General features: G+C 41.3%; 4 protein-coding genes, 1 long non-coding RNA gene and 1 other non-coding gene across 10 annotated transcripts; 3 read left to right on the top strand and 3 right to left on the bottom strand.

The window, feature by feature from the left end:
• The first annotated feature begins 38844 nt into the window (after positions 1-38844).
• Positions 38845-38950, top strand: LOC131302216 (small nucleolar RNA R71). Its single transcript, XR_009191678.1, has one exon. It is a non-coding gene; the product is annotated as a small nucleolar RNA R71 (small nucleolar RNA).
• A 13543-nt stretch (positions 38951-52493) lies between these two features.
• LOC131299670 (uncharacterized) lies at positions 52494-53486 on the top strand. Its single transcript, XM_058325249.1, has 2 exons — positions 52494-53190; positions 53245-53486. The coding sequence occupies exons 1-2, from the start codon at positions 52494-52496 to the stop codon at positions 53484-53486; spliced, it is 939 nt and encodes a 312-aa protein (XP_058181232.1).
• A 4022-nt stretch (positions 53487-57508) lies between these two features.
• On the bottom strand, positions 57509-59053 carry LOC131299669 (uncharacterized). The gene is made up of 3 exons (XM_058325248.1): positions 58982-59053; positions 58098-58247; positions 57509-57817 (listed from the first exon to the last, which is right to left on the bottom strand). The coding sequence occupies exons 1-3, from the start codon at positions 59051-59053 to the stop codon at positions 57509-57511; spliced, it is 531 nt and encodes a 176-aa protein (XP_058181231.1).
• A 9190-nt stretch (positions 59054-68243) lies between these two features.
• LOC131301666 (ADP-ribosylation factor GTPase-activating protein AGD2-like) lies at positions 68244-124934 on the bottom strand. Of its 5 annotated transcripts, XM_058328044.1 has the most exons (21): positions 124788-124934; positions 122658-122734; positions 108968-109068; positions 106262-106332; positions 105616-105678; positions 100700-100744; positions 89128-89193; positions 88316-88363; positions 88109-88225; positions 87994-88035; positions 86429-86644; positions 86148-86279; positions 83836-83929; positions 83711-83763; positions 83083-83166; positions 82712-82984; positions 81276-81397; positions 80289-80376; positions 77630-78093; positions 69439-69585; positions 68244-68839 (listed from the first exon to the last, which is right to left on the bottom strand). In XM_058328044.1, the coding sequence occupies exons 1-20, from the start codon at positions 124833-124835 to the stop codon at positions 69474-69476; spliced, it is 2316 nt and encodes a 771-aa protein (XP_058184027.1). In that variant the 5' UTR covers positions 124836-124934; the 3' UTR covers positions 68244-68839; positions 69439-69473. The 5 variants fall into 5 exon arrangements, with proteins under 5 accessions (XP_058184027.1, XP_058184025.1, XP_058184026.1 ...); XM_058328042.1 differs by having other exon boundaries at positions 83711-83929; XM_058328043.1 differs by having other exon boundaries at positions 83711-83929; positions 88130-88225; positions 124788-124933.
• LOC131301667 (uncharacterized) lies at positions 120676-121469 on the bottom strand. Its single transcript, XR_009191376.1, has 3 exons — positions 121246-121469; positions 121066-121214; positions 120676-120963 (listed from the first exon to the last, which is right to left on the bottom strand). It is a non-coding gene; the product is annotated as an uncharacterized LOC131301667 (long non-coding RNA).
• A 16188-nt stretch (positions 124935-141122) lies between the features above and the next one.
• On the top strand, positions 141123-141755 carry LOC131299667 (uncharacterized). The gene has a single exon (XM_058325247.1). It carries the CDS (start codon positions 141123-141125, stop codon positions 141753-141755), a length of 633 nt encoding a protein of 210 aa, XP_058181230.1.
• The last annotated feature ends 2424 nt before the right edge of the window (positions 141756-144179 follow it).

The raw sequence follows: 144179 nt of genomic DNA, 5'->3' as shown, positions 1-144179 counted from the left end.
TTATTCTATTGAGCGTTGTAGCTCACGGTGTTACCTTTTGGTGACCCTGACATATTATATTGGTGGTGATGCCGGTATAATGTGTCAGACCTCATAGATGAAAAGGGGGAATTGTACACTTTGGAGGCATTTGGAGCCGAGGAGCTCGCTAGGATGGAGGAGCAAGACGGAGTATAGTTAGGAACCCTAGCTTCTTCCCTTGTTGAATAAATGTACCCTTTTGTTTATGATGTAATAATGAGCCAGACTCTCTTATTTATATAATAAAATGCCCTACTAACGTACCCAAAATTGGGGGCGTTACATCAATTCTATAAGAAAAACACCATTTGCAAAAAGAAAAATTGTTTAGGTAGACTAAAACCCCCCTTTTCGATTTCAACTCGTAGATGGTGAATCAACGCAGCGGATTAGGACACGAAAACGGAGAATCCTCCAACGCAAACCCCGTCCTAACCCAAATCATGCAAGCATTTGTCGCTGCCTTGAACACCAACCGCCAAAACCATAACCATAACGACGGACCCATGACCCGAACCCAAGCAATGAATGAGTTCTACAAACGCCGACCCCCGACCTTCCACGGAGACACCAACCCCGTCATGGCCGAGACTTGGCTAAACGAAGTCAAGATGATCCTTAGAACCCTAGGGATTACCCAGGACGGAGACCGTGTGGCCTTGGCCACATACCAATTGAAGGGAGAAGCCCGCTATTGGTGGGACCTGATGGAAGCAACCCATACCATAGCCACCATGACCTTTGCCAAGTTTGAAACCCTGTTTCTCGACAAATACTTCCCCACGCCCCTTCGCCTGGCCAAGGAACAAGAGTTCCTGAACCTTAAGCAAGGAACAATGACTGTCACTTAGTACGCGGCCAAGTACAAGGAACTGTCCCGTTATGCCTTAACCTCCATTCCAACCGAGGACAAGAAGGCAAGAAGGTTCGAATGGGGCTGACAACTGCTAGAAGGGCTATGGTAGCTCAGGCTTTTCCCACCTATACCGGTGTTGTGAAGTGTGCTTTTCGGCTAGAGAGTGAGGAGATTGACCTCAAGACCTGATGGAGGAAGGCGAATAACAGCAACCGTGGACCCTACCCCACCAAACCCTCTAACCTGTTTCAAGGCGACCAACTCTAGAAGACTACTACACCAGAGCATGGCGAACCACAGAGAAGTGGTCAGGACTTAACGACAGTTCGGTGCTACAACTGTCAGGCTATGGGCCACTACAGCCGCCAATGCCCGCAACCTCAGAAGGAGGGTAATGGGAGCTTTGGACAGACAGGTTTTGTGAAGCAAAACCTTGGAGGATCATCACAGCAACAGAATGGGCAAAACAAGGAAAAACAGCCCATGGGAACCCAGCAAGGCACTGGAGGGCGTATCTTCGCGCTACAGACTGAAGAACAAGAGCAGGATCCCTTTGTGATCCAAGGTACGCTATTATCGTACAGTACCGGCGTACAAGCTTTGTTTGATTCTGGGGCATCGCATTCGTTTAACTCCACTATCTGCATAACTGCACTAAGCACTAGAAACAGAACCCCTAAGCACGTGTATGAAAGTAACATCACCGTTTGGGGGGAGTATAACTGTTAGTCTAGTGTGTAGAGGGTGCAAACTAGAGGTTACCAACTTGCGCCTAACTTGCGATCTTAAAGTAATTAACATGGCGGATTGCAACGTAATCCCAGGGATGGACTGGCTATCAGCACATCGAGCGGTCATAGACTGCCATCAGAAGATGGTGACCGCGTATACCCCCAAAGGGACTCGTTTCCAATTTAAGGGGGATAGACAAACGTCAAGCCCGACGACGAGAAGATCCAGGTGGCAGAATCAACTGTTTGGGGGGCTAGCTAGCCTCCAGTTGGGAGAAGCCGATAGGATGGAAGTGGGATTACCACACATTGTGTGCGAGTACGCCAATGTTTTCCCTGAAGAACTTCCTAGCTTACCACCCAAATGAGAGATAGACTTCTCTATAGAATTCCAACCGGGAAATGGCACCAATCTCTATGGCACCGTACCGAATGGCCCCTAGCGAACTAATAGAGCTCAAGACCCAATTGAAGGAACTTTTGGAAATGGGTTTAATATCGTTAGGTGGGGAAGCATACTGATTCGATAGGGACGTGATATGGAACGTTTGTAGGATACGGGTCAGCATGATGATTTGGTAGAGGTTTTGCATTTGATGTTGGTGTTTACGATGGAAACCTTACCAAAGGCGTACGACGAGGAAAATTGTTCGACGGCTGAAGCAACTTCAACCCCGCTTTGTTAAGCAGGTGATAAGGCTAAATTTGATTAACAAAACATGCAAAGGATAGTGATGGATGCCTGCAACGCTTCTAAAACCTACCAGAGCCTTAGACAATGGCCATGTAATGCCAAAGCATTTGAGAGCGTAGCGAATATGTCTAAACCGTAGTCACGCACCAATTTCGAGGATGAAATTATTTTAAGATGGATAGGTTGTAACAACCCTGATTTTTGGTAAATAAAAATTTCGTTAAAAATTTGAATTTTTATTTTTAATTACTTGGATTGCGTTTGAAATTCCTTTTTAATTTTAATAATCCGTCATAATTAGATTTGAGACTTATAAAATTATATCTTTTTGCACGGACAATATGGTCATCTTCTAAAGACAAGTATGTTTGAAAAAGCATCTGTGTATTTTCCTAAGTGAGTAAATAACATTTTTAAAATTATATTTCTTAGCTAGAAATCCTACATGGCAAGTAGAATTAGTTTCTAACCAATTAGTTGAAGAACCTAACCCTAGATGAACCTTTATCCATTGGTCGATAAAAGTTAGGGAAACTTTTATCTATTGGACAATAGATTAAATCTAGATTTCTATTAAGAGTACTTTACTGGATTTGTTAAAGGTACATATATATAGTTATATATTGTTATATATACACATGCTTGAAGGACTATGGTATTATTTTAATGAATAAAGTACCTCACCATTTTATCCATTGGTCAATAACAACTAGAGAAATTATTACCCATTGGATAATAGCATTGGTCTTTCCAATAAGTACAAGGGTTAATTAATAAATTATTTTTTAGATTTACCATGAGATAATAAATATATGTGTATGTACTTTATAATAAAATACCCTAGGATTCTCTTGGTACAAAATCCATTATTATAATAGGAAAACATGTGCCAAATTGGATTATTTTAATAAAGGGCTTTGATCTTATAATTTTTTTTTATTGGATCCTTGGTACCTACTTATATATTTGAATATGTGCACATGGGTACATATATATATATATATATATATATATATATATATATATATATATATATATTATATTATATTAAAGCCTAGATTTCTTAAAGTACTTAATTTAATATTTTAATAAGAAACATGTGCTAATTTAGATTATTTTAATAAAAGATTTTGACCTTATAATTTTTTATTTTTTTTATTTTTTATTTTTGATCCGCTTATAATTTTTTATTGGATACTTGAAAATCTTGATAGATTATATGGTACCTAATAGTACCTACATATATATTTGATTAAAAAGACATGTAGTCATTCAAGTCTTATTCAAGTATTATCTTTTTTTTAACCATTGGTCAATACATGCTAGGGTAAATATTACCCCTTGGATAATAAGGTTAGTCTACCAACAAGTACTAGGATTTTATTAAATAGTAATTTCCTAGATTTTCCATGTGAGTATATCTTTAAAAATATGTATATGTACCTTATAAATCTATTGCCCTAGATTTTCTAAAGATATTGTTATATATAAATATGTGTAATAAAGTACTCTAATATAATAATATAATATAGGAACATGTGCTTAGTAGATTAGTTTATTAGGAAAATATTGGCCTAAGAAATCTTAAAAGATTATATAGTACCTTGTAAGTATTTTACTAGATTTTCTAAGTACACAAATATATTTATATATGGGTACATGTACCTTTTGGCCTATTATTTTTCTAGGAAAATCTTTACCCATTGGACAATAATTGCTAGGAAAAATTTTATCCCTTGGGTAATAGCCAAGACTTTTGCTATAAATAGCACCCCATTCTTGCCATTTAACTCACACCTTCCAACCTTTCAACTTCTCTTTCTAGAAATTCTTGAGTTCTTACTTTGTTCTTTCTTGTTCTTGAGTTTTTCTTGAAGTTCTTCTTGAAACTCATCCTAAGCCGCCACTAAACCGCCACCCGACCACCCTTTCGATCAAAAAGTTAGTAGTTTTTAGTCAAGAACTAGTTTCGAGAGAAACCTTTCTCTTTCAAAGCTACCGGAAGCTTACCGTAGGAAGTCACTCCGTCCGATAGCCGACTTACTTTTCCGTAGCCACCCTACTGCCAAGAAGAACGGAAGATTATTCTTATCCCCTATCTCTAAGTATATGTAGAATACCTCTACTTACCTACTCTACGTATATTGTATGTTGTTTGTATATCGAAATGCATGGAAGTATTCGTATTTTGATCTTTAAGATGGATATGAACATGTATTATGAATTTTTTGTATTACTTGCCTTGTTGTAAAGCATAAGTGATCTTCACTCCAAAGGCGTTCGTACATGTGGCATTATGTTTTAAGTTGAGGTTTGAGCATGATGATTAATATAGAGTTGGATGATCTTGCTAGTTTAGTTTCAAGATTACAATGAATGATTTATGATTACGTATGTGAAGGCGTTCGTACATGTGGCGTTATGTTTTAAGTTGAGGTTTGAGCATGATGATTAATATAGAGTTGGATGATCTTGCTAGTTTAGTTTCAAGATTACAATGAATGATTTATGCTTACGTATGTGAAAAGTCCAACCGCGGAGTCAATGCATGAAAACGAGACACGAAAATCGAGAAAGTAGAAACATGACACCTAGGGTGTGGTTAATGAAAAGATGTGTTTCGATACCGCAATGTGGCTGGACGTGGTAGCCCATTGTGTGTAAGGATTTTGAAAACCACAATGTGGTCGGACTTGGTAGCCCATTGTGTGGTGTGTGTTGCCATGGGACCGGACGTGGTAGTCTCATTGGAGGTAATTTAATGTTTGTGAAAACCGCAATGTGGCCGGACATGGTAGCCCATTGTGAAGATTGCCAATGGGGCCGGACGTGGTAGCTTCATTGGTAATATGGCTTGGTTATCCGCGGAGAGGAGCCAGTGTAAAGTTTTGTGTGCCAATGGAAACCCGGGATGGCGGAACCAGTGTGAGGATACTCGGGAGACCGGAATGACGTAACCGAGGTTTGGTGTGTTAAAACGAATTTGAAAATGTTGATTTGGTAAATGAAAGGTGAAACCAGTGACACAGTCTATGACGAGTCGCGTAGGAGAAACACAGAGAATCTTGGACACCAATGTTAGTTGAATATTGACTGTGAATGTGTCATTGTTAACCGTTTCGTTATGTATGTGTAGGGGGATGAAAACAATTGACGCTTCGGATCAACTGGATTGCAACGGCTTATTCGTGCCTCTTCACCGGAACCCTAGCTCGACGTCTGAACCCTAATCTGCAAAATAGACAGGGGGTGAGTGCACCTTTGCCTCTCGTGGCAAAGGCCCTCCGATGCCTTTGTTAGTCTCACGTACTAGAAAACTCAGCCCTAATTATCAGTAGGAAAGCAATAATAATGCCACGTATTGCGTACCTTTTACCTCTAGGCTTGCTCTGTTTATATAGACTTTCGGATGCTTGGTGCCCAAGCATCCCTATTGCCATAGGATTCCCAACCCGTATAGGAAACCCAGGATATCAAGGAGTCTCGTTTCCTTTATCAGTTTATGGAAAAGAGTCCTTTTAGGATTCTTTTCCATTAAGAGCCGAACATCCCATACTTGTTGGGTATCTTTCTCAGATCCTATATTCTTGGGATCTTTATCCCTATATGGGACATGACTATTCTGGAATCTTCCAGAGTATTCCCTCTGCTCCTACTCTCGATTGGAGCTCCATCTTTGTTCGGCCGTCTCATGGCCGAACAGACGGCTTGGACCAATTACCTCACATGTAACCGGTCCTTGAGCCCGTACTGTCCTGTCTATATTCAAACTATGGTCCCACGTACCATTTATTCGGATATCGATTGCATTGCTTTCAACCCGTGATTACTCGTATCACATGCTAGGTTCTTTACATCATCTGTTCGGCTGTATCATAACCGAACAGTCTATTTATAGCCATGACTTCTCATAACACTGGTCCATATCGCTGTTCACCGAACTGCTCGGCGATAAGTCCAGTCGTATTTACCTCGTGTTCCTAAACATCACGTGTTCGGTAACTAAATGTATCTGCTCGGGAATACCTCCCTACAATTGCTCCCCAGCTTCATGTATTTACCACTGTTCGGGGGTAATATATGTCGCTTAGAAACAGAATTCTATCTAGACCAAACTCTTTGATCCCGTGCAGTCATAATTTCAATACTTCATTGATGCCTTTTGGCGCCTATGTCATTATACCATTTCGGGGTAAACGACTCCACGTGGCACGTTTTCGTATGCCTAGCATTAACTTCGAACTGACGTTCTATGAAACGGCATCAGATCGGTTTCTGCTTTCCGTTACTTTTTCCTGTAACGGTGTGAGAGGAGACGTTTCGTCTCCGTCTCTCACCCTTAAACCCCTGAAAGGGCTCTTTTTGGTTTTTCATCCAAAACATTCAAACGTTCAGTTTCTCTCTTAAAAGCCTTCTGCCATTGCCGCCGTCTGCAAACTCGATTGCACTTCAGGGAATCGCCACAATATTCTCGTAAGATTCTCGCTCTCAATCCCTTTCTTCTTCTTAGGTTTCCATCTGAGATCTCTTTCTCAGATTTTGTGGATCGTTTCTAGGGTTTCAATTCGTACCCATTTCCATCTTTTCCTCTTTTCTAAATATACTCATGGCGGATGGCAACCCTCCTAGACCCAGTAAATTTAGGAAGCTTTGTGATACCCCTGCTGCCATGGCGGTATTTAGAGAAAGATACAGTATTCCTGAAAACGTAGGGCTTGAACTCGCCCCATTAGGAGCGGATAGGGACGCTGGATCGTGGGATAGAATGTGTATCCCAATTGTGTCCATTGTCGAAGGTGGGGTCCGTTTCCCCCTTCATCCATTACTTCGCCAGATTTTAAGCTGGTACCGCCTTACACCCATGCAAGTTTCGACGAACGTCTTCAGATTGATAATGGGGACTATAGCCTTAAATGGGATTCTAGGGACCAATTTAGGAATCTGGGACATCCAATGGTGGTATAGTATAGTACTAAACCCTGAGTACAATACTTACTACTTCAAAGTTAGGAGAGCAGAGAAGCGCTTCGTGCTCAATCTGCCAGATTCTGCTCGTGACCATGAAATCGACTTCCTCTATGTGACTGGAGCATTCGAGCCTTTAGGGGAAGATGGCCAAGTGCTGGGGCTCCATTGCCCCCACATATGGGGCTATCCACGTATGCTCTTGATTTTACCCTTTTACAATTCTTCATTTACTGCTTTCTCGTAGCCTTTCCATGTACTAAATTTATTTTGTTGATTTGAATTTTGCAGCTGAAAACGTTAATCATCGTCCCAGACGCACCCCAAGCAACATCCGAACAGAGGACATTAACAAAGTCCTAAAATATAAAGGCGTGCCTGGTACCCGAACAGCTGGTCGGGGTCGTGATGCTGACGTGCTGCTGGGATACGATCCTGCGTACAGAGGTGTCATCGACAGGCGGCTTGCTCATCCTAGCACCAGTGCTGCCTCTACATCAACTGCTCCTCCGACCAGGAGCACAAGAGCTAGCGCAGGAGTAACTGTAGCTGGTCAACTGGGTGAAATCCCAATTTCTGAAGGAGTTCCGTTACCACGAATAAGAGTTCGAAGATCCTCACGGAGTCAGGCCTCCTCTCAACCATTACCCGTACAGCCAGCTCCCATCTGTGTAACCAGCCAATCCTCATCCTCAGGTTATTCTCTATCTCCTCCAATCTCGAGCACTATGACACGTCAGCCTTTAGACCTCAGCTCTCTCCTCACCGTTTCTTCTCGGGGACGGGGGTCTGGTCGGGTAGCTTCCACAGGGAACGCCCCTCCTGCACCCCGTCGTAACAGAGGAGGTTCGAACCGCTCCACTTCATCTCGTGAAGTGGAGACTACCATAGAGGCCAGTGATGCTCACAGAGACAAACGGCCTAGATCAGAAGACCCTACTGGTACTGCTTCTCAAGCAGACACCGAAACACATCACCCCGTTTCACCAACTACCCAAGTACTTCCTCAAACATGGACTCCTCCATTCACTAGAGGAGACCGTCCCGTTCACGTCGGGGATAGTGCTAGTTCGTCGGAGACAGCACTTGCTCTGGCCCAAGGGTTGCTACTCCCTGTTGACTTACAGAAAGAGTCATTGTCTCCCCCTGATCGGCTTGTGTCCACTGGTCTCGTCAGTGGAATCAAGGTAATAAAAACTTCTCTTCTTTAAAGCTTCATCTTTATAAGTTTTAAGAAAAAAGTTACTCACGTTCTGGTATTTGCTATAGTTTATCCAAAAAATGGTCGTACTGGGCCAAAAATTCCAGGAAGCTGAAGCCGAGAGGATCAGGCTTTTAAATGACAACACCAGGTTGATCCGAACAGTCACGAGATTAGAGAGAGAGAGAGATAAAGCTAAAGCTGAATTGTTTGAGACAAAGGGCAAGCTTGTGACCACGGAGGAGAGTCTGCATCAAGTTTTGGCCGAGATGGACAGCACCAAAAAGGCATCCTTTGAAGATGGTTATCAGAAGGGGTTTGACGCCACAACATCAAGTTATGTCGAGCAGATGCCTGATATTCAAGACCAAATCTGGGTTGCTTGCTGGGAGGCGTGCCTTACAAAGGCAGGAGTTGCTGAGGATTCTCCTCTATGGGTTGAGAATGATCTACCAAGTCGCCAAGTTGCAGCTCCAGCAGACGACGTTGATCAACAGATTGATGATTTTGCAGATGTTGATGAAGAAATACAAGTTGAAGCACAAAATGACGTTGTGCAATCATCTGTTCTGGAAGTGACCACTGAGATCGTTATCCCAGAGGTACAAACTGCTACTGTTGTTGATGAGGCTGATGTCCCTTATGAGGTTCAGAACCTGGATTAAGATAGTAAACAGGTAGTTGTTAAAAATCATCTGGCTGGTCTTGCATGACCATAGCCTTTTTTACCCTGCGTGGTACCAGTACTATCAATACTTTACTTTTAAAACAGGTATTCGGCCCTTCGTGGCATAACTTTTATGTTTTGCTCGGCGTCCATGTTTGCTACATCTGTTCGTATGCAATTTTCAATCTAAGTAGTTCGTACTGTTTAAGCATCATTTGATTGCATAAGTATTTCGTACTTTTAGCTAATCTTTCACACAAGATTTGCTGTTCTGAATTCTAAGTTTCACGTACTAAAAAGCGTTCCACCTTGAATGGTTTTTAAGGCATATAAGTGTGCTCTCACTTAATTACACAAGTGTTTCATACTTGTGTTTAAGTGTCACGTACTCAACCGTTTGGAAATCACACAAGTGTTTCATACTTGTGTTTAAGTATCACGTACTTAATGTTTTTAAGTTTCTCGTACTTAAACTAAATGTGGCTTACATATAAGTCAAGCCAATATAGTTTCTCAAGTATCACGTACTTAAAATACCATATAAGTATCTCGTACTTTGAACGTCCATACAAGTATTTCGTACTTGTACTTTTTTTAAAAGAAAACATACAAGTGTTTTCATACTTGTGTTCAAATGTATACCCAAGTTTCACATACTTGAAATTCTATACAAGTGTTTCGTACTTGTACTTGAAATGCTATACAAGTGTTTCGTACTTGTATTCGTTAAGTGTCACGTACTTAAAAATGTATAATGCTTTTAAGTTTCACATACTCAAAAGGTATACCCTGCTCCCCAATACGAATAAGGAGAACCAAACTCGTAGTTCGTATTTAAATACCACAACAGTTATTCGAAAGAAGTGATTTTATAGAGCGTTACTCGTACCCTTTGCAAAAATAATCAAAACTAGAACAAAGGAATTATATTCGTAATTCCTACATAATCACGTAGTGTAAATCCAAAACAGATTTTAATACTTCTAAACAAAGAACTTTCGTAAATTATGAACATTCCAAGGCCTGGGAATTGGACCACCATCCAGATCTGCCAATCTATAGGCTCCTATGCCCACAATCTCAGTTACTCTATACGGGCCTTCCCAGTTGGCCCCCAGCTTGCCTTCATTTGCCACTTTGGTGTTGCCGAGCACTTTTCGTAGCACAAGGTCCCCAACACCAAATTCTCTAGGATGAACATGTTTGTTGTAGCTTTTCATCAGCTGTTCTTGGTAAGAAGCAAGATGTACCAAGGCTTTTTCTCTCTTCTCCTCGGCAAGATCAAGCTCGATTTCAAGGGCCCTGTCATTGCCTCCACTTTCAACCAAAGCTGTCCTGTTGGTCGGCAGACCCACTTCCAGAGGTATGACAGCCTCTGTTCCAAATGCCAACGAATAGGGGGTCTCTCCCGTAGACCTCCTAGGCGTTGTTCGGTGAGCCCACAAAACTAATGGTAACTCATCAGGCCATTTTCCCTTTGCTTTGTCCAGCCTCTTCTTTATCCCATCTAAGATAGTTTTATTGGATGCCTCTGCTTGCCCATTACCCTGAGGGTAGGCCGGAGTGGAGTAATAATTTCGTATTCCATACTGGGCACAAAAAGCCTTGAATTTATTCTGAAATTGGGATCCATTGTCTGTAATCAATGAATAAGGGACCCCAAAGCGGGTGATGATGTTTTTCCACACGAACCTTTCTATCATAGGCTCGGTGATTTTGGCCAGTGGTTCTGCCTCAATCCACTTTGTAAAATAGTCAGTTGCAACAAGCAGGAACTTTCGATTCCCAGTTGCTTTGTGCAATGGACCCACGATATCCATCCCCCATTGAGCAAAAGGCCAGGGACTTGTTAATGGCATCAAATCTTCGGCGGGTGTTCGAATCATTGGTGAGAACTTTTGACATTTCTCACAAATCTTTACATACACCTTTGCATCTTCTTGCATGTGTGGCCACCAGTAGCCTTGAGTAATTGCTCGGTGGGCAATAGATCTGCCTCCGGCATGGCTCCCACATGTTCCCTCGTGGATTTCATGAAGGAACTTCTGTACCATCTCAGGATGTACGCATAGCAAATAGGGACCCGTAAAGGATTTCCTATACAACTTACCCTCTGGGGACAGCCAAAACCTAGCAGATTTGACTCTTATCTTGTGGGCCTCCTTTTTATCAGAAGGGAGTATCTCGTCTCGTAAGAACTCCATTATTGGGTCCATCCAACTTGGTCCTTGGTTCACGTCCAAGACCAAGTCTACACTCCTCCCAATGCTCGGCTCATTGAGGTATTCTACTGCCACCCTTCTTTTAAACTCTGTTGGTACTGCTGCAGCCAACCAAGCTAAAGAGTCTGCATGAGCATTCTGTCCAGAACTTATTTGCTCAAAATATACCCTCTCGAAGGTATCAAGCAAGTCTTTTGCTGCCTGCACGTAGGCTACCATCTTTTCATTCCGAGTCTCGTACTCTCCGGACAGTTGATTCACAACAAGCTGGGAATCACAATACACCCTGACCCGTTCTGCTTTAAGGGTCTTCGCACTTCTTAACCCAGCCAAGAGTGCTTCATATTCAGCCACATTATTCGATGCACTGAATCCAAGCCGAACAGAGAGTTCAATGAGAACTCCTTGAGGAGGAAAGAGGACAACTCCAATTCCAGAACCAGTATTGCACGCTGATCCATCAACGAATAACTTCCATTCTTTGGGATCCTGTTCGGCTACGGGTTGATCCTTCAAGGATGATGTCTTAGCTGCTTGTTCCTTTCTCGTAGGAGGCAAAGGAGCAACAGTGGGGGAAAACTCTGCCACAAAATCAGCCAATACCTGGCCTTTAATTGCTGTACGTGGCTGATACTCGAGATCATACTGACTTAACTCTACGGACCATGTCGAGATCCGTCCCGAGAAATCTGCCTTTCGAAGCAGTGATTTTAATGGATACTCAGTATAAACCACAACCTTATGGCTTTGGAAGTAGTGTGGCAATTTCCTGGTTGCTGTCCTAAGTGCCAGGACAAGTTTTTCTAAAGGCAGATATCTCGTCTCTGCATTCAACAACGTCTTGCTAACATAATAGATGGGGATTTGTTCGATCCCCAAGTCCTTCAACAAGACTGCACTTACTGCATGCTCGGAAACAGCTAAGTACAGAATTAAAGACTCACCAGGCTGTGGAGTTGACAACAGTGGGGGCTCGGCCAGGTACTTCTTCAGGTCCTGGAAAGCTTGTTCACATTCTGCTCCCCATTCAAATCCCTCCCTTTTTTTCAATAACTGAAAAAAGGGTCTGCATTTGTCGCTTGACCTGCTGATGAATCTGTTAAGTGCTGCTGCCATCCCAGTCAGCCTTTGGACTTCCTTGGTAGTTTTGGGACTCTGTAATCTTTGTAAGGCATCAATCTGATCGGGATTTGCCTCTATCCCTCTCAAAGTTACCAAATGACCCAGGAATTTTCCTGAGCCAACTCCAAACGCACACTTCGAGGCGTTGAGCTTTAATTTATACTTCCTCAGGATTTCGAACACTTCCTTTAGATCAGAAATATGCCCTCCCTTTTCTCGACTCTTTACCACCATATCATCTATGTAAACTTCCAAAGTCTTCCCAATGAGCTTCTTGAACATAATGGTTGCAAGTCTTTGGTATGTAGCCCCAGCATTCCTCAGCCCAAACGGCATGACACTGTAACAGTATAACCCTCGTGGTGTGATGAACGAAGTCTTCTCTTGATCAGGTTCGAACATAGCAATCTGATGATATCCTCGATATGCATCGAGAAAACTCATTCGCTCGTAGCCAGATGTTGCATCAACCAATTGGTCAATCCTAGGCAAAGGAAAATTGTCCTTAGGACATGCTTTGTTCAAGTCTGTGAAGTCCACGCAGAGACGCCACTTTCCGTTCTTCTTCTTTACCACAACAGTGTTGGATAACCACTCTGGGTAATAGACTTCACGTATTGCCTTGGCCTCTAATAAACGATCGACCTCTTCAATCACTGCATCTACATGCTGCGCGGCAGCCCTTCGTTTTTTCTGAATGATCGGCTTGTGTTGAGGGTCAATGTTTAAATGATGACAGATCACGTCTGCATCCACCCCGGGCATTTCCTCTGGCACCCATGCAAAAACATCAATATATTCCTTTAGAAATCTTATTGACTCAGCCTTTTCGTTTGCTGATAATGATTTCCCAATCAAAAAATATCTTTCAGGATCAATCTCGTTGATCTGAATCTTCTCCAGGCCCTCAACCACTTTTTCAGCCGGGCTTCTCCCAACATCCTCGATGATTGGTTGATCTGGTACTTCTAGTGTGTGAACATGGTGGACCTTCGGGGCTGTTTTGATGATGGAAATCAAGCATTGCTGTGCCACCTTCTGGTTTCCTTTAAGGACTTCAATCCCATTTGATCCTGGAAATTTCACCATCTGGTGATAAGTCGAGGATTCTGCTCTCATTTTGTGCAACCACGTCCTCCCTATAATCGCGTTATAGGAAGATGGGACATCGACTACCAAAAAGTCTGTTCTTAACACTACTGATCCAGCCCGAACAGGTAGAGTCACCCTTCCCAGGGGCCAAACTGCTCCTGCACCGAACCCAATTAGAGGTGTTGTTGATTGTTCCAAGTCCGATTGGGCCAGGCCCAGCTTCTTGAATGCATCATAGTACAACACCTCTGTACAGCTCCCCGAGTCCACTAGAATTCTTTCGATGTCGTATTCCCCAACTCGTAGGGTTATGACCAATGCATCATTGTGGGGTATTTGGACCTCCGCCAAGTCATCGTCACTGAATGCCATGCTCTCGTTGCATGCATTAGTCTCTCGCCCTCTCTTGTTTCCCAACCGCATCACGTGCTGATCATGCTTGACCTGTCTTTGCAACAGCCTCACCTCACTCCTCGTATAAGGTGCAGCCAACCCATGTATCATATGGATCACGCCTTTAGGGTGTTGCTCGTAACCCAGTTCCATGACCTTCCCTTTCTCTTTAGGGTCCTCCTGGATAAACTCCTTGAGATAGCCTCGAGAGACCAAATCATCAAGGTGCCTCTTGTATACCTCACAATCCTCGGTCATATGGCCCTAATCCTTGTGATAACTGCAGTGCTGATTCGTAGCACGTTTTGCATCTTTATCTCCACCTAGACTTGGGGGCCATTTAAAATATGGCTGATTCTTTATTCGATAAAGAATCCTGTATATTGGCTCCTTCCAAACCGTAGTGATAGAGAAGAAGGACTTGGGGTCAGGAGCTTGCTTGTCTTTGTATGGCTCTTTCTTAGCCTGTCCGTACTCCCTTCTGTCTTTGTAAGACTTGGGTTCAGGCTTATCCACCTTTTTGGCAGGTGTCTTCTGCTGTTCGGCAACCGTCCTGCCATCCTCACGGAGTATGTCATCCTCCATTCTGGCGTGTTGCTCTATCCGTTCCATCAATTTAGCCAAGGTGGCTACTGGATATTTATTCAATGAACGGCGCAGCTCTCCCCGAACAGGCAAACCAGTTTTGAACGTAGCAATTGCATACTCTTCACTGCAACTTTCAATCTCGTTGAAAGTTTCCCAGTACTTCTTTGCATAATCCCTGATCTGCTCGTTCTCCTCCTGCTTCATGGTAGAAAGACTCTCAAAAGTCTTTGGGGCCTTTCTGCTTGTTAAAAACCGAGCAGTGAATTCCTCCGCCAACTGCCTCCATCCTCGTATGGATCGTGGGGCCAACTTATGAAACCAGGATAAAGCCACCTTGCCAAGACTGGAGGGAAACATCTTGCACAAGATGGAATCATCCCCCTCATGCATAAACATGGCCTGTTGGTAATGTTGTATGTGAGCTACGGGATCCGTATTTGTCTCGTAAAGTACGAATGCACCGTGCTTCACTCTGCTCGGCAACCTTGCTTCTTGTAGCCTCCTTGTAAAGGGGGAGGCTGCAATATTACTCAGGGCCTTGCGTGCTGCTTCTCGTGCAGTTACTGTCCCATCCTCTTGCTCCTTTGACTTATGGGCCGAGGTCTTGACCCAATCAGCATCAGGTCTCTCGTACCTGTCTCGATGATGCTTTCTCGTGTCCTCTTCCTCGGGGGTAGAACTCCGGTCTCTGCTCTTCCTTTTTCGTGAAGAAGTCCTTCTCTCCGGTGTTCGGCTTCTACTTTTTCTTCCCCTTTTTCGTGGAGAAACTTCATGACGCCCTCTAACAGGACTTCTGCTCCTGCTTCTGCTCTTTCTTCCTCGTGAAGGAGCTTTTCTGTATGGTACCACAGCATACCTATTGCCTCTAGAATTTCTTCGAGACAGGCCAGAATCCTCCGGATGATCCCTAATTCTTTCCAATTCTCTGATCTCATGCTCTCGTTTTTTAATCAGACGAGCATACTCCTCGACTTCTTGCCTCTTTCTGTCAAGAACGTCGTCGCTATGGTGCACACTCCTGGAGTGTGCAATCGACTCATCCCTTTGATGGGATTTACTCCTTCTCGTGGATCTCGAAGCCGTCTCTCCATCTCCTCTATTTCTGGAGTTATGATGCACGGTAAGGGGGCGGTCCTTACTCGTGTTCCTCCCGTGCCCACCCTGGGGCTTTCTCGGAGCCCCAGGTGGTGATTTGTCCCTTCCTTCATCTAACACATCTTTTGGTTCATGTGGTGTTACTGGAGTTACTTCCACCATGGTCGTATTTCAAAAGGGAATTCTTTCGTTTCCCACAGACGGCGCCAATTGTAGGGGGATGAAAACAATTGACGCTTCGGATCAACTGGATTGCAACGGCTTATTCGTGCCTCTTCACCGGAACCCTAGCTCGACGTCTGAACCCTAATCTGCAAAATAGACAGGGGGTGAGTGCACCTTTGCCTCTCGTGGCAAAGGCCCTCCGATGCCTTTGTTAGTCTCACGTACTAGAAAACTCAGCCCTAATTATCAGTAGGAAAGCAATAATAATGCCACGTATTGCGTACCTTTTACCTCTAGGCTTGCTCTGTTTATATAGACATTCGGATGCTTGGTGCCCAAGCATCCCTATTGCCATAGGATTCCCAACCCGTATAGGAAACCCAGGATATCAAGGAGTCTCGTTTCCTTTATCAGTTTATGGAAAAGAGTCCTTTTAGGATTCTTTTCCATTAAGAGCCGAACATCCCATACTTGTTGGGTATCTTTCTCAGATCCTATATTCTTGGGATCTTTATCCCTATATGGGACATGACTATTCTGGAATCTTCCAGAGTATTCCCTCTGCTCCTACTCTCGATTGGAGCTCCATCTTTGTTCGGCCGTCTCATGGCCGAACAGACGGCTTGGACCAATTACCTCACATGTAACCGGTCCTTGAGCCCGTACTGTCCTGTCTATATTCAAACTATGGTCCCACGTACCATTTATTCGGATATCGATTGCATTGCTTTCAACCCGTGATTACTCGTATCACATGCTAGGTTCTTTACATCATCTGTTCGGCTGTATCATAACCGAACAGTCTATTTATAGCCATGACTTCTCATAACACTGGTCCATATCGCTGTTCACCGAACTGCTCGGCGATAAGTCCAGTCGTATTTACCTCGTGTTCCTAAACATCACGTGTTCGGTAACTAAATGTATCTGCTCGGGAATACCTCCCTACAGTATGCATGATCTATGTGAAAATCGTTAGTTTTATGATCTATTGTTTGTAAGCTAAGGGTTAGTGGGTATGGGTTATTCTATTGAGCTTTTGTAGCTCATGGTGTTACCTTTGGTGACCCTGACATATTATATCGGTGGCGACGCTGGTGTAATGTGTCAGACTTTGTAGATGACCAGGGTGAGCTGTACACCTTGGAGGCTTTTGGAGCCGAAGAGCTGGCTAAGATGGAAGAACAGGCGGAGTTGTAGTTAGGAACCTTAGTTTCCCTTCCCTTGTGTAATGAAAGTACTCTTACGGAGGTTGTGATGTAATAAAGAGTCAAACTATATTTAGATATTCAATAAAATTGTCTATTTAACGTACCCGAAAATTGGGGGCATTACATCCCCCCTTGGGGGCCATCCCGATGATGAATGGATACAATGATTGTTGATTGACTTCTCGTAAGCCCATGGACTTTTGGTGAGTACTTTTAGCCACATAGAAGACCCAATTCAGAGCCATATGGCCTTTTGGACAGAAATACAAAATCCTAGGAGAATCCATCTGTCGGCCGTTAGATCTATCTCACGGCCTCAACTTTATTCTTTCACCTGTGAAACATGTTGCTTGAAAATCTCCCTGAGAGATTGATTCCTCGGTAGCCAGATCAATTCTTTAGCCGCCACATCTATCACTCGGCCGCCAGATCCTTTGCTCGGCCGCCAGACTATCTATTTTCCAGATCCTGGAATGTTCTTTCAAACATTTGATACTGTAGCAGCCTTTTTTCGTTGCATTCGGGGTACAAAGCAGATTTTGTCCAGAGATCCTATTACCCTATACTACCTTATTAGTTCACATCATTTGATTGGCTAGAGTGAGTCACCAATTGCCTATATAAAGAGGCACTTAGGGTTCCGAAATACACAACAATCAACCCTCTCTAGCCACTAAATTCTGCAGAAATACTCTTTCATATCTCCCCTACAAAAGTCCTAACCGTTCGAAGGCAGCCGCAATCCGACGATCAAACCCCCAAAGTACAAAACTAACCCTAGGATTTTCGAAGAGCAAATCAGTCAACCACCCTCAATCCGAAGCAATCAAGCAATTGAGGGATCAAGGTGGTGAGGCCCAAGGGCCTATGGTTTGGTTTTTTTTCATGCTTTTGTACATTAATTGCAGTGTTTTTATTTTCTATTAATCATTTAGTCTGGTATGAGGAAGAACATCGGCTGGGGAATTAATCCTTCGGCCGATACATCAATCCAGAAGGATTCCTCAGCCGTGACATCTATTCACCGGCCGAGGGATCCATTCTCTAGGATAACCTGTTTGTTTTCTACTTATTTTGATGCATGCTTCAATTATCGTTCTGGCTCACTTTATCAATTGCTAAAGGCAAAAATCAATTTATGTGTTTAGAATTAAATAAGCAAGTATTAATCATATGTTGAACGATTATGGGCCAGTTTTATGACTGGGCAAAGAGGGGTGCCTAACACCTTCCCCTTATTGTACTCTTGGCTCCCGTACCCGGAATCTCTATCTTTTTCCTAGTTTTTATTGTCACGACCCAAAACCTACCTTCGAAGTCGTGACCGGCCAAGCGTGTGTTAAGCCACTAAAGGCCTACTCATATTCTAGTTTAGGGATTTCTCACATTGTTGTCATTTAAAACCATATAAGTAAAGTAAGCGGAAGCGTAGAATAAATAATATAATCCTAGAGCTTCTATGTGTACAACTATGATAACTACGAACCATTAGACACCGCTTGATTCTCCACGGTTATTCAAATACTTCAATCGGCCCACAACTTGCTATCTACCTTGACCTGGGAAGATTGGAAAGAAAATTTCATAAGCTAAAGCTCGGGTGAAAAACTTATACCAAAGTTACAAGTTTGACCATGGAAATACCTCACATAGTAAAACAATTCAAGAGCAAAGCAACATTTCCAATATTCCCATCAAATTCTCCAGTACATGCATTTTGATCCATAAGCTCATTTATTTGGTCCAAAAGATGGACCCTTTTCATTTCATTTCTCTTTCAACTTTTACACTTTTGAGCGATAATAGCATTCAACGGTATTTTTGCCAATCGGTTGGGGAGCGACCCCATTGAAGAGTGGTAAGATATCATTACCCGGTGATGCCTGGCTACATCTCCTACCTTTTTACTTCACGCCACTAGTATCTTTACCCGTCCCCTAGCGCTCGGGACACCATTCGAATGAATCATATTATCACAAGCATGTACTCGCAACTAGAAAAATTCAAGTTTCCAAAACATATTGGCATGGTCTAATTTTACTGAAACTCAAAAGATTTATAAACTATCCATCGCATGCATTAACATCAATTAAACCAAGTAGGAAGTTCAAATTCCATATTTTCCAGCAAAATTAAGCAACAGCATCTCATTCCAAAATTTCGGAAAGTACATGTAACTAAGGTATGCGCAACTCACCTTAATGTTGCATCTAGCTAACTTATCGTGAGATTAAACTTTTCTGGAAAGCTTACACCTAACATAAAAATATGGACAGTTACTCACAAATTTACTCTTATTCTTAATCTAATTAAAGTTAGATTAGTATCATCATTAGTACTCAGATCAAAGCATAATTCTTGTAACTCAACTTAGAGTAAAACTCATAAATTGCGGGTTGTTTTTTTTTTTAAGTGTTAATATGGAAGTAATAGTATGTAATTAACCTAAGTCAGTCAACAACAATCGAAAATTTCCAATTAGGCTTCTAAGATCCTATTTTTATGGTTGCTTGTGTTCCTACACCAAATTACGGCGGCGAGTTCGAAACCGAGATCTTTGCCTAAGGAAGTTTCACTTGTGTGAAAATTTCAGGGGTTAGGGTGCGGCAAACACAAGAAGAGAAAGAGATAGGGGAGGGGTGAGAGGGAGTGGCCGGAGTGGTGTCGAGTTGGCCGGTGACCATGGCTTCCGTTTCGCAACGAGGTGTGTCCTGTATGTGAGTGTCCTGCATGTGTATGTGTGGGTTGTATGTGATTTGCCCCAATTCTACTTCCTTTGATTAAGGTAATACACATATTATAATATCTATTGCAAATAAATTAGTGAGTGAGAGAGATTACCAAGAAAGACAGTAGGTTTTCTCTCGTGAAATTCACCGGACAAGCGGTGATCTCAGAGGGAAGGTATATGTACAGGAGGTCAGGTTGTCTCTCTCTTCTGAAGCTTTGTTTTGTCTCTTAAGTTGTTAATTAATCCCAATGGGAATATATATACATCCGTGGGGATATAGGTGAAACAGGACATCCTTTTTCCTCTTGATTGACACCTATTATTCCTCTAGCACATCGTCACGACACATGGCAATCACGCGTCTGATCATCGCAAATTTTGTCCGAACGCGTTCAGATTTCGGTCTACGAAAAATGTTAGAAATTCCACATAGACTAATAAAAATATTTGTATTATCATGGCAGTGTCTGATTATAAAGGAAAGATTCCAATATCGCGTAATTCGTAAAGTGTATCAAATGTAACCCAGTTGTCCCATAGTATTTATAAAATTAAATAAGAATTCTCACATTTATTCGAACCACGATATACTTCGCATAGCCTAATTTACTATTAAATTAGAGTGTCGAGTTCCTATTCGGATCACGTGACTAGAATTTTAAAAGTCAGGATTTTACATTTATAAACTAGGTGGCGACTCTATTTTGATGATAACCGTTATCGTGTGGCGATGTTTCTAGCCATGGGAATATCCACGATCTTGGTTTATGAAGTGGAACCAAACAAACTTGATCAATCTGTATGGTGATGCCCCGTTTGGGAAGTGTCTACACCGAGCTCATCCGAAAGTTGCCAAATCGGGTAATTTGTAATTAAACAACGTTTGGGCTTCCGAGGCTTCGACCGGTCCAATTGATCATAAAATTGGGCCTCCATGTGTTCTACATCAGTCCCTTTTACTTTGAAAGAACTCGACCACGAGTTCAAATCTGGATAAAGTGGCTCCTCAGCATGGCACTCAAATAGATTAACAACATTGAAAACCTTGGAAATCTAAATAGTCTAAGGCAGATCAATCACATAAGCATTGTCACTAATTTTTTTTACAACCTTGTACAGACCATACTTCCTCGGTTTCAACTTATTATAGGTTCCCACGGGAAACCTCTCCTTTTGCAAAAAGACCATAACATAATCACCTTCCTGAAACAATTTCTCATGCTTGCACTTATCAGCAGCCCGATTGTACTCTGCGTTCATCTCAGCCAATTTTTGCCCCTCCTGCTCCTGCACCTCTTGAGCCTGCTTAGCCATTGCTTCAGTTGCAACAATAACCCCAGGTCCTCGTGAAAATTGAACCAAATCCACCACATGCTTTGGAGGGGTCACATATACCAAAGAAAAAGGTGATTTTCTCGTGGCACTGTGAATTGCAGTATTGAAAGTGAACTCAGCCTATGGTAAAGCAAAATCCCAATGTTTTGGCTTGTCCCCACAAATACTGCGAATCAAATTTTCCAAACTCCGGTTAGTCACCTCAGTTTGGCCATTTGTTTGTGGATGTGCAGTGGAGCTCCTTTTCAGCGACGTACCGAACATCTTCCATAAAGTTACCCAAAAAATGGCTAAGAAACTTCACGTCATGGTCAGAAGTAATGGACTATGGCACCCCATGCAAACGCACCACCTCACGAAAAAACAAACGAGCCACATGAAGAGCATCAGATGTTTTTTGGCAAGTAATAAAGTGCACCTTCTTCGAAAACCTGTCCACTACCACAAACACATAATCTACTCCTTGTTGAGTACGAGGCAGACCCAGCACGAAATCCATCGATAAGTCCTCCCAGATGCTATTTGGAACAGGTAGAGGCGTGTAAAGACCAGTATTTTGGGACTAACCTTTAGACACCTAACAAGTGTAGCACTTCCTCACAAAATTCCAACCATCTCGCTTTAACTGAGGCCAACAATACCATTCCTCCAAACTAACAATAGTTTTATCCCTCCCTAAGTGGCCATTTAATCCTCTGCCATGTAAGGTCTCAGATTAAGCTTTCCCTTAAGGAAGATTTTGGAATGCACAAGCGATTACCTCGAAACAAATACCCATCAGTGATATGAAAATCACTAACAGGATGATGTTGCACACATACCTCCCAAATCTCCTTAAAGTCATCATCCTCTGGGTATAGCTCTTGAAGAAACTCAAAACCCACAATTTCTTGGGTTAAAGTCACCAACAGATCAACTCTTCGACTCAAAGCATCAGCCACACGATTCGTAACCCCAGACTTATGCCGAATGGTAAACGAAAGCTTCTGCAATAATGTAGCCCAATGCACGTGCATACTATCCTGCTTCTTCTAACTATTGATAAATTTCAGCGCCTGATGATTAGTATACAAAACAAACTCCCTTTGAATCAGATAATGCTCCCAATGTTTGAGAGTGCACACCACAGCATAGAATTCATGATCATATGTACTCCACTTCTGCCTTGCTTCACTTAACTTCTCACTAAAGAAAGCCATCGGTCTTTTTTCTTGGGATAGAATAGCCCCAATACCAATCCCACTAGCATCGCACTCAACTTCGAAAATCTTTTCAAAGCTAGGTAGTGCCAAAATCGGTGTGGTGCATAGCTTCTCCTTAATCACCATGAAGCTCTTCTCTACTTCATCTCCCCACAAGAACTTCACTTTCTTCAAACACTCAGTGATCAGTGCCACAATAGAACTGAAATTCCGAATAAAATGCTGATAGAAAGTGTCCAACCCATCGAAGCTTCGAACCTCGGTAACAGATTTCGGCATCGGCCAGTCACGAATTGCTCGAACCTTATCTTCATCTACATGAATCCCATTAGAACTAACCACATAACCCAAGAACAATAAGTTGTTAGTCAAGAAATAGCACTTCTTGAATTGAATGTACAACTTATTTTCTTGCAGCACCATCAACACTTGGCACACGTGCGCCACGTGCTCCTCCTCGAACTTACTATAGATCAGTGTTGTCAAAATAATCAACGATAAACTTTCCAGTAAAAGGCCGCAAAATCTGATTCATAATCCACATAAAAGTACTTGGCGCATTAGAAAGGCCGAATGGCATAAGCAGCCACTCGTAAAGGCCATCTTTGGTTTTGAGCAGTGTCTTCCACTCATCGCCCGGTCGGATACGAATCTGATTGTACCCACTTCGCAGATCGATTTTTGAAAACCACTCGACCCATACAACATATCCAGTATATCATCCAAACACAGAATAGGAAACCTGTACTTGATGGTATCCAACTATCAATACACATACGCCAACTACCATCCTTCTTTGGCATTAACAAAGCTGAAACACCACAAGGACTCAAACTCTCTCAGATATGCCCTTTCTGCAATAGCTCTTCTACCTTTTCTCTCAAGATCTCATTCTCTTTAGGACTCATACGATAATGTGGTAAATTAGGCAGACTTGCCCTAGGCACCAAGTCAATTTGATGCTAAATATCTGTCATGGGAGGGAGCTCATCAAGCACATCATCAGCAACCAGCTCCTCAAACTCTTCTAGTAATGGTTGTATCTATTTAGGCACTGAAATCATTACCCCATTCTTTCCGTGCACAACCAATGATTTTACCATGATTGCATAAACCTGTTCAGACTCTTTCAAATCTGTAACAAACTCAGCTTCGGAATTAGCAATGGTTAAAAATGAGGACCCCTCTCCTTTAGAAGGCTTGACAGACACCTTATGATTGGTAGGTACCATAACAACCTTATGGGACTCCCAATTAAAATAGTACGTGTTGTCACGACCCTTATAAACAACGTCTACATCAAACTGCCAGGGCCTACCTAACAGTACATGACTAGCATCTATCTCAGTAACATCACAAGTAACATCAGCTCTATAAAATTTTCCAATTGAAAGTGGAAGTTTACAGATTTGAGTTACCTTCACCATGGGGCCCTTTTTGATTCATCCAATGCTGTAAGGTGCGGGATGGGTTCTGTTGGCAACCTTAGATGCTCCATTAATCCTTCAGCCGATACATCAATCCAGAAGGATTCCTCAGCCGTGACATCTATTCACCGGCCAAGGGATCCATTCTCTGGGACACCCTATTTATTTTCTACTTATTTTGATGCATGCTTCAATTATCATTCTTGTAGGGAGGTATTCCCGAACAGATAAAGTAATAACCAAGCACGTGATATGAGAGATCACGGGTTAAACACGATAAAATAAACCACCATGAGCGGTGATCGGCATTATGGACGAATGGCATGAGAAGTCATTGGTGTAAACTGACTGTTCGGCAGATAGAGACATACTGTTACATTGGTCCAAATAGTTTAAAAAGGACCAAGTTCCATGTGAAGTAGCTAGTCCAGGCAGTCTGTTCGGCTACGAGATAGCTGAACAAGGAAAGAGCTCCAATCAAGAGTAGGAGTAGAGGGAATACTCTGGAAGATTTCAGAGTAGTCATGTCCCGTGAGGGATAAGATCCCAAGAATATAGGATCTGGGAAAGATACACAATGAGAATGGGATGTTCGGCCAGTAATGGAAAAGAATCCTAAAAGGACTCTTTTCTAATAAACTGATAAGGGAAACGAGAATCCTTGATATCTTGGGTTTCCTATACGAGATGGGAATCCTATGGAAACAGGGATGCTTGGGCAACAAGCATACGTAAATCTATAAATATGAGGTAAACCTAGAGGCAAAAGGTACGATATACATTGCATTCTCATATTCTCCGACTGATAATTAGGGTTTATTGACTAGTACGTGATACTAACTTTGCCATCGGAGGGCCTTTGCCATGAGAGGCAGAGGTGCTCTCACCCCTTGTCTATTTTGCAGATTAGGATTCCGACGATGAATTAGGGTTCCGATGAAAAGGCACGAATAAGCCGTTGCAATCCAAGGTGATCCGAGGCATCAATTGTTTTCATCCCCCTATAATTGGTGCCGTCTGTGGGAAAAGAACAAATTTTTCTTAAAATTAATCATGATGGAAAAAGATCCAGTTACGCCGCTTAATCCAAAGGACTAGTTGAGTGGGGGAAGAGATAAATCCCCACCAGGTGCTCCAAGAAAGCCCACTGGTAGACATGACAGAGATAACTCCAAAGAAAAAGGAGACAAAACTGCCACTGGCTCCATGAGAAGAAGTAAGTCTCATCGAAGAGAGGATTCAGTCACCCTTTCAAGAAGTATGCACAATGACGACGATGTCCTCAATAGAAAGAGAAGGGAAATCGAGCTCGTTTGATTAGAAAACGAGAGTACAAGATACAAGAATTACAATGGGTACGAGAGCACCTAGAAGATTCTGAACTTTCTCGAAGGAATTCCCAGAAAGACAGACGGACTCTGGTAGTCCATAAGCAGGCTCATTCACGAGGGAGAAGGAGCAGAAGTCCTATCATTGGGCGACACGAAGCTTCTCCACGAAAGAGGAGAAGCAGAAGTAAAAGCCAAACACCGGAAAGACGAAGGGCTTCTTCACAAAAAAGGAGGAGCAAAGACCGAAGTTCCACCCCAGAAGAGGAGGAAACAAGGAAGCATCACCGGGACAGGTACGAGAGGCCTGATGCTAATTGGGTCAAGGCTACGACTCACAAGTCAAAGGAACTCGAGGATGGGACAGTAACTGCACGAGAAGCAGCACGGAAGGCCTTGAGTAATATTGCAGCCTCCCCCTTTGCAAGGAGGCTACAAGAGGCTAGGTTGCCGAGCAAAGTGAAGCATGGTACGTTCGTACTTTACAAGACAAATGCGGACCCCGTGGCTCACATATAGCACTACCAACAGGCTATGTTCATGCACGACGGGGATGATGCCATCTTCTGCAAGATGTTCCCTTCAAATCTCGGCAAAGTGGCTTTGTCTTGGTTTCATAAATTGGCCCCGCGATTCATACAAGGATGAAGGCAATTGGCTGAAGAATTCACTACTCGGTTCTTGACAAGCAGAAAAGCCCCAAAAATGTTTGAAAGTCTTTCCACCATGAAGCAGGCAGAAAACGAGCCGATCAGGGATTATGCAAAGAAGTATTGGGAAACTTTCAACGAGATTGAAAGTTGCAGTGAGGAGTATGCTATTGCAACCTTCAAAATAGGTTTGCCTATTCGGGGAGAACTGCGTCGTTCATTGAATAAACATCCAGTAGCAACGTTGGCTAAACTGATGGAACGGATAGAACAACACGCTAGAGTGGAGAATGACATACTCCGGGAGGATGGCAGGGTTGTTGCTGAACAGACAAAGACACCTGTTAAGAAAGTGGATAAGCCAGAGCCCAAGACTTACAGAGAGAGAAAGGAGTACGGGCAGGCTAAGAAAGAGCCGTATAAGGATAAGCAAGCTCCTGACCCTAAATCTTTCTTTTCTATCACTACAGTTTGGAAAGAACCAATTTATAGGATTCTTTATCGAATAAAGAATCAGCCATACTTCAAATGGCCCCCAAGTCTAGGTGGGGATAAAGACGCAAAACGTGCTACGAATCAGCACTGCAGCTACCATAAAGATTGGGGCCATATGACTGAAGATTGTGAGATGTACAAAAGACACCTTGATGATTTGGTCTCTCGGGGCTATCTCAAGGAATTTATCCAAGAAGATCCCAAGGACAAAGGGAAAGCCATGGAGCTGGATTATGAGCAGAATCCTAAAGGGGTAATCCACATGATACATGGGTTGGCCACACCTTATACGAGAAATGAGGTCAGGCTATTACAAAGGCAAGTCAGGCACAATCAGCACGTGATGCGATTGGGTAACAAGAGGGGGCGAGAGAGTGATGTGTGCAATGAAAGCATAGCATTCACAGATGATGATCTGGGAGAGGTCCAAATACCCCACAATGATGAATATACATCTGGCATTTTGATGAATATTTTTTCATAAGATTAAATATTCCATCTGTCTCGCTTTATATAATTCTTACAGAAATTCCTGTATTTTCAAACCTTAGAAAAATATATTTCTATAAATTATTTTTCTTATCTTTTTCACCAAATTAAAATATTCAATGATTACTTTAATTTGGTTTAAAAAATAAAAAATAATCTATAGAAATATATTTTTAGAGGTTTGAAAACGCACGGATTACCGTATGAGACATTTAAAGAGAGACGGAGGAGTAATAGTTACGATTTGAAAATCGAAACAATTGATTAAACACTTATAGGAAAAATGCGATAGTGTGTGTGTGTGTGTGTGTGTGTGTAACGACCCTGATTTTGGTAAATAAAAATTTCGTTAAATATTTGAATTTTATTTTAATTACTTGGATTTCATTTAAAATTCCTTTTTAATTGCTAATAATCCGTCATAATTAGATTTGAGACTGATAAAATTATATCTTTTCGCACCAAACAATCTAGTCATTTTCTACAGGCAAGTATGCTTGTAGATATATTTTCCTAGTCAGTGTAATAAAATCTTAAAGTTATGTTTCTTGGCTAGAAATCCTACTTGGCAAGTCTAGTTAATTCCTAACTAACTAGTTTGGCCAATTCAGTTACCTATCAAGGCTAGTTTCATTTAGTTGAACCTTATAACCCTTATGAATCCTCCTAATTCCTAGGTGCACATTTTGAACCTTATGAACCTTTCTACACCCTAATTGAACCCTTCCAACCCTAGACTAGGAAATCATTGCACTTTCTTGACTAGTCAATTCTTGACTTTATTCCTCATCATTACATCTTCCAAGTGTATCTTTTCTCTTTACTTATTGAACAATAGTTGTTAGGGAAATTCTTATCCTTTGGGTAATAGGTTTTGTTTCCAACCATTTAGTTAGGCAAACCTAAGTACCAATTGACTTAGTTACTTTTCCCTAGCATTTAAGAACCAATGGACAAAGATAGTCATCATGATACTTCCAAAAGTAGCACTCATGACTTAGTGTAATCATGACTAGGATCACTTTCTAGGAAATGGTTAACCATTGGTCCATAGGATTACCATTGGAAAGCTTAACCCTAATCATTACCTTCCTTAAAGACCTATTAGGGCTACTTAGACCTAAGTACACCTAGAAATATGTGTGTGTGTGTGTATATATATATATATATATATATATATATATATATATATATATATATATATATATGGGAAATGTTACCCATTGGGTATTAACTAGTCATTAAGATTCTCACCTTTAATCATTACCTCTCCCTAGCCTTAAAAAGCCAACTTGGACCTAACCATGTCTAATCTTACACTTATATATACATATACTTACATGTCTAGTCACATCAAGACCTTACTTCTCATCATTATTCTTCTACCCATTGGATAATAATTGTTAGGAAAATTTTTATCCATTGGATAATAGAAACTAGACTTGCCAATGTGTATATAGATTTGACAAGACAAATAATTGACCATAGGAAGTCATCATTTTTCTTCCAAAAGAAGCAAATTTAGCCTTGCCATGCATTCCAACCTAAGACTAATAGCCTTGAACCTAATAGTTACCCTCCAAGGCTTACTTTCCTAGATTTTCTCTAGATATATAGCTACATTACCTACTTTGACCGTCCTCACACTCAAGCTTAGCATCACTTTACAACCATCTTTTAGGCTACTTTAATCATAAGCCTAGCCCATGATTTTGATCTTCCTTGCAAGCAAACCATCCTAGGACAAGATAAGGCCATACCTATCATAAATGCCCCTTTACCCACTGGACAATAATTGCTAGGGAAAATTTTATTCCTTGGGTAATAGAAGTTAGTCTTGCCAATGAAAGCCAAGATTTTTGCTATAAATAGCACCCCCCCTCCTACCATTCAACACACACACACACTCTTTCTCTCTCTCTCTCTCTCACGCCCCACACCAATCCCTAATGCCATGGCCGTGTCTCTCTCCTCCTGTCCTCTGCCATAGTAGCCCCTCCACACCAACTCCTCCACAACATCTCGTCTTCTCCTCCATAGCAGTTCATCACACGAGGTACCTCCCCTCTCCCTCTCTCTCGCCAAAACACACATACACACACACACAGTGTGGGTTGCGACCCCTCACCCCCACCCCCCCCCCCCCCCCGCCCCGCCCTTCCGTCCCCTCTATGGGCCGAACACCACATAGTGTGGGTTGCTAGAGAAAATCGGGGAAGATTTAGGGTTTTGTGAAAATTGGGGCAGATTTAGGGTTTTGTTTAAACTTTCCTGGACTGTTTTTGCAGTGAATATTTTTGGGTATAACTCTTGTAAGTATTTCGGTATAACTCTTGCAAAATAATTACTAGGTATAACTCTAGATTTTTTTTCCTAGACTGTTTTTAGCTCTCTGTTAGAACTAAAGGAAGAGATTGGTTGTTTGTTTGAGGGTAGATAATCGTGGGTATCTAGCTTGGTTGATTTTTTTTCCCTGGACTGCTCTAGCTTGGTTGATTTTTTTTCCTAGACAGCTCTAGCTTGGTTGTTTTTTAGCTCTCTGTCTATCCCATGGCTGCTAAATGCTTCCTTAACTTAAAACAAGTCTATTATTTGAACAGTTGAAAGAAACGGATGAAGAATGCCGTAATGAAATTTTGAAGCACCCTCGTAATGCATGAATATTTTTCTAGTATGTCGTTGTGCAGCTTTGAGCATCTATTAATGCAGTGGCATAGATTTGTAATATTCTAGCTTGATTTGTAATTTGTTGGTTGCAGCCAAAAACAATGAAAGTTGAAGGATGATGGTTAGTTAAAGCCAATGGTAATTTAGTATGCTACCATTTGAAAGACTGAAATAGCTTCCAATTCAACAAAGTGGTGATTGTGGCGTGCACACCGCCAAGTACTTTAATTTGGAGCAATTTATTGAAGACGAATAGATTATGGTAACAAACTAGTTTTACATATAATGTCGTTTCTACCAGTTTATATACCAACATTTGTTCCTAATTTTTGGTTTAATTTCTTAATTGTAGCTGAATTAAGTTCAATTTTATAGAGGATAGGATTGGCTTAGTTTTGGACTTGATCATGTTTGAAGGGAACAATGTCAAGGAAAAGATTACGGAGAAGGCTAAAAAGAAATATCCCAGCACTAAAAGGAAAAAGTGATGATATTATGGAGGAAAAACTGCTCATATTGCTGCTGATTGTGTAGTGTTGTGGATGTAAATGCAGCTGCCTTTTTGTTAACATGGCTGCTGCCTTTTGGATGTATATTGTGGCTCATGTAGATTGCTGCCTTTTGTTATCCGGAATTGCTAAAAACTTATGATATGTATTCAATGTCTTCGAGGCTCTTCTTTGTTTTGATGAATTTTGAGAAATTTTATGCCTGCTTATTGTGAATGGAGGGATACCCTACCATTTTAGTGGCCATGTCATAAAACTGGAGGTGCTTACCATGTCAAAGAACATATTTACCAAGAATATATGGTATACATAACTAAAACTGGACATTCTTAACAAGATTTTGGAAGGACAAAATAGTGACTGAAGGTACTTACCATGTCAAAGAACATTCTTTGCATGAATACAGGGTGTTCATAACTAAAATTGGACATTCTTACCACAGAATTAGGAGGAAACAACTAGCAACTGAGGGTACTTACCATGTCAAGGAACATACTTACCACGAATACTAGATGTTCTTACAATTACAAATGAAAGACGTTACATGAAACAAAGGTTACGATTACATTTTCAAACTGCATACTACATTGTGGAATGATTTACCCTTCAAAACCGTTGCCAAGAATTGTTGACCATCCTCCAAAGTTGCTACCTAGGAATTAGGCCTGAACACTATTTGGGTTTGTTGACCATCTAGCAGCTTGTATAGTTTAAAAGTTATAATAATTAGTGAATGGACAAATGGACAATAGTCTATTAAATGACTACATAAAAAGAGACTTGCCAAATTAGGTTCGACACTAGATTCACAACCATTGGCAGTGAATGATTGTGGGTAATATGCAGATGAGTCTCACCCAATAAATGATTGTAGGTAATACGTAGATGAGTCTCGCCCAGTGAATGATTGTAGGTAAACTATGTTCGAATATGATTCATTCTTGTTGATGTTCCCCATATTGTTTGGTACTAATTTTGGGCATTTCGTTCTCATGTGACCAAGTAGTCTATAGTGGTCATATTTTTTTACCTTTGGGATAAAGCCCTTTGCCAAATTTTGGCTCCTTTACACTTGATAATGACGGGGCTGCCAATACCAAAATGCATAGATGTCCCCTTAACATTGTTCTCTTCTCTCGTTGCTTTTTGTTGGCTTTCAACATATAACATATGCAGCTCTCTCATTTTGAATGTTAAACTTGCGATTTCTTCTCTTGCCTCATCATATGCATTGGTTGAGTGTGAAGCTGGTAACATACGACCACAATCGGTGGTAAGTGTTTTCATATATAGTGGTAAAAAACGCAACACATTATGGAGATAATTCTAAATCTGGTCAAATATGACCATAGTTTGTGGTAAGTATTTCCATATATCGTGGTAATAAATTGATATACATGATGGTCATTTTTATCTTGACAAACCAACAACCCAAAAACTTAATCATTGATCTTTTGCTAAAAAAATAAATTATGTTCAATGTCTAAGAATCACAACTAAAATAAAACCTCGTAATGTGGATAAACTTACTTGGTCAAATTCTTCAATCATGAGAGGGTCCCTAATAAAACTTCAAGATAGGACCGGAGTCGACGCAATCTCCCTCCGCACACGCCGGCCATACCCATACATCGCCCATTGATCGAGCCCAATGGAGGTGAAAAATGGAGGAGCCCTCGGTGGCAGAAAAGAACGAAGAAAGGAGAGAAAATGGGAGAAATGAAATGAAATGCCTGAGTCTCGGCCATTTTATAGGGCTCTGGAAATCAAACAATTACACGGTCGATTTATCGATAACTAAGCCGACACATCAATTACTCGGTCATGAGATCCATCTCTTGGCCCTCCAATCTATTTCCTACAACCCCAGTGGATTTTTCCCAGTGCACCAATTCAAGCAATTGTGAAATTATGGGTCCGTGACCAATAGAAACAAAAATGAAATTACCTTGGGGGCCCAGGCACGAAGAATGATATACAGAAGCTTTCTCCATAGCAATAAGCTCACTAGTTGCTGGTCACTTAAGCTCTCACTCAGGCTCTACACTTAAGTTACTGCACTCCAGAGCAAATAGCTCCATGCTCATGCCTACTGCTATCAAAGCTACTCAAACAGACTCCACCGTCCCAACAGCAATTCCATGCTCACCAAGCTTAGTAGCACCACATGCTTCATGACTCTATGCTCACTATCTCGCTATCCCAGCAGCCTTATGCTCAAGCAACCTCGTACTTACTCACCATCATCAATGCTACTCCATCTTCACCTAGCAATCCAGCAACACTCATCAGGATATTTAGCGGATCCACGTCCATAAGCTTACTGCTTCAAATCCCTCCACTCCATCATTGTCATCTGTAGCTTTAAGCTCACCCAACAGCACCACATGCTCATTACTTAAGCCCTTCAGCAAGTTCTATACTCACCATCTCAACAACTCCTAAACAGTACCCACTACTATCAAGTCACTCGACAACTCCATATTCATCCGTCCAATAGTTCTATACTCCCAACAGCTCAGCAGCCCAGTGCCCAAGTTACTCTATAGCACCATACTCCTTGCACCATCAGCAGTTTTACGCTTGCTCAATAGCTCTACGATCAATAACTTCAGCGGCTCTACGCTTGCTACTAGTTCACCATCTTGACAGCTCCACCTCAGCAACTCCGTCCTCGCTACCATCAAGCTCTTTAGCAGCTCTATGCCCACTACTCAGCGGCTCATTGCCCACTATCTCAGTGGCTACACGCCCATTACTTAGCGGCTACACGCCCACTACTTAGCGGCTCCACGCCTATTATCTCAGCGTCTCCATGCCCATTATCTCAAACTGGCTCTATGCCATAACAACCAACAAGATATCATCTGTTCTCAAGCTCTATGTTTGAATGCTCAAAGTCTAACACTTTGAATGCTCGAAGCTCTTCGAATGCCCAACCACTGTGTAGTGGATCCTCAAGTTCTATACTTGAATGCTTAAGCTCTACGCTTGAATGCCCACTCACTGCGTATTAGATGCTCAAATCCTGTACTTTGAATGCTCGGATTCTACTTTCCGAATGCTCGAGCTCTACACTCTGAATGCTAAAGTTCTATACTTGAATGCTTAAGCTCTACGGTTGAATGCCCAACCACTGCGTACTGGATGCTCAAAGCCTGTACTTTGAATGCTCGGATTCTACTCTCCGAATGCTCGAGCTCTACACTCTAAATGCTCAAGTCTTGAACTTGAAAGAAGCTTTATGATTAAATCAAGCACACACGCACGGACCCGTGCACATACTGGATCGTTCACATCAAGTCCGTATCAATTACATCACCATATCCAGTATCATATTTAACCACCATCATATACACATACATACTATATTCGCATCTATCTCTCTCATGAAATAGGTCAATCCTACAATCAACTAGCTCTACGCCTCGGTTTTATTGATCGGTCCAATGCCTCGATCCTCTGGCTCTACGCCAAAATTTATGATAGAAAAGCTCCGTGCACAGCCTTCAAACTGCAACTGGCTCTATGCCTCGATTCTATCACTTCAAGCTTTATGCCTCAACTATCAATCGGCTCTACATCTCAGTTCTATCACCTCAAGCTCAAAGCTCCGACTCTTTAGGCTCTCACCTGATGAGTGCAACCGGCTCTGTGCCTTAGTTCTCTCATCTCAAGCTCTGTGCTCCAATTACGGGCCTCATGCCCCCCATATCTCAAAATTGGCGTCCGATTGTCTCAAGAAGATGGTTTGGACTCCACCCAATTACTTCTATTCCATCAAGCTCAATCGCAAGGATAGGCTACTCTACCGAGCTCCCCTCAGTCAAAGTAAGGATGATTAAGAAAAGCAAATGACTCACTCGCTGTGTATTGACCTACCCAAAAATTCTAAGGATGCTCTTTGCAAAAATTCTCCTGGCAGCTCCGCGCTCTTTCAACTACTCTCCGCCAAAATCTTGGCACAGACCAGGTACGTTGCACTATGGCTTTTAAAGACCAAAGGTACATCTTCTGTCTCTAACCCTCAAAAAAATTTATTTTCTTTATTGCCTCGAACTACGGTTGGTATGAATTTCCCTCGCAGAATACGAAGGCAGCCTCCCGGCCATACCATAACTAAAACCTTTTTCAAAAACCCTTGGAATAGTGGTTCGACCAAATTGAGTTTCTTTTACGGCTTTGACTCTTACTTAAACATGTCTCGCGATCTGTCTAAGTTCAGTCAAAGAGGGACATCTGTAGACACCCCAATTTGGCCTAACGATTATTTCAAGTCCCACCTTGGGGACCATCCTGATGATGAATGGATACAATGATTGCTGGTTGACTTCTCGTAAATCTGTGGACTTTTGGTGAGTATTTTTAGCCACTTAGAGGACCCAATTCAGAGCTACATAGCCTTTCAGACAAAAATACAGAATCCTAGGAGAATCTATCTTTCGGCCATAACATTGATCTCACAGCCTCAACATCATTCTTTCACCCATGAAACATGTTCCTTGAAAATCTCCCTAAGAGATTGATTCCTCGGCAGCCAGATCTATTCTTCGGCCGCCCAATCTATTCCTTGGCTACTAGATCCTTTACCCGGCCGCCAGATCATTTATTTTCCAGATTCTGGAATGTTCTATCATACATTTGATCTGATCAACAAAACCCTAGCAGCCTTTTTCCGATGCGTTTGGGCTACGAAGTAGATTTCATCTAGAGATCTTATTTACCTTATATTCCTTATTGATTCAAGCCATTTGATTGGCCGGAGTGAGTCACCAATTGCCTATATAAAGAGGCCCTTCGATAATCACCATCTCTAGCCATGAAATTATGCACAAAAACTCCCTCTACAAAAGTCCTAACCTTCTGAAGGTAGCCGCGATCCGATGATCAAACCCCGAAGTGCAAACCCTAACCCTAGGGTTTTCAAGAAGCAAAATTAGTTAATCACCCCAAATCCGAAGCAATAAAGCAACTGAGGGATCAAGGTGGTGAGGCCCAGGGGCCTATGGTTTGGTTTATTTCATGCTTTTGTACATTAATCGTAGCGTTTTGATTTTTTATTGCCTGGTGTGAGGAAGAACATCGACTTGGGAATCAATCCTTCAGCCAGTACATTAATCCAGGAGGATCCATCTCCCTGGGACAGCCTGTTTTGTCTTGCTTATTTTTGATGCATGTTTCAATTATTGTTCTGGCTCACCATTAGCTGTTTAGAGGCTAATAAATAGACTATGTTTAGAATTAGACAAAGCATGTATATATCTTATGTCGAACAATTATGGGCCAGTTTCATGACTAGGCAAAGAGGGGTGCCTAAAACCTTCCCCTTGTTGTACTTTTGGCTCCCGTACCCGGAATCTCTAATTGTTTTTCCTAGTTTTATAAACTAGGTGGTGACTCTGTTTTGATGATAACTACTATCGTGTGGCAATGTTCCTAGCCATGGGAATATCCATGATCTTGCTTTATGAAGCAAACAACCAAACAAACAAACAGTGATCAATCTGTATGGCGATACCCCGTTTGGGAGGTGTCTACAGCTCTGAGGTTGGTGAATTAATAGGAGGAACCGAAGCTTGCAAGACAATTGATGTAACTAGAGGCTTGATAGGTTTAGAAGGAATAGCCTTGTCAATCTCCTTGCAGTCTGCAAAGTTGTAATAGATTTGGCTTGCTCAGGACTAAGCACCGAAGAGCTCGCCACATAATGTTGTCCTTGCGGAATTGCTTGGGGTTGAGTTGAAATTTTTCTCTCTTTTTTGGGTAAAACAACTTGAAAATAAAAAAGGCTAGCCGAATATACAGCCTACAAGGGGCATACCCTAGGAGGAAAACAAAATAAAACAACAAAAAGAGAGAAAGCCTATGCCAAATGGCTACATAGGACTAGAAGTAAATATAACAACTATTTCCTATCCTTTTAACAGAGGAATATGAAAGTTTTCCCTTTTCTTGTTGGAACATTCCCACCGAGTTGGCCAATTTTGACACTTGATTTTTGAGCTCCCCGAGCATTTGATCGTTGAGGGTCATTTGGCTTTGCTTGAAAAATTACATAGTTTCCTTCAATGATCGCTTTTGAGGTTGGAATTGATTTGGCCAATGAGGAGGTCCGGGAGGTGCAAACCCCAGAGGTTGTTGATTTTGGGAGAACCTCGGCACTCCTTAAGATTGAGAAGGCCAAAAAGCTTGGTGTTGTTGAGGCAGTGGAACTTGTGGAGGTCCAGGAGGTTGAGGATCGCTCCACCGAAATTTTGGGTGCAACTTCCACGCCGCATTATAAGTTTGAGAATAAGGGTCAAGCCAGTGATTAACGGCATTGACCTCTGCTTGCCCCGTTCCTTGTAGAATATCTTTTACAGCGGGGAGCATTTAGCAATCTCCCATAGCATGACCTGCAGTTCACACAAAACACAAATTTCCTCCGTCTTGGCCACAGAGGCCACACCGGTAACTCTATTGAGTTGCAAAGTTTCGAATTGGCGTGCGAACTGAGTGACCCTATGAGATGTGTAACGCCCTCAATTTTGGGTACGTTAAATAAACATTTTATTGATAAAACCATAAGGAGTCTGGCTCGTTATTACAACAAAACTCCCACAAGAGTTCAATAATTACACAAATGAGGAGGGTTCTAGGGTTCTTAACTACAGCTCCACCTGCTCCTCCATCCTAAAGATCAAAATACGAATACTTCTATCAACAATAAGTCTTTATCTTGCGAAAACCGTTCTTTCTTCCTTTATGGGGAAATTCAAAACAACATATGTTTATTGAAGCAAAAGTCAATTATTCAACATGTTCATACCACCATTAGCAAAATGAGTTTGTTAACCATCATGCATTCTAAACATAATAAACAATAGATAACCTTATCTTCTTTAAAAAAATACTTCAAGTTATACTTGGAACTAGAAAGTAGGGACATCCTCTTTCTCAACATATGGTTCTACACTATACTTGGGTTTAATGGACGAGGGACTCTACCTTACTTCTTGGCGATAGGGCAGCTAAGGAAAGTACGTCGGTGATCGAGCGGAGTAACTTCCTACGGAATGCTTATGGTAGCTTCGAAAGAGAATGGTTTCTCTTGAAACTAGATCTTGACTACTACTACTACTACTTTTGGATCAAGAGGGTGATCGGGTGGTGGTTTAGAATGAGTTTCTTGAAGAACACAAGAAGAACTTCAAGAACAAGAAGAACTAAGCAAGAACAAGGGAAGAATACAAGTTTTTTTTCTAGAGAGAAGTTGGAGCAAGAAGTGAAGGTGTGAGTTTAAACTTGGAATGGCTTGCTATTTATAGGCCAAGGCTCCTCCTCTCCCTCTCTCAATCGAATATCTCTCTCTCTCTACATCTTTGATTTCTTTCACTTGTCAAGCTTGATTGAAAGCTTGATGGGTTAGGCCATGGGGCTATCTAGGCTTGCATGGCTAGATTTTTGTACCTTGGGTTGGATTATGGAAGATTTGGTGGAGAGAAGAAGGGTTTGTACAAGATTTGGTGTTTAAACAAACATAAAAGGACAATTGAGAGGTAGATTTTTGGCTAGGAAGAATATACACCCATGGATTTGAAAAGATGCAAGAAGATCATGGTGATCAAAGCATGGTACAACCCAATCTTTCTTTCTTCTCTCTTTCTTCCTCCCTCTCTCTCTCTCTCTCTCTCTCTCTCTCTCTCTCTCTCTCGGCTACTCTCTCTCCCTCTCTCTCGGCAATCTCTCTCTCTCTCTCTCTCTCTCTCTCTCTCTCTCTCTCTTGCTCTTTCTCTCTCCTAGTACACTATATATATATATATATATATATATATATATATATGCATATATAATATTGTAGAAGTACAAAGGTACTAGATTTTCAAAATCAAATATCCCATTAAAGAATTCTAATTAGGCACATGTTTCTATTAAACTAATAGATATTGTACTTTTGGAAATCTATATCTATATATAATATTGTATATATGTACACATGCCTATATATACATAGGTACCAAGAATATATGGCTTAAGATTTTCCCATTAAAATACAATATAGGTACTAGTACTAATTCATTAAAAAAAATACTAAAAAATCTAGGGTTTAGATTTACCCACATATTCTAATGCATAAAAGCACATGAGAAATCTAAAACTTGATTATTTAATAAAAACCTTGTACCTTGTTGGAAGATTAGTGATATTATCCAATGGATAACAATTCCCCTAGTAGTTATTATCCAATGGGCAATAGTTTCCCTAGCAGTTAATAACCAATGGATAATGGGGGAAAAGATATCTAATAAACAATGCACATTTGTCCTTTGCACATGTGAATATACACCAATATATTACTATATCTTTGTACTAATCAAATTATTCTAATGAAAGGCCTATTGTCCAATGGACAAAGATTACCCTAACATTTATTGACCAATGAGTAAAGGTTAAAGGCCCAAAAGGTTCCACTAGGGTTTGAAAGGTTGAAAAGGTTCAAGGAAGTTCAAAAGGCTCATCTAGGATTAGGAGGACATAACTAAGTGAATTGGTAGTTAGGTCCCTCTAACTAATTGGTTAAAATCTAACTATACTTGCCAAGTAGAATCTCTAGCCAAGAAATATAATTTTAAAAGGCTAAAATTCTAATTGTGACAGATTTTTAGAAATACAAAATGAATTTTTGGAAGCGAATCCAAGTATTAAAATAAAATTTAAATTTTTAACGAAATTTTTACTTACTAAAAATCAGGGTTGTTACAAAATGGGTCATTTTGTTCACTCAATTGGAACTTCCTGGAACTGCTCGGTACCAGATTAGCTGCACTCTTTTCAGAAGGGTCCGAGCAATCCCAAGTTTGCGTGCTTTCCGCCAACTCTTCTAGATAGTCCCATGCCACAACAAGGGTTTTAGCCATTAATCCTCCACCACCACTCATAGTGTCCATAAGTTGTCGACTACTTAGGGAACATCCCTTAACAAAGAAGCCGATTTTCTGAAAAATTTCAAAGCCGTGATGGGGGATTGAGTTTAATAAATCCTTGTATCTCTCCCAATACTGATAAAATGACTCCCCATCTTTTGTTTAAAGGTTTGAATCTGATCAATGAGGTCCCTCATGAGATGTGGGGGGAAAATTTTCAAGTGGAAAGCTTTGGATAAATCCGCCCAATTCGCCAAAGATTGGGGTCTCATGTTATCTAACCAAATCTTGGCTTTGTCTTTAACAGAAAATGGGAAAAGTTTTAACCGGGCGGATTCCAGTTGTTCTGGCGCGGAGACTATCATGGATATCAATTCCTCAAAAGCCTGCATATGGGTATACAGGCACTCTTTTTCTTTGCCATAAAAAGATGGCATCATATTAATGTGATGCATTTTCAAGGTGAAAGTATTCGCATCGCTTGTGGCTGGAAAGGCTATGGTGGGATGCGAAGTAGTATGCGTCGGATTGAAATAGTCACTCATAGTCCTTTTGGGAACAACCAGCGGGTTGCCGCCACCACCGTTGCCTGCCATTCTTTCTCGCGGAGGGGTTCTTACAGAAAAAGGAGTTTTTTCGGGTGGTAGTGTTGTCCTAGCTCGAACCTGATGTGGAGTTTTGGATCGAGGAGGAGAAAATGATCTATGAAGCCTCTTAGAAATTGGGCTTCTAAAGACACCACGATGACCACGCATACACTTCAAACCCCTTCTCGAGAAACAATGGATAACAAGATCAAAGTAAATAGATAAGAGGGGCTATGCGGCCGCCTCCTCACAATAGCTTCGAGGGGCTATGCCGCCGCCTCAATAAGTAAAGACAATAAGAGAAAAAGTAATCTGTACTCACTCTATCTTTGTTAAACCTCACGTTTGAGATAAACTCAGGTTAGAGGTGTCCACTAGACTAAGTACAAATTACACAAAGTAAAATTAAACAAGATACTTATAATGATTTGGCGAACCTCCAAAATAAGCTATAAAAGAAAGGGCTCCTTGGCAACAGCGCCAAAAATGCTTGCGACCTAATTGTGTGCCGTAATAATAATGCCCCAATTGTAGGGCTAGGTCGGTTGAAAGCATAATACCCAAAAGTCCGGGATCGAATCCACAGGGAGCGCACCTATAACTTGATTGAAAATTCACTTTGCATAGAGTTTTAGCATTAGGACCACTAACCAAAGTTCGGCGTTGAGACAGCCAACTTGAGAGATTTAGTTAAATGGCTACTTAACCGAACTACAGCTTTTTAACTGGAGATTAAAACTAAAGGCTAGGTTTAGGGATAATCAACACCCATAACACAAGGGTAAACTTGATTCTTCTCTTTTTGACAAGGCTGCTAAGCATGGTTGAAGTTTTGAGACATTTTGACAAACACTTGGAAGGACATAGCTCCAAGTATCATATGTAGCAAGTAGTCTAACCCTTGCCTATATATGATCAAAGAGGTTAACACCTCGAAGTTTTGATACATAAAAATACCCCAACCACAAAAAGAAGATTAAAGAGAGAAGAATAAGAAATGCCCTTGGTTACGGGGTGTTAACCATCCCACAACTTAACTTTACTACACTACTCACACATATCAAAAAAAGACATGAAATGAGCAAGGGTAAAGACAAGATTAAAACTAAACATTGATAATATTCAAAATAAACACAAGATCCTCGAAGAGGAGAGAATTCCTTACAACTTTAATGAAGACAGAAAGCTTTGAAAGTAATTAGATCGTACCTAAAATCCCTCCTCAAGACATGAATGAGGAGAGAGGTGAGAGCTTCTTTAATGGAGGTAGAGAGAGAAAGTGCAAGAGTAAAAGATAACCTAACAAAATGAGGCTTAAAGGTATTTATAGCCCCTTAAAGTTGTGTTACAAAAGTCCTAAATGCCCCTGGAAAGTTGTAAAGTCGGGCAGAATTTCGCAAGTTTTTTTCCAAGATGTACCAGTACCGTAAAATCCCAGTACCGGTATTGGTCTTGTTTCATGGCAGTTTTGGACAAGATCTATCCGAGGTGTATAGATACAACAAATCCTCAGTATTAGTATAGCTCTGGCAGACAACTTCCGAATTGTTTTCTTCCTTCCAATGGCCGCTTTGACATCCCGAGCACTCCTCGACAATTTTTTACACACTCCTTGGGACTCGATGGTGGGATGCCATGTGGCCTTGGCCAGTTGGATACTTCCGGGAGTCATCCTTGGCGTTCAAAAATGCCTTATATCCATGTTTTACCTGAAACTGACAAAAACATAACCTCCGTGTAAATCATTCAAAATAAACGATTTACGCACGTGAGTGTGACAAAATAGAGAGAGATAAGTCCCATTATTTACACTATTTAGGGCTTATCAGAGATTGCCACATATGAGAGAAAACTAAGGGGGGGATCTTGATTTTGTTTTTGTTTTTGAAAACTACATTTTTTTTTTAGTATAAAAAATGATACACCCACTGCACCCTTAGCCACTGCACGTCGTGTGAGGCCACTCCAGGCCCCACACAAAATAATCTGAGCCGTTCAATATTTTTTTTAAATAAAAACCGAGTGGGGCAATGATAAATCAGCTCAATCCGATAAATGTAGGTGCTCGATCCAATCTTCCCATTTTTGAAAAATTGAATAATCTAATCTTTTCCATTTTTTTTGATTTTTCAAAAACAGAAAGATTGGATCAAGTACCTACACATATCGGATTGAACTAATTTTTCACAGGCCACTTCGGATTTTTTTTAAAAATTATTGAACAGCTCAGATCATCCATGCAGGGCTTAGATTGGACCCCACAAGGCGTGCGGTGGCTAAGGGTGTGGAGGGCGTATCAATGTTGTTTTAGTATATACAAATGTCAAAATTGTGCCATAAATTGAAGGAGCACGGAGCTGCCGAGGAAGTTTTGCGGAGAGCATCCTTAGTATTTTGGGGTAGATCAATACACGGTGGGTGAGTCAATTTCTTTTCATTATCATCCTTACTTTGACTAAGGGGAGCTCGGTAGAGTTGCCTATCCTTGCGAATGAGCTTGATGGAATTTGATGTAATTGGAGTGGAATCCATATCATCTTCTGGAGACAATCGGACGCCGGTTTTAAGATTTGGGGGCACGAGGCCAATAACCGGAGTGCGGAGCTTGAGATGAGAGAATCGAGGTGCGGAGTCGATTGTAGTCATAAGGCAAGAGCCTAAGGGTTAGAGCTTTGAGCTTGAGATGATAGAACTGAGGTGCGGAGCAGGCTGAAAGTCAAAGCTTGGAGTTTAAAGTGATAGAACCGAGGTGTAGAGCCGGTTGTGGGTCAGAGCATAGAGCTCGAAGTGATGAAATCGAGGCACGAAGCCGGTTGATAGTCAAAGCATAAAGCTTGAGGTGATAGAAACCAAGGCTTAGAGCCTATATTGATCATACGGCAAGAGCCTGAGAGGTCGAAGCTTGGAGCTTAAAGTGATGAAACAGAGGCACGAAGCCGGTTGATAGTCAGAGCATAAAGCTTGAGGTGATAAAAACTAAGGCGTAGAGCCGATTGTATGCAGGATTGATCTGTTTCATGGGTGAGAAAGATGCAAAACATAGTATATGATGATGGTTAGATATGATGATGATGGTGATGAACAAATATGATAATGGTGAGGAAATTGATGCAGACTCGATGTGAATACTTATGTGCACGGCCCATGCGTGTGTATTACCTTTTCAAGCGTAGAGCTTCTTTCAAGTTCTAGACTTTAGCATTCAGAGCGTAGAGCTTGAGCATTTAAAGTATAAGCTTTAAGCATTTGAACATAGAGTTCGAGCATCCAGTACGCAGTGGTTGGGCGTTCAAGCGTAGAGCTTGAGCATTCAAGTGTAGAACTTGAACATCCAGTTCACAGTGGTTAGGCATTCGAAGAGCTTCAAGCATTCAAAGTTTTGGACTTTAGGCATTCAAGGATAAAACTTGAGAACAGATGATATCTTGTTGATTGTTACGGCATAGAGCCAATTGAGATATTGGGTAAAGCCGTTGAGATAATGAGCATGTGGGTTGCTGATAGTAGAGCCGCTGAGATTATGATAATGAGTGGGCGTAGAGCCGCTGAATTAGCATAGAGCTGCTGATTTGTGGGCATAGAGCTGTTGAGTTTATGAGTGTAGAGTCATAGAGCTGCTGAGATTATGGGCGTAGAGCCGCTGAGATAGTGAGCATGGGCGTAAAGCCATTAAACTCTTGAGCATAGAGCCACTGAGATGGTTATCTTAGAGCTATTGAGCGATTTGATGGAGATTGGTGAGCATAGAGCTACTAAGGTGCTTGCGGGCGTAGAACTGTTGGGTGAATGAGATAGTTGGTATGGAGCTATGCAGAGTTGCTGAGCTTTGAGCATAGAGCTATTGTTGAGTTACTTGAGCACAGGACTGCTGAGATGGTGTATGAGCGCAAAATTGCTCGGATGGTGAGCATAGAGCTACGTGGCTATTGGAGTGAGTCTACGGGCATGGAGTCGCTGAGATGATGGAGCTTTTGCATAGAATGTGATGGCTGTCGTATTTCTAGAGTACAACAATTGAGGCATGGAGCCTGAGTATGAGGTATCGAGGATCCTTTGGTTTTGTGATCAAGAGCTTGGGGTTGAGTGTTGGGCAGTAATAAAATTGCTGGAGAGAGTTCAGACAATCCTGGAGTGGGTTGGGCACTAATTCTTAGGATTCCATATGCTCGGGGATATGCCGCTAAGGCTAGTTCTGATCATATTGCGTTTGCTCAGGAGTGCCCCCAAGGCTAATTCAATCATTGCTCATCGATGGCTCTATTGGTCATGGACCTAGAATTTCATAATTGCTTGAGTTGATTCAGTGGGCAAGATCTGATGTGGCTGTAGGAAATAGATTGGAAGACCAAGGGATTGATTAAGCGGCAAAGATATCGAAGAACCGGCCGTGAGATCGCCTAGTTTTCAGAGTCCTGTTTAAAGGCCCCGACCAACGTTTCATTTCATATTCTCCTTTCCTCCGTTTTCTTTTGCCTCATAAGACTCCTCTCGTCCTCTCTGCCTCCAAGGACCCCTCTGCTTCCTTCGTCATTCCGTCGGGCCCGAGCGATGGGCAGTGTGCAAGCGTGGTCGGTGTGCGCGGAGGGAGATCGCATTGCCATTGGTCCTGTCTTGAAGTTTGATTAGAGACTTCCCCAAGAGGGGCTTGCTTCTGTGACTTGGAGCTCCTGGGGTGGCGTTTGCACGCAGTATGATTATTTTTCTGGACAATGTGGTGATCCTTTTGAGCCATGGTGCCTCCTTGGTATACATCACCCCAGGGGTGTCTTCTTCTTTTTTGCAGCTGGCCTCTGGTGTTCAGACCACCAGAGGATTCGGCATCCTCTTCTTCTATTTTTCTATTTTTTTGTTTTCTCATCTTGCATGGGTTAGTCCGGCAAAAAACTGATGTATAGTTTATTTTAGGAAATGTGGGATGATTCACCTTATTATGTAAAAAGCTTTTGATTATATGAAAAAGATCTTTTGCTCTGATACTTGATCGTGTATACTGCATTTGTACCGTTTGTTTAGCATAAATTCGTAATTCGGTGAACTGAGCAGAACTGTGGAATTTCTTTGTAAATAAGCCGTTCCACGGTTGATCCATCGTTTAAACGGTCGAAGAATCGATTCTTCTTCTAGAGGACTGACTTGAGTCAGCCTTGATTTTGACGGGCCAAGGAATAGATCCCGTGGCCGACATATCGAAGTGCCGGCCGATAGACCGACTTTACTGACGTGGATTTTGAATTTGATTTCGATTCGGACCAGGACTCAACCTAGCCAATAAGTATGCATTCTACAAATTTTGATAGTCTGTCAGCAGTAGTTTTTAATACATGGCACAACCGGTTTTTGATTAATGGATGAATTCCTTCAATGGCCTAGACCGTTTACACTTTAAGTCCTTCGGTATGGACTTCCTCTTCTCGCTTTACCAAATTCCTGTGAATTTTACTTTTCTCTGTGCACCCACAAACTTATGGGATCCTGTTCTTCATGTTTTTCGATTCAGAAGGGAAGAGTTGTGTCCCACCCTTCAAGAATTTGCAGCTATTATGGGTCCTTTGGATAAAGGAGGTCTCATTGTCCCTAGCCCTTTGTTCAATCATGGCGACCTTTTGAAGGCCTTGCTCCAAATTCAGAAACACGAAATCAGGTTCTTTTTAGGGAGTAGAAAGTTGGAAATCCTTCAGCTTATTTAGCGTTTTGGTACAGCTAAAGCACATTGCCAAATTCCTCAACAGAAACCGTGCTTCCATACTTTGTGAATTTGCCTTCTCCACTACTATCTGTTGGGCCCTTCCTCTGGCCATGCTGATTCTATATTGCTTGATTTTGCCCAATAGATGGGTAAACGTGTAGGTTTTGCTGGTTTGGTGTTAGCAGAGACCTTGATAGGTCTCGATGTAGTGAAGGTTAACCCAACAACCCAGTCCTCAGGAAGGCCTTTGTTGCTGCAAGTTCACTCTTTAATTGTTTATTTGCTCGTCAAATTATCTTTCCACTCATCACTCTTTTGTTTTGACTCATATGTTCTCACAACTTGCAATTTTCCCTTGTTTTCTACAGGTGTTGCTTTATGAGAAGCAAAGGGTATGGGATGTGCCAGAGTAGCTTCCTTATAGCCCAGACCATTGCATGGAGTGCCGTGTGATTAGATAATTTTCAACTGAGGCTGCTTGGAAGACGTGGATGGAGACTCACAAGGGCGATCAGATTCAATGGGTTTGTCCTTGGTATGGCATTGAAAGCATGACTATAAGCACAATGAGCCATTTTGGTGTTGTAGTGATTAGTATTACCCAAGCCACCTTCTATTTTCCTGCTTATTTTCAAAGACAGTTTGGGGATGAACAAGCCAAAGTTCTTGGTGATCCTAAGTATGCTACTTCCAAGGTCCATGATGCCAACCTTCGCTGCAATGTGCTTCGTCTATAGCCGAATTGGGTGATGCAAGATGTTGCTGAGAACCTTGCTGACAAGCTATTTGGTTTGTACAAGCATTGGTTGGAGAAAAACCTTTTGGAAAACAAAAGTGCAAAGAGAAGGAAGACCTAAAGATTGACACATTGCTTATGTTTAAAAAGATGTTCTTTTCCATATTTGATTCTAGCTTTCATAGATCAAGAATTGTTTAACCTTACTTTTCCTTTTTTCTTAGAAATAATAAAACACTGGTTGCTTTATTAAAAATGCCTTTGCAATGGTTTGATAGTGAGTACACTTAGGATAGACTAGAAATTTGGAAGTAGTGGTGATAGTAATAGCCGAATCTCAATCTAGAGATTGCCTATGTATCCCATGGAGGGAATCAGGTCATAAACGTAGTTCCAAAAAGAGATTTGTTTGTTTTTTACTTTTTCTCTTTTTAGCTAGGGTTCACTCGGGTATTTTTCTCTCCTTTTATGCTCTTGATTTTGCCTAAAACTTCCCTTGCGGGTTTTCAGTCTAGCGAGCTCTTTATTTATGCCTTAGTTTTTGCCTAAGCCGCCCTTGCGGGTTTTCGACCTAGCAGGCTACTCTAATTTTTGCTTGGGTCTACCCACCCTTGTGGTTTCCGGCCCAACGAGCGTCTCTTAGGGGTAATACTTCCTCAGCTTGTTGATGTTGACAGGTGTTGTGAATTCCATCCCATCTAAATCTGCAATAGATGATGCTCCTCCAGACAATATGCGTTTGACGAAGTAAGGTCCTCCCCAGTTTGGTTTAAACTTGCCTCTCGGGTCTGAAATACGGCGACGGATTGCTTTGAGTACCATACCTCCCATCTTGATGTCTCTTGGCTTCACCTTTTTGTTGAATGTTCGCGCAATGCGGCGTTGATACCCTTGTATATGGTATAACATTCTCAGCCTTCTTTCATCCAGTAATGCTAACTCGTCATAGCGGTTCTGAACCCAATCCTCTTCGATCATTTCATTCTCAGCCAAAACCCTTAGTGAGGGTAGTTCCAGTTCGACAGGAAAAATAACTTCTTTCCCATAGACCAGGGAATAGGGAGTAGCCCAAGTTGAAGTCCTTTCAGTCGTTCGATAACCCCATAGTGCTAAAGGTAGCATTTATGGCCAATCCGTGTAGATGTCAGTAGTTTTTCGCAGAATCCTTATGATGTTTTTGTTTGCAGCCTCAACTGCCCCATTAGTTTAAGGCCAATAAGTAGATGATCGATGATTCTATCTCCCAAACTCAGCAAAAAGTTTCTTTGTTGCCCCTTTGAAGTGCGATCCATTGTCACAGATGAATTCGTGAGGTACACCATACCAATAGATGATAATGGTGTGGATAAACATGGCCACATGAATGGCTTTGAGGGTAGCATAAAAAGCTACTTCTACCCACTTGGTGAAGTATTCAATGGAAACGAGGATAAACTGATGCTCTTATTTCCCTTTTTGATCTATACTCCCAATAACATCTATTCCCCAGGTGGAGAATGGCCAAGGGGATGTCATGCTATATAATTCCATAGGGGGAATACGCAAGCAATCAGCATGAGTTTGGCATTTGTAGCATCGGCGAACATAGTCAACACATTCGGCCTCCATCGTAGTTCAATAGTATCCTTGATGTAGGATCTTCTTAGCCATTGTTGCCCCACTCATGTGTGGCCCACAAATTAATTCCCTCGTGTATTCCTCCATCACCTTCTGGCTTTCTTCTGTTGTGACACAAAGTTGATTGGGGCTCAGATGTGCTTTTCGATACAGTGCTCCACCACAAAATACAAATCAGAAGGCGAACGTTCGCAGAGCCATCTTATCCTTTGAGGTGGCTTCGGAGGGATACTCTCCCTCTTCCAGGAACTTCTTCATGTCCTCATACCATGGTTTTCCATCGTCTCCACCTTCCTCAGTGAAAGTGCACTCACATGCTGGCTTGACCTTTTACTTGATCATTAGCGGCCGCATTGTGAACCCCAGGGGCATTTCGACCATGAAGGCCAATGTTGCCAATGCATCTACGAACCTATTACTCACTCGTGGAGTGTGCATGAAGATAACAGAGTTGATTTGTGGAATCAGAGTTTCCAACACAGAGTGGTATAGTTTCAACGTGTCTTCTTTAACCTTCTAGTCTCCTCTTGCTTGGGATACCACTAGGTTCGAATCTCCAATGACCTCTACCCTTTTGCCCCTAGTTCTAGGGTTGCTTCCATCCCAACAATGCAAACTTTTGTACCTAGCTTGGTTGTTGGTGACCTCAAACCTCAGTTTATATGACAAAGGGATATAAAAATCATTGGGGGAAACTAGCAATACCCCTATGCCATATCCACATTGGTTTGATGCTCCATCGAAGTAAAGCTACTAGGTGTTGTCTAAGAGAAATATGATGTCTTCGTCTTGGAACATGAAGTCTTCTACTTCAGCCTCTGTCATAGGATGATTTGCCAAGAATTCTGCCACGGTCCTTCCTTTTACTGATTTCCTTGTCATGTCTTTGAGGTCGAACTCTGCTAGCGGCAATAACCCCCTAGCTAGCTTTCCAATAAGTGCTGGTTTCTCGAAAAGATATTTGATTGGGTCTAAATGAGAAACCAGAACTACCGGATGTGTTAATAGGTAGTGCCTTAGTTTCTTCGTGGCCCATACTAGCCCCCAGAGGGTTTTTCTAAAGGAGTGTATCTCATTTCATAGTCTATCATCTTTTTACTGAGGTAGTATATGGCGCACTCTACTTTGGCATTGTTTTCTTATTCTAACAAACATCCCATGGATGTGTCCGTTATCGAGAGATACAGAATCAATGGTTTTCTAGGGGTAGGTGGTGATAACACAGGCGGGTTCTGAAGGTACTCCTTGATTGCCTCGAATGCTTGTTGACAGTCTTGGCTCCACTCAAAATCTGTGTCTTTCTTCAAAATCTTGAAGAGAGATTTGTAAGTGGTTCTGAGTTTGGAAATGAACCCGCTAATCAACTGCACCTTTCCCAGAAAGCTCCTTACTTCCTTCTTTGTCTTTGGTGGTGATATTTCCATGATAGCTTGTATCTTGGTAGGGTCCACTTTGATTCCTCTTTTAGTGATAAGGAATCCTAGCATCTTTCCAGCGGTTACTCCAAAAGTGCATTTTTTAGGATTACGATGTAACTCGTGTTGCCTAATCCTCTCAAAGAACTTTCAGAGTGTTTCGTAGTGTCCTTCCCTTTCCTTTGATTTAACTTTCATATCGTCGACATATACCTCCACTTCTTTGTGCATCATGTCATGCAGCAGTGTTGTCGCCATCCTTTGGTAAGTGGCTCTAGTGTTCTTCAACCCAATTGACATTACTCGGTAGCAGTAGGTTCCTCATGGTTTGGTGAAGGTGGTCTTCTCTCTATCCTCTGGAGACATCGGAATTTGATTATACCCGAAGAAACCATCCATGAAAGATAGTAATGCACGTCCTACGGTGTTGTCCACTAGCTCATCTATGTGTGGCAATGGAAAGTCATCCTTCGGACTGGCCTTGTTGAGATCTCGAAAATCTACACAGACCCTGATTTCCCCAGCTTCTTTGGTACTGTAACGATATTGGCTACCCACTGAGGGTATTCAGTGACTATAAGAAAACCGGCATTGATTTGCTTAGTGACTTCTTTTATCTTTAAGACTCAATCAGGGTGCATACGTCTTAGTTTTTGTTTAACATGTTTTACATCAGGATGGAGAGGAATCTTGTGCTGAACAATTTCGGGGTCTATTCCAGGCATGTCCTCGTAAGACCAGGCAAAAACATCTTCATATTCTTTTAGCAAAAGGATTAGTTTTTCACTTTACCGAGAAGATAGTGTTGCACCAATTTTAACCAACTTGGGCTCATTTTCAGCTCCTATGTTTGCTATGATTATTTCTTCAGAAAAAGGTTTGGCATGCCTATCTTCTTCCCTCTCAATGAATTCTAGAATTTCTTCCTCAAAAATCAGATTATCAGAATCCACATAGTTAATCATAGGCAAAGTGAAAAAGGTTTTACAACATACATATGTACAATGGGTGTGAGGAAGAACTTTTTACAAACAAATGCAAGCGGGTTCCTAGCCTACAGATTCCTGTCTTATTTTGAAATGTTATATGGCTTTTCTAATCACATGTAAGGTTTGGGTAGTCTCAAGGGCGTTCCGTTGTCAAAAGGGCACAAGTCCTTTCACCAGCCTATCATAGGCGGTAATCGGGTGATTCCTTTTTTGATATACCGCTAGGTATAAGTGATTGTGGAGTTGGCTGAAAGCCCTAACATAGCTCGTGACATGTCGGGATATTAGGTGAATTCAACGAGGTTGCCCGCTCGATGCATATGATACAAGAATTAGATAAAGCAAGTATTAGTCTTATGTCCAATTTTCTGGTTATGGCTCTCAATTTTCCAACAGAGTCGCCAAAAACTGTAGACACCTCCCAAACGGGGTATGGCTATTCAAATAGATCATTCTTGTTTGGTTTCCACTTCATAAACCAAGATCGTGGATATTCCCATGGCTAGGAATATCACCACACGATAACAGTTATCATCAAAATAGAGTCGCTACCTAGTTTGTTAAAACTAGAAAAAATAGATAGAGATTTCAGGTATGGGAGCCAAGAGTACAATAAGGGAAAGGTGTTAGGCACCCCTCTTTGTCCAGTTTGAAACTGGCCCATAATCGTTCGACATATGATTAGTATTTGCTTTATTTAATTCTAAACACATAATCTAGTTATTTAGCCTTTAACAATGATAAGGTGAGCCAGAACGGTAATGAAAGCATGCATAAAAATAGATAAGAAGGATAGACTATCCCAGGAAATAGATCCCTCAGCCGGTGAATGGATGTCATGGCTGAGGGATCCCACTGGATCGATGTATCAGCCGAAGGATCGATGTATCGGTCGAAGGATTGATTCCCCAATCGATGTTCTTCCTCACACCAGACTAAATAATTAACAAAAAATTAAAATGCTACGGTTAATGTGCAAAGGCATGAAATAAACCAAACCATAGGCCCCTGGGCCTCACCACCTTGATCCCTTAGTTGCTTTGATTGCTTCGGATTGAGGGTGATTAACTGAAATTTGCATTTTCAAACCACGCCTTACTTGAATTGATGACACATCTGAGTCTGAGTCTGACATAGAGTCTCTTGAGTCGTCTGAGTCTAGTTCTAGCTTTGAGTCAGAGATTGTGCCTCTTGGCCCTCCACGTCATAGCTTTTACTTCGAGTTTGATTCTGCTATACTTGGCAACCCTAAGGGTTTTGTGAAATGAAAGAGTCTACTTCTGACTACTTCACTGATTTATACATAAACTGTGTTGACCCTAACGATGAAGGGATAGATTTCGATGGGGATATTCCTAAGGAAATCCGTGCCCTCATCGAGAGGGAAGATGAAAGGCATGCTCAGCCATTAAAAGAAGTAGTTTCTATCAACTTGAAAGATAAGGGGATATCCCCAAATGGTTCAAGTGGGCTCCACTTTATCCCCGGAGGAGCATTGTGGTTTCAAAGAGCTACTCATGGAGTTCAGTGATATCTTCACATGGTCTCATCACGACATGCCCGGATCAACCCCGAGATAGTGGAGGATTGAATCCCCCTGTTGTCGGATGCTAAACCTGTGAAACAGAAGCTGAGGCGGATGAGGCCGGATTGGGTGCAGAAGATCAAGGACGAGGTCACCAAGTAGATTGACGCTGGTTTTCTCATGGTTTCTCAATACCCCACTTGGGTAGCCAACATCGTGCATGTTCCTAAAAAGAATGGACAAATTTGAGTATGCATTGATTTCAGGGATTTCAACAAAGCAAGCCCCAAAGATGATTTTCCATTGCCTCATATCGATGTGCTTGTGGATAATATGGCAGGACATGCTATGCTCTCATTCATGGATGGATTCTCAGGTTACAATCAGATTCTCATGGCACCGAAGGATCGTGAGAAAATGACCTTCATCACTGAGTGGGGAACGTACTGCTATTTGGTCATGCCGTTTGGTTTGAAGAATGCCAGACCTACCTATCAGCAGGCTACGACCATCTTGCATGACATGATCCACAAAGAAGTTGAAGTCTACGTGGATGATATGATTGCCAAGTCAAAAACTCGAGAAGGCCATATTCCTGTACTTAGGAAGTTCTTTGAACGACTAGGCAAGTTTCGGATCCGCCTCAATCCATAGAAATATGCACATTCGGAGTCACAACAGGCAAAATGCTTGGCTTCATGATCACCTCTAGAGAAATTGAGGTTGATCTGTCAAAAATCAAGGTTGTTTTCGAGATGAAGCTGCTAGAGTCTGAAAAGGGAGTGCAAAGGTTTTTAGGGAAGGTGCAGTTCATCAGCAGATTCATCGCAGTCAACTTGCGAGCTGATGTTTCATCTACTCAAGAAGGACGTCTCATTCACATGGACAGATAAGTGTCAGGCTGCTTTCCTTTCTATTTAGGAGTATTTGCAGAACCCACCAGTTTTGATGCCATCAATACCAAGGAAGCCTTTGATTCTCTATCTATCTGTAACCCCGTCAGCCATGGGATGCTTGCTAGCTCAAGAAGTGGAGAAAGCCATTTATTACCTGAGCAAGAAAATGGTTGGATGTGAAGAGCGCTACACTCCTTTGAAAAAGAAGTGTTAGGCTCTCGTATGGGCCTCCAAAAAGCTGAGGCACTACATGTTGGCTTATCCAGTGAAGATGATTTCTTGAATGGATCCTCTTAAGTATCTGTTTGAGAAGCCTGCACTCACCGGTAAGTTAGCTCGCTGGTTGCTTTTGCTGGCGGAGTTCGATCTTGAGTATGTCACAAGGAAATCGGTCAAAGGACGTACGATTGCAGAATTTTTGGCCGATCACCCTGTTGATGGACCAGAGGACTCTGATTTTGTGTTTCCAGATGAAGAAGTGATGACAATTGTTGAAGATGTTTGGACTCTCTACTTTGACGGAGCAGCCAACCAGAAAGGATTTAGGATCGGGGTATTGCTAATTACACCTGATGGCTCTCATATTTTGCTTGCAATCAAACTCAATTTTGATGTTACAAACAACCAAGCTGAGTATGAGGCTTGCATTGTTGGCATGGAGGCTGCTCTTACACTTGGTGTCGAAAAGCTCGAGGTTATTGGAGATTCCAATCTTGTAGTCTCTCAAGCCAACGGGAACTGGAAAGTCCGTGAGGAGAAGCTGAAACCTTATCATCAGGATTTGGAAGATCTAATTCCTCATTTCAACAAGGTGACCTTCACTCATATCCCTCGGTTGAAGAACCAATTCGCCGATGCTTTAGCAACTTTGGCTTCCATGGTCGAACTTCCTTTGGGTGTTAAGCTCTGCCCTATCCTAATTGAACAGAGGAACTTTCCCGCTTATCAGTATGTAAATGCCATTGATGATGTTGATGATGGCCTACCCTGGTACCATGACATATGGAACTTTGTTGAGAGTGGGGTGTATTCAGCTAAGGCCACTAAAAAGGCTCAAACTGCGTTACGAAGGTTGGCGGCCCAATACATCATTTGTGGAGGAAAGCTGTACAGGAGGTCTCACTGTGGAATGCACAAGTTGTCTGTCAACGGCGCTAAGATGACAAGGATAATGGAGGAGATTCATGAAGGAGTCTGTGGCCCTCACATGAGTAGTGTCATGCTCGCTAGGAAGATCCTACGACAAGGATACTTTTGGTCTATCATGGAAGCATAGTGTGTGGATTACGTGCGTCACTGTCACAAGTGCCAGATCCACGCCAATCTTATGCATATTCCTCCATCCAATTTGTTTGGCATGACTTCACCTTGGCCTTTCTCCGTGTGGGGCATCGATGTTATCGTCATGATTAGACCTTCTGCTTCAAACGGCCACAGGTTCATTCTAGTGGCGATAGATTACTTCACCAAGTGGATGGAAGTTGAATCTTACAAAACCCTAACTGCGGTTCAAATTGCTCATTTTATCAGAAAGAATATTATCTATCGATACGGTGTCCCACAAGCATTTGTATCAGATAATGAAAGTCATTTCAAAGGCAGGGTTTTGGAACTCTTTGATGAGTTCAAGATTCAAATCCATCATTCAACGGTCTATCATCCATAAACAAATGGAGCAGTTGAGGCCACGAACAAGAATGTCGAAATGATCATCAAGAAGTCTGCTGAGTCTGCCAGTGACTAGCATGAGCAACTACCTCTAGTGCTTTAGGGGTATCGAACATCAATTCGAACATCAACAGGGGCAACACCCTTCTCCCTAGTTTACGGGATGGAAATAGTAATCCCCATTGAGTTTGAGGTACCATCTTTAAGGGTCATGGCAGAATGTGGACTCACGGAATCTGAGTGGCTCAGTTGGAGGTTCGTCAAACTGATGCTTTTGGTGAGAGAAGGTTATGCGCCTTGTATCATGTTCAAGGGTATCAACAAAGGATCGCCCATGCGTTCTACAAGAAGGTGAAGCCTCGCAACTTGGTTGAGGGGGATATGGTTACGAAGGAAATCCGGGCACCTGTATTCGATCCTCGTGGCAAATTTCGACCAAAGCGTTCCAAGTCTTACATCATCAAGACCATCCTCTCTGGGGGAGTGGCTCAGCTCATAAGACCTCGACGGCAATGAATTCGCCACCCTGGTTAACCTGGATCAACTTAAATGTTACTATCATTGAGAGAAGCTAATTGAGCCAAAAACCACAAGGGTGGGTGGTTCCAAGCAAAATTTAGAGCAAGCCTGCTAGACCGAAAACCTAAGGAGGCGGTCTAGGAAAAAATAAGTACACAATAATCAAAAGCTTGCTAGACCGAAAACCATAAGAGGCAGTTCTAGGAAAAATTTAGAGCACAAAAGGAGAGGTAAAATACTCGAGTGAACCTTAGCCTGAACTACGTGCAACTTGATTCCTTGAAAAGGGATACGTAGGCAACCTCTCTGTGAGGTTCGGTTACAATCAATTAAATTGATCCATGGTTTGCTGTTTTGGGGTGTATCTCTATGGTCGAAGCAAGGTGGTGTTCAACATTTGAATCAAAAAGGGAGAAAACCCTTCATTTTTCAATTTTATTGCAAAACTACTACTTCTATTACACTGCTGAGCAAATTCTTAAAATAGTTAAGCATAAAAATAGAATAAAATGCTAGAGGCCCCAGCGGGCTCACAGTTTATTCTAGGTCATCACAGTCTATCAGGAGTCAATCTATGTTTTGCCTTTCTTCAATTTCTTTTCTTAGACAGGCTTTGTAATGACGTTGAAACTCCGTGCTGAAATCTGGATCAGCTCCTCCGAGTTGCCTTGAACCCTAGTTGTGTTCGTACCCGAGGAGGTTTTGAGCGTTGAGCACAGGAATGTGAAAGTTTTCGACCCCAACTTTATGCAGCCCTTAACTTATGCCTAGCTGGCAAAGGATACGCCCTGGAATGGTGAACGTGAAACTGGTCAGCCCAGCAATCACCATTCTCTCGAGGCCGGTAGAATTGGTAGCCATATCCAGATGGTTTAGCTAGTCACACCTCCAGACTATCTCGTTTGGTGACATCTCGGTCATGAATGCGTACCATCCATTCATGGATGCTTCTGGGTATATCATTCCCCTTTGGTGGATTCGGCCTGGCAGCATGTTCCGGCTTTGCTCAGGAGCCACAAGCAGTCCAAGTTTGTCTGATAGCCATAGCTACATGACCTAACAAGTAAGGAGCCATAAAAAACTTGAGTGGAAAAACAAGTGAGAAGCTCCATATAAAGCCTTCGTTGAGTGTTGAGGTAAAAAGAGAATGTGTGAAAACCAAAAAAAGGTGAGCTGAGTGAGGGTTTACCTGAAGTAGTAACGAGCTACGGCTGAACGTGTCGATTTGGGCGGTATAAACCAAGTCCAAACCCATTAGCGTCTCCGCAAGAACCATTGGCACCACATTCCTTCGAGTTTCCAATTGAGCAGCGACATTCACTAGCAATGGACTAATTTGTCTATCAGGGGACACCAGCAAATAAGCGGCGAGCACACAGATCGCCAAGGCAAACCAACGTCGGGCCTGCACGGCAGTATCCTTTGTGTTACCTTCCGTACCGTACCATTCCATTAGTCGCATGATATTGAGCTGACCACTGCATAGCAAACTCTCTACTGCCCCTCGGGAAATATTGAGACAGGACTTCAGCAACTTGGACATGCTCTGTCGATACGGCGGAACTACGAGTACATGTAAGGCAAAACTCTGGAGGTACGCTTGAAATTCCTCCACCGTGGGACATAGCTCATTATCTCCAAATCTGAACACGTGAACATCAGGATCCCAGAACCGTAAGGCTGCTCTCAAGATTTCATGGCAAAGCCTCACGTTTCGAAGGAAACGAAAAGCGGCCAGGCTGTGGGACCGAAAAGATAGCTAGTCTCCTGAACGAAAGTTTCTAACCATGGACTGATCAAGGTTGGTAGATTGTTCGCCATTATGGACGTTAAGAAGGCTTTGGCTTTTAGAGGTGTAGTTTATTTTTACAGTGAACCATTCCCTTTTATAGCCAAAACACATGGAAATATCAACCTTATTTTGTGTTCCAAGGTAAAAATTCAAAAGCAAAGGTGGCATAATCGCTTCAATACAAGGGTACACCTATAGTCTGTCCAAAAGGGTGTTCAGGACGACTGAGGATAAGGACAAGGCTTATTACATCTCAAAAAGAAGGTGTGGTCAAACAAAGGCACCTAAGTAGGGTCTTACCTGCACGCACCGATCATGGATTCACGAGCGTGTGACGTCACCTGCGCATTCGATCTCAGATACGAGCGTGCATCTGTAATATACCAGTTGACAGTAACAGGATGCTACTGCCTCCATCATGTCATTTTTGGTTCCAGAGGTTCTTTTCCACTTTTGATGGTTCAAGTAAGTCACCATGGGCATATGTGACCGTGTCCAAGCATCGGATTCAAAATGTTGTGCTGAATGAGGATTTTGGACCTCCGGTGGCCCATTTCAAGTTCAAATTGAGGTTTCGAAGGCTCAAAATCTATTTTAGAGGGTTTTGCCAAGTTCTGCTATACCATACACGTCATATGGACCTAATGTGACTGTGTGGGGGTGTCGGTTTCAATCCAGGACATATTCGAGTCGTCTTTTGCGTCTTATGTCCATTTTGCGATATTTTTAGCATTTTTCACTTTTTTCCTTATATCAGGATGTTTCTTGGTTTTGTCAGTTCGTACAGGTCATTACGCACCTATTTGGCCTTGCGCAAGTGTCAGTTTCACCCTTAATGATATGTTTTGAGTTTTGGCCTATTAATGCCCAAAATTTCATTACTTTTCCCGTGTCCAAGGGTACATGTTGTATCCGGGGATTCGTCTTCCTTTCTTTTTCGAGCTAATAGTGTCTCTACATATGCGTGTGTCTGTGTGTCGACTCAGTTCACATCAATCAATGCAAGTAAGGTATTAGAGGTTGGGTTTATGATTTCTTTTATCAATTTTCTTTGACGAGTAAACTAGAAAATGCAACTTTTATAGCTAATAATCTATATCCATGTCATACGGTGGAATATCATGTACGTGGGGCACTTCGGCCAATTAAAAAAAGATCATGTTTACCAGGGCACATTCGCCCACAAGTCAAAAAGGGCACGCATGCCCTATGCTACTGTCAACTAGGGCACGACGACCCACTACTACCTATCTACGTGGGCACGCAGGCCCAAATCAAAAGCAAATTGCATTAAAGTAAATGAGGCTCAACGGTAGCCCTCAGTCATCAAACCACTCGGCATCGTCGTTGTCCTCCTCATCGTCATCTTCCTCCTCTCTTTGATCCCTCTTATATCCAGGATCATCGGTGGAGTCGTCGTAGCCGCTGCTAGTGGATGAGCGTTCCTCGTCCTCTTCTTCTTCTTCCTCTTCCTCAGAGATCTCAGGCACCTTGTGTTGCCTCTTCTTGTGAACCGGCTCCACCTGAGATGGCTTCTCGCGCAGTTTCATCTGGTATTTCGCCTCTGCTTGGGCCAGACCCTCTTGGGCTTTCCGATAGTCTGTGACTATTGGTTGCCTGACACTCAACTATCTCTGAGAGCTGGCCAGAGTTGTAGATGAGCTCGTCGTTGTTGTCTTCTTCCGAGGAGGCCGCACGCTCTTTCTCCTAGTAGCCGCCTTGCTCTTTGCTTGCGTTGTAAATTCATTTAAACATTAGTATACACTGTGCATATAGTATATATCAAAATGTTGAAAGCAAGTACAGTTTATCAACTATCAAAAGCAAGGGCTATCAAGTGTATTATGTATCGGAAGCAAGTGCATATTACAAGTAAAGCAGAAGTGTATTATTTTCTGGAATGTATACCTGAGACCTCTGAACAACTGGTGGCTGAACTGGGGGTGGAGCTGGAGCTAGATAGTGTAACTCCGCAAGTAGGCCGCTCACCAACCTTCTGATCACTCTCTCCATTGCGAGCATTAGGTGAACGGCCTCATTAGCCCACTCAATTGGCACCTGCAAATATAATGTGACATTATCAAGCAGTTCAACAACAATCCAAGTTTATTGAAAGGCGTGAATTGAAGCTAAGTCAAACCGGAACAGTCACAGGTGCAGGCTCTGTCCTAGCCGGTGTGAAATGGACCTCTGCTGCCTTTCTCTAGGCGTCAATCACCCCCAACTTCCACGACAACTCGGATGCTCCACCCACCATCAGACCCCTGAGTCCCCGTCTGACCCAGGTCTCAACTCCCCTCTGTCTCTCTGTGGCTACCTTCCTCTACTCAGCAGCTCCCCGGGCCTAGCTCTGAATATCTCTGTAGGCCCTAACTCCGAGTGGCACCGCCAAGTACTCTCTCTGATAAGCGGCGTAGTCCCGCTCAGGTCGCAAGAAGCATGTCAGATCCGTGGCCGATCTTGTGAACTCCTCCAACTCGGCCCGCGTGTACTCGCCTGGATGTGAAGCACGGGGTGGAAGCGGCCTTGGCACCTAGAACTCAAGCAAACCAAGCGACTGTTGTGTCACTCGGTCACCCAAGTACCACTGCCAACCAAAAGCCGACTCCAGCAACACTCGACTAGCTGTAATGGCTCTACTCCTGACCAAGTTCTCCGGCTCTGGCTCTATTCTACTCCAGGGATTCCATGTGACCAACAATCAAGACAAGCAAACCGTGCAAGTATCAATCAGCAACAGCATTAAAGCAATACAAGGATGTATGATCTACTAGTGGGGTTTTGTGTTATACCTGCAAGGCTCGGAGTTCGTCCAAGTATATCCGGAAGCCGTTGAGATCCCATCTCCCTTTCTTTTCTCTCATATTGTCCTTGCTCCAAACATGCGCGCAGGGAAAAATCCTCAAGTCTGGACACCTGGTTCATGGACGGCACAGGTTTAGAATCTCGTAGGCCCAAAGTTGCACGATTTTCAAACATTCAAGGCACCAATCACAGATTATATGTAACGCCCCTGAATTTTGGTCAATAAAAATTTCGTTAAATATTTGAATTTTATTTTTTTTACTTTTTATATTCCTTCTATATTTCTGATATTTCGTGATAATTAGATTTTCGTCCCTAAATTTTAACAGTTGGCTAAGTAGTTTCCCGAGCACATAGAACTAGATTCTAAACCGATTAGTTAGAAACCAACTACCTAGTTCCTTGGTTCCTTTACCCATTGGGTAATAACCGTTAGGGAAGTTAGTGACCCTTGGGTAATAGAGTCTTTGACCAATAAAGTACCGATGTGACTAGGGAATCTTCCAATAAAGTTGATTTGACTTGTCATAATAAGGGAATCTTGTACCTTGTTTCCTAGAAGCCAACCTTGTCACTTCAAACTTTCTCATCAAACTTACTTTATTCTTTATCTATTGGTCCATAATGGTTAGGGTAATTTTTGTCCATTGGACAATAAGCTTTTCATTATAATATTTGACTAAAAGTACATGTAATCTTTTCAAAATCTTATTTTAAAGATAAAAAGTACTTGTACTTCTTTTATCCTTTGGTTAATGTCATTAGTCATTCCTTTGATTGACTTGTACTTGAAAGACTAGAAGATTTAACTTGTACCTTGAGATTCTTTTGTACTTTAATATTATAGTTTAATAAAAACATGTGCCTATTGATTAATCTTTGTCCTTAGGATTTATTAACTTATATATAGTACCATAAGTACATATGTATACATATATATATGTGCATAAGTGTACTAGCAAGAGAAAGAGAGAGAGAGAGGCCGTGGGAGAGAGAGAGAGAGTGATGTGTGATGTGTTGTGTAGTTGTACAAGCTACCTAAATAGGCCTAAGTCTATTTTGCCTAATGCCAACCCATTTTAGTCTCTTCCTAGCTTCCAAAGTACACCCTAGCCTTGCCTAGCTAGGTTATAATTACCTAGATTCACCTAGAAAGGCTAAAGATCTTATTTGATTTCATAGCCTTACACCTAAGATTTGGCCTAAGATTAGAGAGAAGGCTATGACTTGATTGAAAGGTTTGATTTGACAACTTAATGGAGCAAATCCATGGAGGATTTGGAGAGGGAGAGGGCCGGCCATGAGAGGGGAGGGAGAGCCCAAGATTTTGGCTATAAATAGCACCCCATGTTTCTCATTCAACTCACACCTTCACCTAGCAACTTCTCTCTCTAGAAAAATCTTGTTCTTTCTTTGTTCTTGCTTAGTTCTTTCTTGTTCTTGAGTTTTTCTTGTGTTCTTCAAGAAATTCATCCAAAGCCGCCACTCGACCACCCTTCGATCCATAAAGTAGAGTAGTGTTAGTCAAGAAGAAGTTTCGAGAGAAACCATTCTCTTTCAAATCTCCCGAAGGCATACCGTAGGAAGTTACTCCGTCCGACCACTGACTAACCTTCCGTAGCCGACTACCGCCAAAAAGTAAGGTAGGATCTCCTTATCGTCCACCCCAAGTATAAAGTAGGTTATTCCTATTTACTTTCCGTCTCAAGTATAATGTATGTTGTTTTGATCTCTAAGAAAGAACTGTTTTCGAAAGTTAAAACTTTACTATTTGAATCGAAGTATTCGAGTTGAGGTTGTATACATGAATTGTTTGTTTTGCTTGTGGAATAATATAGAATTGGATGATCTTGTTAGAATGATTCCTGCTTACTTTTGTTCTACCGCGAAGTCTTTGCATGTAAACGAGACACGAGAACCGAGAAAGTAGAAACATGACAAATAGGGTGTGATTAATGAAAGGGAATGTATTCCAAGGAAGGAAATATTTTGAAACTACATAATGACCGGTTTTGGTGGCATTATGTGAGTTGTGTGTGTGTGTGTGCCAATGGGAACCTGGCGCGGCGGAACTATTGTGAGGATACTCGGGAGACCGGCGCGGCGGAACCGGGGTTGGGTGTGTGGCTTGGTTATCCGCAGTACGGAGCCAATGCAATTGTGTGCCAATGGGAACCTGGCGCAGCGGAACCATTGTGAGGATACTCGGGAACCCGGCGCGGCGGAACCGAGGTTGGATGTGTTAAACAAAGGATTTTAGGAAATGTTGATTTGTATATGAAAATGGAGACACGGTCTACGATGAGTTGCGTCGGAGAAACTCGGAGAATCTTGGACACCAACGATAGTTATATAGCGATTGCGGATGTGTTATTGATATTGTCTTTTGTAGCTGTGTATACACGTATCATGTGGAAATTGATGTTTTATTTTAACCTTGTTTGTAAGTTAAGGGTTAGTGGGTAAGGTTTATCCTATTAAGCCTTTGTAGCTCATGGTGTTACCTTTGGTGACCCTGACATATTGTATCGGTGGCGACGCTGGTATAATGTGTCAGACTTTGTAGATGATCAAGGTGAGCAGTACACTTTAGAGGCCTTTGGAGTTGAAAAGCTGGCTCAGATGGAGGAGCAGGCGGAGCTGTAGTTAGGAACCTTAGTTCCCTTCCCTTGTGTAATAAAAGTACTCTCATGTGAGTTATGATGTAATAATGAGCCAGACTCACTTTGTTTTTGTAATAAAATGTCTTCTTTAATGTACCCAAAATTCGGGGCGTTACATTATATGGTTATACAATCAATAAGGCTATGCCATCAAAAGTGTACAAGTATGTTTTGAGTTTGAACTTTACAAGTTTGAAATCATACCTCCCATACTCTCTAGTAGCCGGCTGCTGCTTGCCCGATCCTTGACGCGTCTCCCAGAAAGTTGTAGATCGTGCCAAGTGTTGCTCCACCCCCATCAAAGTATGAGGTTGTCCTCAGGTCCTTCAGCACCGACAAGTACGACAAGTGCACCTTACTGAGCCTGCTAGGGTACAAGGAAGCACCAAATAGGTACAGCAAGTATGCCCTTGCCATTTGCTCCACCTCCTGCTCAGTAATCAGGTCCTTCTTCAGGTACTCCTTGAACTACTCATACTTGATCATCTCATCATCAAGGTTTGGTACCTCGCCCAGGAACCACTATATGGCCTCCTCGTCTCTGTGTATGCCTGTATCGAACGGGATAGGCTCTCCTCTAACGCGCAACCTAGTGATCGCCGCAAAGTCTGTAGTCGTTACCATCCTCTCTCCCGGCGGCAAGTGGAAAGTGTTGGTAGTATCCCTCCACCTCTCTGCGAGTGCAACAAAGACAACATGGTCATTCTTGACCGGCATCAAGATCCATACAAACTAGCCGAAGCCTGCCTCGTCTACTAACTACCTCACCCTCTCCGGCAACCCCTCGTACAATGCAAGGGAGTCACTCACCCCACCATGGCCACGGATGTCCCGCTGCTTTGCTTTTTTCTGTTTCAAGAACAAAGACAAGCAACAGAGAACTGTATTAACATACAAGAATTCATTTTCAAGTTCTAGGTAATCAATTCAGTCTAACAACAGATGGTTGGTTCAAGTTATGCATGAATACGATATATTTCAAAAGACTATCGTAGCCTATTCAGTTCCACTCAAGCACTTTCAAGCATGAAATGAAAGAAAGAACAGGGTTCGGGCATATATACCTCAGTCTAGGTCATTGAAATGTGTGCTGTGGGATCTCTCAAAACAAGCTTAGCTTCATAGTCTGTCCACCGCGGTTTGTAAGCTTTCAGCCCAGACGGAATGAACAACTGAGGCGTGGTGGCGTGTACGCTGTCATTGAAAATGGTACGCGTGCTGTTGCCTTTGCTACTATCACTACTTTCGTCTTGGCATCTCCGCCTCGGCCCGTGCTCTCTCAGCAGCCTCCATCTCTCTTAAGATATCCTCCTTTTCTACCCTGGCCCTCTCGGCCTCATCTCTCAACCGCTCTTCCTCTTGGGCCAATGCAATGGCCCTCTCTCTCTCTCTTCTCGAGTAGTAAAGACCGTGGCAACCACAGCCGGATTATCCCGGAGCAAACAATCAAGCACGGCTTCATCTACGAACTCCACAAAATCATTCTGAGAGATGGGCATGTGCCCCGAAGACCCCACTGCCGGTTGGAGCTCAGCCTATTCTATTGAAAACCTTTATGGTATCCTCTGTCTCAACCACAACGCCTTTGCCCTTCGCCGTGTCCTTCGGCGGGGACCCACTCAGCCCGACATTGTCGCCAATACCACTGCCACCGTCGCCACCACGACCGGCGCCGCTAAAACTTCTACCAGTGATCACGATGCCCTCTACGGCCATGCTTGGGTCCAATGGTTGAACCACGAGCCCTTCTGCCCCGGCTATTAGCGACGAGAGTGGTTCCTCCATCGGCGAGCATCGAAATGGTTCGTCTTCGACCTCTGGTTCTTGATCTCCAGCACTATCGCCACTGCCTATCGCTGCTGCACAGCACCCACGGCCTCCTCTGTCGATGTTTGCTCTGCTATATCGACCTCCATAGGTCCTCTCTTGTCCCCCAGATGATCAACCACATCACCTTTGCCGCCGTCGCTTCTTTTGTTCGCCATGATCAAGTATGAGTGTGGGCTTTTTGATTTCGGAAGGGGATTGAAAGAGTGAGTTGGTTTTGGGAGAGAGAGAGGTTGAGAGAAGTTTTTGAAATTTCAAAACCGACTGTATTTTGGTTTCTGTGGCTTCTCGTTGAATAAAATAGAAGAAAACAAGTGCGGATCGAGTTTGGGCCTGATCTGGACTTACGCCCTAGAACAATACCCGAGCGAGCACATCTGCAGTCTAAGCGCGCCTGTCTGTTTGGGCCCGTTTGGGCCTAAGGCCCAATCAGTGCAGTGGCCTGGCCCAATCAACTTCGTTTCCCTTCCAACAGTTTTCTACTCTTATTTGGGTTATTTTGAAGACTTTGGGTCGTTCCGAGTTAATGAAGTCAATCCGAGGCCCTATTTCCCAGCAGTGGTCCGTCCATACTCACTTTAATCCTCGTGGGATTCCGATTTCAATCAATGATTACAATCAACGACGATCCATCCGTCCAATTACAATCAACGACGATCCATCCGTCCGATTACAATCAACGACGATCCATCCGTCCAATTTCAATCAACAATTACAATCAACGACGATCCATCCGTCCAACTCAATCAATGATGGTCCGCCCGTCCAAGACCTTTTATTCCCCAGGAGAGTCCACTTCAGCATTTTACGATGATCCACTCATCCAGGATTATCTATTTCCCCAACATAGTTCAAACTCTCTTCCAATGATCTTGTGGTGGTCCACCCGTCTTTGGTCTCTCGATGCATGGTATTTTTATATACATGTTTGCATTTTCTATTTAATTTCTCATGGACGGACTCTCGATGGGTGTTTAGAAATCTTTGACGTTACATGTGCCAACTCAATGGTGCTCCACATGCCGTCAAAGAAGGACTACTGTAGACACCCCAATCTGGGTCTCTCAATTGACTTACTTTGTTTTTCGGTTTCTTGTTTTCTCGATGATGAATCAGATAAAAAACAGTCTTGAGTATGAAAAGGATTTGGACTTTGAGTGTTTGGAACCTCTTTTGAACCTTAAACCCTAAACCATAAACCCTAGCCGAAGGTTTCACCTGCATGTGTTAATCTAGAACCTACGCGCATCAGTCAACTTGCCAGGTGTTGGTCAAAGGTCAAACTTTGACCGTTGACTAGCATGGTGGTTCGTTTGACATGCGCGCGTCAATCGGAGACTCACGCGCGCCGGTCAACAGCATGTCCCATCACCTTTTGGCCAGCCGTATTTTGCCATCATCAAGGGTCTATTACACCATAGAGCCCTGATTTAGTCGCCTGAACAATATTTCAGCAGACTTGAGGTGCCTCCCATCACCTTTTGGGAGAGGCTTAGCCACCAAGCAACCCAAATCAGTCTTGTTGGCTAGTTTTTCCGCCCCACTGCCACCTTCCCTTCCTCCTATAAAAACCCCTTTACTCTTCCAAGTAAAGGGTTACAAATTCTCAAACCCTAAGCTTAACAATTGTCAAGCAAAAATCATCACAATCAAACCCTAGTTCTTTTACATCCAAGTTCACATTCCTCATTACTACTCAAACACCCTTTACATCTATATTCAACCATCAAATACCAAAGTTCAAATACATTTTCAAATCTCAAACTAAGGTATAAACAATTATTGTTGTCTTGTTTTGATTCCTGAGGGGGGCTGGCAGAGCCAAGGCTGGTAATCTATGCTAGTCCTGGTCAAAAAGCTGGCAAGGTTATAAGAACTGTGTGGCCATTCACACCTACGCGCACAGGACTCCTGAGCGTGCGCACCAATCCTTGGCTGCGTGCACAAACCTGCATGGGCATAGGGGTGTTGGTATTTTACGTTTTAAATAGCATATAGAACACTTTGATGCATGTTAAAACATGTTTACTGTTTTACATGTTAAAAATGCTAGTAGTTATTCAATATGCATGTTTGCTGCTTTGGAATACTCCTAGGTTGCTTCTGAATGTGTCTCAGAGCCCAAGAATGCAATACCAACTACTGGAAGTCCAGTTAGAATAGGCGCGTGCCTATCCTTGATCTGCACGCGCAGGTTGATAACTGACCCTAGCGGTTGGCTTTGCATGGGTAATTTGGCCTTTGGCTATTGTTTTGTTCCCCCACACTATTTATGGGGTGTATTTTAATTATTTTTCATTATGTTTGTAATTATATAGTTCCCCATGCACATATAAACTGCTTGGTTTGGTTCTGGGTGAGCACTGGTCATTCCAGAGCCTATAAAAGGATAAAAATCAGAACAGTTAAAAGGACAACACACGTGCGTTTGTTTGGGTTTGACGCATGCAGGTTTGCTTGCATGCATGTAGATCATTGCATGCAAGTTGGTCCTTGTTCCCTGTTTTCACAGAATGCCTAAGTAAAGACCGATCTCCGGATTAGGCGAGAAGGGTGCCTTAAAATCCTTCCCCTCTCGTAATTTGGCTCCCGAACCCAGATATGGTTATGACGGGCTGGTGCTTTCACTTTTTCAAATCAAATAGCGTATAAGACGTTTCAAGTTCGGTTCCTTAGGTGTCGGACCTTCAAACCAAAGTGGCGACTCTGAATTGAGCATTCGTCCCGCTAGCACTCCCTCGATCCGGCCCTCTCTTTGAAAATCGGAATTTTTAAAGGACACGTTGCCCACACTTGAAACAGTCCCCTTGCGCTTGGTATTCACGGAGTAATGCTACACGCATAGCAAATGTGCACAGATTTTTTGTGGGGCCCATTACGGGTCCCACACAAATAATCCGAGCCGTTCATTAAATGTAAAACATTTTTTCAAGAACCCCCACAAAAAATCAGCTTAATCCGATATCTATAACTGTTTGATTCAATCATTTAACTTTTCATTACCCTGAGATTCGAATGAAAAGTTAAATGACTGAATCAAGCATCTATGAGTATCGGATTGAGTTGATTTTTTGTGGGGGCCCTTGAAAAAATATTTTACATTTAATGAACGGCTCGGATTATTTGTGTGGGACCCGTAGTGGGCCCCACAAAAAATCTGTGCACAAAATCTGTGCACATTTGCTGTGCGCGTAGCATTACTAGTATTCACGCTTCCAAGATGTTGTTCTTCAGATTGGCTTCACGCCAAGCATGCATGACTCTGCTCTATTTCTCTGTCGCACCTCTCATGGCCTGGTACTTCTCTTACTTTATGTTGATGACATGATCATCACTAGTTCTGATTCTGTTGCTATTGTTGAAATCAAAAGTCATCTCTTCCGTGAGTTTGAAATGAAAGGCTTGGACCCGCTATGTTATTTCCTTAGTATTAAAGTTGGTTCCTCTCCTCAGAGGTATCTTTTGGGATAGTCCAAGTATGTTACTGATATTCTTCACCGTGCTCGTCTCACGGATACGAAAACTGTTGATACTCCCCTTGAACTTCATGCCAATTTCTCTGCCTCTGATGGTGTCCCCTTTGAGAATCATACGGAATATCGCGAATTGGTAGGCTTCTTGGTTTATCTTACTGTTACTCAGCCAAATATTTCTTATGCAATTCACATTATTAGTCAATTTGTCTCTGCTCCTCGCACTATTCATTGGGCTGCCCTCTTACGTATTCTCTGTTATTTTCGTGGTACCTTTCATCAGTGCCTTCTGATTTCTTCTACATCAAGCTTAATCCTCCATGTTTATGCTGATGCTGACTAGATAGGAGATCTCAATGACTGCAAATCTACCTCTGGCCTCTATATTTTTCGAGGTGATTCTCTTATTTCCTGAAAAAGTAAAAAGCAATCTGTTGTTGCTCTCTCCACCGCGGAAGCTGAATATTGTGCCATGGCCCATGCTACCTCAAAAATCGTCTGGCTTCGCAGACTTATTTCCGATATGGGGGTCTTTGTTACTATCCCTACGCCTCTTTACTGCGACAATAAGAGTGCAATTCATCTTGCCCACAACTCGATCTTCCATGAGCGCACGAAGCACATTGAGATTGATTCTCATTTCATACGCCAGCATCTCCAATCTGGCACCATTGTTTTACCCTTCATCTCCTCCACATTGCAACTGGGTGATTTCTTCACGAAGACTCATACCACTGCTCGTTTCCACTTTCTCCTTGACAAACTTTCGGTGCTCTCTGCCCTGGCACCTTGAGTTTGGGGGGGGGGGGCAAGGTCTGGGTGTGAATATAAATTCTGTATTTTGAATGTATATTCTGTATCTTCTTGTAATATGCTATTTTAGAACATGTATCGTAATCAAATCATGGCATAATCATAGGGTAATCATATCATAATCAAATATTGTAATCTTCCTTTCTTAGGTGTAGCTTTACTCTATTTAAAAGTGTACTCACCTCATTGTAATTTATTCAAAAATAACATCAGTATTTTCCGTCTCTGTTTCTCTGTTTTCTATCAGGAAGTAGTTTCAATTTTCTCAAAATTTCATTAAACCAAACGGATGCACATGCAAAACCTTTTTTTTTTTTAAATAGAGAGTACAATATTACTTAGAAAAAAGGTTCAACAAGTTTAAGCATTAAAGTTACAAGCAAAAGCAACAAACAAGAAAAGCATAACAAAACATGAAAATCAAGACATCTGACCAAGCTGATAACAAATTACTTCAAAGACATCCTCCGAAATTGCTTCATCCAGAGTCCATGGAAATGCTTATTACGTAGACGAGGACAAAAAGCTTTCCCACACTAATGCATATATATCCCGATGTAGCACATAATACAATACAACACAACACAATCACAAGATAAGCAGAGTCTAATTCACCACTCAGCGAGCAGATTCCCCGCGTGGTAACATCTGACCAAGCTGATAACAAATGACTTCAAAGAAACATCCTTCTAAATAGCTTCATCTGGAGTCCGTTGAAATGCTTATTACGTGTTGACATTGCAAGGACAAAAAGCTCTCCCACACTAATGCAAATATATCCCAATGTAGTACATATACTACAACATAACACAATCACAAGATAAGCAGCACGGTAGATCAAACAATTCACCACTCAGCGAGCAGATTCCCGGTGTGCTTTTGTATAGTTGGACTTTTCCATTCCCAGATTTCAACAACACAGACAGAAATTAGAACCAATATTGTCCGTGTACACTATATAAAGTTTGCAACCTTTCTCGCATAGAGAGTCGATATGCATTGGATTTTGATCCAATGTGCAGCACACAATCAAAAGACTGGAGCAGTAATACTAAATGTAATGAGAAATCTGCAATGAAGAACGGATTAGAAGATTTAGAAAACAAGAACGGGACGTTATGGAAAAGAAAGAATTCGATTTAGAAAACAAGAACAGGACGTTATGGAAAAGAAAGAATTCTATCCGTGCATGGAAAATCAAGAAATGTTCTACCACACCAAAACATTAAATGAAGCAACTATTCTTGTTTCAGGTGCGACTTTTGAGAGTCCAAAACCAACAGATATGACCAATCATGCTATGGGTTCTGGATTTGTCAACGGAAGGAAGACAAGGATATGAGATTACGAATGCATTTTGTGTAACTAACCATTTCGGACCAACTTTTCCAAAAAAGTGATTTTCTTCTTCAAATACTTTTGCTTGGATTGCATTAAGCATTCCCACATTACCCTTCTCCTAACATAAGTATTAACGATCATAAAAAGCAGCAAGCACAAAGTCATCTATTCTGTTCAATATAGTAAGACAGAAATAACAAAGAAATGAGAAAATAGAGGCTTTGCTTCAGCTGAAGATCAAGTTGAAACATCAAGATTCAGCATGACAGCAATCAATTAAAAGAGTGGCTACAAATTAGCAGAACTAAGTGATCAAAATAGACTTACATACTCAAAGCAGTTATGGCTCCCATCAGTTATTGCTAGGACTCGGAAAGCAAAACAAAAAGCTCCTCATCAGTTATGGCTCCCATCTCCATAGCCCTTTCCAGCACAACTAGGCCCCCACCATCTTTGATCGATGCACGCGCGCCTCTGAATATTATCGATGTTAGGGCATAATAAAATTGTGAAACATGGAGAGGACTAATGTAGCCGTAGGTTTACCAGATAAGCACCATAGCGTTCATAAAGGAGAACTCTATCGAGATAGGGAATTTCAATGGACCGCCCAAAATCCAACAAATATGTTAAGTTACGGGTGTAGTACGCAATTAATATATAATTAATCTCTTATGTAAATAGATTAGTAGATAAGGGTGTAGTGTGTAATTATTCCTTTACTCTTAACTAAACGTAATGAGAAAACAACCCTACTCTTTTGGGATCTCAATTCCATCGCCTAATTTTACATGGTATCAGAGCGTCGACATACCTAGGGCTTCCGTTGATCACCGTCCTTCCATCTAGTGTTCTAAATGGCGCTCGGCGGTAGTCAGATGGCGACCTGCCACCAAGGAGTTTGGCCTCTTCTTTTTTTTTTTTGGTACTTTTTTGATATTTTTTCATACTTTTAGTGTATATGATGGTATTAATATATACTAAAAGGACTTGCTGTGTAATTTATCATAACACATATATATATACTACTATATACATATCAATTTCCAAATCCAGAGAGGATCGAGAAAACCCACCATTGTCGCCCGCCTGCTTCACGCCGATCGCCGGTCGCCGATTGTCGTCAAGTATGTCTCTCTAATCTCTCTCTCTTGCCTAGTCTCTCTCTCTCTCTCTCTCTCTCTCTCTCCACACCGTTGACTTCGTTTTGCCGCCAAAGTCTGCCTAGCCTCCCTGGCCGCCGAACAAAACGCCAAGGGGGGTAGTCGTGATGCTAACCCTCCACCTAGCGCCTAGGCGCCGCCTAGGCCGCCATTTAGAACACTGCTTCCATCAGTCGTTTCCTACCGACGTCAGGCTTCATCTAGCCAATCTCCCTATTTCTGATATTTCTTGTCAATCAACTAGATTACCAGCGACGAACCCTAGAACAACCTTTTTCTGACGCCGTTGACTACTGAATTGGAGATTACCTCTGCCGTTTGCCTCTGAAATCGACTGGGTCAGATCATCTGAACCATTTCGGCATTCGAAAGTACTCGGTTTGCTGTCTCTGTTCTATTCAAGCAAGACCCAGCCTGTTTTGGCCCATCTCAGACCTTCAGATCTCGTTTTTTGTTGTTTTCAACACTATTTCGGCAGACAATACAGTGGTAAGGGATTCAATTCAGATCTCGTTTTTAGGATTGAATTCAGCTGGGTTCCACTTGTTGCTGTGATTAGTGTTGTTTTTTTGAGGCTATTTAGTGCTGAGTTGATTGGATATTGTATATTTGGACTTGCTGCTCGGCTGTTGAAATGTCAGAGTAAAGAAAAGGCTTCCGCTAGTACAAAGGATAAGTTGAGTTGTGTAGGGACTCTGGATAATTGTCCTCTAGATATTTGTCATATTAAGTTGGATGGTACTAAGTTGCCAACTATTTGAGTTGGTCTCGTACTTTTACTTTAGCTATTGAGGCCAAAGGAATGTCAGAGTTCATTGAGGGCCCAGTTACTCCACCCGTTGAGGCTGTCGAACTCTAGAAATCTCAGAAATCGTTAGTCATGACCTAGCTGTTTAACTCTATGAGAGCTGATATTCGCCATACTTTCCTGCTTCTTGATACTCCACATACGATTTGGACTACAGTATTTTGAGTTGAGAAAGAGACTCCATACATTAGAACAAAATCATCAATCCGTCATTGTGTACTTTGTTGACTTGAGTGGAGCATGGAATTTTATTATTATCAGGGATTTTAGGTCATTTGTGCTGTTGATGCTGCGAATTGGCTGAAGATGATAGAAAAAGAGCGTGTTTATGACTTTCTTGCTGGTCTTCTTTTGATAAGTAAGTATATTAGAAACGTGGCATTAAGGGAATGCTGCCCGTATACATAAAGGCCACCACCACAAAAAGACCCTATACATCGCTCCTACTTGACAAAAAAAGCTCGAACCAATCTAAAAACTGATCAATAGCGGGATTACAATCTCCCTTGCCCCAACTATACAAGCTACTAACCACAAAGCTTTTGATTCTAAACAAAGGTTTTTCAATCCCTTCAAAGCATCTTGAATTCCTTTCACGCCAAATAGTCAACATCAAAGAAAGAGAGATCATGGCCCATACAAGCTTCCTTCTCTTGCTCACTTTAGCCCCGTTCCAAGCAATTAAGAGTTCCATAACATTCTTTGACATGGCCCATTTTAAACCAAACCAAGAAAACACAACAGACCAAAGTTCCCAAGCTACCGGGCAAAGCTACCGAGCAATGGATGAGAAGATGATCCACTATCTCTACATCCCTTTTACACATGCAACACCTGTTAACAATGATTCTCCGCCTCCGAATCAAATTATCGATAGTACGAATCTTGCCTTGAGCCGCGCACCAAACAAAAAAACTCACCGTCAACGTCGCCACTGTCTACCAAATCGTTTTCCAAGGGAAAGAAACATTCCCACCAACACTTGACGCTTGATAAAAAGATGTCACTTGAAAGCATCTAGATTTAGACAATTTCCAACGCATCTCATCCTCCCCTTCTCCTATTCCCTGCATACCATACACTCTAGCAAAAAGAGCCAACAGAGCCTCTTCCTCTTCCTCCCCATCTCAAATTCTTGCTGGTCTTGATGTGGAATATGATCCGATTAGAGTGCAGGTGTTGGGTCGTGTTCCATTTCCGTCTTCGGGAGAGGCCTATGCCATTGTTTAGCAGGAGGAGAGTAGGAGGGGTGCTATGGTGCATACTCCTACTTCTGATCGTTCTACCTTAGTTGCCATTTCTCAGGGTGTTCTAGTGGTGGGCTTGTTCCACAGAGTGGTAAGTCACAATTTGGTGCTAGTAGTAGGCCTATTAATCGTGAGTCACTCCAGTGTGATTATTGCCACACCAAGGATTTCAATTGAAAGTTATATGGTCGTCCTTCTCATGGGCGAGGGGGTGGACGTGGTGGTCGCGGTCGTGGTCACATGAGTTCTCAGGCCCAGGCTCATGTTTCAGAGTCTACAGTTGCTATCTTGTCTGATTCTGGGTTCAGTACTGGGGTTCAGACATCTTTTGATCTTGTTGGTGGTTTTTCTCAGGCTCTCAGGCGCCTAATGGCTCGGGCTGATTTTCCATCTATTATAGCTCCCACCTCCACAGCGGGTCCTACTTCATCCTATTTTGCTCACACAGGTATTCGGGCAACTGCATTTACTGCATCTTCTGTTATTCCTTGGATTATAGATTCAGGTGCTTCAGATGACAGGTTGTTCTTCTGTGTTTGATTCTTACTCTACTTGTTCTGGCAAGGATAAGGTCAGAATAGCAGATGGATCATTCTCTGAAATAGCAGAGAATGGTTATGTTCACTATTCTCCCTCTATTTCCCTCTCTTCAATTCTACATATTCCAAACTTTGCCACTAATCTTCTGTCCGTTAGTAGTCTTAACTCGTTCTGCAAACTGTTCAGTGACTTTTTTTCTTACTCATTGTGTTTTTCAAAAACTGGACACGGGCAAAGTGATTGGCAGTGGTAAAGCACAAGGTGGTCTCTATTTTTTAGAGTCCGCACCTCTTTCACCCATGTCATGTGGTCTTGCTCTCTGCAAGCAGATACGAGTTCAGCAAGATGATCTGACCCAAAAGGTTTGGCAAAATCGCTTTTCCACTTCAAAACTCCTATTGAGTGTCTCCCTAACAGTTCTTGTGTCCTAACTCTTCCCTTGAGAGTTTTTGGTTGTGTATGTTTTGTTCATGTTCCTCACCCTTCTGGTGGCAAGTTGGGTCATAAAGCCCATAAGTGTATTTTTGTTGGGTATTCTCCTACCCAAAAGGGCTATAAATGTTATGATCCTCACTCTAGGAAGTTTTTTGTCTCAATGGATGTCACCTTTGGGAAACCGAGTCTTTTTACTCTCCCTCTACTCCATCTCTTCAGGGGGAGCAGCATGTTAGTCAGGAAGAGATAAGGGAGGAAAAGGTGTTTACATCTCAGAATCAAGGGTCATTGTCACTTCCTTTTCAAAGTGAGGGGGAGAAGGAGAAGGAGAAGTCTGGAGTGGAACCAATGTCTGTTAAAACAGAACATTTGTGGACGAGTGGATGGGGACAGGCGTATCAGACCAAGTGAATGGCCTACTAATTTTGCAACGAATCAAAAGAAAGGCAAATCTTCACGTATACTGCCACCTTGCCAATCACCATCCCCTGCTTCAGTTCTGGACTCCTTAGCTGACTCATCCAGTAATGAATCTTCTCTCATTGAACCTCCTATTATTGATTCTGATAATCTTTCGGTTGCTCTTTGGAAAGGTGTTAGGTCATGTACTCAACATTCCATTCCCAGTATGTTTCTTATGATCGTTTATCTCCTTCGTACAATGCCTTTTGTTTCATCTCTTTCTTCTATCTATTCCACAAAATTGGCAGGATGCGTTCGTGATATCTGAGTGGAAAGGAGCTAAAGTAGAGGAGATGACGGCTTTGAAAAAGAATGGCACTTGGGAGCCGGTGTCACTCCCAGGGGGAAAGAAATCAGTGGGATGCAAGTGGGTTTTCACTGTCAAGCAGAATGCTGATGGTACAGTTGAGAGATACAAGGCGAGACTTGTTGCCAAGGGTTTTACTCAAACATATGGTATTGGCTACGAGGAGACGTTTGCTCCAGTAGCAAAGATGAATAGTGTGTTGAGGTTTGGTAACAAACAGAGCCATGCATATCATACTATGTTCATCAAGGGAGATGTTGGTAAGATTGCGATCCTTATTGTTTATGTTGATGATATAATAATGACAGGCAATAATGTGGCTGAGATTCTCACAATCTTAAGTCTAGTTTGGCTCAAGAATTTGAGATTTAGCATTTGGGACCATTGAGATACTTTCTTAGAATGGAAGTGGTAAGGTCAGATAGAGGTATTTTTGTCTCCCAACAGAAGTATATACTTGATCTTTTGGAAGAAACATATATGTTTGGTTGTAGACCTGCGATTTCTCCTACTGAGGCGAATCATCTTAATGGAGATGTGGGGAAGTGCACTGATAAGGAGAGGTATCAGCGACTTGTAGGTCGACTGATATACTTAGCTCACACTCAACCGGATGTTACTTATGCAGTGGGTGTTGTTAGTCAGTTTATGCATGACCCTCGTACTTCACATCTGGATGCACTTCATCGTATCTTTGAGGTATCTCAAATCAACTCCAGAGAAAGGAATTTTGTTCTCCAATCATGGTCCCCTGCGATTGGAGGCATTTACTGATGGCGACAAAGCTAGTTCTATGGATGATAGATGCTCTACATCTGGCTAGTGTACTTTCCTAGGGGGGAATTTGATTACTTGGAGGAGTAAGAAGCAATATGTGGTCGCCAAGTCTAGTGTAGAAACTGTGTATAAAGCTATGGCACATGGTGTTTGTGAGCTCTTGGGGCTCCAAAGCTTATTACGTGATTTGGGACTTTCTGATAATGATCCTATGAAACTCTACTGTGATAATAAAGCTGCCATAAACATTCCTCATAATCTTCTCCAGCATTACAGAAAGAAGCATATAGAGATTGACAGGCACTTCATCAAGGAGAAGATGAGCGAGGGTTTGATATGTATGTCTTTTCTGATATCTGAAGATCAATTAGCTGACATATTCACAGAAGGACTTGGTAGCAAGAGTTTCCACCCCATTGTGTTCAAGTTGGGCTTGATTGATATCTTTGAACCAACTTGAAGGGGAGTGTTAAGTTACGGGTGTAGTACACAATTAGTGTATAATTAATCTCATATGTAAATAGATTAGTAGATAAGGGTGTAGTGTGTAATTATTCCTTTACTCTTGTATAACTGAACATGATGAGAAAACAACCCTACTCTTTTGGGATCTCAATTCCATCGCCTAATTTTACAAAATAAGACTTCCAAACAATGGTTGCAAACTTGCAGCCAAGACAACAAACAACCACATGGAGGATATTTAAACAGGAAGATATATAGTCAAATTTAAGTGCAAAACAGGCTTGATAAAGGGTCAAACAAACCACCAAATTGATTAGATATCAAAATTGTAATTGGGTAGAGAATGTGAACAAAAGGCAGAAAGGTTAGGACTGAAATAGTCTGTTGTTGGGTAGAGAATGTGAACAAAAGGCAGAAAGGTTAGGACTGAAATAGCCTGTTGTATTGGTCCCCAGGTATGTAGTATGCCCAAAATAAAGACTAGGTAGATTCAAATCCAACACTTCAGACTTCAAGAGAACTAACACAGAGAAAGGAAAAGGCGAATGCATGAAAGGAAGAGAACAATATCCAAAGGACTTAACCAGCTTTCCCAAAGAATCCTTGGACAAGACGTGGAACAAGCATTCACCAGCAGTCTGTGACCATAAATTGCTAGGGTCAGGGAAATTAGGAAGAAGAAGACAGACAGTCCAATAGATGAGTAGAGGAAAAGGACAGAGAAGAAGCAGAGAAAATGTACGGGGCTATTAGGAGAGAGAGTAACCACCTTGTTTATGTTATACAGCCAAAGGCCCTAGCTATTTATATTTGATACCTTACTTTCAAGCTTAAGCTTCCCCATGCTCATGAGCCATATGGCCCATAACACAGTATGCCGCTTAAGAAATCATATGACTAGCCACCAATGCGTGGATATAGACAATCTGCACCTCATAATCTAGAAAATCTAACAACCAATATCCCAAAAGCAAGGGCGGACCTAGTATATGGCAAGGGTGGTCACTTGACCCCACTAAGATCTAAAATACCCCTAGAGCAAGTGTAGTTTGGGGGAGTATTTTGTAATTTTGCCCCAAAGATCCCACCAATTTATAAGTCTTGCCCTCGTTGATTGTGACCTTTTATGCATCTCCGCTCAGAGAGAACTGTGGACTTTGTACAACTCTATAAACACTCTCTCTCTCTCTCTCTCAAGTAGAAGAAAAAAGCAAGCCAGCAAAGGCCTATTTTAGATATAGAGGAAGCTAGGGTCAGACCACCAGTGTAAAAAATGCTTTGAGTACGAATGAGGCTCCAATTTAAATTGACAATCCTAAGCCTAAATTAGTGCGGCAAAATTTATTTATTTCTCAATTTTGCGTAGTTGCATGATTAAAATTTTTCTTCCCTAATAGTTATGGAGAGATATTTAACAAAAAAAAGTCTCATGACAATCATCAATTTCTACAAGTAACAATTTTCCTTTAGTAAAGTTAAATGCTAGATGAATGTACTGGAGTAATATGATGCGAATAGTATCTACTCTTTGATTTTTATTTCTTGTGTATTTCAATTTTTTCCTCTATTATTAAGTACGAAAAAAAATTATAAATGTTGTAGATATTTGACCCCACTGTAACTAAATCCTGGGTCCGCCCCAGCCCGAAAGGAATTTAAAAAGAATAGAGGAAAGTAACTAAACCCAAAATCATATCACAGTTATCACCCAGCCTAGATGTCCAATGTTTTATTATCGTTGTAACCTCTTTGGCTACATTTTTTTTCTCTGTTTTCTTGTTTGTGTGTTTTTTTTTCTGTTATTTGTTTCTATTTCGTGTTTTCAAGTGATTCATTAACTTATCCAACGCAAACAATTTATGAGATTGCAAACATTTGTTTGAAATTTTGGCATATACAATGTGAAATGATCTCCCAAAACAAAAGGCATGAAATTGATATTTTCTTTTTTATGACAATTATGCGAGTGGGGGAATTTCTATATGTTTGGACTTCTTCAACAATAGGTGTATAATATAGGACAAAATAAAGATAGAATATCAAAGTCTAGCAGGAACACTTTTACAAAAATCGAGGTATCAAATTGCACATTAGTTTATTTCATGGTTTGGCATTGGTATCATGGACGTTTACCCAAGGCCAAGGATAATTTATAAAATCAAAGACAGGAGCTATCCTAAATGTATGAAAGGGACTTATTCTATTTTTTTACTTCTCTAATATCCTGGTTTACTAAGAAGCGAGAGGAATAAACTTATGATTATCCCACCCACTTGCATATGCCGGAAATTTCTTCCTTGATAAGATATATTACCTCTTAAGTAGAAACTTGGCCAATTGGTTGTTTCTTTTGGCAATGCAATGATGCAGTGGAGTTCTTCCATGGTAGTCACACCTGTTTATGTCTGCACCAAATTGCAGCAACAGCTCAAGCATCACTGGATTGCCACAGTGACATGCCAGATGAAACAACGAACATCCGTGAAGACAGTCTTCAGGCTTGCTGAAATCCTTAATTTTCTGGCAGGCCACTGGATCGTATTGTTTCTTTTGCGCAGCATGAAAGCCTTCGTTGGGTTCGTCTTCACCATCATGGTGAGACAACTTGACACTGACAACGTCATCATAGGTGGTGTTGATGATGTTCTCCTCTGATCTCACAATACGGCGATACACTTCCTGCAAGTTATTAGTCTTAACTGCTTCCCAAATGCTAGCAGCAAGAGAAGGAATGCTAGATGCCCTTTCTGCTTTATTGACTAGCAGTTTTTCTGCATACTGCATTTAGGCAATCAAAGTTAGGTCTCATTTACAACATTGCACCCTATTTTGGATTCAGAGCAGAAAAGTCAAAACGTTGACGAAAGAAAAGATTTAGACTCCGTTCTTAAACTTTTGTTCTGGTATTTTTGTTCATTTTTTGAATCTTCGTTGGATTCAAGTTGTATTATATGGATAAATAATTCGTCGCGACAAGAAGAGCCTAGAAAGTACTGAACAAAATTATGACCAAAAGCAAAAAAAAGAATCACTAAAGATAAAAAAAATACCAACCTGCTGGTATTTTTGTCTTTGGTGTCATCTATATGAACTGTTTTCAAATTCAGTCCACATTTTTGTACTTTTCTGATTCATCTCGTCAAGACGAATGACTAATCCCAAATATTAAAACAAAAAGCCAAACAAATCACAAAAGGTAAAAAAATATCCCGAAAAAAATACCAGACCAAAAATTTAGGGAGAACAGGGCCTAATTACTATGAAGTAATAAATTAGGCTGAAATACTTTAATCATCTTCATAGAAAAGAAATGAGCCAAAGAGGATATACTACAAAAACAAGAGTTCAAAGAATATATGTAGAACTAAGAGCTGAAGATAAAAGTAATTTTGTCATATTACAACTATGTAAACTACAAAATTGAAACAAAAAAGGACAAATGTTATGTTTCAGCAAGACGTTTGACAAAACTTTATCAACCTACTTGTATCCTAGATTCTCATACATCCTAAATTTCCATTAACCAGACAAAATACGCAGAGATTTAATGTGGGTTATGTAATTACTAAGTAGAACAAAAGCTACTTCAAGTACATTAGTGGACAAGAGCAGCAGGTTATCCTACTGCTGCAATCTCCATACAGTACGAATTCATAAATATGTGTGTGTGTGTATATATATACAGTCATTTTCAAATGAGGAGGTCCTTATTTTAACACCTTATTTTAGTTAAATAAGGACCTCTCCATTTCTCCCATTTTCCGTTCGAATTTCGATGATCCAAGCCGCTCAATGTGTTCAGAACGTGATTTTAAGAGTACTTGCGAGGAATCAGCAAAAAAAAAATGACCGGGAAGGGTTTCATTCGAGCAGTTTTTATTTGAACCGTTCGATAAAAAACAAACAAAAACTGCTCAGATGAAGCCTTTCTGGTCTTTTTTTTTTTTTTGGCTGATTTCTCGCGGGTACCTTAAAATCACATTCTGAACACATTGAGCGGCTTGGATCATCGAAATTCTATCGGAAAAGGGAGGTCCTCATTTTATTGAGTTAAGTTAAGGACCTTCCTTTTTCAATTGAATTTTGATGATCTGAACCGTTCAATGTGTTCAGATGTGATTTTAAGGGTACCCACGAGATAACAGCTCAAAATATGACCAAGAAGTACTTGATCTAAACAGTTTTTCATAAAGCTTGACAGGAACTATTCTATGTAAAAAATATTTGGATCAGCACTTTCCAGTTATATTTTTAGCCGATTTCTCGCGGGTGCCCTTAAAAACATGTTTTAAACAAGTTGAACGGTTTGGATCATCAAAATATGATCCAAAAGACTCCAAACTATGAGGTCCTTAACTTAGGTGCTCATTTTAAGGTCCTCATTAGAAGCTCAATGTGTGTGTGTGTGTGTGTGTGTGGGTGTGTATATATATATATATATATATATATATATATATATATATATATATATATATATATATATATATATATATATATATATATAGAGAGAGAGAGAGAGAGAGAGAGAGAGTCCACTTCACCAAAGGGATCCCATACATAAGCTAGCGGACTTTTGTTTGAGGCCGTTGGACCGTGTATTCAATGGTCCAGATCCACTGATGGTAATAAACCATTTATCCATAAATGGTTCTAGATCCGCTGATGGTAATAAACCATTTATGGTTTATTACCTGGATAAATGGTTTATTACCATCAGCGGATCTGGAACCATTTATGGATAAATGGTTTATTACCATCAGCGGATCTGGACCATTGAACACACGATCCAATGGCCTCAAACAAAAGTCCGCACATAGCTTATGTAAGAGATCCCTTAGGTGAACGCTCGTGTGTGTGTGTATATATAAATGGTTGCTTAAAATGGTCTTGCAAGGAAGTAACTGAAGCTTTCCGAAGTATCATAAAAACGAAGAGTAAATAAAATTCCAGACGTAACACCTACAAAGTCATACCTTAGCGTGAATGTACTTCTCCTTTTGGTGACTAGCATCTGTGGGCCCTGGTTTTGTAATTGACAAGAAAGCATTTGATTCACCTGTTCTGCATAAGATGATCTCCTAAGTTCAGAAAGAACATGTTTCTTCTTTTTTTGGATAAATAGAACATGTTTCTTCTTAAATAACTAGAGGACATCTTTGTAGGTTATAGAGCAGAGTCAACATCAAGCAAAGCTAGAAGAAAACATGAAAACATAAAAAAAAAAATGGATAACTCACCATGATCTTGTTAAACTTGAGTGCTTAACAATTGTTGACCAAATATCAGTGGCATAGACATACAATTTTTTGTAACTTAAAACTTCACAAATGCAATGAAGTTGCTATATCCTAATAGAGTAATAGTTCATAGATCAAATGCATAACACTAGAACATATAAAGGGAGAAGATGTATAACAAATTCATGAACAATGAAACTTCTGTATTTCTTGATGACTGATTTACAAACAAGTTGGGGTGTCGGTGGTGTTCAGGCAGGCAGCTGGGTTGCTGGAAGCTGACTAGGGTTTGTTTTGGGTTCTTGGGCTGGGCCTAGCCCACTTTGGTGCATGGGTTCTCTTTTTTGTGCTTAATTGTAAAATCTGAGCACCTTAGGCCATCGGGTGTATTTGGGCTCCATTGTATTATTTGGGCTTTTAGGCCTTCAGGTGTTGCGGGCTTTGCCTCTTAGATGTACTTTTCGACCTTTGGTTGGAATTTCCCTTCCCCCTTTCCCTTAATAAATTATTACTTTTGCCAATTTAAAAAAAAACTAATTTATTGGACCACAAAATCTGCTAGTTTTTCATTTCGAAGTTTCAAAGACAATTGATGCCGATTTCATGAAACTTATGGGAGACATCATCAAACTTCAAAGAACTGCCTAGTACACATATACAAAGAAAATTGCTCAATGGATACATAACCTAACAACAAACTTCACTTTAGCATGAGAAACCTACCTGTCATTCTCAGGTAGCAACAACTCCTCCCATATAGAATTACAATAAGCATTGCCCAAAATCCGGAATAAATCCAAGATAGTAGGTTCCCAAACCTTGACATCCAATGTTATAGACCTGACCTGTAGTAACGATAAGACAAAAGTATCCAATTAGCTCTATGCTATGGACTCTATGCTATGGAAGAAATAAGAATGATCATTATGTAACATGGACTCTTCAAAATAAATCAAGTACCCGTGTTGGACGCTTGACACCTAGATAAGAGTCTAGGACATGATTGATACTTATAATGTCATCATATTTAGCACTTCCCTAATATGTATAGTTATGTTAGACAATTTATACGGAATGAGGAAGGGTATTCCGTGTAACACGAAACACCATTTTGTCCCAAAAGTTCGGTCAATAAATAAATAATAGTCCAATTTAGTGACTACACGCACCCCTCCATTAGGTTTGACAGTTCCGACTCTTACACACGCAGTTGCAGCAATAGTTTATTAAATTATAGTCCTCGATCGCTAATGTCTTTCGCTACAATAAACCTATAAAGTTAATATACAACCAAAAATGCATTTGACCACATTTGTGAAAGCAATCTCTCAAACGCAATAGTTAGAAACTACAACAAAGGACTCACATCAGGCAAATTTTTGAAACTAGATTACTTTTAGAAAGTAGGGAACAACTGAGCCACAGTACACAGAGAGAGGGTGGGGGAGGGGGGAGGGTGTGTGTGTGTGTGGGGGGGGGGGGGGGGAGGAGAGAGAGGGAGGGAGATGGAGAGGGAGAGGGGTGGGGGTGAATCTATTAAATATTCAATTTTATTTGTAGTAAGCTAATGTCTTAAATGATCTATCCATCGAGTAAAGAATTATTAACTGATCAGTATGTTGTTGTTTTGAGTCTTTGACGCATCCCCACATCATGCATTTCACAGGGTATACTTTAAGAAACTTGGCCAAAGGTTGTATACAACAGAATTTTGTGGTGAGTTTGGGTAGGAAAATATTCTATTTCAGGAATTTAAGAGATAGAGAAGGCTGGATGAATAGATGAGTTTTGGCTTTATTTCAACGCCACTTTCCTTATATCAAAGAGAAAGTGGTGTTGACATAATGTTATTTGTGCTTTTTATCCATGAAGTGATCTGATTGATGTTTTGCTTTCTCCCAACATGAGTCCTAGCTTTTGCAAATATAATGTGTCGGTACCCGTGCTCTGTGTCCGTATCATGCTTCTTCAACTGTAACTGTTTGTACTGAGGGATTCAAGTGTTCAGAAAACGATAAATGCAAAACAAACAAAAAAAATTACAACGAGGAAGACCAAATGCGTTTCAACACTTCAATAAAGAAATGCAACCAACTGGTTTCAACTCTTCAATTAAGAAAGAGTCTAAACTGGTTTCAATCTTCAATACAGAAATGCACCTTTGAGATGTGAACACCAAGGTTCCGGTGAACGCCTGAGCATTCGATGCACATCAAAATGCCAAGATTTAAAGATGCCCAATCAGGATCAGGAGAACCACATTCCGCGCAAAGATTATTTCCAGGAATTTCTCTCAGAACCTTAGATACGCTGGCCAGTTCATTAACTTTCATGGCATCAGGAAAGTTTCCGTGGTCATCAAGTAATCGAACATCATAACAAACGCCACCACGAGCATTGTTATTTTCCATATCAGTTCTCCCTGTATGAAGCTGCAGAAGATGCATCAACTCTTGTCAACCAAAGCCAAAAATATTCTCTGTCCACCAGCAGATTTATCATTAATGTATAAAGCTTCAGAGAGTTCAACCTGCTGCAAGTGAGAATTCAATAGTGACGCAATAACTCCTGTGATTTTGTTCATCCAGTCAATTCTCTCAGCTTCATTTTCAGCCTGCATAAATACGGCAAACAAATGAATAACAATTTCAGCAATATAAACACATTCATTACATCAGAGTGATCAGATGCGAGAAGACCTACAGTATGAGATATAGCAGCCAGCTTGCTTTGGTAATCAATTCATATTTCCCAGAATTCAGTTCACTTTCTATCTTGACAAGGATTTCCAGCCAATTCGAAAACCAAAAAGTAGAGAACATGTATGACCATGAACAATTTGTAACCTGATCAATTACCATTACTAGCAAGTTCAAACTAACTACTTCTTGGAGCTGACTGATTTACCATTAACTTTCAAGTTCAACGAGGAAATAATCAAATTAGAAAGTGATAAAGGAGCAACATTTTGTGGGGAATAACGGCCTAGATTAGAAGCAAGTCGACTTATTCCACCTAATGAGTAGAAAATATTGCTATTATCCACTCTCTATATTCCCCATGCTCCTTCTAATGAATGTTCATCTAGTTATTGCATGTATAGGAGGCCCACCAAAATATCTCAAGTCTCTAGATTCCAAACTCAACAGATCTTTTACCTGCAATGTGTAAGTTTTTGAGGGGGAAATTATTCTGAAGCAAAGCCGTAGATCTGTATCGTCCGCATCAATTTTTATGGTCGAAGTTTGAAGATCAACAGTACGATAAGCCAAGTTTTCCTCACCAAGAGATGATGTCCTACGGTGCCTTGGCCGAAATCTTCCAAATACCCGACTATTTTGCTCCATTGAACTAAATGATTGAAATGAGGGGGAGGCCTGAGAGAATAAGGTTAGAATTCATATATAAAAAAGATCAGAAGCACTCATGCATGATTCTCACAGTAAACTCCAAAAATTTACCCTTAGAATTGCATGTTCCAAGAACTTATATGGTAAAATCTTGGGCTGTCATCTCTGAGCAGCCGCATTAAACAGACAATGGTAAAAAGTTGGGTCTATATCACAGGACATTAGAAGTGTGCTTTTATGATCCAACTTTTTATCATAACGGTAAAAAGTTGGATCTATGTCAATTGGTGTTGGATCTCATCAAAGTGTGCTTCTGCTAATTCAAAAATTTGTGGATGGAAAGGAATAGCAGAGTGTTTGGTGGTAGACCTAGAAGCTCTGATGATGTATTCTCTGGTATAAATGATAACATTAGAATACGAGTATGTATATGGAAGCACTTCCCTAACTCCCTTGAGAACCAAAGGCTTTGCAGCCAATAAAATATCTCAACTAGAGTTCTTGAAACTGATATCCTTTAGATTTCTTCATTTCTTTCAGCTAGATGTTGTAAAGCTTTATTCCTTTGTATAGGTTTTGAGTTGTGGGTCTGTAACCTTGGTTTTTACATGGTTTGGATGGATATCAAATGGCACAGTTACCAAAAAAATATCTAAATGACAACCATTAAACTTGCAACGGGGAGAAGATACTCGCTTTCATGATGCAACATAAAGAGATACCAGGCGGAAAGTTTTCCAAGCTACACTCCACTTACAGACCATCGAGTAATTTACTTAATTGGGATACCATGCAAATCTATGATACACCATTGCTGATAGATGGCCAGTTGGCCACAATGTGGTGGATTGTGTCTGTTAAAGCATCCAACTCAAAACCAATTGGCAAAGAGTAGAGAGGCCGCCCAGGCTCATATACTAGGTTTGGACGTTATATTTAACCAATGTGGGACGAACTCTAACACTCTCCTGCACGTGCGACCCCTGACTCACACTTGGTGAGGTAAACAAGCGAGAGGCTGCCCAAGCTCATATACGAGGTTTGGTGGTTATATTTAATCAATGTGGGACAAGCTCTAACAGTGTCCTCCACTGATACAGAAGCAATTATGTGGGGGCTAACGTGGGTGGACTTTTATTGAAATACCAGTGTTAAATAGTTGTGCAAGTGTGGTGGTAGTAGAACTAATCTTCAACTCAAAAGGTGATTGGAAAGCCCCACAGCATTACGATAACCAAACCAAACAGAGCCTTAAGTCTAAATCAAAAATGGATATAACACAATTCTCCTGACAAAAATACTCAAATAAACCAGGACTTCTCAAAGTGGTACAAAATACATAAATGAAAGTTTTGTTAGGCGTCCATTGGAAGGATAGAAATTGTTCACGTTTTTTGAATTATCTTGTTGTAATGCATGTGCCGCACTTCAAAAAATAAGGTGGTAATGATTTTGTTGTTGAACATATTTTCTACAGAAAGCTCCATGACCATGTTATTGGTTGATATAGTTTTGGAAAAACATTATTCCCATAGCCAATAGATTGGCAAAAATTCATTATTTCATCAGTTGCTTCATGCAAGAAAGAAATAAAGAGTGGAAACGGTCAATCCAGCATCCATGAGGTTCTTGGAAGGCAAAAACAAAAGGAGAGTTTCCTCAGATCCCAAAAGTTGGATGCAGGAGCAACCACCTATGTTACTGTAGCATCAGTAATCATTAGGATGGTAGCATCACTAGTCACAGTGCTGCAGTATAACATTGTTCGTGTTACTTACTGTTACATTATTCATCGTAAAGGAAATATTTTTAATAGGGCTTTTTCATAATATAATATCCCTTCTGACACGAGGCTAAAGTTAGTTAGTGGCGAAGATGACGAGAATTCATTGTTAAGACCGCACACTGTCTTAACTGCCAATTATGGAACTTTTAACACTACAAACAAGGTCCCCTTGGTTAGCACCATCAAAGGAGGAGTTTCCTTTTTCACCTCCAAGGAAAGTAGGCTTCAAAGGAGATCGAAGTATGAAGCTGGTGTCTGAATTATGTGACTTGCATCAATGATCCTTCCCTTAAAATTCGTAGAAGCTAGAATGTCAACCAGATAAGAACAATTGACATTCATGCAAGTCTAAACTCTAAACTGTCATTAAGTATGCATTGCAATAGAAACCAAAATCATATGTACGTAGTTTACTGCCATAAATTCATCACCCAAGGACAGAAAAGAGCGATGACATACCCCAGGTTTGGCACCCTTATTTCTATAATAGTACAAAGTCCCATGACCGTCGAGGACAAAGAATCGCCTCTTCCAATCGGCCCTCAAGCTGGAGGAATGTTTTAAGAGATATCCTTGCTTGATTGTTCGGACCTATAAGATTTAATCAGTCGTTCAGAATCCACACCTTTGATAAATAAGCCTTAACACAATAAAGTGAATCGTCTCCATCCCACACCGCCTCATGAAAATAAAAGCATTTCCAAACTTGGAGAAAAGATTTAAGTAAACTGAATCATTACCTCCCCTTTTGCAGTGGACTGCATAATTGCTTCTATGATTTTGTTAGAACTCATTCCAACACCGTTTATGCCAACAGCACTTGTTGAGGCGTTAACATTACTGGAAGCTCGTAACTGATCCACCTCTGCTTGTGTTCTGAACTCTTGGATTCTTTTTGCAAGATTATCTTGCTCGGCGTTGGCCAGTTCTTTAGATTGTTGCGCATATGTCAACACCTGAGTTCAGGAGAAGTACATTAAGTATTTCCTTAAGTCACCGGAGTCTGAAATGCATAATCACATCGATAATGACAGGAGTGAGACATGAGATCAGAATAAAAATTATAAAATACCACGACCCATGGCATATGTTATTATAGTCCCTGTTTGAGTTTTATGTACCACGAATATACATGGCTACCAACAGATAAACATGACGATAAAAAGATTTGAACTGCTTGTATTCAAATTTTTTATTGACGTATAGATAGCATGAATTTTAAGTTAAAGATAAGGACACAAAGTCGCTTTAATTAAATAAACCAAGTTTTATGATGATAGCAAACAAAAAAGGTTACAAATCTGCAAATAATATCATAAAATATACAAAAAGCCAGAAAGCACATACCAAAAATAGTAGCACATAACCTATAAAGACAGGGGATATAAGTGCTCTCTCTCTCTCTCTCTCTTGTATTCTACGATTTGCGTACAGGAAGAATGAAGCACATATAGGCAGGAAGGGGAGAAGCAATAGCAAAAAGGTTGTCTTCGTGGAGGTGAGTAGAATAAATACTAGGGAATATATGCAAGATATAATGTCAGTAGCTTATCCCACCACTAAAAAAACAAAGGTCTTAGTACTGTATACATTAGAATGCACAGTTCTAAACATTGAACGCTAAATTTCTATGCCAAAGAATTGATTGTCTTGTGTCACCAATGCCACCGTGTTACAGATATGTAGTGCATAGAGAAGCTACAAGACTCAATCCCACAACACGGGCTCCTCAAAAATTTCAGAAGGATGTTAACAATCATACCAAATGTATAAGTAAACACAACAATGAGACATAATATTCAGGTCATATGATCAAAATTTTACATCTAATATGGTCAAGGTAGGAAGTGTCCATATTCTCCTGTCAATCATTGTGCTGAATTTCTTAAGCATCCACACCAAACTCAACAAATTTTGAGCTAGATTATAACCATAAAGTCACTTTATGTTTTATGGATAGTCACTTTTTGAACATCCACTACATCAAACTCTCTACTTTACACTTATCCCTATTAAAATATTAGTTTTTTGCTCCTTCCATAGTTTCTTTGTTCTTTGTTTTCTTTTATACACACCAACAAAACAATAAAAATAAAATAGTAGCTTGTGAACAGTGCCTCTCCAAGAATAGAGAGTTACTGTGTAGCATTGTATAATGTGCTGAGTTTGAAGAGAGGCTGGTGTAGAAGGTTTTTAGGGTACTACACTAGCTATTATAGGTAAAAGTGATGTTTACCTAGGCTGTTACTGATGCTCTTACCTCTTCTAAACATTCTGTATACTGAAACAGGCATCATAAGCATACCTGGTGAATGAATGGCTCCAACTGGCTTAGCAACTCATATCCCTGAAAGAATAAACCATCCAGCTATGTTTAGTTGACATGATGGTGACCACAGCCACCGGTACAGAAACAGTACCTTACAATTTGAGAAACGCACCAACTTAAAGTATCTCAGATGAGCATCCATAATTGCACTGAAAGACTCCAAGAACTCATATTTCTTTTTAGCTTCAACATTCATTAGAGCAGTTACCTAAATAACTTAAAAGAAGCGAAGAGAACTGCTTAGAACCAGAACAATGGAAAAGTAAGAAAGCAGCGATCATAAATTTATTTTACATACTAGATTAAAGCGGCTCCTCTCAAATGCTGACTTTGAGTTATGTAGATCCTGTCACACCAAGAGCAGATAAGCAAACGAATGTTAGGCCATATGCATCGAGTTTGTATGGATAAGATTTTTTTTAATAAAGAAGTGCAATCATGCATTCACAAGAAGGATTGCTGCACTTGTTAATTACAGAATTCTTGTACAACATTTAAGCACAGAAAAAAGAGAGGAAAGATAACAGCTTTAAAAAAAAAATCCATTAAATTGCCATTATTTTAAAAAACTGAGGGTTGCTTGCAAATTAGGTCTATTGACACCTTCTCCATGGGTGTAACCATCTCTCTCTCTCTCTCTGGGGGCAAATAGTATGCTTGTCAACATCTTCTTCCGCTTGGCGATCAAAAAAAAAAACTTGCTGCACCTGTATTGGTATCCAGTGATCAAGTTTCTACATGCAGCACGAGGGAGAGCTACTCAGGTCAATTGTGGGTCATGCCTACAATGTAAATTTTGGTAATCTATTTCCCTTTACCTCTCACCAGAATCACTTTCAGAGATAATGGTGCTACGACCCCAAAAGAACATCTTTATTAGTTTTCATTTAAATGACCCTAGACAAGGGGAATTTCCACAAATAGAATAAAAAAATTACAAAAACAAATACTATATTACGTCCAATGCGTGGAAATTGGAGATCCAAACAGCACGAATAATTTGATGGCAACAAAGCATGAAAGCAATGATGGCTGTAATATAAGGATGACGACAAATAACCATCATAATGATCGTCACAAAAAACAATAAATCGTCTAGTTTGAATATACCTCTTCTTGTTCCGACACAATGTCGTCCCTTGTGCTCTTCTTCAAATATGAAAACTTTTCTCGGGCCTGACTTAGATTAACAATCAACATGTTGATGCTTAAAATAATAATACTAAAATAGCATATTGTGATAATTGAAATTCCTAACCAGCACTAAAGCAATTGTGGCTAAGAATATAATCTCAAAACATAAGCAAATTATGAATAGATACTTAAGCCCACCTAGTTAGCAGGCCCTAATCCCCATACTCTAAGAAAATTTAAATGATTATCACGTTTCCTCACGTTCTGTCATTTGTTTTGTATTCCTCCATCCATATGGGCACGTATGGGCCTGAGTTAAAACAATATAAGTGATGTAGTATGTAGTAAGGGTATTTATGTCTTTTTGTATTGGGTCTATATATAAGTGTTGAAGTCCTTTCATTTGATAGCTTTGATCATTTTGAACAAATATTATCAAGAGCTAGTCTCTTTTGTATCCCATTTGGGAGTTTCTCTCTCTACATTATCTATGGGTATCTTGGATTGCATCATTTGGTATCAGAACTTCTAAGCTCGATCCCCACCCTTCATCTCACCTGAAACCTCGCCAGAACCTAAACATCGCCGGAGACACCATTTCACTCCAGATCTCCAAATCTGCTCAACCCAAGCCTTTAAGCCCTGATTTTGACACTCGAAACTCACAAATCGACACCTTCGAAGCTGATTCTCAATGTTTGGACGATCCAACATTTTCGCACCAGTTCAAGCGTGACCCAGCCTCGATCTGCTTGTTTCAGATTCGACCCAGCCTGTTCCAGCCAATTTCAGTGCTCATTTTGCTGTTCCTACACTCGTTTTGTGTTTTCGAGCTTGACCCATCCATTTTTATGCTCGAAACATTGATTCGGACCCAGATCTACCATTTTTGGAACTTGAAACAGTGATTTCATGCTCGTTTTCACTGTTTCAACACTCGAAACAGTTGATTAATGCTTGAACAGCATTCATTTGGGCTTGAATCAACTGATTAGTTCTCTTTCAGCCTTCGAAAGAGTGGCAAGTGTCTCGGAACTGCTCATTGGGAACTCAAATCTGTGTTTTTGGTTCGATTCTAGCTGGGTTTGTCTCGTTTGTTGCTATTTGCTTCGATTTCTTGCGGTTTGTGGTTGGGTTGTCACTATTTGTGTGGATTGATTGTGATTTGAGGTTGTTCGTGTACTAAGTTGACTTTGGGGTTGATTTGCTTGTTTTTGGAGTTGATTGCAGGATTGTAATGGCTTACCAGGCTAGAGGTAGAAAAGGAGGTAGAGGTAGAGGATTTGTGGTGAATAATGGTGAGGAGAATGAGTTTGGCAACCAAAAACCATGAGATGGAAGAGTTGAGACAACAAGTTGCTACCCTAACGGCGATGGTGCAAAACTTGCAAGTGTCGCGTGCAGGTAGTGGAGGGTCCAAGGACTCTCATAGTCACTTTGACAACCCATTTGGTGATCCGAATTGGCGTAGACCACTTTCCACTCACTATCCTTATAGCTAGGAGAGGAACATCAAGATTGAACTTTCCGAGTTCAATGGAAGTCTTAACCCAGATGAGTTTGTTGATTGGATTCATACTGTTGAAAGAGTGTTTGATTATGGAGAAGTCTCCAAGGAGAAGAAGGTGAAGTTAGTGGCTATCCGTCTCAAAGGAAGAGCTTCCGTTTGGTGGGAGCAATTGCAAGGAACTAGGCTACGAAGACGAAAGGGAAAGATTAGAGAATAGGAGAAATGAAGAATAAACTTAATGAGCATTTCTTGCCTTTCAACTATATGCAAAACCTCTATAAAAATTTGCATAATCTCAAACAAGTTGAAAGTGTTGATGAGTACACGGAGGCCTTCCATCAACTTGTTGCTAGAGTTGTTTTGAATGAAAGTGAAGATCAAATGGTTGCAAGGTACATTGGTGGGTTGACAACCACAATCCAAGATGCCCTTGCTATGCAAACTTTGTGGACGGCTTCGGAAGCTTACAATCGGGCCTTGGTGGCCAAAAAGCAAGAGAAGATGAAGTTTTCGAGATCCAGGCAACAATATCAAAGCGGTTCCAAATCCGGGCAGCCCTTTTACTCTTATTCTTGGGGTGGTTCTTCCTCCAATGGTGGCCAAGGTGCTTCTTCCGAGGTTGGTACTCAAAATCGAGCGGATAAGGTTTTAACACCCGCTCAAAATCAGCCTCAACCGGTGCTCCGGGGACTCGAAATTAATTCCAAAGTGGAGGTTTTAAATGCTTCAAGTGTGGGGAACTGGGTCGCAAGTCTTCGGATTGCTGTTAAGGCTTCCGAAAGTCGTAACAAGGCACTTTTCATAGAGGAAGTAACTGAGCAAGGCTATGAGGATAATATTCCCATTTATGACTAAGACATATGTGAAGAAATTGGGGGTGATAATGAGGAGGAAGAAGGCTATGCTTTGATGATCAAGAAAACTCTCCTCACTCCTAAGGATGTGAGTAATGAAGATTGGTTGCGTACCATCTTTTACAACACTTGCAATGTTGGCGGTAGAGTTTGCAACATGATTATTGATAGCGGAAGTTGTGAGAATGTAGTCTCTCAAGAGGTGGTGGACAAGTTACAACTCAAAGTAGAGGAGCATCCCCATCCTTATACCCTTTCTTGGTTCAAGAAGAGCAATGAAATCAAGGTGACTAAAAGGTGCTTGGTATCTTTCCCTATTCGGCAAAAGTACTTTGATGAAACTTGGTGCGATGTGGTTCCTATGGATGCTTGTCGTATACTACTTGGTCGCCCGTGGCAATATGATAGGCATTCCATCCATGATGAAAAAAAGAATACCTACACCATCCTTAAGGAGAAGTGACAATTCACTTTATTACCTATGAAGGAGAAGGTGACTACAAAGCCTCCTTGCACTACGTTGCTTTGCTACTAAAGGATTTCTCAAGGAAAGTCATGAAACCAGGTATGTTCTAGTGTTGGTTCCTATGGCGGATATGGGTGTGTCGGATGTTCCCGAGGCGATTTCTAAACTTTTGAAGGAGTATGTTGATGTGTTTCCTTAAGAGTTGCCTCCCGAATTGCCTCCTTTGCGAGATATTCAACATTGTATCGACTTTGTACCCGAGGTGCCCCTTCTGAACAAGCCCGCATATAGAATGTCTCCAAGGGAGAGGGAAGAGATTCAAAGGCAAGTTAAGGATCTTCTAGAGAAAAACTACTGATAAGTGCCGAAATATTGATATTTTGGCCCTCTAAACTACATTCGTTAGTCATTTATGTATCTTACTTTATATTTATTTCGTCCTTTTTGTGTTTACAGGTTGCTTGAGATCGTTATCCAAGATTTTGGATAAAAACGAGAGTTCAATGAAGTTTGGGGTTAAAGAGCAAAGTGATTCAAAATTGCATGATTTATTCGTAGTTACCTAAAGTCCATGGGCCTCTTATGTAATTAATGGTTCAAAATCTATATAATGGGATGGAAACCAACTGACTATGGAAGGAGTGGCTTGATGGCAGCTTTTCAGCCGTGTTCAAAGAAACAGCAGGACGTCACGGAAAAGAAATTGGGGAACACCATTAAGCCCATGGCCGGCTAATCCCATTCTCTAGGGGGAAGATGAAACTTCATATCAAGTAACTCTATTTATGCGTAGAATTTTGGTTTATTATTCGGATCGATTGTATGACTAAGAACCTGTTTTGTTTTTATCAAACGGAATGAGTTTTAATAGTTTTAATCTATTGAGTATTTGTATGCGCGCTTTCAAATATGAGTTATACAATGATTTTCATTGATTGTGATTGGAGTTCAGAGATAGATTATGCTCGTAAGACGGATCGTGCCGTTAGGCAACCTGATCGTGCTACTGAGACAGTCTGTGCTATGGGATAGTCTATGCCTTTTAACAACACAATTATTTTCTTGACGATTATCAAAAGGGTTTGCAAGTCCTAGCGATAATCCCTTTTGCTTCGAATAATTAAACCTAGCCTATGTATATCGTTGTTACGTGGTTGGAGTGGATTCGAAACCCTAGATCTTTTTTTCCATCAACTTTCAAACTCTTACTTTAATTGTTTTCTTTATTTAATCAGTTCTCAAAATCAAATCAATCCAACTTTTTCTGTCCGAATTAATCTAGAAGTTAATTGACTTTAGCGTAACTTAGTCATATTGTCCCTGAGGATCGACACTCGGTCTTAACCACTATTCTACAGAGTAGTAGTTAACTCCAAGTTTTTATAAATTTATTTTTGACACAGAACGATGCGGTCAAATTTTGGCGCCGTTGCCGGGGACAGTTTGCACGGTTACATTCATTCGATTAGTTTTTATTTTAGTTCTTAGTTTGCATTTTTTTTTATTGTTTTTATTATTTTCTTTTTGTATTAGTTTTTCTGGTGCAAGATTATTGACTTTACAAGAAAAGAAAAACGAAAGCTGGCAACTGTTTTGTGGTGGAGGAAAATCTATTCATTACGAGAACTTTTAACAAAGCACTGTAAGTTTTTTTTTTTTTTTTACTTGCACAAGTTGAGAGGCTTGCACTAGGGGTTTTTTTTTTTTTTTTTGATTTTTTTTTTGTCTCCTTTAAAAAAAATCAAAATACCAAAAAAAAAAAAAAAGGATGGCTTATTTTGCAAGTTGCTATGGAGGGTATGAAAATCAATTTGATAGGTCAGTGTCTACTTTACCCAATTATTTGCAACATGTGCTAGATGATACTGTTCCTATATTTTATGGCATAGATGGAGAAAATCTGTACTTACATCTAGACAAACATGAGGAGATTTGTGGTGATGATGAAGTGGCTCTGTCTAAATTGTTTCCTTTGTCTCCAAGGAATGGTCCTAAGCATTGGTTTCATTCTTTAAGCCAAGGATCAATTCGTAGTTGGGGAGACATATATACACAATTTACCAAAAGGTTCTCCCCTGGGTACGAGACTCATATGCTATTACGCGAAATCTCAAATTTTCATCAACTACAAGGTGAGTCTTTTTCTCAATGTTGGTGGCGGTTTAAATGTTCACTATTCAGTTGGCCACAACATACCTGTGATCTTAGGCACATTCTTCATTTTTTTTATGACAATGTAAAATTTGAGACATGTCAAATTCTGGATAAGAGGGGTGATTGTGAAATTCTGGATAAGGATGCAGAAAAGATTGAGGCTTATTTTGATCGATTAGCTGATTCTCTTTCTTGCAATCAAGTTGAAAATTTTGAAGTGAGTAATTCTTGCGTATTGGAAGATGAAACAATAGAGCCACTTGTAACTAGTGAAATAGATGATCCAAGTGATGAACCTAAAGTGCAACAATCTTCTCTAGAGCATTCCAGCACACTTGAGATGAGTTTTCATGATACGACTCTTGCGGAGTCATTGCCAATAATTGTGCAAAGTCAAGTTGATCTTGATAATCAAATATCCCGTCATAGATGATGACATCACTTCTATTGAGCATCCACCATTACAAGAGATTATCACGTTAGAACGAATCGACTTTCTTGGTGTTGATAATTTTAATATGGTTTACCATCCATTTTTTCTGAAACTCATCAACAGCTTGACAGTTAATTTTGTTTGGAATTCGCACTTGGTGGAATTTAAATTTCAAACACGGCTACATCAATTGAGATATTCTAAGTACTTGATTTCGTGGCATGGTCGCGTACAATTTTTAACGGAGTGCTTGAAGTGGGGTGAGACGTTCATATTAGTTGCTCTCTGTAGTGCAATGATTGTTTCCATTTCATGTGATGGGAGTGAATGGCATTACCTTTTTGTATAGTTTTTTTTTTTTTAATATCTTAGGTTAGTTTTTTTTTTTTTCTTTTTTTCTTTTTGTTGTGAGAACTAACACTGCAGGACGCTTTCGTTCAAGTTGGGGGTCTTCTTCCTACTATATTATTTCTTGCATAGTTATCCGTTGCGAGGTGATACCTTTTCCTTCTTTTTCTTTTACGTCCTATATTTTTGTTCTTTTGCATTCAATGAGGACATCGAATGGTTCAAGTTGGGGGGAGGAATTACTTTGGTAGTTTATTTTTCCTTAGATTCTTAAAATTTCAAAAAAAAATCAAATTTTTTATAAAAAAATCTAAAAATAGTGGAACCCTTTTGCATGCTATTTGGCACTTGTTGTGATTACTTGTTGGATAATTGAGTTGAATTATGTTGGCTACTGTAGTGATATATGTTTTGGCATGGTAGTTTCTCTTGCTAGCTTGTTTTGAGAAGTTGATTATGGCATTTTGGTTTGGCACTCTTGCGCTTCACATATACTTGGGCCTTGATCACTTGTGAGTTGTGAATTGACTGTTTTTTTATGGCTAGATTAGTGGAGACTTATGCCCTAGTGGGCTTTCGTGCCTTATCTTTTTGTTGGAGTGGTGTCAAGTAAACTCTTAGTTTGTCATGTCAAGTAAACTCTTAGTTTGTCATGGAAAGAGTCAACTTGTTGAGGTCTCATTATTCTTGATTGCTAAGCATTGGAATTTATTGAATGACTTATTAATCTCTTGGGTTTGGTTTGACACATGGATGATGATTCACCCTTTGGAGAGGATTACAGGCACTTTCTTGATATTTGGGCCAATTCATTCCTTTGTGTTCACATTTATCCCTTGCAAGCCACATTTAGCCTTATACATTTAGCCTTTTCTTGGTTAGCTCCACCTTCCATATTGTGTTTGGAAAAAGGCGAGATTGTAAAGGTTAATTTTGGGTAGATTGTTGAATTTTGCGCTTGAATTGGTGGTGCTCCTAAAAAAAAAAAAACACAACACCACAAAAGAGGGAAAAAAAGAAAAGAAAACGAAGGGGCACCAATACGTTTGAAAAGGAGGAATTGTTGCTTTTTGGTTGAAAGATGTTGACAGAAGGAGAGATAGGGTGGAGTTGAAAAGAGTGAAAAAATGGGCACACATTGTTAAATTAGCCCTAAGTTGTTTAATTTTTCTCAGACACTTGATATTTTACCCTAACCTTGAAATATTTTTCCTCACCCAACATTACTACCGGAATTAAAGTCCTATTTGATCCTTGGGGAGTTGGGGTGTGGATTGATGGATGTGAGAGTGACTTCCAATGCTTGGTGTTCTGTTCATGAGACCGTGTGTCCACCATATAAAGCGTTCTTTTCGTGTCATGGTGTGCGAGTGCTTTGCTTTCATTTATATTACTTCTAACCGCACACTTGAGAGTTCATAATATGCACCTCGTTTCGAGTGTTTTTCTTTGTGAGTGAATGACATTGTGAGAATTGAAGTCGAGACTCGGTCCGGAGAGAGTGGTTAGTCATTGCATACTTGTGGTTGAGACCCATATCACACACACATGCTAAGCCTAGGTGCCATGATTTATTTCTTGACTTGATAGCATTTGGAACTATTTGCACCTTGTTATATATTTGTGGTAGCTGCGCATTCTTTGCTTGATGGACCATTGAGTTGCATGACAGGTTTCGGGTTCCATGTGGAAGGATTCCTTGTGTTTTGTGGGTGATCACTGCTAAAAACCCTCACGAGACTTCACTCGTCCTACCGGGGCCGCCCAGGGGTTTAAAAGAACTGTCCATTTTAATTTATTTTCATTAGTTGTTTGCTAGGGACTAGCAAAGTGTAAGTTGGTGGGTGTGATAAGTGCCGAAATATTGACATTTTGGCCCTCTAAACTACATTCGTTAGTCATTTATTCATCTTACTTTATATTTATTTCGTCCTTTTTGTGTTTACGGGTTGCTTGAGATCGTTATCCGAGATTTTGGATAAAAACGAGAGTTTAATGAAGTTTGGGATTAAAGAGCAAAGTGATTCAAAATCGCATGATTTATTCGTAGTTACCTAAAGTCCATGGGCCTCTTATGTAATTAATGGTTCAAAATCTATATAAGGGGATGCAAACCTACTGACTACGGAAGGAGTGGCAAGACAACAGCTTTTCAGCCGTGTTCAAAGAAACAGCAGGACGTCACGGAAAAGAAATTGGGGAACACCATTAAGCCCATGGCCGGCTAATCCCATTCTCTAGGGGGAAGATGAAACTTCATATCAAGTAACTCTATTTATGCGTAGAATTTTGGCTTATTATTCAGATCGATTATATGACTAAGAACCTGTTTTGTTTTTATCAAACGGAATGAGTTTTAATAGTTTTAATCTATTGAGTATTTGTATGCGCGCTTTCAAATATGAGTTATACAATGATTTTCATTGATTGTGATTGGAGTTCTGAGATAGATTATGCTCGTAAGACGGATCGTCCTGTTTGGCGGCCTGATCGTGCTACTGAGACGGTCCGTGCTATGGGATAGTTTATGCCTTTTAACAACACAATTATTTTCTTGACGATTATCGAAAGGGTTTGCAAGTCCTAGCGATAATCCCTTTTGATTCGAATAATTAAACCTAGCCTATGTATATCGTTGTTACGTGGTTGGAGTGGATTCGAAACCTTAGATCTTTTTCCCATCAACTTTCAAACTCTTACTTTAATTGTTTTCTTTATTTAATCAGTTCTCAAAATCAAATCAATCCAACTTTTTCTGTCCGAATTAATCTAGAAGTTAATTGAATTCAGTGTAATTTAGCCATACTGTCCCTGAGGATCGACACTAGGTCTTAACCACTATTCTACGGAGTAGTAGTTAACTCCAAGTTTTTATTTTTGACACGGAACGACACGATCAACTACATAAGGGCAAGCCTTAGCCCTTGTGCAGTGCCGGCTCTTTTTGACTCCGAAGAAGGATGGTTCGTGGAGGATGTGTGTGGATAGTAGAGCTATCAACAAGATCACTATCAAGTACCGCTTAACCATTCCGAGGCTAGATAATATGTTGGATTGCCTTGCCTGTTCAAAGGTCTTCTCAAAGATTGATCTAAGAAGTGGTTATCATCAAATTCAAGTTCGTCCGGGAGATGAATGGAAAACGGCTTTCAAGACCCCTCATGGCCTCTTTGAATGGCTTGTGATGCCTTTTGGTCTTACCAATGCTCCAAGCACTTTCATGCGGGTAATGACTCAAATGCTTTAACCTCTCTTGGGTATGTGTAGTTGTGTACTTCGATGATATCTTGGTGTATAGTTGGTGTTTTGAAGATCATTCATCCCACCTCTGACAAGTCTTTGAAATCTTGAAAGAGAGAAATTTTATGGGAACTTGAAGAAATGTAGTTTTGTCGTTGATAAGGTGGTATTTTTGGGGTATGTTGTGTCTTCAAAAGGGGTTCACATGGATGAAGACAAGATTAAGGCCATCGTGGAATGGTCAACGCCTACAAGTGTTCATGAAGTGAGGAGTTTTCCTGGGTTAGCTACTTTCTACCGGAGGTTCATTGCCAACTTTAGTAGTATCGCGACTCCTCTTACCGATTGCCTCAAGCAAAGGGTGTTCATATGGTCCCAAGAAGCCGTCGAGAGTTTCAAATTGTTGAAGTCCAAACTTACCGAAGCTCCTATCTCGGCCTTACGCGACTTTGATAAAACTTTCGGGAGTGGGAATTGGTGCAGTCTTAAGCCAAGGTGGTCAACCTATTGCTTTCTTTAGCGAGAAGTTGAACGGTGCTAGACTCAAGTACTCTACTTATGACTTGGAATTCTATGCTATTGTCCAAGCCATCAAGCAATGGAGTTACTACCTTGCCTACAAGGAATTTGTTCTCAACACCGATCATGAAGCCCTTAAGTACATCAACAGCCAACAACACCTCAATAAACAGCATGCCAAGTGGGTGGCTTATCTACAACAATTCACATTCTCTTTGAGGCACGAATTGGGGATTCTCAACAAAGTGGCCGATGGTTTGAGTAGAAGAGTGGCTCTCTTGGTGGAAATGAAGAACAAGGTTGTTGGGTTTGAAGAATTTCGCACTTTCTATGCCGAAGATCCTTACTTTAGTAAGATAATCGATGCTTTGCAAAGGGGTGATAAGGTTATCGATCCATGTTTCATGTTGAAGGATGGATTTCTCTTCAAAGAACTCAAGTTGTGTGTCCTTACATGCTCTTTAAGGGAGCAATTGTTGGCCGAAAGTCACAAGTTGGGTCATTTTGGCAAAGGATAAGACTCTAGCGTTGCTTCAAGATGCATACTATTGGCAGAGGATGAGTAAAGATGTAGGGGGCTATGTGCAAAGGTGCCAAACTTGCCAACAGAACAAGGGGACAGCCACTAATACAGGGTTGTATTTGCCTTTACTGGTGCCGGAAAGTCCTTGAAAGTGCGTGAGCATGGATTTTGTCTTGGGGCTTCCTCCTACGCAAAGGCAGAGTGATTCTATCATGAGGGTAGTGGATCGGTTCTCAAAATGACTCATTTCATACCTTGTAAGAAGACTATGGATGCAACTAACATTGTCAATCTCTATTTCAAGGAGGTCTACAAGTTGCATAGCGTCCCTACTTCTATTGTCTCCAATAGAGATGCTAAGTTCCTTGCCCACTTTTGGAGGTCCTTGTGGAGGAAGATTGGCACCAACTTATGCTTTAGTACTTCTTTTCACCCTCAAACCGATGGTCAAAACGGAAGTGGTAAATCGGAGTCTTGGGAATTTGTTGCGATGCTTAGTTGGTGAACATCCAAAAAGTTGGGATGGAATTCTTCCCTTGGCGGAGTTTGCTTACAATTCTTCTCTATACCGCACCATCCACACTTCCCCATTTGAAGCGGTTTACGGGTTGAAACCTTCTAATGTGGTTGACATCGTTCCTTTGCTAACCCCTAAGAAGGGACACTCCAAGGTGGAAGATATGGCTACATTTATGAAGAATATCCACTCTCAAGTTAAGCTCAACATTGAGAAGTCTAATGCGAGGTATAAGGCGGCCGTTGATGCACACAAAAGGGAGGTTTTGTTTAAAGAAGGGGATCTTGTTTGGGTTATCTTGAGCAAGGATAGGCATCCTCACGGTGCTTACATGAAGTTGAACGATCGGAAAGTGGGTTCTTGTGAAGTCTTGCGCAAGATCAATGACAACACTTGTCAAGTCCACTTACCCTCTCATTTGAGCATCTCCAACACATTCAACATGCAACACTTGGTACCCTATTTGCCGGAGGACACTAACATAACTTGAGGACAAGTTTCTTTTTAGTAAGGGAGTATGATGTATGTAGTAAGGGTATTTATGTTTTTTGTATTGGGTCTATATATCAGTGTTGGAGTCCTTTCATTTGATAGCTTTTGTCATTTTGAAAAAATATTATCAAGAGCTAGTATCTTTTGTATCCCATTTGGGAGTTTCTTCCTCTACATTATCTATGGGTATCTTGGATTGCATCTATAAGGGCCCAAAGAGCACCTAAACAGGTTCAATCTTTGCTTATTTGCTGCATCTATCTTGCCCTATGCTCAATCTGTCTGTACCATAACAATGCCATCTATGGGACAAACAGAGCCTTGTTGCTGCCCCATTACCTCCAACTAAATCAACAAAAAAAGAGGTTAAAACATTCTGCAATAACAATTGTCTAAGTGTAACTTTGCAATCAAGAATCGTTCTATACATTCATTCAGATCCATATATATATAATTACACATATATGGTTTTCGGTTGGATCTCAAGTGTACCTGATCATAACCATTTATAGCTTTGTCAAATCGTCGACGGGAGTCCTGCAGCTCAAAATGGACAACCTATAAGCAAGGTGAAAGAAGGTACCTATACACAGTACATTCCTCCAGAGATTAAACACTTGTTTTCGGGAGATGCATTGAGGTGAACCCATATGCTAAAGCGTTATGCTGAGTGAAAGTAAATTAGAAAAAAGAGAAGTAATCTCAAACTCAAATTTTCACTTTTCCATATCAAGTGAAGATGCGACCACATTACAAGTTTTTTTGGGTGGGAGGGGGTGTAAATATATTATAGGTTCTCTCGTTATCTTGCAAAGTAAAAGCATCAAAATTCTATTCGTAAGACTAAACTAGGGGCATGTCCAAATACTGCAAAATATCAAATCAGGATATAATTGACACTATCTATAAAAAGGAAGAAGAGGAAGCAGAAATAAGAAGCTGTTCTATCAAGGTTGTCACTCCCGTACCGTATTGGCCAATGCGTACCATTTTGAGTGGAAACCGGTACAGCAGAGGTCGGATTCCATTTCGCTTAATTTTCCGGCAAATACCAGAAGTACCGTCAAGTTCCGGCGAGTTTCGGACCTTTCCGGTGAGTTCCGGCGGAATGGATGACCAGTGAAAAAAAATAAAGAAATCAGGAAACTAAAAAGAACAAGTTAATCCAAGCCGAAATCGAACACATGACGGCCTCTGGAACTGATTCATTTCAGATCTATTCTTCAACACATTCTGGCGACGATTTTCACATTTTGTGAGCTTTCCATCTCTATTCTCGCGTCTGCAATAAGCGTGCCTTTTTCTACCTCAAGAAGACAGAGGGATTTCAGGGATAAGTGCACAAATTAAGGTGGTGGGGAAAAAAGTTGAAGATTTCAAAAAGAGCAGTGCAATAGCCTTTTGGAGATTAGAATCATGTACAACCTATCACACCATAGTTTGGCATACAGAAATCCTATAGGTACCGACGGTTGCCGTAGGGAAACCATACCGACGGCCGCGCCTGGCAGTCTCCGGCCACCGGACGGCCGATGCCGCCGATCCGAGCCATCCAAAAATTTCTAAAAAAAAAAACGAGGGGGCTTACGCGGGAATCAACGGCATCCGATGTGTGTAGGGTGCTTGATCTAAATACCCTATTTTTCGTTTATATATGTATATACATGTATATACGAAAACATGGAGTGTTTGGATCGAGCATCTACGCATGTCGGATGCCGTTGATTCCCACGTTGGCCCACTCGGTTTTTTTTTTTAGAATTTTTGGACGGCTCGGATCGGCCTTCTAGTGGCCGGAGACGGCCCGGCGCGGCCGTCGGTGCATTTTCGGTTTGGTACTCATCGGTACCAGTAGCAGGACTCGTTTGGCATATTCCCATTATTTTTGTCGTTTAACATACTATCTTATTTGTACGTATTAGGCTGTACTATTTCTTTATATTGTTCATTAAACATATGTTGTCCTACTCTTATTAGATTAATATTATTGTTAACGTAAATGAAGGTTAAATTTATGAGTATTTAAAACATATTTTTAGCTCATGTATACATAAATAATGAGAAATCCGAAGCGGTAACCAGTAACACAATCATACCGAGTACGTATCGTACCAATGACAAAAATGGTACCATGTATACAGAACCTTGGTTCTATAACACTCGTTTCAAATCCCCATTCTCAACCCCTCTTTTTCTCTCAAAATTTCAAAGATTTTTGTGTAGATGTGTTGTTGCCTTGTATTGTCTCTAAAAGATTTCCGATGTTGATGTTGCTCTGTAGCATGAATATTTGTATTGCTACATTAAACTTCAGTACACAACCATTGTTCAAACTATAAAACATAAATAAAGTTTCAATTTGGGAGGGTGGCGACTCTTTCTGCTGGATTTTGAAGTTAAAAGCCTTTTTATTTCATCCCTTCATTTCCCTCCATCTGCTACAGGGACACATTTAGGAGAACCACTTACCTAAATGAGGAAAGCCACAACCTGGAAAACCTACTAGTATATAACACAGTGTATTCATGTAAGAACAGAGAGAGAGTCATAATATTCATTAGCTAAGAATTCATAGTTACTAGAGTGAGTACATGGATTTAATAGAGGGAAAATGGAAACCCTAACCAGTAACAATAACTAATACAAAATAAGTACCAAATCAGCCAAATCCAGCTGTAAAGATGAAGGGACAAAGGGAAGATCAATAGTTCTTTTAGATAAGTAATCCTAATAAATGGTAAGTTGTAGACAAACTACATAGTACATAGATACATAACAATAAAAAATAAAAAGGCATCAAAGGGACACCACCCATATCCAAATAAAGAAAACAAAACCAATAGGACTAGTGGTCTGAAGCTCAAAAAGGCCCAACAAATAATGTATGACAAGAATCCACATAATGTACAAAGGAACCTAAGATAGATGCCCCTAACCAAGACAGACAACTAAACACGTTGGTTAAAAAACAAACTCTTCCAAGGGGAAGTAGGCTCCTCCATGCCTTAACACGATCTTCTTTATTGCTCCCGCTAGACCACCAGCAAAAGGCACTACAGAGCACGGTTCGGACATGACCCGTTAACACGACACGAAATTAGAGGGTTTGGGTCAATCACTTTTTGACACGAACACGAATATGACATGACCCGTGAACACGACAATTAAATGAGTCAAACGCAGATTTGACTCGCGTAACTCGTTAAGGACACAGATAACTATTTAATTTTTCGAATACACACATTAACCCAGAACGACACGACATGGCACGATTAGTTTTGATTCTTTTGAATTTCCTAATTATTAGGAGATTTGTGCTGTGTTTGGATAGGTTTTTGAGAATTTTTGAGTTTAGTTTTTGGGGTAATGAGTGGAGAGAGAAATAGGCTAATGATTGAAGATAGGAGTAATGAGTGGAGAGAGATAGAGAGAGAAATGAAAATAATGATTGGAGAGTGGAGAGAGACATGAGAGTAATGATTGAAAGTAGAGGGTATTAGGGTAATGAGTGTTTTTTGAGTTGAAAATTTTTTTTTAAGTTCCCGAAAAAAAAATTTTAAGTTCCCATCCAAACAAAGCATTGATTTTTCAAAATCATACTTGGTTAACGTGTATCGAAACATTTCAATATAACTATGGAAAGACAAGACATGTATACTATTAGGACTCATAAGAGATTTTTATTTTTTTTAAATCAAAACCAATTGAATATTTAATTTCCTAATCACTTGTTCACTTGAGTTTCCATGCTAAAGAGTCCAAAATTAATTCAATTTATTTAGGCTTATTGGGATTTTTTTTTTCATTATTTAGGCCTAGTCTTTTAGTTTAAAATTTGTATAGATTTATGATAGTTGTTGGGGCTTTTTATTATTTTAGCTGAAAATTGTACAAAATTATTTAACTTTGAGACCTATGTCTAGTTGTGACTTAAGGCATTTTTCAATGTCATGATTTGGCTGGTTTTATCGTTTCTATGATTATGATGGTATTGAAAATGTCTATAGTTTTTGTTATTTAATAAATAAGTAGTTGGTTCAAAACATTGGAAAATATGTAATTTTATTTAAATATTAACAAAATAAAAGGGTCTTATTATTATCAACCCAAACACAACATGATTTTAAGCAGGTTGGGTTAGTGTCAAGGTATTTGACAAGTTTATGTTAACAGGTGTTTTGACACAAACTCGAAAAAAACACGAAACACGAAATGACATGACCACTGGACACGATGCCCACCCTACAGAGTAACTAACCAGGCTTTCTCCTTAGCCTACCCAAGTCCTTGCCACACTCCAGCTCCCTAAAACTCTAGTCACATCTCAATCCATACTCAACGCAACGAGCAGAACAAAAATCAGATTCCACAGCTCCGTTACGGCCATAAAAATGTGACATCTTCTAATGAGGGTGTCAAAGTCAAAATACGCCCATAGGTCGCTGATGCAGGACAGTGAGAGAGAGGAGGAGAGGGGGGAAACACACAAGAGCCACAGCTCTAATTTCACACAACTCTTAGTTTTTTAAATCAAATTCTGATGATTACAACCTTTATCATCTTATTTATAAGCTAACAATAACCTAAATAAAAGATGAACTCAACATAGAAACAAACTGATCAAATATTATCCCTATCTTCACACTAAACAAATCCTGTCCTAAATAAAAGAACTTAACTACCAAGCACAACTATTGGACCAAAAATATTTATTCCCACGTGACTTGACCAGTGGCTTCCAAATAGGATTCTTCCGCCAACCAATCAAGGGCTGCACCATCAGTCGCTGTCCATGCAAACAAAAAAACACCTTTTGAAGCCCCGGTCTTTCAAATACTTTGTCAAGGAAGACACCAATATACCGCCAAAATTCAACCCTCTCCTCCCTATGCTGACCACAGTTTTTGAAGGCAAGTTAGGCGTGAACCTAGACCTGAGGGCCAACAAGGCTCCTGTGTTGCGCCTTATAGAGGGTGAGGCACCGTGAAAGAAAGTATGAAACCAAATAAGTTAATTGCTGCCGAGAACCTTAAACCGCAGGTGCTTATAAAGCTTTCAAACTTAGCATTCTAAAATCAAGCCTATTGGAGTTGTTCTTCATGACACAGTCTGAACCATTTCTTTTACTATAAAACCTGAAACCCTAAATCTAAAATTCGCATGTAAAGTTTTCCATGAGCATAAACTTGCATTCATTCGCACGTAAGAAATGACAAAATCCAGAGTTTGCATTTGGTTATACTTCAAAAGAAAATTTGCATTTTGTACTTTCCATGTTAAAGGATGCAGCCAAACAATAATTCGTTAAGAAAGGAATTGCAGTCTATATCATTAATATAATTCTGAAACTCACAGTTAGCCATTTTTCAGAACGTTTAACATGAAACACAAAGAAAGAACAGGATTACCTTTGCCTCTTGCAGATCAACAGACAAAAAGTGTGTGAGACGATCAATCAAAACATGCTCTACCTGCAGACAAGAGTTCTCATATACACGTTAAACAACTTTCACCATTAGGGGAAAGGCTAACTATCCCCTTCTACAAAATGCACCATGCATCATACTTGTGTGATATCAACCCAAGAATATCAGAGAAACTTACAATAATATTTCTTCAAAAATCAAGTGAGAGCAAAGCATCTGGCTGCTTTGCTTTCTTGTAAAGACAGAACTAAGCATTTCAAGTCATAACTGTTTAGGTAGTTTAATAGCTACACATTTAGCTTAATATCTTCACTTATAGAAGAAAAAATAACATTTACATATATGGTCCAGACTCCGGATCATGGTAAGAAAATTAGCTATCACCAATCGAGTACTTCAACAAAACAGGGAAACATAAATTTTTTGAACCACGCGACTAAATTCATCTGGTTTGTTGCAATCTTCTGGAGCACGTAAACAACATGAAAGCATTATGAAGGCAGCCGACACACAAACCCACCCGATCAAAAACAAAGTGCCATCAAATTGTTCACAAACATCGATAGAATGCATTCATGCTGTTGTAATCTATAATCACAGAAAACATAATGCACATCTTTGTAATTACTTGTGTACGAAGAAGCTCCTTATAAGTAGCAAGCTCACGAAATGCAGAAATGAACTTGGATAAGACTGGACCTGTGGCAAAAAATCAAAACATGAAGCAATATGAATTGTGCCTGTGTCTTTCTTGTTGCTGCAAGCTTTGTGCTCCAAGTTGGAACTTTCACATAGTGGCAGTATAATCAGGGAAGCCTACTGTTAAGATAACTAATTACTCCATTTGCATAATCTATTCTCATCTAATATAGAAACGGAGAACCCATCTTTGGTGTCCTCTTTTTTTAAGATTATGTATACTTCTAATAATGCTGCTCTCCCAAATCAGTTAATGTACCACTTATAACTTGGTATTGGCCGTTACACTTGGGCAAAAGAGTAATCAACTTGGGCAAAAGAGTAATCAACTAAAAACCAACTTATTATAACCACTACCCCACTATGCACAACAATCCTAAAAAAGTGCACACACGTTGTATGTGCAAACCTTCTAGTCAATTTGGAAGTGTGAGTTTAGTGGACAAAAGAAACAGTAAATCAGCAACTTAGGCAGGTTACTGAAATGTTTGATGTTTCACAAATAAATACTTATGGAGAATAAAAGAACTAAAAAAGAAGGAAGCAATTCAAGTGAACATGGTCCATTAAGAGTTTCAGCATAAATGAAACCATCAAGTCTGCTGGGTTTATTCAGATAAATAACAGGCCAGAGAACAATTTTAAGGCAAGGTAGAGAAGAATGAGGAATGCTTATAAGAAAACAAAATTGAAAGTTACATCAAATCTGGGATAAGAACAATAAATTTAACCTACTATAATACAAGGCTAAAACCCCATCGTTCGCCTGTAAATAGGAAAACCCATTGCTAAGAACAGCTGATTTCAAGCCGGCTCAACGCAATCAACCCGAGTCCAACCAACCCAACAACGGCAAGACAAAGGTACAAGCATCATGCAACCCGGTAAGCCCTAGCTGACCAATTATATGCGCTAATCCAAATAATATGTTGGCATCAAATTACAATTTCAATGTGTAAACTATAGCTATTACTCATAAGAGTCTTTTACGTCATTGGATCCTCAAGATCTAAACACGAATTCTGTTATGCAATGTTCCTATCCCCCATTGTCTAGAGCAAACCTTCATACCAACGACTAATAGAATATGGTAACCTTTTAAGCTCCCATTCCTTCTTAGACAACGACAAAAACTTGTCCGATGCCATTATCTTTTTCCCCTTTACCACTCCTACTGACCTCAGTACATTCTTAGCTCCTTGGTCCTCACTGCTGCTTTTCTATCGTCAACCACAGCACATGCTTGGCTCCTCAGTCCTTACTGCTGTTGTTTTATCATCAACCAGCAATTCCTTCACCTCGATCGTTACATCCTCAATTGTGCTATTCTAGGACTAAACCGTTTATCCTTTTGAATAGTTTTTAATTCCAAAAAAATCCATTACCAATTTTCTCCCTGAACCCACCACTGGTTGGCAATCTTCAATCAATTTTTGAACTTTTTGGTTCGTTAGGATATAGAGTGATTGAAGAAAGTGGATTTGCAGTGGAGAGGGAAAGGTTTATTTTCAGAGAGGATACAAAAGACACAATAGAGAGAGCAGGGGAGCAAAGGGGGAAGGGAAAGGGATAAACTGGGATGTATGAAGATAGTGATAGTGAAGTGGAGACAACAGCGGATGAATGTTTTGAAGGTTAAACATGCCAGATTAACGGCGAACCTACCACTTGGCAATATTGAAGTTGCTGCAAACTATCATACCCCTTTCAATTCTCAAGACAGATTCTCTCCCACCCTCCCTGTTTTCATCTTTTTTCATCCCCTCTTTCTCCTTTTCCCCTTGTCAGTTGCTTTTTTGCAAAAGTGCTTCTACATACCAAATCTTTGATATTGTTTTCTTTGCCTAGTAATCAAGCCGTGCCATTTATGTTCAGTAAATAAATTAGTTTTCTCCTTGTCAGTTTTCTTGGTTTTTAGCTTAAATGCTTAATTGGTATCTCGTATCTCTATGTTTTCCCAAAGCATCATATACGGATTTTTTGGTCAGCATGTATATAGCAACAAAATAAGTTTGGGCAACCTGGGAACTTTTTCAATCTCTTTGAGTTGAGCTTGGGTTGGTCCTAGGCTTGAGGCTATGCTGGGCTTGAGCCTTGAGGTTATACCTCAGAAAGCTCCTCTGCACTTCAGATGGGGCATGGACAGCCCCTAGACGAACTGAAGCCACCCAAGTTTAAACCATATTGAAGCACCAATCAACAAGGCTCTATTGGATAACTCGATACACATTGTTGACAGGTTAAGCTTTCGGAGGCATTAGAGCTTTGGTTTGAGAGGTCTTTGAGTTCACACCTCTCCTTATGAATCTTCTTCTTCTTTGCTTGCATTCTGCTTCTCTCTATCCATAGATGCTTGCATCTCCGCATGCAGGAGTGATTGCAGATGAAAGATGATGTTAAGAGGTGAAAGACAATGTTGGAGATATTGATATCCATGGTTGGGACGATTGGTACCCTAACAGGCTAACTGACTATACACATGCATGTATTTAAACTCAAGTGATTGTTACTTGAAATAATAACACCACCATTTAATGTGATGAGAACTGCATTATTTATAGGTAGCACCTCCCATTTGGTATCGCTTCTTAAGATGGAGGTGAAACAGATAACGGAAGTGAAAATTTTCAATAACCTCCTATGGATACACTGATAGGATCATCTTGGCCAGCACCGAATGCTTCTAACGAGTCTGCAAAGGCAGTGTCTCCATTACATGCTTCTCCCAGAGATTCCCTGTTATGTAGAGAGTGAGAAGAGAGAAACATTAGCAATTTTGCTCTGAATGGAGGCTCAACCAAAAATTAAGGTCAAAGAAAATATATTTTCGGCCCAAAAAAATTCAGGATTAGGAGAATCAAATAGGGAACTCTGATAAATACCTGTTTTATGCATGACAACTGCTTGGATGTTAAACCGAATTATTATCAAAATGATTATCATGCATAATCAAAGAGAGGAAAGAGATACCCGAAAGACTGTGCAAGTCCAGAGAAGCAAAATAGGGGAACGCATTCAAAAGCCAGATTCACAATATCCAGGGCAAAAGATTCTGTTACCGAGTGTTATCCCATCCATGTGCAAGTTAATGGTTTTCAGGTTGAACATTTCTACTAAAAATAATCAACTAGAACAGCAGCTTTTAGCTCCCCAAAAGGTCACTTCCACATGGGAGACATGGTTGTAATAAAGTTCTGCACTCCAGTCCTTCCAAGGTCTTAGTAAGATTACACTCCAGTCCTTCCAAGGTCTTAGTAAGATTACTAGGGGATATTTCCGGGCAATCAAACCCTTCAGCAGCAAGAAACCAGCCATAAACAGGGATCAACCATTCCCCCGTGCACGAGGAACCCTCGGACTAGAGAGGGTCAGATGTAACCAACCTTACCCCCAGGGCAAAAGATTCTGTTACCGAGTGTTATCCCATCCATGTGCAAGTTAATGGTTTTCAGGTTGAACATTTCTACTAAAAATAATCAACTAGAACAGCAGCTTTTAGCTCCCCAAAAGGTCACTTCCACATGGGAGACATGGTTGTAATAAAGTTCTGCACTCCAGTCCTTCCAAGGTCTTAGTAAGATTACACTCCAGTCCTTCCAAGGTCTTAGTAAGATTACTAGGGGATATTTCCGGGCAATCAAACCCTTCAGCAGCAAGAAACCAGCCATAAACAGGGATCAACCATTCGCCCCGTGCACGAGGAACCCTCGGACTAGAGAGGGTCAGATGTAACCAACCTTACCCCTGCTTATGAAGAGGTTGTTCTCATGCTTTGTACTCGTTACTTGCAGATCACACAGGAACAAATCTAACTTTTTGTGAAGGCCAGCCTCATGCCTTCAACCCTGGAACCCAAAAGATTACACAACATACAAGAAGTGCTGTTCAGGGGCATTGTTCACAACACTCAGCACAACCACAAATTTCATTCCTTCCCCAATTAGGTATCCTAAACCTTACATCCATTGAAAAACCATTATAAACCCTAAAACTTCAACACTCATTAGTCTTAAATGTAACCTTTTATCAAGAAAAAAATAGGTATATCATATAGTATTTCCACATTTTTCTGTACGCCCATTTTGATATCTATGCCGGGAAAAGAGTGGTTACTCTCTTGTCCTACATTAGTTTTTTATGTAACCCACAAAGCACTTCTTCAAGATTTTGACCCGCTTAGTCATGTCGAAGAATAACGGGTTATCATACATTAAGTAAGACTAATCCTATGAAAATGAAAGCAATAATTACAAAAAACGAAGGGCAAAGAACACATAATTGAGTATTCCTTAAAATCTAAATTATTACTTCATCTGGGTAACAGACCTCAAGGTCAAAATTAGATTTTTGTTCTCCAATGAAGAAGAAAGATTTAGGAGGCAGCAGGTTATATTTTGGGTATTCATTCCACAAGAGCTCTCCCTAATTCCTCAAGATCATTAAGATAACAACAGCCACACAATTTCTTAATAATAACAATAAAACGGCAAGCATTTTAAACAATAGACATCTGGCCATATTACTATAGTTTTAATGAGTCAATACAACTTCATACGCGAGTATATTCACCAACTTTATGCAGTATCCCTTGGAGACCGTGACATCATTCATGAAGTTGTCGTTATAAAGTTCTCTACATGGAGAGCTCATAATTCATTTTTAATTCCCCTTATGTGTGGCGTGAACGCTTTTAAATCTTATTAGTATTCGTTATTGTAGTAGGATGACTGTTTCAAGTATAGAAAAATCAAGTATTATGATAACTTTTGGTGCTAAAAAGTTGTAGAAACTACTCCAATCAACTTAAGAAATAACAATATTAAGTTTATAATAACACTTTTGAAAGCCAAATGCAGTTGAAAGAACTTTAGCCATAAAAGTGTCAAACTCCCTATCAGAATGGGGTGCATCAAGTATTTGTAAAACCAAGGAATAATAAAACTTTCCAAACATAAAAATTGTATACTCTGACCTGATATCAACACCAAAACAGCTGACTAGTTTAGTATTTGGAACTGCCTTTAGCATGTTCCAAATCAAGAACGGAGCTGTGCCTTGGCACTACCTAGGTTTTGTATAATTGTATTGGAGAACCAATACAACTACGTATTTTCCCACAAATTTCAAGAGATCCTAAGCAACTAGCAAACCCAATAATTTGGAGAACTCATCTCAAGCCCATAACTCAACAAATTCTCATTTATAGATATTGCGATCGATAGGTCATATCTTTTTTTCTAGTCCTTTCTAGTAATCTTACCAAATAGAATTAAGAGCTCTACAGCTAGGTTTTTTTGTTATATATGTCTACCAATTGCAATAGACCTCAATAAAAGAATACACGATTACACACCATAAATAAAATACAGTACCAACAATTCTTTCATCATTTTTTCATATTGGGATCAAATGAAATTACTTTTAGTTTCAATGTACTTCTTGTACGATTGAACTTTGAAAAATGAGTGGGAAATTTCAAAATATAATATTTCTACCATCATGTGAAAAATTCTGTTCAATTTTGGCACCAACCAAAATTGAATCCTAGCCCTGCCCCTATTCCAAATTTCTTAAGTCCCTTGCAAAATTTAGTAGTGTCTTCTAGTCACAATACGGTATTTGATTGGACAATGTTGTTACAAGCTTAGAGCATCATAGCCTCATAGGTTATGCCATCATTATTCAATGTTGTCTATCTAAAGGGTATTTTATCCTTGGCATCGTGGTCTATGGAGCGAGAGAGAGACGAAATCAAGTGAGAGAAAGTTGGTGTTATGCGAGATAGAGAGTTGGTGTTATGGTGTAAAATATGGCTATAGCAATACAATGAAATATAGACAAAATTTATCTCATGGTATAGCACTACAATTTTTGCTATTGCCTTGATTTCATTCCTTATCACCGTTTGTTTGCCTTTGAAGTGCGGGTCAGATCTGTTTCCATAGGTTAGGAACTGGGATACAAACTCTTGCGTGGAACTTACCCCTGAAAACCGGTTTGGAAGGGTAGAGTGCCTCCCAAGAGCTCATATTCGTATGGCCAACCCTGTACTTAGTTTCGTATGGCCAACCCTGTACTCGAAGAACTCACCCTTGGTAACCACCTTGGAAGGGAAGTGTGGGTATATGATATATCTTGCAACCGGATGCACCTTTTCCAAGAACTCTGCCGGTGACCATCTCCTGGAGGAGCAAGGCCTCCTCCACAGGATTCACCTCTAGGAGGAGCATGCGTCCTCCACAAGATTCACCTCCGGGAGGAGGCATGCTTCCTCCACAAGATTCACCTCCCGGAGAGGCATGCTTCCTCCACAAAGTTCACCTCCCGGAGAGGCATGCTTCCCCCACAAAGTTCACCTCCCGGAGGAGCATGCCTCCTCCACAAGTTTCACCTCCAGGAGGAGCATGCTTCCTCCACAAGATTCACCTCCCGCGCCTCCTCCACAAGATTCACCTCCAAGAGAGGCATGCTTCCTCCACAAGATTCACCTCCCGGAGGAGCATGCCTCCTCCACGAAGTTCAACTCCAAGAGGAGCATGCCTCCTCCACAAGATTCACCTCCCGGAGGAGCATGCCTCCTCCACAAGATTCACCTCCAGGAGGAGGCATGCTTCCTCCACAAGTTCACCTCCAGGAGGAGCATGCTTCCTCCACAAGCTTCCTCCACAAGGTACCTCCACACTCCGACACCGTCCCGAGCGGGACCTAATTCTCCGGTGTGGAGCTACATCCCGCGGATGAGGCGCCTCCAAGCCACGGGGGACATGCAATTCCTCCTACTAAGGGAGGGAGTCGAATCTCAACCAGATTGGTTTATAAAAGGAGGTGTACCGCAACATCTGGTGGAGGAATACAACCACATGGCGTCGTCTGGTCAAGCTTCCCTCACCAAGGAACTCATTCAAGCATGGGATTCACTCCCATTGCGTCATCTCCAATTTCACCGGTCACCAAACGACCTCCCGACGCACACTCACCAACTCCGAAAAGATACATAACTAATCCTCCCATCTAAAGTGCACCATGCCGAGGTTCTTTCAGCTCACGGCTTTAATCAACTGAGAATCACAGTTGAACAACTGATAATGTACGGCCAACCATCGTACCGCCTCTCCGTCACAACTTTCGTCACCCCCAATCAATCCCAAGACCTCGGACCAGCCTTCCTTCCCACAGCGGAAGAAGAACACCCAATATTCAGCAGCGACACACCAAGACCCTCCACCCGTCGCTCAGTAAAATTTCTATGGTGGAACTGCGAAGGAGCCACCCGCATGAGTTTCTACAAGTACTTTCTTGACACCGTCACACTGCACCAACCAGATTTGGTGGTGGTTTCCAACACATGGATCGGCGGGCATCTCGCCAAGCAAATGAGCTTAACTATTGGATTCGCCAATTCCGCCATCGTGGATCCCCTTACCCCCTACTCATTAGGAGGGATATGGATACTCTGGACTAACGAGCTCCACTGCACTATCTTGGGCACCTACCACAATGAGATCACCACGCTGATAGACGTGCCGTCCATGTAATAACATTACCGGAAGATCGACTCCTCCTTATAACTTGCCGGCGAACTACCCTTTCCCCACATAAATGGGATGGGGACTTAGCCTTCCTGTTTAGGCTCTCTCCACTGCAATCGCCGCCGAGCATAATTTCATTCCATGTTGGATTATCGTACTCTAAAATAAAAATAAAAAAAGACTCCATACATGATTCGCCACGGCAAATATAACGCCACGTATCGCCTTACTCGATCGCCCAATGAGATATTGTCCATCAATATTCTCAGCCACCACGCTATGGGAATCGCAAGTCTAGCCTAATCGGGGGCTTGTTGATCCACCCTTCCGGCGCTTGGCCAACCTGCCTAGCACGGGTTGACTGCCAAAGCACCGCCGGACTCCATATAAGAATCGCCATGGAAAATATAACGCCACATATCGCCCATTGAGATAGTTTACCAATATCATCCGCCACCACGATGCGGGAGTCGCAAGCCTAGCCTAATCGGGGGTTTGGCGACCGTCCCATTCTCCATCCTGGGCTTGGCCGACCAATATGCTTACCACTGGTCAACAGCCGAAGCATCACAGGATTATCTCCATACACGAATCGCCATTGAAATCATAATGATACCGAGCGTCGCTTTACTTTTAAATCGCCAATAGAGCTATTGCTCGTGATCACACAATATTCCTCCCTCCCACACGCCTCAATGCTCTCATTCCGCCAAATAAATAAAAAAAACGACGAAATGGGGAACACACACCTCCCTCCTAAAAGAAATCTGGAAGATACACCCCCCGCCTAAGAGCCATTCCCTCTTACATACTCTAAAAGTCGCGCTATTTCGGCGAAAAGAACGAAAAAAAATCTCCTACGCAGCTTGTTGAAAGGATCACCAAAGGCCGAATGACAAATACAAACAAGAGATTACAAGACAAGGATGTTCCATGCATTCATTACCATAAGTCTATTACAAACAAGAAGTGAAGGCACAAAAAAAAAAAAAAAAGAAGAAAGAAAGAAAGGCAAACTGCCAAAGGATTCTCCCTCCAAACTTTTCCTTTGCTACCAAAAGTTCACTACACGAAGGTCATTACTACCATTGATAATGCTCATAAATGTGACAGTTCAAGACATTACAAAGGAAATGAGCATCAACAAAACAAAAGTGAACCACCCGGCGCCCAGTCCGTCTTCACCGCCGCAACCCTTGACCGGCGTGACTGGACATATCGAAGTCTCCCGAGAGGGCACCCTCGCGCTCGGCTACTTCACCCTCAAGCTTTTTCTTCCTCTTCCTCAACCGCGCCGCCGTTACTTCAACCTCCTCCAATTCTTTACTTACTTTCTCCAACCGATCCCGCCAAGCCGAGAGCTCAAGAAGAAAAGCCATTTGATCTATCCTCTTACGGAGCCAATCAACCTCCAATTGATAACTTCCCAACGCAGCCAAACCATCGTAAACAGATATAAACTCCTCAGGCGTGGCTTTTGGCAAACTGACATCCTCCAATAATTCCACAAACGACGCCAAGGAAATTAACGCCAACCTCCTAGAAAAGGTACTCACGTTGCCAAGCCGAACAAAAGTACAGGGCCACTGAAAAAAGATGTCGGACAGCAAAGGTCAATGCTCCTCCCGGGCCTCGGCAAAAAACACACTAGGCTGCAACGTCACCTTTTCCTTCGTCTCCAAAGTCACAATGACACTCCCATCAGGATAGCGCTCTATCATAAAGGCACCCTCTTTCCACCAACGACGACTACTGCGCATTTCGGTCTCATTCGCCCCCTCCGGCAAGCTCGATGGCGCTAAGTCTTGCGCAATTGACTCGCCACCACCGCCCTCCTCCACATGGTTGAATGCCACCTGGTCCTCCACTAAACCGGCCTCTTCCTCACCCTCCTCCTCATCCCTTCGGTTACCATCACAATCATCCTCTTCACTTTCCTCTTCACTCCCTTCTTCCTCCTCCATTTCCTCCTCTCCCTCTTCGCTCGGCACCACACCGGACGAACGCATGTGACGGAGTGATTTACCCTTCCATGGATGAGACCCCCCCATAGCCGATCCCCCCTCATCCCCCCAGATATCATTCATAACTCCATGCACCGCCACATTTTGATCGAAAGTGCCTATCGCCTCCAAAGAATCGGAAGGCACCTCCAAACCTCCACCGGCCGCCATTGTTGAAACCTCCACTTGCGGTGTTTTTACCACCTCTTCCACAGCATCAGGTTGAATCGCTTGCGAGCTCTCCTCACTACCTTTCCCCGGCTGAAGCACTCTCCCGGAAGACACTCCCTCATCCCCCCAGATGTCGTCCATACCTCCGTGTGCCGCCGCATGTTGATCTAAGGTACTTACCACCTCCACGGAAGTAGAAGGCACCTCTGAACCTCCTCCGATCTCCGTTTCCAGAATCCCCACTCGTGGCGTTCTTATCACCTCTTCCACAACACCAGGTTGAACCGCTTCAGAGCTCTCCTTGTTTCCCTCCGTAATCTTAAAAATGGAGAGAGAAAAGCGTCATTACACCAACAATTTAACAAGAATAAAGAAATTAAAGACATGCAAAGGTGACAAACCCCAACCTTTTTTCACTTGTTGGGCTTGGCCACCTCCATAGCATCTTTTGCAGGCCTCTTTGAAGTATGCTTGCCACTCAATCGTACTCCCTCCGCCCGCCCCTCTCCAGCCCCGTCACTCACGGATACACTACTTCCCACATCCTTCTCCACAGTACCATATACAGTTTCCAGATGTTCTTTCACCCTCCCCAATACCTCCTCCTTAACATATGGCGAACGGGCACCAAACGATGCAAGGACCAGATCCTTCACCTTCGGAAGACACAACTCACCATCCTGGCTCACTACATCCTCCACTCCCAAAGCTACGGGAACTCCTTTCACATATTCCAAGAAGCGTACCAGGTTATCCCTCCAATACTCCCTATAGAGTTTCGTACATCCTCCCATTCTTTTAGCTCCAGGCAACGTGATTGTATTCATTGACCTAAGCTCTGCTGGGAAAGCCGATTTCAGGAACCTTTTCCACCCATCTCCCACACCCCCTTACGGCAGAAATGGTTTCGGAACCCCCTAATCAAACCCGAATTGGCGTGCAACCCTCATCGGATCATACATCACAGAACCATACCTCCCATTCACAAAACATGGTAATTCCCCCCTCATCATACAACTCATCCTAAAAAGCTCCGCCGTGGATGCATCATCCTTATTCGCAAAGGCCACCACATCCTCCTCCGAGTACATGTTAAAAGGAAATACCCCCTTCGGCGTGTTCACATACGGTCGAGCAACAAACTCTCCCTCAACATCAAGAACATCGGCAATACTACCCCACACATCCCGGATGCCACTTCCTGACCATCGCGCCGACCGGCATACATTTCGGCACGGTTCCCCCCTCCCTCCACTACCACCAGCCCCAAAATCATTCGGTTTAGGCGCAACTTTAGGAAACCGCTCAAACAAGAACATATGAAGAAAGTTGGTGGCCACATAAATCGGCAAGTCATACCTCCCGCAAGAGCGTCGCGCCGCATCTTGAAGCATGTCTAATCTTCTGAACAAAGTCCCCAAAAACAACGGGGCCAACGGTACGGATTCCCCTGAAGCAAGGATCGCCGCAAGTTCAAACAATGTCGTATCAACACCATCCTTCGGAGGACCAGGAAAAATGTACCAAGTTAGCCAATAGGCTAAGAACGCTGCCAAGTGAGCCGATTCTTTCAATCCCGGCCCGTCCGTCACTACATGAGCTTCCTCCCCGGCCTTCGACGCACCCAAATCCTTATACCAATATCGTGCCCATTCAGTAAAGGTATTCTTCACTCCATTGTGGCCCTTCTCCCGGCGAACGGATTTCCGCGGTGCATCGACCATATCTTGTTGTGAAGGAGAAAGTCTCCCGGCGGACGGGTCAACTTTTCCTAACATGGGCAACCTCAACAGACAGCCCACATCCTCCAAAGTGGGCCCGGTCTCACCCCAAGCTACCGGAAGAGTATGAGAATTGGCACTCCATCGGGACACCACGAAATCCATCCACTTCCGCTCCCGCAGAACAACCAATCGCAAACTGTTCACCACGGCACGATGGACATTGGCTTTTCGCAATAACTCCACAAAATCGGCATTCCCCAAAATATCATCCGCCCAAGTCGCAAATGCAGTCGGAGGAACAACATAATTCCTGTAAGCAGACAAGCAGTGTGGAAATTCACCACGCTCAACCTGGAACCTCAGTACTAACTTGGGAGAAATAAAACAACCCTCCTCCACCGAAACCTCCTTGTACCCTAACAACGGTTTGTCAACCACTTTCCCAATCTCTGCATCCGCCTCTACTAAGTGCCACAATTTATCACCGCCGCCAAGATAGGGTGCCCGAAACCAAAATTCCGGACTAGGCAAGGGAGGAGGAGGCTTGTCTTTCTCCGTTTTAAGAGACTTATTGGATTTCAAAGCCGCGGAAGAAGCACGTTCCCGCCGTGGTTCTACCACGGTACCGGCACGGCTAGTGACAAGAAGCTTGGGCCGCGTCGTCATTTCTTTCAACCACAATGTATCCGAACCCCGGCACCTGTCAGACAATTACCAAACATAACAATCAAGATTCAATTTTGCGAGGGAAGGGCGCCGCATGCATCCCTTTTGCACCCTTGGCAAGAACAAGAAAGTTTCACTTTTTTTTTGGCAAGGGGAGGGAGCCGAATGCATCCCCCTTGCACCCTTGGTCCACAACAAAGATTCATCATCAAGGAGGAAGCGTCGTGGCACTCTGCTTGCTCCCTTGGCAAAATTACAACTTTGAAATAAACTAAAAACAAATTACCTCGAAGAACTCCGTGAAATCCACCGCACGAATCGCCTTCATAAGCTCGAGTTGCCTCCGCGAGATACACCCCACGAGTTGATTTCGATGCCCCCTCTAAACCTCCTCCTGCCGAAACACCCTCGTCGCCGAAACCCCCTTCCGCCGACCACCCACCCGCCGACGCCCCCTCCAACCGACCCCCCTCCCTCTGAGCCCTCTACCCGCCGAAACCCTCTCCCGCTCCTTCGGCCCGAAACCCTCTCTTCCCCCTCTCGATTTCGCCCTCTCCTCCTCGGTTTCTCTCCCTCTCTTTCTCCTCCCGCCGGCACCCACCAGCCAACACCCCCACTCGCCACAAGCCCTCCGCCGAGACCTCCCTCTCGCCGAACCCCTCCGCCGAGACCCCCTCCAGCCGAAGCCTTCTCCCTCTCGGTTTTTCTCTTTCCCTCTCGGTCCGGAGCTACCTCCTCCTCTCTCGGTTTATCTCCTTCTCCTCCCTCTCGGTTTCTCTCCCTCTCGGTTTCCTCCTCTCTCTCTTACCTCCCTCACCAAAGGAAAGACAAAAGGGGGAAGAGCTATTAAAAAAAGGGGGTGGAGGAGAGACTTTGGGACTTTAGTTTTGTGAGACTTGGCGGAGGACCACACCTCCCTCCTACCTTTATTTTTTTTTTTCGGAGGTGTAGGACTCGGATTAACTTCGAATGTCACCTCCTCCCTCTGCAAATAACCCACTTCCTCCGGGAAGATCAAAATTTTACAAAGTCCACGAAGTTCACTTTCTCTCTCTAAAAAAAAAAAAACACCAAGGCTCTTTTAACCTCTCTTTTGGGATGAAAGTAAAAAATGAGAAGGTAAAATAAATTTATACTACTCCTCCTCGCAAACTGAAGAATCACACCATTTTTGGAACGCAAGGACGTCCTTTCATACTCCTAACTCTGATCAGATGTGAATCCTTCCATAAAAAGATGCTGCGAAGATCCGGTGGATATACAGTACAAGGGGACATTATTGCCCGCAAACACTCACCTCGCAACATGAGTACATGCACGCAAGGGGACATTAATGTGGATATACGATACACATCACATCCGGACGAGCATCCTTCAAAAAAAAAAAAAATCTCTTCCGGCAAGTCATCCTACGAGGAACGAGGTTCCCTCCGTGATTCAATTATGCCCGCACACACCCACCTCGTGACGTGAGTATATGCGCGCAAGGGGACATTAATGTGGGTATATGATATATCTTGCAACCGGATGCACCTTTTCCAAGAACTCTGCCGGTGACCATCTCCTGGAGGAGCAAGGCCTCCTCCACAAGATTCACCTCTAGGAGGAGCATGCGTCTTCCACAAGATTCACCTCCGGGAGGAGGCATGCTTCCTCCACAAGATTCACCTCCCGGAGAGGCATGCCTCCTCCACAAGATTCACCTCCGGGAGGAGGCATGCTTCCTCCACAAGATTCACCTCCAGGACAGCCATGCTTCCTCCACAAAGTTCACCTCCAGGAGGAGCATGCTTCCTCCACAAAGTTCACCTCCCGGAGGAGCATGCCTCCTCCACAAGATTCACCTCCAGGAGGAGCATGCTTCCTCCACAAAGGTCACCTCCAAGAGGAGCATGCCTCCTCCACATGATTCACCTCCCGGAGGAGCATGCCTCCTCCACAAGATTCATCTCCAGGAGAGGCATGCTTCCTCCACAAAGTTCACCTCCAGGAGGAGCATGCTTCCTCCACAAAGTTCACCTCCCGGAGGAGCATGCCTCCTCCACAAGATTCACCTCCAGGAGGAGCATGCTTCCTCCACAAAGTTCACCTCTTGGAGGAGCATGCCTCCTCCACGAAGTTCACCTCCAAGAGGAGCATGCCTCCTCCACAAGATTCACCTCCAGGAGAAGGCATGCTTCCTCCACAAGTTCACCTCCAGGAGAAGCATGCTTCCTCCACAAGATTCACCTCCAGGAGGAACATGCTTCCTCCGCAAAGTTCGCCTCCCGGAGGAGCATGCTTCCTCCACAAGATTCACCTCCCGGAGGAACATACTTCCTCCACAATGTTCACCTTCGGGAGGAGCAAAGCTTCCTCCACAAACTGCGTCTCCGGAGGAGCAAGGCTTTCTCCAAGAATTCTCCACCCGCGGAGGGGTGAGGTCACCTCCGGGCACCTCACCTCCTACTCGACACTTCGAAGACTCCACGAACTCTTAAAGGCGACTCTATACACCATCCTAGGCCGGGAGCAGGGCCTAGGTACCCCGCTCGGGACCTACGGAGGAATGTGGCTTGGAGGCTAGAGCAAGGGGTTTGTCAAGGAGGACGAGCTTGCCATCCTAGGCCAGGAGCAAGGCCTAGGTACCCCGCTCGGGACCTACGGAGGAATGTGGCTTGGAGGCTAGAGCAAGGGGTTTGTCAAGGAGGACGAGCTTGCCTCCGGCAAGCTCTAACTTGACCGGTCCTAGAGAGAGAGGGGGCATTGACCGCCATCTAACATCTCGGAAGAAGTATCATACCTACCGCCTGGCACCTCGAAGCTCGTATCATACCTCACCTGACTCGGCAGATGATACGGGTCTCCATGCATCACCGAAATAGCCTTTGTCGACTCCTTGGTCACAAGCCCCAAGGCCTGACTTGGGACTAAGAGAGGAAAAGAGGTCAACCTCCACTCTGTCCACCAATGGGAAGGAGCCCTACACCTGGCTCTCCCTCATCTCCAAGGCTCATATAAAAGACAAGCATTCAATACCGATCAACAACCATTCAAGGCATTCAATACGCACCTACTCTCCACTGCCATCTCTCTCTCTAAGTCCGCCCCGAGCTCTCTCCTCCTCCACCTCCGGTAGTTCCCGAGCACCGTTGTAGCAACCGCCATATACCCGGAGGGCAACCTCAGGTACTCTTCCCGCTCCTACCTCCCACAGGAAGAATGCCTAGGAGCTTATATACACATGGCCAAGCTCATACTTATCTAATGGGGGACTAGGTATTCAATGGAGGGTAAGTCGAACTAGCATGGTAATGGTGGCGGTGGACTAATATAGACGTATATAAATATATTTAGAAAGAGTTGAAAAAGTTACCAAATATATGAGGAAATGTGAAAATGGAAGAGATAATAATCCCAAAACATGTAATCTAAGAAGCGCTACACATAAGCCCAATATCATGCTATAAAAGCGGTTGATTAGTCACAATACATTATGCTATAAAAGTGGTTCACTAGTCAATAGAGAGATTTAAAATGTAAAACAAACGTCTAAACATGTAATCAATTTCTTTACATTATGAAAACCGAGGAGACTGGGAGGAACAAAAGAAAAATGCAAAACCATTAGAAACATTTAAGATCCATTGAAGGCATGAAAACCCCACAGCCAAAGCCTTGGTACAGTGTGACTGCTCATTGTATGTTGCAATTCAACACAACCATGCCCAAGTCAAACTAACTAGAGTTCACTTTTGTTAAGTACCATATCCTTCCGCAGGCTAAGTACATAAGTAAAACAAACTAGAGTACTTTTGTCCAACAATATACCATATTCTTCCACTAGCTAAGTACGTAACACGCTTCAAAATTGTAGAAAAATCCAATTAACATTAGCAACATCCAGAAATTTGGTCAAGTGAATAAAAAACATCACTTGTTGGGCAAATATCAAGCTAGATATCTGGTGACTCTGGTTTGTTTGACATTAGATGATTACTCAAAATCCTATAAGCAAGTGATAAAGTCGTGATAATGAATCATTGTAGCAACCAATAAGTCCTATCAACACTCACAATTACAAACGAAATTCTATTTGACAATGAGGAATCAAAAAAAATTTATAAGCATATTTTTCATACACAAATTATGTCAAGTATAAAACATTACCAGACCAGACAAATCGAGGAGATAATCTGGATAATCAAATAAAAGACATGTTTACAAAATGAAGAATATGAAGAAGTGCTCACATAAATTTCTTGCACCCTTTGAACAGCCTTTGGCAGCGATCTTTTAGCTCCTCTGCAGTATGTTCCAAACAATGCACCTGTCAAATAGCAGATAAGTAGAGAACTAAACAAGCATAACCATCATCTCTTCGAAATTTCAACAGAAGAAGCTTGGATCAATCAATAAATGGTGGTCAATAAACAAATAAAGCATGAGTTTCAATAATACTGAAAATAATGAGGCCAAGAATGCGAGTAATCTATGATGCATGGACTGTGGATCAATTGTTGTTATTTGATATTTCTACTGCATATTATAGTTGGTACGCACTGGGTAGCATACTAGGAATACCGGAAGTGGAGCTCTAGCTCCTTGTCCTACTTAATCTGCTTGAATTGAATTTGGAGATCAATAATGATGACATGACTTTATTGCAAAATTTGTTTCACATTCATCGACTGGGCATGATCATAAAGAGATTCAATTGCACAACTTCTCACTTCACTTTCAAAATGTTGCTACCATGCAAGGGCACCACATTTCCTAAATCTTGCTTGCGTTGATCTTCGATGAGCTAGGATGTTTGCTCTTCTGTCCCCAAACCTCATATCTTGTATGTTTCTTTGCCAAAATGGGAGAAGAAGGGTAAAGGAAAAAAAACTACAATTTTGCCTCAATTCATACCACCACCGGCAATACAGGGTTCAAAATGGTAGAATGGGCAAGAGGTTAAGGTTTGTAGACAGTGAATTGACAAAATTGAATAAGTTTTGCAATTTCAAGTTTTTTAATTTTTAAAAAGCACGTCGGGGGAGAATCTCTTACGTGAACTGAAGGTCCTGGAGACAAATCAATGGCCAAAGTAAGAATAGGTTTGTTACTGATGGATACTGGGGAGTTCTCGGCCTAAAATGTACACCATCATAGAGCAATTAAATGATTAAGAACTTTTCAGATGTCTGAGACTCTGAGCAAAAAGATTGATGTCAAACAAAGGTCTAGCTCCTAATTACAAAGGAAAGGAACTTGCATCAAAGAAGGGATCAAGCATTCGCAATACAGTGGGCCTTGTTACCAAACAAACTTACAGGGATAAGTAAAACATTCTAGATCACCTTTGGGGACTTAAACTGAAGGAAATGGGCCCAACTATCAAATATATGCATGAAGCTATACAATAGCCTCCCTCACATGCAATTGTGCCTTGCACATGGAGATACACATTGATACATAGAGAAAAACTTATCACAAACGGTGAGACACATAATGCAAATAACCATGTTAGATCACTACCCATCCTAAAAGACCAAACTCTTAGCCAATTGAGCCAACAACATGTATCAAGCTATCCAGCAATTCCATGAATAAGAACGGGGACAGTTAATATACTTTCCTCAAATCATGCTATCAACTAGCTATATTCAAATTCGGTCATGCTAACCTCTACCTGGGTGGAGGATAATATGCCAATAATTCCAAACAAGTTCCGGTATCAATACATATCTCACGGATATTAATACACTTTCACAGATATCAATACACTTTTCTCAGATATCGATGCACCTTTTACCTATAATCTTCCGCCTTTAGAGTGAAGCATTTTCCATTCAAATTTTTAACGTCTATCGAACATTAGAAGTCACTTGCCATACTCTGACTGTTGGAAATGAATTGCGAACAAAATGCCATGTACCCATTTCGAAAAGCAGCTTCATAAACACATTGGTTTTTCTGGACTAAAGATAATCACTTAAAAACAAAAAAAACTAAAGCTGTTGGGATTAATAGGATAAATCCACATCAATGAAGCCAGTTCTACTCTAGAAAAAAAAAATTATAATAATCCTGGTTCCATGAGTCCAAGTAACCATTTGACCTGCAATCGTTTCATTCTACAGACACAGATAACTTACAATTGCACCCCAAAAAAATGATTAATCATGTGATTTGATGCGCAAAAGTCACGCCATAACATGAATTCAAGGTAAAACAAAGGTAACCATTGCTTCAAGTAAAAGGTACGGATAATCCTACGACAAATAAGGAATCCATGTGGATCTTGTAGGAAACTAGAAATTAAGAAAAGGAAATAAAGGATGCATCTCCGATATATATAGAAAGATATATAGCTGTAAATGTCAAGGGATCACCTGTTTCTGAAACATCGGAGAATCGTCGAGATTGATAAATGCTCCCATTTCTCTTCCAGCAAGACTCTCTCTCTCTCTTTTCAGATTCAAGAGTTCAGGTAGAGCGGAAGGGGGAGGTCGCTGACTGCTCTCGGTGCATGTGCTTTGCAAAAGGGTAATTTTGTCATTACAATAGTTTGGTGGATCGTCATACGTCAACGCGGGAGCTTCTAAATACACTCCCAAAACATCTATCCACGTATACTGGCGGCGTTATTTTTTTCTTTACTACTCATATACTGGCGTTGTAAAAAATATATATATATTCCCCTTCGTTCCATTTTGATTGTCCATTTTCGTTTTTCGTATTATTCTTTCAACACTTATATCTCTTAATCTATAATATTTTTCATAATTTTAAAAATTTTGTATTATAGATCTAATCGAGAACTATCAAACAAGATTCATATTGCATATTTTTTGAGATTCATATTGGAAGACATAAGCGTTAAAAGAACGACGTGAAAAACGAAAATAGACAACCAAAATGGGACGGAAGGAATATATACTGTCGTTGTCAAAGACTCACATTTAGTTTGGATCATAACTTGAAATTTTTTTCACAACTCTAAAAACACTCATTACGCATATTTTCAATCATTATTATCTCTATCTCCAATCATTATTATTTCTATCTCAAATCATTATTCTCATTTCTCTCTATCTCTCTCTACTGAATACCCCTATTTTTCAATTATTACTCTAATTTTTCTCTCCATCTATTACCCAAAAATTTTCAAATCATGATCTAAACAAAACATCAATATTTAATTCCTTGTTTTTAAGTTTTATTTATCAAGGTATTTCCAGCCCACGCTCCATATCCCATTTCTCCATGCTTTTGGAGGAAAATGCTACTCAATCTGTACTCCATGTCTTCCTCTATTTAAGAATATTGGAGTTTTTTTATACTCCAAATATATAGAGAGTGGAAAAAATATGAAGGATATTCTCAATTTTACTATTCACATTTCCAACTCATATTTTGTCAAAACATAAATATTTCTACATTTAGTTATCATAAAGGTGCGGATCAAAAAAAAATTATCATAAAGGTAGAGTATTGTAGACATCCCAATTTGGCCTAACGATTATTTCAAATCTCACATTGGGAACCATCCCGATGATGAATGGATACAGTGATTGATGATTGACTTCTCATAAACCCGTAGACTTTTGGTGAGTACTTTTAGCCACTTAGAGGACCCAATTCAGAGTCATATAGCCTTTTAGACAGAAATATAGAACCTTAGGAGAATCCATCTGTCGGTCGTAAGATCTATCTCATAGCCTCAACTTCATTCTTTCACCCGTGAAACATATTGTTTGAAAATCTCCGTGAGAGATTGATTCATCGGCCGCCAGATCTATTCCTCAACCGCTAAATCCATTCCTCGGCCACCATATCCTTTCCTTTGCCGCCAAATCGTCTTTTTCCAGAATGTTTTGTCAATTGTTTGATCCGATGCTCAAAACCCTAGCATGTAAAGACCCATAAATTCCTTTATTTAATTTTAATGTTTGCAGTAGAGGAAAAGTGGTGGAAAATGCCATGAATGTGAATGTGGAGGTTAAATGTGCAAGAGTTTGGAAAATAAGGGTGTTAGTGCAATATAGTGCATGTGTGTATATGTGTGTGGCAGGGAAATTTATTCCCATTTCCTTCCTCACTCTATCTCTCGGTCTCTCTCTCCTTCTCTCGGCTCTCTCTATCTCACTCACTCTCACACCCAAAAACTCACATCCAAACTCAAAACCCACAACAATCAACCTCAACAACATCTTCTACTTGCGTATTTAGGCTCGTATCGCATTGGATAGAGCTCGGTTTGGTGTATTTTTGTTTGTTTGGATTCCGAAAGCTAGGGCTTATTCAATCTCATCGGTTTCGACTTGGATACTCGAGGTAGGGAATTCTACCGCTCTTTATATGTTATTTGAGTGTTTCTATGCCCTTCTCGAGCTTGTATTGGTTGTTATTGAGATTTGATTGAAATCTAAAATTCTTGTCAAAATCTCCTGAAAAACACTCTTCCTACCAGTAGGAACTTTTCACCTACCGGTAGGACAAATAAGAAATTATTTCCTAACCAGCTCAAACATACTTTAGCAGCTCAAAATCCTCATTCACCTATCGATATTAACTTTTCTTCTACCGATAGGCCAAGTACAAGATTGTTACGTTTGAAATATTGGCCTTTCTGTTTCCAGTTTCTACCGGTAGGAACTTTCACCTGCCGGTAGGTCAAGTGTAGAATTCTTCTCTTCTACCGGTAGGACTCATCACCTACCAGTAGGCACAGTGTCTTGGAGCTACTTTTTCCTACGTCTTCCAAATTACTCTTTGGAGCTTCTCATCAACTCTAATTGGTTTGTTTATGTATTCTTCCTAGTGTTTTGGAAAGTATTATTTGTTTCACACAATAATGGTATGCGATGGACTTGAATGAATTCGTTGAGTCAAGAAATGTGAAATGTATGTTATTGCACGTTGAAATACGAACGATACGCATGAGCATGTGAAATACACGCGAACACTCGGGGCCCATCGATGGTGGGTGCCTGGCAGGGAATATCGGGATCCCATAATTGGCCCGACAAGAGCTAATGCTTGTATTGAACACTCAAGGCCTAACCTACAAGGTGGGCGCTTGGTAGGGGATATTGGGATCCCATAATTGGCCCAACAAAAGCTTCGGCTTAGACACATAAAGGATACAAGATGATGAGACACGATTGGAAGGAATATGACTTATGGGTATAACGAGAAGAATGATTGGTGATGGTTGAATATTGAACATATTGGTTATGCTTGTCTCTGTTGTCATTTGATTTCTATCGTTTATTCTTCCGTATAGCTCATTTGCATATAGAGTTTGCGTAGACTTTTTTACTGGGCTAGTATAGCTCAAACCTTACATCATTTTCAGGTGCTAACCCGGACCCATAGCTTGCATGCTTGAAGTGCTTGGAATGTGGACATTATTTTGAAAGCTAACCACAGAAGTTACTCATTCATCTTCGTAAATTTCCGTTGAAAGTTGTATTTGTATTTTAAGTTATAATTCTTTTGATTAAGGAATATTTGTAAACCCTTAACCTCTTGAGACTTGATACTTATGTTAATTTGGGGCTGTTGAGCCAACGATGTAATATTTGGAAATCTAATGGATTTGGAAGCATAATTATGGGAATGGAAGTACGGTAATCTTTTGGGTTTCGTACAGAATATTGTGAGGGTTTATTTGTGAAAATTCTTTCATACTTATGTTTAAAAATAGAAGGCGTGACAACTTGGTATCAAAGCATAGGTTTAAAACACCTAGAGTGTAACGCCCCGAATTTTGGGTACGTTAAGAAGACAATTTATTGATAAAATCTGTAACGCCCCTGAATTTTGGGTACGTTAAAAGGACATTTTATTCATAAAATCAAATGGAGTCTGGCTCTTACTACAATAAATATTTTTCACAAGAGTTCAATATTTTACATAAACGGAGGGGAATTCTAGGGTTCCTAACTACAGCTCCTCAGCTCCTCTATTCTTGCCAGCTCCTCAGCTCCAAAGCCTCCACGGTGATCTGCTTACCCTGATCATCTACAAGGTCTGACACATTATACCAGCGTCGCCACCGATATAATATGTCAGGGTTACCAAAAGGCAACACCATGAGCTACAAAGCTCAACAGAGTAATCCCATACCCGCTAACCCATAACTTACAAACAACAGGAAATGACACATCGTTTTCCACATGATAAGTACATACACAGCTTAACAATGACACATCCACATTCGTTAATCAACTATCGTTGGTGTCCAAGATTTCAGAGTTTCTCCTACGCGACTCATCGTAGACCGTGTCAACATTTTCACTTACAAAACAATCTTTCAAAAACCATTTGTTTAACACAAAACATTTGCATTGGCTCCGTACCGCGGATAACCAAGCCACACACTTTCAAAATCATTTGCATTGGCTCCGTACCGCGGATAACCAAGCTACACACCCAACCTTGGTTCCGCCGCGCCGGGTTCCCAAGTATCCTCACAATGGTTCCGCCGCGCCGGGTTCCCATTGGCACACAAAAATATTTGCATTGGCTCCGTACCGCGGATAACCAAGCATACACACCCAACCTTGGTTCCGCCGCGCCGGGTTCCCAAGTATCCTCACTATGGTTCCGCCACGCCGGGTTCCCATTGGCACACAAAAATATTTGCATTGGCTCCGTACCGCGGATAACCAAGCTATACCTCACCATGGTTCCGTTTTTCCCGGATCCCATTGGAACACACACACAAAACACACACCACACAACGGGCTACCACGTCCGGCCACATTGTGGTTTTCACAATCCACGCAATGGGCTACCAAGTCCGGCCACATTACGAGTTTTCATACACACAACGGGCTACCAAGTCTGGCCACGTTGCGGTTTTCAAAACAGTTCAACCTTTTCAAACGTTTCTTTTACACACGCACACGACTCACATAATGTCTCCCAAAATCGGTCATTATGTAGTTTCAAAATATTTCCTTCCTCGGAAAACATTTCTTTTAATTAACCACACCCTAGGTGTCATGTTTCTACTTTCTCGGTTCTCGTGTCTCGTTTACATACAAAGACTCCGCGGTAGGACAAACGTAAGCAAGAATCATCCTAACAAGATCATCCAATTCTATATTACTCATCACGCTCAATTACTACTTATAGCATAACGCCACATGTACGGACGCCTTTGGAGTGTATCACTTATGCTTTATTCAAAGCACAACGCCACATGTACGGACGCCTTTGGAGTGAAATCACTTATGCTTTATCACATACCACAAGTAATACAAGCAATTCATATACGCATACTCATAACTATCTTAAAGATCAAAATACGAATACTTCTAATCAAACGATAAGTACGTAAGGATGAACTACATATAATTAGGAGTAGTAGATAGGGATAATCTACCGTTCTTCTTGGCGGTAGTCGGCTACGGAAAGTACGTCGGTGGTCGGGCGGAGTAACTTCCTACGGTAGGCCTCCGGTAGCTTCGAAAGAGAAAGGTTTCTCTCGAAACTTCTACTTGACTAATACTACTACTACTTTTGGATCGAAGGGTGGTCGAGTGGCGGTCTAGTGGCGGCCTAGGTTGAGTTTCTTGAAGAACTCAAGAACACTCAAGAACACTCAAGAACAAAGGAAGAACTAACAAGAACAAAGAAAGAAACAAAGAATTCTAGAGAGAAGGAAGAGCAAAGCTTGAAGGTGTGAGTTCAATGCTTGGAATGGGGTGCTATTTATAGGCAAAACCTTGGCTCCTTCTCCCTCTTCATGGCCGGCCCCCCTCTCTCTCTCTCTACCTCAAATTTTGACACATGGCAAGCAATCTTTGAAAGATCAAAGCCTAACCCTAGGCTTGCATGGCTAAGATTGTCCTTGGATGGGATTATGGGAGATTTGGTTGGAAGATTTGGAGACAAAGGTACAAGATTTGTCTTGAACAAATCCTAGAAGTACAAATGGGAGTTAAGTTTGGTTAGGAGAAAGATTCTCCAAAGATGAAGAAAAGATCAAGGAAAGATTATGGAAGGTCAAGTCAAGGTACAACCCATCTTCCTCCTTTCTTCCTTCCTCCTCTCTCTCTCTCTCTCTCTCTCTCTCTCTCTCTCTCTCTCTCGGGTTCTCTCTCTCTCTCTCTCTCTCTCTCTCTCTCTCCTAGTACTACATATATATATATATATACATATAAACAAGAAAGAATAAATACAAAGTACCAAGTACAAGATTTACAAAATCAAGTAAGAATCTTAATTAAACACATGTTTTCAATAAATAAATAAACTAGTGTACTAATGTACTCTAGGAAGATCAACTCCCCAATAAATTAATTCAATTGGGTACAAAAACCCTAATACAAAATAATAAAAAGGTACTTAGGAGAATATTAGGCCTTAAAGGCTACAGGGCTACTAAGTACTTTCAAAATACAATTTTGGTACTTCATCACATGGGCAATTAGGAAAAAAAAATGACTAGTTTAATAAGTCCATGTACTTGTTTGAAAGAATAAGGCCATTACCCAATGGATAATAAATCCCCTAACATTTATTGTCCAATGGTCAATAGCTACTAGGAAACTTTTATTAGAAAAAATAATTAAAAGTACTTTTCAAAAATATTTATAAATGTCTATTCAAGTACTTTGCTCAAAACCCCTTTAATATAAAGAATTGGATTTCTATTATCCAATGGATAATAGTTCCCCTAACTTTTATTGTCCAATGGACAAAGAATAAAACCAAATTAATAAAAAGAAATAAATAAGTAATTTCTAGGGTTTGAAAAGTTTGACTAGTCACATCAACTTTATTGGAAGGTTCCCTAGTCACATCGGTACTTTATTTGGTCAAAAGACTTTATTACCCAATGGTTACTAACTTCCCTAGCGGTTATTACCCAATGGATAATAGTTTCCCTTGCGGTTAATAACCATTGGACAAAAGAGTACAAGTACCTTTTATTAAAATAAAATTTTGAAAAGACTACATGTACTTTTATAATAAAAAGTTTATTATCCAATGGACAAAAATTACCCTTGTGGTTATTAACCAATGGATAATGGAGGGGTGGGAGAATCCCCAATAAACAAAGAATAAATGTACTTTGCACATGTTTTTATAAACCATTAAAATATTATATCTAGTACTTTACCAAAATATTTAAATGGGAAGCCTATTGTCCAATGGATAAAGATTACCCTAACCATTATGGACCAATGGGTAAAAGCAAAAGGTTCAAAAGGTCCAAAGGGTTTAAAAGGTCCCACTAGTAACTAGGTAAGTTGGTTGCTTGGTTCTTCCAAGTAGTCGGTTGGAAATTAACTAAATTGGTCACGTAGGTTTTTCTAGTCAAGAGTTTATCCAAGGACCAAAATCTAACTGCGATGAGTATTAACAAGAAATCATATAACACTTAAGAGAAAATAAGTAATTTAAATAAAATTCAAATATTTAACGAAATTTTTATTGACCAAAATTCAGGGTCGTTACATAGAGACTGTGGGGAGGCATTTCATCTCATGGGTTCAAAATGTCGTGCCTTCTAACATAACTTGTGCATACCTGTGTGACTAACATTCATCTGACTACTTGGCATTGCAATTGCATTATCGTAGAATAGTGTAGAGTTATTAACCCGTGTTGGGAAGTTAGGGGCTTTGACCTCATAGCAATAATGTTGTGATTAATAATTTTCCTTTCTTATATCATGCAGTAAGATGCCTCTGAGGACGCGTGATAGATGAGGTGGGGCTGGAAACCGAGGTGGTTGTGGCCATGGGGTACCTCTTGAGGATGAGGTTAGTCAACATGGGGAGAACCTAGGTGGGAATCCGGGGGCAGGGGCTGGTCGAGGTGCAAGGGTACCTCACGCTCAGAACTAATTTGCTAGGGATTTCGTCGCGGTACTTGCAGCTGCAAATCTTTTAAACCAAGCTCCTAGAGAGAATGCCAAAGATCGAGCCATGGTAGTGATGTGAGAGTTTAGCCATAAAAACCCTCCGGTGTTAGATGGGACTAGTAGCGACCCTTTGGTAGCTGACCATTGCCTAGCTCAAATTTGTAAACTCTTTAGAGCTCTCAATATCATTAAAGACAACATCAGAGTAGGTATTATGGCTGTTCAATTAGTTGGGGAGGTCGGTGAGTGGTGGGAATCTGTCCTAGAGTCAAGGAAGGATGCGAGGAGAGCGGCAAGGACCACGACTTAATCAAATGAACCGGATGTTGAGAATTTGACATGGGCTGAGTTTGAGGTGCTTTTTGAGGAGCAGTATATAACGCCCCTAATTTTGGGAACTTTAAATAGACAATTTTTATTGAAAACTAAATAGAGTCTGGCTCGATATTATAACATAACTCTTACAAAAGTACTTTTATTCAAACACGGAAGGGAAACTAGGGTTCCTATCTACTGCCCCGCCTATTCCTCCATCCTAGTCAGCTCCTCGGCTCCAAAAGCTTCCAAGGTGTAGAGTTCACCCTGTTCATTTATAAGATCTGATACATTATACTAGCGTCACCACCAATATAATATGTCAGGGTCACCAAAAATAATACCGTGAGCTACAAAACTCAATAGAATAATCCATACCCACAAACCCTTAACTTATGAACAATAGATCATAAAATTAACGTTTTCCACTTAGTACATGCATATTTGACAAAACAGCTAACAATGACACATCCACGTTCACTATCCAAACTAATGTTGGTGTCCATGATTTCTAAGTTTCTCCTACGCGACTTCACGTAGACCACGTCACCATTTTTCCACATTTCATAAACCAAATCAACAATTCAAAAATCGTTTTTACACACCCAACCTCGGTTCCGCCGTTCCGGTCTCCCGAGTATCCTCACAATGGTTCTGCCGCAAAGGGTTCCTATTGACATACAAAACTTGCATTGGCTTCTCTCTGCGGATAACCAAGCTACACACCCAACCTCGGTTTCACCATTCCGGTCTCCCGAGTATCCTCACAATGGTTCCGCCGCACCGGGTTCCCATTGACACACACACACACACACACACACACACACACCATACAATGGGCTACCATGTCCGGCCACATTGTGGTTTTCAAACCGTTTCTTTTGTCCAAAACACATCTTTTCATTAACCACACCCTAGGTGTCATGTTTCTACTTTCTCGACTTCCGTGTCTCGTTTCATGCAACAACTTTGCGGTAGGACTTTTCACATACGTAATCATAAATCATTCATTGTGATCTTGAAACTAAACTGGCAAGATCATCCAACTCTATATTACTACTCATGCTCAAATCACTACTTAAAACATAACGCCACATGTACAGACGCCTTTGGAGTGAAAATCACTTATGCTTTTATCACACATCAAGTAATACAAATAATTCATGTATACATGCTCATAACCATCCTAAAGATCAAAATGCGAATACTTCTAATCAAACGTTAAATTCCTATCTTTCAAAATCCATTCTTTCATTCTTTGTGGGAAGTTCAAAACAACATATGTTTATTGAAGTAAAGGTCGATTATTCAACATGATCTTATATCCTTTAGCAAAATAAGTATACTAGCTACCTTTCTTCATGCTTTTCAAATTATACAAACAATATACAAACTTCGATTATACCTAGAGTAAAGAATAGAAATATTCTACATGTACTTAGAGATAGGGGATAAGAAGATTCTACCGTTCTTCTTTGGCGGTAGGGCGGCTACGGAAAGTGAGTTGGTTATCGGACGGAGTAACTTCCTACGGTATGCTTCCGGTAGTTTTGAAAGAGAAAGGTTTCTCTCCAAACTAGATCTTGACTATACTACTTAAACTTTTTGGATCGAAAGGGTGGTCAAGTGGCAGTTTAGTGGCGGCTTAGGATGAGTTTCTTGAAGAACACAAGAAGAACTCAAGAACAAAGGAAGAACTCAAGAACAAAGGAAGAACAAGGCAAGAACACAAAGATTTCTAGAGAGAGAAGTTGAAGGATGAAGGTGTGAGTTGAATGGCATGAGGAGGTGCTATTTATAGCAAAATTTGGGGTCCCTTTCCCCCCTCTTGACCGGCCTCCCCCTCTCTCTCTTTTCCTCATTTTTTTGCTCCAATGAATTGTCAAATCAAGCCTTCAATTAAGTCATAGCCTTCCCTCACTAGTCAATCCAATTTTTAGGCCATAAACTAGGTGATCATGAAGGGTTTTTGGCTTGTCATGTCCTAGGAAAGCTTGTCTTGCAAGAATGAACATAATAATTGGCTAGGTTATGCTTAAGAAGTCTAGAAATGGGTTGTAAAGTTGTACTTAGGTTGAGTGTGAGGTTGGCTAAAAGAGATAACTTGATGGAGTGTACCGAAGCATGCACACACACACCTCTCTCTCTCTCTCTCTCTCTCCCCTTCTCTCTCTCGGCCTCCCTCTCTATCTCTGTTGTACCATGTGCCTATATATGTATATATGTATGAGTAATACTAAGTAGTTTTAGGTCTAGGTAGTCTTAAGTCTAGTTGAAAGAGAAAAGGTCATGGAGAGCTTTCAAGTGACCACTCAATGGAAAGAAAATGATTAAGACTTTCCTAGAAAGCATATATGGTCATATAGGCATGCTTGTAATAGGCTATGAGGTGTATATACCTATATATAAACACATATATGTACTTAGAGAATCTAGGAAAGTAACTTTGGTGGGCAATTTAGGTTTAAGGCTATTAGTCTTAGGGTTGCATGCATGGCAAGGCTAAGTTTGCTTCTTTTGGAAGCAAAATGATGGCTTCCTATGGTCCATGATTTGTATTGTCAAATCACATATTCATTGGCAATCTAATGTCCATTGTCCAAGGGATAAAAATTTCCCTAACAATTATTGACCAATGGGTAAAGAGGTAATGATGATAGGTATGGCCTTGAAATTACTAGTCATGGGTATAATGATTACCTCTAATGGTCTAATGGTTCAATTAGGGTTGGGAGGGGTTCACAAGACTCAAAGATGGTAAAAAAGGTCCATCTAGGGTTAGGAGATTGTAACTAGGTGAATTGGTAGTTCGGTTTCTCCAACCAATCGGTTGGAAACTAATTCTACTTGCCCTGTGGGATTTCTAGTCAAGAAATATAATTTTAAAGGGCTTAAATCTAATTATGATGGATTATAGGGATTAAAAAGGAATTTTCAAAGTAATACCAAGTAATTAAAAAGAAATTCCAATATATAACGAAATTTTTATTTATTGAAAATCAGAGTCGTTACATAGTATTTTCCGGAAACTTCACGTGAAAATCTGAGGGATCAATTGGAGAAGTTAGAGCAAGGAAGCATGACCGTGTCGGAGTATGCACAAAAGTTCCAATCCTTTTCTCATTTTGCGCCAGAGTTGGTAGCAACGGAGGAGAGAAAATGTAGACGCTTTGAGAAAGGGTTGCATAATGCCGTAAGGAGGATGGTAATGGTGGAACACATGACGAAATATACCGAGGTAGTTGAGTGTGCGAGAAGTATTGAGATACCGAAAGAAGCACAACGGAATAGGGGAGTTTGGGAACCGAGACAACCAATCGTGAGTGCGAGTTCTTTGTCGGGGAGCTTTGGGAGTCATGGGAGGAAAGGCCAACGGAACCATCTCAGGCACCACATGGTAGTTCGTCGAACCTTAGGCCGCCTTCTTCTTCTTTGGGGACTAGGGGTGCTTTGTTTAGACCTTATCTCATGTGCTACAAATGCAACCAATATGGACACATTCGTGCTCAGTGTCTGCACCTCTCAAAAGCTTGCTATGTATGTGGGAAGACCGATCATCTTACTAAGAATTGTCCTCAGGGGTTGGGAATTGTAGACACCCTAATCTGGGCTTCTAGATTAGTTTACTTTCGATTTTTGATTCCCCAATGATGAAACGGATCAAGAACACCCCGGGAATGATAAGTATTTGAGCTTTGAGTGTTTGAAAAACCCTTGAATCCCTAACCTTAGCCAAAAACCCTACCGGAACACGCTGGTTTGGAGCCTGCGTGCGCAGATCAACTTGACAGGTGTTGGACAATGGTCAAAGCTTGACCATTGACTAACGCATGAATAGGTGGTACATGCGCGAGCTTCACCCAAACCCGTGTGCGCCGGTCAAACAGATAGGTGGTGGTCAACAGTCAAAGCTTGACCGTTGACCCACGCGCGTGTTGGTATGATGCGCGCGCAGGGCGCAATACGAGCGCGCCGGTCCAAGCCTTCCCCATCACCTTTATGTGTTGGGAAGCTTAGCCACCAAGTAACCAAAGCCAGCCTTGTGGACTAGCTGAGCTCCTCTCTTTGCAACTCCATACCTACCATTTCTCTCCCTGTAAATACCCCTATGGTTCTTCCATTAAAAGGGTTCAAGATTTTAAAAAGGATTAAAAAATCCTACAACCATTTTCACACCTTTATCAAGCACAACCACCTTGTTCTTCAATCGTCAAACATCCAACCCCTCAATCAAGCCTTCAAACATCAAAGCTCAAATACTCTTTCAAACCCAAAACTAAAGGTCTAACATACCTACTATTTTTCTATTCTGATCCCTGAGGGGGGCTGACAGGGCCAAGGCTGGTAATCAATACCAGTCCTGACCCTAAAGCTAGCAAGGTTTCAAAAACCATAATGGTGAGAACCAACGCGCGTCGGTCTCATGTACATGTGCGCCACTCTGTGGCTGTGCGCGCGGATCTGCGTGGGGATTGGTGTCTTACTAATTTACGTCATTCTCTGTATATAGATCACTATAAGCATGCTAAAAACCACTTTATTGCTTTCTAATGTTGAAATTGCTAGCTTGCATTTCAATACTTAGTTCTGTTATGTTGGAACACCAACTGGGGTATATCTGGACATGTCCCAGAGCCTCAGTAATGTGAGAACAAGTACTGAAAAGTAGCCTGGATGGGCTTGCTCAAGTTCCCAATCCGCGCGCGCAGGTGTTCGTATTCTAGTGATTTTTCAGTGCGTTGCTCTTGCATGGGTGACTTGGCCTTAGGCCACTGTTTTGTCCCCACACTATTTATGGGTGCTTTGTTAATTTGTAGGGCTTTTCAGCCTATAAACTGTATATTAACTGCCTGTCAACTGCTTGGTTTGTTTTGGGTGAGCACTGGTCATTTCCAGAGCCCAGAGGGTGAGAATTAAAGCTATGGGTTTGAGCTCACTGGCGCGCGCATGTCTTGTAGTTGCGCACGCAGGTGTGAACAGCATGCAATGACTTGTTTAGTGCATGTTGGTTTTTTTCTGCGCACGTCACTCCAAAACAGGGGCCTTCCAGTCTGTTTAAAACTCCCACAACAGTCTGTTTTCATCCTATACTAACTGCTCATCCACACTATCTATCACATCCTGCAAACATGTTACAGCATTAATCCCCGATTAACTGTTTCCTCACCCTAATTGACTAAAAATTGATTAATAAAAGAAGAATTGCAATATTTTCACAAAATGCCTAAGTAGAGACCGATCTCCGGATTGGGCGAGAGGGGTGCCTTAAAACCCTTTCCCTCTCGTAACTTGGCTCCCGAACCCAGATATGGTTATGACGGACTGGTACTTTCACTTTTTTGAATAAAAAACAGCACGACAGGTGCTTCGAAATACGGTTCCTTGGGTGTCGGACCTTCAAACCTGAGTGGCGACTCTGTATTTCGAGCGCTTGCTTCCCCATTTGCGCTCCCTCGATCCGGGACCCTTGCTTTAGGAAAACAGAATTTCCTAAGGGCATGCTGCCCACAAGAATGCACAGTGAGTCTGGTTTCGTGCAGCAGCCAAGAACGGGGCATAGTGTTGGCCAGCAGTTCAAGGGTACTTAGAGGCAGCAGCAGCCTCACTTTTGCCAGACTACGTCGGTTTAGAGTTCCGGGGTTGATAAGGGGGCGAGTTCTTCCACGCCTACTCAGGGTTCTAGTCAGAGGGGAGGTTTTGTGCAGGGTCAGGGTACTAGGGGCGAGTTTACAACATCACTTCTGCTATTCCACCTACCTCTACTCAGGCTTCGGAGACTTCTATTGTGAGGGGTACATTTCTTTTATTCAGCTCCTTTGCTAAAGTCCTCTTTGATTCTGAAGCATCGCATTCTATCATTGCTGCATCATTTGTGTGTGCCTTGGAATTGGAAACGAAAAGTATTAATCCTCCTTTGTTTGTCGAAACACCTCTAGGGGGTAGAACGCCTCTTGACCATATTTGTCAAGATTGTGAGTTGGTTATTCGTCATCGTCGCTTCGTGTTTGACTTCATTGTTTTGGAAATGTCGGGGTTTGATCTTATCTTGGGAATGGATTGGCTATCCATGTTTCATGCTACTATCGATTGTTTCAAGTGTCGAGTTCGTATTTGTCCTCTCAAGGGTCCTTGTTTCGAATTCTTTGGGGAGCATCGGGAACTGTTGGAACCGTATTTATGTGGGTCTCATGAGCTAGAGTCGGTTTACTCATTATTGGTGAGTTTGACATTAGATGAGGATGCCTCTGTGCGTGGGGAGTTGCCCATGGTGGTTTGCGACTTCCCGGATGTGTTTCCGGAAGAGTTACCTGGTTTACCTCCTGAGCAAGAGATTGAATTCTCTATTGATTTACTTCCTGGTACCGCTCCTATCTTTGTACCTCCATATCATTTCGTGCCTGCCGAATTGAGAGAGTTAAAGACTCAGTTGCAGGAATTGGAGAACTTAGGATTCATTTATCCAAGTACGTCTCCGTGGGGAGCACCGGCTCTTTTTATGCAAAAGAAAGATGGTTCACTCTGTTTGTGTATTGACTATCGTAAGCTAAACTGAGTCACCATTAAGAATAAGTATCATATGCCTAGAATTGATGATTTGTTTGATCAACTTCGAGGTGTGACTTGTTTTTCTAAAATTGATTTAAGGTCCAGTTATCATCAGTTGAGGGTTCGGAGGGAAGATATTCCTAAAATCGCTCTTTGTACTCGTTATGGCCATTATGAGTTCGTTGTTATGCCTTTCGGATTGACGAATGCCCCAGCTACGTTCATGGACTTGATGAATCGTATTTTCCATGCTTATCTTGATTGTTTTGTCGTCGTCTTTGTGGATGACATCTTGATTTACTCACCTACTAAGGAAGAACATCAATCTCATCTTACCATTGTTCTTGAACTCTTGAGAGAGCACCAGCTATACGCTAAACTTAGCAAGTGTGAGTTCTGGTTATCCGAAGTCAAATTCTTTGGTCACGTGGTTTTAAAAAGTGTCTGTTGATCCAGGAAAGATAGAGTTGATTATGAATTGACAGCAACCGAAGAGTGTGTTCGAAATCCGTAGCTTCTTGGGTTTGGCCGGGTATTACCGTCATTTCATTTTTGACTTCTCTCGTTTAGCGGCAGTGATGACTAGATTGACACGTAAGGGGACCCATTTCGTTTGGAATGACTCGTGTGATGCAGCTTTTGAGGAGTTAAAGAAGCGATTGACTATTGTACCTATTTTGATTGTGCCCGAACGTGTAGTTGACTACTCCGTATATTGTGATGTGTCTAAGGAAGGGTTGGGATGCGTGTTGATGCAAGCGGGGTGAGTAGTAGCGTATGGGTCACGACAGTTGAAAACTCACGAGCGGAATTACCCGACACATGACCTAGAACTTACGGCTGTCGTATTTGCTTTGAAAAGTTAGTGCCATTATTTGTACGGTGAAAAGTTTGATGTCTTTTCTGATCATAAAAGCTTGAAATAGTTGTTTTCTCAAAAAGAACTTAGCCTACGTCAACGCCGTTGGATGGAGCACTTGGAGGATTATGACTTTGAATTGCAATATCACCTGGGGAAGGCAAACGTAGTGGCTGATGCACTAAGTAGAAAACCAACGCACCTTGGAAGCTTATCGATTCACGAGTGGAAAGCAATGAACGATTTGGGCTCTAATGCTTTGCATTTCGAAGAGGTTCAGGAAGGGGTCACATTATGCAACTTGACTATGCAATCAACTTTGTTGACCCGAGTAATTGAGGCTCAACAACATGATGAAGAAGCGGAGGAACTTCGTACTAGATTCCTTAGTGGAAACGCTCAAGAAGGGTGGATGATCCACGCCGATCAAAGTTTACGCTATCAAGGAAAGTTGTTCGTACCCGTTTCATGTCGGGAAGAAATTTGGCTAGAGTTTCACCATTCTTCGTTAGCCCTTCATCCAGGAGGGACGAAAATGTATCACGACTTGCATAGGCAATTTTGGTGGTCCAGAATGAAGAAGGACATTGTGATTTTCGTGTCCAAGTGTCTCACGTGCCAACAAGTGAAAGCGGAACATCAACGACCCGTGGGGGAGCTACAACCATTACCAGTGGCCGAGTGGAAGTGGGAAAATGTGACCATGGATTTCGTTAAGGGTTTACCGAGATCGCCAAGGGGGCATGACGCTATTTGGGTAATCGTGGACTGTTTGACCAAGATCGCTCATTTCTTACCTATTCAGGTCACCGATTCCGTGGATACGCTTAGCCGTTTGTTTGGGAGATTATTCGCCTTCATGGGATTCCCATATCCATCGTGTCCGACCGCGATCCGAGGTTTACCGTGCATTTTTGGCAGAGTTTGCAAGTCGCTTTGGGCACAAATCTTTTGTTTAGTACCGCATATCATCCTCAAACCGATGGGCAATAAGAGAGATCGATTCAAATTTTGGAGGATATGCTTCATCCTTGTGTGATGGACTTCCGGGGTAGTTAGGAAGACCACTTGTCGTTAGTCGAGTTCGCGTACAACAATAGCTATCAATCTAGTATCGAAATGGCACCATATGAGGCTTTGTTTGGAAGACCATGTCAATCGCCTGTGTGTTGGACCGAACTGGGAGAGGCTACATTTGTAGGACTGGAGATGATTAAGAAAACCTCCAAGAGCATGAAAGCAATACGCCAACGCCTTAAGGAAGCTCAAGAGAGAACAACCAAACAAGTTAATGTGATACGCCAAAGATTGTTGACCGCGCAAAGTAGGCAAAAGAATTATGCCGATCGTCGTTGTCGCCCGTTGTCGTTTGAAGAAGGGGATCATGTATTCCTTAAAGTATCGCTGCGTAGAGGTTTGTCTCATTTTGGGAGAAAGGGAAAGCTATCGCCACGTTATATCCGGCCGTTCGACATAATGGAGAAAATTGGGGAGGTTGCGTATCGTTTGGCTTTGCTACCGAGGTTATCGGGTATACATGACGTGTTTCACGTATCTATGTTAAGGAAATACGAACCGGATCCATTGCATGTATTAGAGTGGTCCGAACTCGAGTTAGAGGTCGATGAGTCTTATGGGGAAGAACCAATATGTATCCTAGATTCATGCGATCAAGTGCTGAGGGGTAAGACGATACTGTTGGTGCGAGTCTTGTTGAGAAGTCAGGGTAGCGAGGAGTCGACTTGGGAATGAGAAGATAAGGTTAGAGAGAAGTATCCGCACTTGTTTTCGGCATAAATACCAATGTGAGTACTTGAGATTAAAGTGTTTAATATTTAGCATGTTGCATAATATTGATGATTATGGCTTTTGCATATCTATGTGATGCATAACCTAGTTGAGCATGGTTTTTTAAATTTTGAGGATAAAATTCCTTTAAGGAGGGTAGAATGTAAAGATCCGTAAATTTCATTATTTAATTTTAATGTTTGTAGTAGAGGAAAAATGGTGGAAAATGTCGTGAATGTGAATGTGGAGGTTAAATGTGCAAGAGTTTGGAAAAATAGGGGTGTTAGTGTTGTTGCATGGGTCCATGGGTGCGTCCACATGGGATAATATTTAAGTTGTGTTTATCATGTATTTTGAATATGTGATAAGTTCTAAGTGGACTCTATAACTTTATATGATAAATATTAAGTGGATTCAACCACTTAAGGTGATGAGTCCTTCAGGGACTCAAACTACCTAAGTGATAGAGATAAGTAAGTCTTATATCTCTACTCTTCTCATCTATATATTCCCATAGCCTACAATAGAAATACATCAGTTGTATTTCTCCCACATATAAAAATACTGTAGTCTCTCTCTCTCCTAGTTCTCTCTAGGGCACCATCTAGCCCTTAGGGATTTGAAACGTGTGAAGTTTGTGGAGGACTCTAGTAGCCTCTCCACCTACGAGGAAGGGTTTCTAATATTTCTTTGTGCAGGGTGTGCGTATTGGTAGGGCTCGTAAGACAAGTCTTCGATCCGTTATATTTGTGTAATCCACAGTAGGTATTTTGTATTACCCGCATTATTTGCTAACAAGTGCAATATAGTGCATGTGTGTATATGTGTGTGGCAGGGAAATTTATTCCCATTTCCTTCCTCACTCTATCTCTTGGTCTCTCTCTCCCTTCCCTCGGCTCTCTCTATCTCACTCATTCCCACATCCAAAAACTCACCTCCAAACTCAAAACCCACAACAATCAACCTCAGCACCATCTTCTACTTGCGTATTCGAGCTCGTATCGTGTTGGATAGAGTTCGGTTTGGTGTATTTTTGTTTGGCTTGGATTTCGGAAGCTAGAGCTTGCTCAATCTCATCGGTTTTGGCTTGGATACTCGAGGTAGGGAATTCTACCTCTCTTATATGTTATTTAAGTGTTTCTATGCCCTTCTCGAGCTTGTATTGGTTGTTATTGAGATTTGATTGAAATCTGAAATTTCTGTCAAAATCGCATGAAAAACACTCTTCCTACTGGTAGGAACTTTTCACCTACCGATAGGACAAGTAAGAAACTATTTCCTAACCAGCTCAAAATCCTTATTCACCTGCCGGTAGGAACTTTTCTTCTACCGGTAGGCCAAGTACAAGATTGTTACGTTCCAAATGTTGGCCTTTCTGTTTCCAGTTTCTATCGGTATGAACTTTCACCTACTGGTAGGTCACGTGCAGAATTCTTCTCTTCTACCGATAAGACTCATTCACCTACCGGTAGGCACAATGTCTAGGAGCTGCTTTTTCCTACATCCTCCGAATTACTTTTTGGAGCTTCTCATCGACTCTAATGGGTTTTTTTATGCATTCTTTCAAGTGTTTTGGAGAGTATTATTTGTTTCACACAAGAATAGTATCCGATGGACTTGAATGAATTCGTTGAGTCAAGAAATGTGAAATGTACGTTATTGCATGTTGAAATACGAACGATATACATAAGCATGTGAAATACACGCGAACACTCGGGGCCCATCGACGGGTGGGTGCCTGGCAGGGGATATCGGGATCCCATAATTGGCTCGACAGGAGCTAATGCTCGTATTGAACACTCAAGGCCTAACCTACAAGGTGGGCACTTGGCAGGGGACATCGCGATTCCATAATTGGCCTGGTAGGAGCTTCGGTTCAGACACATAAAGGATACAAGATGATGAGACACGAATGGAAGGAATATGACTTATGGGTATAACAAGAAGAACGATGGGTGATAGTTGGATATTGAACATATTGGTATGCTTATCTCCATTGTCATTTGATTTCTATCGTTTGTTCTTCCGTATAGCTCATTTGCATATAGAGTTTGCGTAGACTTTTCTACTGGGCAAGTGTAGATCAAACCTTACATCATTTTCAAGTGCTAACCCGGACCCATAGCTTGCATGCTTAGAGTGCTTGGAATGTGGACACTATTTTGAAAGCTAACCAAAAGAGTTACTCATTCATCTTTGTAAATTTCCTTTGAAAGATGTATTTTTAACTTATGTTATAATTCTTTTGATTAAGGAATATTTGTAAACCCATAACCCTCTTGAGACTTGATACTTATGTTAATTTGGGGTCGTTGAGCCGGCGATGTAATATTTGGAAATCTAATGGACTTGGAAGCATAATTATGGGAATGGATGTACGATAATCTT

Source organism: Rhododendron vialii, chromosome 9a (assembly GCF_030253575.1).
Source record: "Rhododendron vialii isolate Sample 1 chromosome 9a, ASM3025357v1".
Classification (NCBI taxonomy): domain Eukaryota; kingdom Viridiplantae; phylum Streptophyta; class Magnoliopsida; order Ericales; family Ericaceae; genus Rhododendron; species Rhododendron vialii.
The sequence above is the reverse complement of the archived record's forward strand: the minus strand, read 5'-3'. Positions and strand labels throughout refer to the sequence as shown.

Coding starts and splice junctions, on each gene's coding strand:
- LOC131299670 (XM_058325249.1), top strand. CDS start 52,494: ATGGATCCTCTTAAGTATCTGTTTGAGAAGCCTGCACTCACCGGTAAG. Junction 53,191..53,244: donor CATTGATGATGTTGATGATG/GCCTACCCTGGT, acceptor GGGTGTATTCAG/CTAAGGCCACTAAAAAGGCT.
- LOC131299669 (XM_058325248.1), bottom strand. CDS start 59,053: ATGAGAGAAAAGAAAGGGAGATGGGATCTCAACGGCTTCCGGATATAC. Junction 58,248..58,981: donor ACGAACTCCGAGCCTTGCAG/GTATAACACAAA, acceptor TTATATTTGCAG/GTGCCAATTGAGTGGGCTAA. Junction 57,818..58,097: donor CAGTTGTTCAGAGGTCTCAG/GTATACATTCCA, acceptor TCTCAGAGATAG/TTGAGTGTCAGGCAACCAAT.
- LOC131301666 (XM_058328042.1), bottom strand. CDS start 124,835: ATGGGAGCATTTATCAATCTCGACGATTCTCCGATGTTTCAGAAACAG. Junction 122,735..124,787: donor CTCCGATGTTTCAGAAACAG/GTGATCCCTTGA, acceptor GCTATTTGACAG/GTGCATTGTTTGGAACATAC. Junction 88,036..88,108: donor TGCGTTTCTCAAATTGTAAG/GTACTGTTTCTG, acceptor TTATTCTTTCAG/GGATATGAGTTGCTAAGCCA.
- LOC131299667 (XM_058325247.1), top strand. CDS start 141,123: ATGGCACCATATGAGGCTTTGTTTGGAAGACCATGTCAATCGCCTGTG.